The following is a 144,179-nucleotide window of genomic DNA, read 5'->3' as shown; positions in this document are numbered from 1 at the left end:
CACACAACTGCTGCTCTATCTTCTATTCACACAACTGGTCACCCTGATCTTGTTCAACAATAACAACTTCTTGCGGTACTAAACCAACGGCTTCCTGCATTTCATCACTTTGTTCTTTTACTTTTGCGTCCTTCTTTGCCGGCGTACGTTTGACCTTGGTCATAGTTTCGCTTTAGTTGTTTTTTATTTCACAACTGCGGGTATATAACTGTAACTTTTCGCTCGATCGTATGATGCTGGCGCCAGGCTGACAATACGACGTAGAAAGACCTTGAATGTTCGACTGCCGAATTTCACAACTTTTGCAAATTTAACGACTTTTCAGCTTTCTGTTCCTGCATCGACCGATCAATTTAAACAAATTTAGCAACTTTACAACATTTCAACTTTTAGCTTCTGCATTGACCGATCAATTTAAACAACTTTATCAACTTTCAACTTTTTTACCAATCGGCCAAACTTCTGTTTTTGTCAATGTCCACTTTTACAAACTGATCAATCGTTTTTTACACGCACTGAAGGAAATATTAACCGAGAATTGACCGAGACGAGCCCCCATATGTAAAGTTATGTTAAGTACAATATATTTAAATAATTATACAAATTATAACAATTGTTCAATTAATTCAGTTCAATTCAATTCAATATGATTAATATGTTCACGACGGTTGGCGTTGACAACTTCTTCGACTGACGACCATTCACGACGATTCTCTACAACGACTGTTCCCTCTCGACTGCCTCTAACGACTTGCTCTTCTCTTGTGTCTGTTGTCGTAGCTTTGTTTGTAGCTTTGTTTGTAGCTTTGTCGCTTTTGGTGTGTCGTCTGTTCGCCTGTAACTTGCCTGCTTACATGTATATGACTTTGTAGAAGTTAGTGTATTGAAGACCTTACAATCTATTAGTATCATAAGCAATTCAAAATTCACAGAGATTCTCTGATTTAGAATTGTATACTCAAATTGTGACAAATTCTGTATTTGTGCGTCCAAATTTAGTTTTTCCGATAGAATGAGGTCATTTGTTTCCTTAACAAAATCGACTGTAGCATTTTGAGGATTCAGTTTAACTGATGATTTGATAAAAGCCATTACATGATTAATTTTAAAATTGGAAACCTTTCGACCACATTTTGGCAATTTTTTTCCCATGTAATTGTGAAAGCTATTGGCTTTTTCATTAAATGCGGTTCTCGTATTTGGGTCAATATCAACCAAGCGGAGTTGACCGAAAATATAATCAGAAATAGACTTTTCTGTCGTCTTGTTGCTCCAGGCTTCAAGCATCTGTAAATTGCTGTAGACAAAAGTAGCTGCAATACATTAAATATTCCGGAAAACGCTCAAAAATGCGCGTTCTGCATATTTTTATTCAAAACGAGAAATATTTACTTTTTGGTACGGACTGGTAGGGTGCTAGATCTACACCATAATTCACGAGCACTCGGGTTTACTTTTCAACATAAATCGGGGTAACAACACGACACACAAAACAACAAATAAAACATATTAAACCATTCTTACTTGGGATTTATATTAAAAATACCTTGCTCTTCATTTTCCATTATAAATATAATTTAAAGATGTGACACAACTTTAAACTTTTAGAAATTTTCGCACGTGGCAAATGTCAAAAAAGCGCTGATAATATGTTTCACTTTGACGACCTGGTACAACACCAGGGCCGCAACTATACAAGTTTAATTTATCAATTAGGTATATCTATTTCCAAAAAAAAAAATCGAAACCGCAAAATCTATTCATGAAAATATGGACTTTATGCCAAAAAATCAGGATTTCCGTCCAGTGTGCATTGATCGAAAAAGCCGTCTTCTCATGATCTTGCTCTATCAGTAGAGTAATCTGGTGATAGCCAGTATCATAGTGATACTTTCGACTTTCTAATTATGCCATTTTTCGTTGACCTCTGAAATGATAATATCCTCGACACCCCTAGGATAGGGGTATAGCTTTAAGTAGACCACATTTTCTTCGGTCGTACGGATCATGGCCACAACAGCCGTGTTATAAAGCAGCGCCTCGTTAGAGTTCGCAGGTGGTGCCCCGACTTCTTCGTTCTTCGTGTGATTGACGTTCGCGCATTTGTGGTACTGCAACGCTTCCGAAGAAGAAAAATATGAATCGCCTTTAAAGCGTTTGTGCGGCCTGATGCAAGTCTAAGTTTCTCTATTATCCACCAAATGAACGGCAGCTGGGACCTTCCCCAAAGAAATTTGCGCTATCGCTATTATAATCTGGGCTATGTTCGTCCTGTTGTTCGTCTGATGCTTCTTGTGCGGTGTCGGTATACCCTACGCCCTCCAGCTTCGCTTGCTTAGATTTGGTTTACCGTTTGCTTCCTTTGGCCCGTAGCGCGGTCAGATCCGGCAGGGCGTTTATTTCCTTGACTTTGCCTGGCGTTAAACTTAGCCGAGCCCTGGGAATTCGGAGAGTTTGTGTGCTGCCTAAACTTGGAAGAAGAAGGATCGGCTTCCATGGGTACTAGGGCATTATCGGCTACAATTCTATTCTGGGCTCTGTCTGTAGACTTGCCGTTCTGCTTCCTGAAATGAGGATTCTTGCCCTGGCCACCATGGGAGAATTGATTTTTTTCTTGTTACTGCTGTTGCTGGCGCCCTTGTGGGCGCAGCTCTGTTCTTTCCCCCTAGCACAGCTTGCCGCGAAGGCATATCTCTACTGATTACCCCCGACCTCCTGGACTAGCGCTAGAGCCTTTGATAGATCCCAAAGGTGAGCCAAAAACAACACGTCGGTCAGATTACGTTTTAGTCCAGAGATAAATACACGGAGTGCGTCACGCTTGAGTTTTTCACACACCCGCTGACAGATTATCGCCATAAGTCATATGGGCTTTGTTCGTGAGTAACGTGAGCTTCTTTTCAACCTCATCGTAGTACTATAGAATGGACACGCCTCACCGCCTAAGCGTACCCGGTTCAATCACATGGATAGGTGTGTGAAATGAGACGAGAACCGCGTCTGCCGGTCCTCTAACCTTACTCCATAAGAATTAAATTAATGAGATTTTTATTATTTTCCTTTATTTTAAATAATTTTAATACATTTTTCTTATTTTCATTATTTTCTTTTTTTTCCTATTATCTCTCTTGATATCATTCTCCGTATTACTTCGAACCAATGCCACGCCTACAAAACTTAGCAAAAGGCGTAGCAGCTACAACTTTTTAAATAAAAGGTTTTTATATTGGCGAAAATTATATGGATACTCACCAAAGCACACTGCTCAATGGTTCCCATTGTAATGTCATATGCCTTAGTTTTCATTGGTACCTTTTGATTTTCTTTAGTTTTGTTGTTTTTGTATTGTTAACCTCTAGTATCTAACTAGTAGCTGAGATTGTACACGTGAAACTTAAATCACTTGTACTTGGAGACATTGAAAAGAAAGGTGAGACCAGAAGAGCACGAATGTTCTTTTTGTTCTGCCCGTTTATTAAATGAAATTCAAGGGTTTATATACAAGTGTGCGTAAGACTGTTTCTAATAATAATTGTGTTCAAAAATATATTGTATATTGTTGTTGATGGTTGTTTTATGCACATGCGCGGCTGCTATTTTAACAATAGCTAAGAATATATGCACATGCGTGGTCCATGCGTAGCTCATGGTACGGTCAAGTGCGTGTGACATTGATAGTATGATGAACTTTACCGGTATGGGTAAAGATGCACACCAACAAGATTTATAAAAAAAAAAAAAAATATATATATACTTTACTATGAAATGGGTCGCATGATGGTCAGATAAATTTAGTGAACCACGTTAGACGAAAAATCAGGTATTAATGGCCTTCCTAGAGGAGTAACCTGTGGATCATTCTTAAGTGTATGTAATATAGTTTTTTCTTGTGAATTGTACTAGCTCCTTTTTCGTTTGGCTTACCCACAAGATGACACTTCCAACATGCCAGGTTACATATTTGTTACAGCCGGCATAAGTTAAGGAAGTTAAAAGCTTCTAACAGCACTCATTTCTATTCGTAATTATTTATTCAATAGTTTTGGATATTAATACAAGTTATTCGCGAACGCGAAAATAAAAAGAGAGAGCTTTAAAAAATCTTGTGGCTTCCCACAAAGTAGAACGAAAGTGGCAACAACAATAACAGCTGCGGACAGCTGCGGACAGCGCTGCGGGCAGAGCTACAAGCAGAATTCTTCAGTGTTGACCTATCATGATGAAACTTGGCATACAGACACATAATCACTAACGGGATGTAGTTACCAAATTATAGTTCGAAATTCCAAGAATTACGGGAGCTATGAAAAAAACACGAATTGCGGGGGAGTGGAGGGATGTATCAGAATAAAAAAAAATAAACTTGACCTGCCTAGGGCTTATGGGAACCTGTATACCAAGTTTGGTAATTCTAGGTCTTGCACCTTCTTAGCTCCTTGCGCTCATACAGACGGACGGGCATGGCTAAATCGACTCGGCTTGTCACCCGATATTTGTGGGGTCTGCCACGCCTCCTTCTGTGTGTTACACACATTCGCACAAAACTAACATACCCTTTAGGTACAGGCTATAAAAATTCAAATTAACGGCGACTTCAAATTAGGCTGTGCTGCGGCGGCAACATTCCTTATATCCATCGGCGGATCCCAGCAGTAGGTGATTAGAAGTAAGTGCAACATCATCATCTGTTTCTAAGGATACAAAGGTTAGTGGGCTAGAGTTAATTCCATGCTCGGCTTTCATAAGGGCACATTTAAGGTTAGGCCGGCGAACACACGAGCACGTGTCCAGACTATGTGCTATCTTTATGTGAACTGCTCTTAGGGTTAAGCAAGTGAAGACGACTCCCCAGCGTTTTTCCTTGTGCCTTTCCACGTTGACAAGCATCGGCCTAAAAAAAATCCACGCCAGTGTACGTAAGGGTTTATCAAAGCTAGCTCTTCTTGCTACTGGCAGTGGCGCCATTTGGGGTGACTGCGGCATAGCATAATTAATTTTGCATCTTTGACATGCTCGCCGTACAGTCTTGTACACAATTTGTAGTTGAGGAATATAATATTTACTTCGTATTAGATTGATCGTACCCTCGTGTAATAGGTGATGGTTTCTTTCGTGGAAGTGCTTCACTAATAGACGAGTGGTGTAGCTGCTCTTTGGTAGGAAGATAGAATCGTCATTTGAATTGATTCCTTCTGCTCTACCTTGGACACGCATCAATTCATTCTCGTCAAGGTAAACATTCATCCCGATTAATTTGCTTGGTTGTAGGATAACACCCTTAGCCTGGAGGTCTGCTAATTCTTTGTTGAAGGCTTCCCGTTGTGCGTTTTTGAAGAGCATCCTTTTAGCTGAATTCATCAACTTCTCTGTAAGTGTCTTCGCTAGCTTATCTCCGGTACAGAGAAGTAGTACGTCGCAGGTGCCCTGTACAACCTTTTTCAGTCAAAGAAGCATTCGATATTGAGCTTCAGTGGTGCCATGTTTATTCTCTGCGTCACCATAACATGATTGCGAATCTCGGTGTTGCAGTCATCATTATGGACGCTTGTTTCAGCCATTCACTCTCTGGCTCTCGAAGGAAATTTGGTCCGTTAATCCAGTTTTCCACATTCGGCTTTGGAAAAAACTTTGTTGCCATATCTGCAACGTTTAATTGCGTTGGCACCACGCCACTGCGTCACGTTAGTACTCTCCAATTTTTCACCAACTCTATGCATCACAAAGGCGTGGAAGTTACGGGGATCCATTGGTAACCAAGAAAGCACAGTTTTGGAGTCGGAAAAAAAAACTCGTGGCTGATCTTTAAGTTGCGAGTGCGCCGTATCTTTTGAGCCATACGTGTTCCGGTCACGGATTCTTGGTATAGAAAGTGGCTTTAGAGGAGCCACTTTGCTTTTCGCTGCGACTAAGAAGAGTGTCACCTCATCGCCTTTTTTGACACGCTGGTAGCAGACGGCTGCATATCCGTATTCACTTGCATCCACGAAGGTATGAAGTTCGACGCAATCAGCTGCACGAAATATCCGAGAGTATTGACGGGGGACCTTGACCGTCGCGGCTTGCGATAGTTAGATCGACATTAGAATTTGTAGCGCCTCTCGCTTTGTCGGAATTGTTTCTTAAGCAAGAACATTTCGTCTCAATCTCGAATATCTCAAAATATATTCATCAGCTGACGTGTTCAACCCAATACATACCGATAACTTTTTCAGTATCTCGAATTTCTTTGGGGCTTTGGGAGTCCATTTTATTGTCTTGCAAATTTTCCAATACTTTGGTCGAGTTGGATGCCCAGTTTCTAATATGGAAGCCGCCTGATACGTGTATTTTCCGAACTTTAGAAGTCAACTCGATTGCTTCGTCTTCGCTTTTCAAGCTGTCTATGTAGTCGTCGACGTAGTGCGCCTTGGTGATAGCCTCAACTGCACGTGGATTGCGTTGGCGGTACTCCTCTGCATTTTTGCCGCGTATATAGCGTGTAATGCATGGCGTGCTTATCAGATTCCTGGATGTTGATCTGATGGAGCGACGTTACCAACCCGGAACGCCAAAAGGACATCTGTTAATGGGTTCAAAAGGTCGGGCACATTATACATGAAATCATTAAGTGATCCCAAACTAGTCTTACTTTTTGTGGCTTATTAGGATTTCGGGTGATAAATATTGGAAGGTATCATGTGCGATCATTTCATTTCATTATTTCGTCGTCAGTAAGTTCGATGGCGTATCGCTTTTCTAACAAATTGTGGATTTGCTTTTCAATTGCTTTATACAATTCCGGGTTCTTGTTCACTTTCGCCTTCAGACAATTCAATCGTTTTTGTGTCATACTAACACTTTCAGGCAATACTGGATTCTGATGACGCCAAAGCAGTCCCACTTGGTAACGCCCTTCGCGCTTGATACACGTATCCTGTAGGATTTTAAGAGCAGTTTCGTCGTCGACGGAATGGATCTTCCTTGGTGCGACTGGGTCAAAACTCCTTTATCGTTTTATCAATTTCATCCCAATTGCACTGGGATGATGCATTGAGATGTAGTTGTGTGACATACCTTGCAGTCCCCAGCCCGGCATACATTTGGAAGCAATAGGGTCTTTCCATTTGCCTTCTCTAAGCTTCCGTGGTACTGCCAATTTCCAGTTGTCTGCGCCTATCAGTACCATGGGTATGCCGTCCTGGTATGATTTTAAGGGTATGCTATCAAGGTGGTTATATTTTGTTATTAAATAATTTACATCCACAGTCTGTTTCTGTAGCGCCAGGTTTTTAACAGTGTGCACATTATTTAAACAATAAGTTTTATTGGTCTCTGCTGCTGAGATTTGTATGTTGGCTCGCACGGACTCTCCTTCCATCCTAATGGTCTGGCCTGCCCACTGCAGACATATAGGATCTGGTGAATCACGCTGTCCCAAACGTTTAAAAATGAGAGTGACTGAGGAACCTTCGTCCAGAAATGCAAAGGTTTCCAAAGTTACGCCCTCATAGTGTAGCATAAGCGGAAGCAGGAAGCGGAAATATTTATCCACATTTGATTTGGTTTGGTGTGATGTGACGACATTACTGGTTTGACTGCCTTTATGGAGTAAGGGATGATGTCTTGATTCACAGCTAAGAGATGAAATAAATATTATTTTAAATTATATTTTGGTCGTGTTGTTTTTGTTTCTTTCGCATTTTTAAGCATTTATTATTAACACGTACACGCAAGAAATTGGAATATGAAACACGGCACGCAGTGCAGTGATGTGCCACGAACAAAAATCACCGACTTTGTGTCTGTGAGTGTGTCACTGTGTAAGTGTGTTTATGTAATGTCCCCAACTGTTTGATATTTGCGTTCTTTGTTATTTATTGTTGCTGCATATGGCAAGTAAAGAACATATTTATATATTTCGAAAATCGTTGAATGCAAATTTGTAAATATGGTTATGTTGATTATGGATACAAAATTTGAAATCGATCGGATAACATTAATAACACAAACTTTCCATTTGAAAAATATTGAAGAAATATTAAAACCCCAATAATTCACGCTCCTATTTCAGAAAACCGAATATGAAGTTTTATTTGTATTCTATTATAAATCAAAAAACCATTTGAAGTTCATCGGTGAAAAACTGTAGATTTTTCAAACAAACTTTGGAGCTCGTTTTCTCCCCTTTGGAGCTCGAATTTTCAAAAATCCTTTACCTTTTGGACTGTGCGTTGATCACCAATCAGTCAGACAGTCAGGAAAAACTGTTTATGCTCTGTACATGAAATATCAAGAGTATATTAGGTTTGCGCGAGCTTAAAAACGTAACAGACAAAAGGAGGCGTGGCAGACCTTACAAAGTACATTAAAAAAACGTATGATAGCGCCTGCTCACTTAGTGCATACCACCGCGTAATTTAGGCAGTAGTGCTTGGAGCCACAAGTTATTCTCTGGTGAGTAGCTCTTTGTCAATGCAGTACTTTCATAAAAAAGTATGAGTATTTGCTATTAGCTAACACCAAGCACGCACTCACAGCTACTTCGACCCATTAAAAATGCGAGCTGCGTAGGCATGCTTATAAATATGCGTATTATATGAATGTGTACGGGTATACATATGTATGTATGTATGTATACAAGTAGAAAGGGCAAAGAATCAATTTTTGACTGTGCCAAAGTTATTGCTTTACGACTATATAGGACTCTAAATAAATATTTATACGCTATTGTGTTTCAGTACGGACATTAGAAAGCATTTTTTGGGCTACTTTGGATTTAGTCATTCAGGCTCATCACGACCAACAAGTAATGCATTTTAATTGAATTTGTTTATAGTACGAATATATGCAAAGTTTTACAAACAAGGTTTTCATACAACAAGTGGACAAACTAAAGTTGGATGCCGCGACTTTAAAATACTCTGTACCTATGTGTAGAATAATTATATAAAAACTTAACAAAACTGAAAGAATGTAATTTGGTGGTGTGCCGCTCCTCCTTCTACCTGTTACATTTTTCATTTTACACAAATCTAATATGTAATACGCTTGTATATTTCATGTACAGGGTTTAAATACATACATAGAGTATGTTCTGCCCTATGAATACATACTTATTATGTACCGTACGTAAAATTTCAATTTCAGATATGTCAAATTTGGATTGCAAAACTCCCTTAGAACAAGGTTGCTGATTTGTAGTGCTATAAAAATTATACATACATATCAGTCGATATTCTCATACTGCAGTCGTTCAGTGAAAGTTTTTGAGGTTCTTTTTGATTTGATGAATTCAATACGCTATTTGTGCACGTACACCATAAAAACACAAAGCACGTGCATAACAGTACTTGTCCAAATCGGAAAAGGAGAAAGTAAAACCTAAGTATTTCCACCAAGTATATAAATATACGTATGTATTTATGTATATATGTATGTACATACATACCTACAGCAAGTCTTGTATACGTATAACACAGATACAGTAACGACACTTCGATTCGAAACGTACATTTATTTTCGAAGTTTACAACTAAGCGTCTCACAAGGCATGGTTTATATCATTGCTGGTGTCGGATTGAGACGAACGTTTTCCCATCGAATAATTAAAGCTATGCATAAATATTTCTTAACGGCTGTTGCGGTTGCGGGAGTTTGTGCTTCAAGTCAATCTTTTACGCAGGATACGTATGTGAACGCATTGCAAAACTCACATCAAATGGATTTTGGTGCGTGATAGTGACAATTGATAACTCATTGTGAAATAGTTATAGCGAGTGTTAAATTTTAAAGTATTTAGGAATAAAAGCGAATACTTTTTTATTATAACATGAAACAACATTTTTTAACTCTGTTCTGGATCGGCTACATTTATTTCTTATTAAATATACATACATAAGTAGTAAGTATGTATATATGCATGTACATACTTACATACATAGACATGTTTATATTTACAGACATATATACATTTATAAAGCATAACAAGAATGGAATGTTAGAATCGAGTATCCTCAACTCTTCAATACCCTCCCGAAAAAAAGTACACTTTTTAAATTAATAAATTTTAAAATGAAGCTAATTAAATTAAATTAATATAATCAAAATTAGTAAATAACACATACATACATAGAGTCGTATAATTTGAATAGAATACTTTTACCTCAATATTGAGTTTATTGTGTCTATGCGTGATATTGTGTATGTGTGTAGTACAGAGTTGAACTAAAGCAGCTGCAACAACAGCTGCTGTGGCGAGAGCTTTGGTAGAGCTTACACTTATGGCTATAAATTCCCTTACAATTGACATATTACATACGGAGCATTAACCAGAAATAATTACCACATTAAAAATTTAAAAATTCCAGGGATCCCGGGAGTTATGTTATATTACTAATACCGGAGGAGTGGGGTGTGCATCAGTAAAAAAAAAACTGGATCTGGCTACGGCTTAGGGCAACCTGGATACCAAGTTTAGCTATTCTAGGTCATGTACTTCAGCGAAACAATTTTACCCCGGTCTACGCCCACAAGCTGCAGCAACAAGCTGCTTCTGCAAGGGGCACGTATAATAGAGTGCAGGAAGCTTGGGCGTGCAAACAGCTGGAGACACCAAATTTTGCACAAAGATGCCTTCTTTGTGTACGCTATACGAGTTTGTTTTACTTTTGGATTTTCCCCCCACTTCCCCCCTATGGGGGTTTTCCCGATTTTCCATTCGTATAATCGCCTATATCTCGGAGGCTATAAGACCTAGGGACACCAGATTTTAGTTCAAGATGCCTTATGTGAATACGCAGAAAATGTGTATTTTGGAATTTTCCTCCCTCCCCCCTCTCCCCCACAAATCGTAACTTCCATAATTCTTGGAATTTTGAACTCAAACTTGGAAAATACCTCCAGTTGGTGTTTCAAGTTTCACTATGATAGACTGACAAGAAGTTATAGCCATAAATATATTTGCTGCTGCAACGCTGCTCAAGCGCTGCCCGTGGCTGTTCTTGATGTTGCTGTTTGGTTGACTGCTAACATGTTTACTCAGACACGAATATACGAGCATATACGTATGTATATGCTACACTCACATAGACGCAATTGCTTTGTATATGTGCAATTATTTGAGTTCGAATACCGAGAAAGGTAAAATCGATCAAATTTGTTTAAATTTTCTTATTTTTTTTTTCTATAATTATTGTAAACATATGTACAGAGTATTTCAAAGTCGGAACACCCGACTTTAGCTTTTTTCACTTGTTTTTATAATGTGATCTACTCTGAGTTTGAAAACCAATTTATATTATCAAGCTTTGTTAATTGAATGTCAGCTGAATTAAATTTATATGCAAGCTCACATGGAAGGGAAGCCTTCCCTATGGTCGGAACAGTTATTAAAAGGATGTAATGGCAGATTAAGAAATCCAAAATCATTTTGTTTCAACGGTTCAGAGCTAAAAGTAGTTAGGACTGATTTTTCTAAAAAAAAAACCCCCGTTTTTATACTCTGTACATTAAATGTACAAGAGTATATAAGGTTTGCGCGAGTTGAAAAACGTAGCAGGCAGAATTAGGCGTGGCAGATCCCAGTATTTATATTCTTGATCAGCATGACAAGTCGAGTCCATCTATGTCTATCTGTCCGTCGACCCGTATGAACACCTGGATTTCAGGGACTATAAGAGCTAGAGATACCAAAAGTTTGCACAATGATGCCTAATGTGTTTACGCTGCGCAAGTTTGTTTCATTTTTTTGATATTCCCTCCACTTCCCCCCTACGGGGATTTGCCGATTTATCGTTCGTATAATAACCTATATCTCAGATACTAGAGGCACCAAGATGCCTTTTGTGAATATGCAGTAAATTTCAGAATTTCCCTCCCTCCCTCCTCTCCTCCACAACTGGTGATTTTCCATAATTCTTGAACTTTCTGAAATTTGGCAAATCCCTCCAGTTAGTGATAATGAGTCCGTACGTTAAGTTTCATTATCATATTATGATAGTTCGAATACCAAAGGAGGTAAAATTTATCAACAATTTTTTAAACTTTTTTATAGCCTGTACCCAAAGGGTGAAAGGCTATACTAGTTTTGTGCGAATGTATGTAACACACAGATGGAGGCGTGGCAGACCCCACAAAGTATATATATTCTTGATCACGGTGACAAGCCGAGTCGATTTAATCATGTCCGTCTGTCCGTCCGTCCGTCCGTCTGTATGAGCGCAAGGACCTCAGAAGGTACAAGAGCTAGAATTACCAAACATGGTATCCAGGTTCCCCTAAGCCATAGGCAGGTCAAGTTTATTTTTTTATTCTGATACACCCCCCCCCCACTCCCTCGCAATTCGTGTTTTTATGTATAACTTCCGTAATTCTTGGAATTTTGAAATCAGTTTTAGTAGTTACGTCCAGTTAGTGCTTATGTGTCCGTATGCCGAATTCATCATGATAGGTCAATTCAGAAGAAAGTTACAGCCATAAATAAAATCACTGCTCATGCTCTGCTTGCAGCGCTGCCCGCATCTGTTGTTGTTGTTGCTGCTTTGGTTCAACTTTGTGCTGCATACATACACGCATATAAATACAAATAGACACGTGATGTAAATGTAAAACTGTACATAAACATGTGTTCTATGTATGTATTAAATAAATTTTCTTAATTAATTTAATAAATTAATTTAATTTTTTTTAAATAATTTAATTTTTTTAAATAATTTAATTTTTTTAATTTTTTTTTTTTTATTTTTCTTTTTTGTGGAGAGTGCAGGCTATTTTACTGTCGGGCTTGCTCGACTGTAGCGTTCTATCTTGTTTTAATTTTCTTTATTTTGTTATTGCTTCAATTATTCTACACATATGTAGAATGTCGGGACACCCGACTTTAGTTTCTTCACTTGTTTTACTATTTAATTTATAATGTTTTCTTCCATTCTTGTCTTGTTAAAACATTAAAATATAAATAAATATTTTATTATTAAGGATTGATATCATTTACAAATATTTGTTCTACATAATTCGTCCAAAATTTAAAGTGGTAACAGGCAGATTACAATTTATAGTTTTACTCACACTTAATTACTAAATCTAAGAATTTAATCGATTTTACATTTTGACTAGATGAAAATGAAGGAAGCTATCATTATAACTCGGCACCTAGTAATAACTATCTTCCTCCAGCCGTAGCTCCACCAGTATATGAAGCACCATCTCCGCCGTTACCCCCTTATGGTCAACTGCCCACAGTTTATTACCAACCAACCAAACCGATCCCTTATCATTCGCATGATGGGTGGTTTTTAGAAAAACTTAAAACGAAAATAAATTTGTTTACTATTGGAAAAATAATTTTGAAATTATTAATATTTAAAAAAATTGTAAAATTTATTGGTTTGATATGTTTGCTACTGTTTTTGCCGAAACTAAAGGGGCTATTTAAAGATGATACATCCGTGGAAGAGGAAGGAATGGAGAGCAAGCATGTTGAAACAGATAAAGGTATACTTGTATGAGTTTATTATAATTCAGTCAGAAATATCAACTATTTCAATATTTTCAGACAAATTAGATCGGCATATTGGGGAGTTATATGAACTTATTATAAACTCCATTTCCTATTATGATAAAAGGAATTCTTAAGAAAGCCTCACACAAAAATTCGGTAAATTAAGTAGCGCTGAATCGTAACTATTTATTTTTAAATATTAAAATTGTTGTATTCAAATGCTGTACTTTACTTAAGATTAGTATAAGATATAAAAGTAGTATAGTGTTATATTATTTTTGTTACACTTATACTACTTAGTAGGTATTAAAAGGCGAATGAAAACAATAAAATAAGGTTCATTACCTGAGTACTCTACTAGTATAGCATTAAGTTCTCATTAGGTGTTACAACCTCGTGCATTCCATATGAATGGAAATTCGGGAAAATAATCCCAATACCTAAGGGAGGCAATAATATTCGGCCAATTTCCATACTACCTCTTTGATGCAGCATTTCCTCCCAGCCATACTCAAGCTCCTTATTGCTTAGACCTACTTGATACCCTCATTATTTTATGAAGTAGAAATATTCAGAAACTGTGACGCCTCACAGTGGACCCTCTGACTTTTTTCGTTGCAAAAATCATATCTCATGAACGGATGAAGTAATTGTCGTAAAAAATTATATTAACAAGTAAAAAAGCTAAACTCGGGTGTCCCGACTTTGAAATACTCTGTACATATGTTTACAATAATTATAGAAAATAAAAAAAATTATGAAAATTAAAAAAAAATTTTTTGATCTATTTTACCTCTCTCGGTATTCGAACTCACGTAAAGGGTGTATAATTGCACATTTACATAGCAATTGCGTCTGTGTGAGTGTATGTATGCCTATGCGCATCTATTCGTGTCTGTGTAAACATCGTAAAAATCGCAATTTGCATGGGAGATGGGGTGGGGAGGGAAATTCCAAAATACACATTTTCTGCGTATTCACATAAGGCATCTGGGACTAAAATTTGGTGTTCCTAGATCTTATAGTCTCCGAGATATAGGCGATTATACGGATGGAAAATCGGGAAAACCCATAGGGGGGAAGTGGGGGGGAAAATCAAAAAAATAAAACAAACTCGTATAGAATACACATATAATAAGGCATCTTTGTGCAAAATTTGATGTCTCTATCTCTTATAGTCTCTGAGATCTAGGTGATCATACGGACGGACGGACAGACAGACAGACAGGGCTAAATCGACTCGTCTTGTCACGCTGATCAAGAATATATATACTTTGTGGGGTCTGCCACGCCTCCTTCTGCCTGTTACATTTTTCAACTCGCGCAAACCTAATATACTCTTGTACATTTCATGTACAGAGTATAAAAAGGGGAAATTCTTAAGCTCTAAAAAAAGTTTTTGCACATTGTGCTATGATTTCTAGGAGCTGCACAATATGTGCTCAAAGTTGGATTTTGTCGCCGGTGTATTATTTGCTTAAAGAAAACAAGAGGGAACGCTACAGTCGAGTAAGCCCGACAGTGTAATACCCTGTACCCAGGTAAACTTCCGTCACTGAGTTATATGCGCCCATAGCAGCAGCAAAAAGAGGAAGAAGAAGAGCGAACTCGTTGCTGCAGTTTGTGGGGGTTGTACTGGCGAGAATTTGTTTCGCTAATAACTTTTTTTAAAATTGACAGAATTGAATAATATATAAATACAGCAGTAGATAATTATATATAAATTACGTGTGCAAAGTTTGGTTTAGGTAGCATTTGAAATGTGGACGCTATTGACGAAATTCTGTAGCAGGGGAAGGGGGGGGGGGGGGGGGGGGGGGGAATTAAAAAAAGTAAAATAAACTCGTCCTTTCACGGACCTAGGAGAATCTGGATGCCAACTTTGGTTATTCTAGCTTTTATAGTTTCTGAGATCCTTGCGTACAGATTATTTCAAAGTCGTGAAACCATTCCACTTGTTTAATTTATCATTATTATACCTTGTACATGAAATGTACAAGAATATATTAGGGTTGCGGAAGCTGAAAAATGTAACAGGCAAAAGGAGGCTTGGCAGACCCCACAAAGCATCCAGATTCTCCTAGGTCCGAGAAAGGACGAGTTTATTTTATTTTTTGGAATTTTCCCCTCCTTCCCCCGCTACAAAATTTCGTCAATAGCGTCCACATTTCAAATGCTACCTAAACCAAACTTTGCACACGTAATTTATATATAATTATCTACTGTTGTATTTATATATTATTCAATTCTGTCAATTTTAAAAAAAGTTATTAGCGAAACAAATTCTCGCCAGTACAACCCCCACAAACTGCAGCAACGAGTTCGCTCTTCTTCTTCCTCTTTTTGCTGCTGCTATGGGCGCATATAACTCAGTGACGGAAGTTTACCTGGGTACAGGATATTACACTGTCGGGCTTACTCGACTGTAGCGTTCTCTCTTGTTTTAATTTGTCAATTTAATATTACATAAATTTTAATCATATAATCATTCTTGCATCTATTTATACACCTATATTTTTTTAATTTTTGTTCCTCGAGTCGCGTATTTCCTCTAACATAAATCCAATTAGTAGGCGCTGATATTTTATGAAAATTTGACCAGAAGTCAAAATTTTATCAACCCTGGAAGTAAACTTCTTTTCACGACAAGAGTTTTTTTTATATGCCAGGTCTGAAGTCTTCGATGCATATTCTCCATATTTAAATATCATATACAAATTTTAGTGCTTTTAACTTTTAATCTTGATTTGACTATTAATCTTAGTAAGCATAAATGCATATTTCACAATAATAGTTTTCCCACCTTTAATTACAAGCAATATTAGCCTTATACACGTATCTACTTGTATATTTTTTAATTCTACTTTAAGTGATAAATCTCAATCACTTAAAGTAGATTTGAGTAAATCAGAAGATTTTTTTGCATATTTGAATAATATCGACCGACAATAAGTAGCTAACATTTAAAGGTCGCGATTCAACAATATTCCAAAATACCCCTTTTCAATAGTGTTCTAATATATGGAATAATTTAGTTGGCATTTAGTGCTTCTACAGCCCAATTGCTGCACACTAATACTTTTATACCATATATATATCTATAGTATATATATACCAACTAAAACAACTTTTCTCTATCAAATTCACTATTTGTTTATAAATTAATGAATCAAAGAACACGTAATTCCAGAAAGGGTCGAATATGTTGCAAATCAGCAATTAAAAATTAATGGTCAATTAATTTTACGCGTCATTTGGGTTGCACAATATTTGATTTAGGCGAAATAGTTTAGTTTAGTTTATTTTTGTAGCCATAATACAAAATACAATATTTTTAATAGCCAATGAAAGCCAAAACAGCGAATCTATGTGCGATGCATTCTTCTTCTTATACCCGCAGCAGCGTGTTTTTCATTGATTTTTTTCGAAGTCTCGGCACTTTTATTGCTCTGGTACACACTGGCGGATCCGGGCGGGTGAAAGTTTTTAAGTAAAGCAAAAGTTTAGTTTTTTTTATTTTCCAGCAAAGTTGAAAAACACCTTAAAAATATGTAGTTTGAAAATCGACGTTTTCTCGAGAACTATAAGTGCAAAGGACATATTTTTAATTTAAACATGTATATAATGAATACACCTAGCTATACAAATCAAAACATCAATGATTCGTTTTATAATTTAGCTAGTAATATACCGCGGGTAAGCAAAATATTTCGGCCTAAAGCCCCGCAGAAAGAAGCATCTCCGACCCCATAAAGTATATATATTCTGAATCAGCATGACGAGAGAAATCGATCTAGACATGTCCGTCCGTCTGTCCGTCTGGATGAACGCAAGAAACTATAAAAGCTACAATAACCAAAGTTGACATCCAGATTCTCCTACGTCCGAGAAAGGACGAGTTTATTTTATTTTTTGGAATTTTTCCCCCCTTCCCCGCTACAGAATTTCGTCAATAGCGTCCACATTTCAAATGCTACCTAAACCAAACTTTGCACACATAATTTATATATAATTATCTATTGTTGTTAAAATTTTATTCAATTCGGTCAAGAAAATTTATTAGCGAAACAAATTCTCGCCAGTACAACCCCCACAAACTGCAGCAACAAGTTCGCTCTTCTTCTTCCTCTTTTTGCTGCTGCTTTGGGCGCATTTAACTCAGTGACGGAAGTTTACCTGAGTACAGGGTATTTCACTGTCGGGCTTGCTCGACTGTAGCGTTCTCTCATGTTTTATTTTCTCTTTATTTATATACAAGTATGTACAGATTATTTCAAAGTCGTGAAACCATTCCACTTGTTTAATTTATCATTATTATACCTTGTACATGAAATGTACAAGAATATATTAGGGTTGCGGAAGCTGAACAATGTAACAGGCAAAAGGAGGCTTGGCAGACCCCACAAAGCATATATATTCTTGATCAGCATGACAAGACGAGTCGATCTATGTCTGTCTGTCCGTGTGTCCGTCCGTCCGTCCGTATGAACACCTGGATCTCGGAGACTATAAGACCTAGGACCACAACATTTTTGTCCAAGATGCCTTTTGTGAATACGCAGAAAATATATTTTGGAATTTTCCTTGGGTTGCAGACACTCCTAGTCCCTAGTCTATACGAGTATATATTTTTTTCCTATTCCCTTCACCCCTCTCCAGAATTTCGCCAATACTGTCCACATTTTCAAACCGACATAAACGAAGCTTTGCACAAGTAATCTACACCCAATTTTATGTGTTACACGGATTTGATTTAACACGGTTTGAAACATAAAAATTATATATACTTGTATTGTTATACGACTTTATTTCAATTAGCACGATTCAATAAAACACAAAATAAAAATACACACACACATCAGGGTTCGTAAAACGCACACACTGCACGCTGCAGGCCGGCAGAGGCCGTGTGCAGGCAGGCAGCGGCCGAGCGCTCGATCGTGCTAGGCAGGCATAAACATGTACAAGGTGGCGCTATCTCTATGTCGACTGGTGCGTTAGAATCTGCTATCTTTATCGATTGTCCAGGGAGAATTTCATGACATTTCATCGATTGGAAGTGAAGTTATTGCGTTTTAAGTGTCAGTATGTTTGTGTTATCGGTGCGCAAATGAGCTTCGAACAAAGAGCCAACATAAAATTTTGTTTTAAAATTGGTAAAACTTTTACGGAAAAGGTTCAATTGATGGAACAAGTTTATGGCGATGATTGCCTATCCCGTAGCAGAGTGCACGAGTGGTTTCAACGTTTTCAAAATGGTCGTGAGGACATAAATGACAATCAGCATGTGGACCAATCAAAATTCGTGATCACCGAAAATTCCTTCGAAACTGTGCGTGAATATATCAGAAATCAGCCGAAATCATCATTGAAATTGATGGAAATGGAATTGAACATCTCCAAAACATCGATTTATCGCATTTGACCGAACATTTGAGCTTACGAAAGGTGTGTGCACGGTTTGTTCCAAACAAATTGACTGACGACCAAAAATTGCTCAGATCGATTGACGCTTGTGACCGATTATTTGACCAAAAATCACATTTTAACCATTAACCACTCGCCGTATTCACCTGATATGGCACCGTGCGACTTCTACCTTTTGGAAAAATGCATTTGCCCATGAAAGGGAAGCGTTATGCAGACGTAGAGGCCATTCAAAAGGCTTGCACCGGCATACTGGCGGGCATACCGGCCAACGAGCTAAGGCACTCGTTCGACATGCTTTTGGATCGTGCAAAAAGCTGTATTGAAGCAGAAGGGGACTATTTTGAATAAAATAAATTGATTTTGCCGAAAAAACCATTGGTTCTGTTTTTTTTTTAAGTCCTGTTTACTTTGGAACACACCTTGTATGTGTGATGTGTGAAATTTGTATGATGGCATGCTGTTTTGTTGTTTTGCGTACTTTTGCATAGTGCTACCTGATACTGATAGATAATTTGTAGATTATTTACAATATATCTTATACTATTCTAAAGAACTGTACGAATTGACTGTATGTTATATTAGTATGGGGATAAATAGGTAGTAAAGTCCCTTTTACTACAAGTTGCAACACCACGGATCTTTAAAAAATAGTATCAGGTACCACTGTACAAACGTAGGTAAAACAGCTGGGTGAAGCTAAAACGGAGTAGGCAGCAGGTGAGTGAAAGAGATCGCGCACATTCCGCCTTGAAATATATACACAGAAGTATGCATACATATGCCTGCCTAGCACGAACGAGCGCTCGACCTCTGCAGCACAGAGTTAAACCAAAGCAGCAACAACAACAACAGCTTGTTTCTTCTGAGATCCTTTCGTTTACACAGATGGATGGACGGACAGACAGACATGGCTATATCGAGTCGTCTTGTCATACTGATCAATAATACAATACTTTTAGGGGTCTGCTACATTCGCACTAAACTAGTATATATTATAATTAGCACGACCAATATTTGACACCGTTCTAGTGTTAAAAGATTAGTCAACTAACATAGACATAAACCGAAATAATCCGAATATTATGATCTTATATTGTTATTTTTTGCAATTTTTTTTCTTCAGATCTTGTGATTATTGTGGAATTCGTATGTAGTACATATATCTTTTTTGTACAGAAGACTGCGTTTTGAGCTAGTCTTTTATCAACCCTATGGCCCTTGTTTTCTATCGTATTTGATTTATTTGACTCTCCACGTTGTCTTTAGTGAATTGTCTTTTTTTATACGCTGTACATAAAATGTACAAGAGTATGTATATTAGCCTTGCGGGAGCTGAAAGTATATATTCTTGATCAGCCGAGACGAGTCGATCCAGCCCTGTCTGTCTGTCCGTATGAACACCTGGATCTCAGAGACTATAAGAGCTAGAGACACCAAATTTTGCACAAAGATGAAAGTTTGTTTTGTTTTTCTTTACTTTCTTGGTGTTTTAGAAAATCTCGATAAAAGTTTGATCATTCTAGCTCTTATACATACGTATGCATTTCATATACAAGGTATACTGACCGCGGAATCGTTACAGTAACAGAAGCTTTGCCAGATATTATTATTAACATTGAGAGAGGAAAGTTAAGTTTCTGGCTTTATCGAGCAACATAAAAAATAGATAACAGGGCCTCAGTATCTGAACTTCCCGACGCCGGTGGTGTACAATTTAATGCGTTTCTCTCTATCGTAATACACATCGAACGATGGACAGATGTGTCTGGTACTGATTGCTTTCTTACATGAGTACAGAGTATTTCTGCCTTTCTCTTGTTTCTTAATGACATTGTACATTGGGCCGAATTGCCAAATTATAATTGGCATAAAGTCGAAAATCTAAATTTTATTTAAATATATTCAAACTCGATTATAAATATTTTGGCCAAAAATGCATCCTTGCACTTCTGATCGACTGTCAAATTCAGGTTATTATTCAGCTGAATTTTGTGACAAAATTTACGAGAAACTTTTGTTAACTATTATCAAAAATTGATATTGAAGGCCAGGGTATGTAGAATGAACTGAGTAAAAACAAGAGAGAACGTTACAGTCGAGCAAGCCCGATAGTGAAGTACCCTGTACCCAGGTAAACTTCCGACACTGAGGTATTTGCGCCCATAGCAGAAGCAAAAAGAGGAAGAAGAAGAGCGAACTTGTTGCTGCAGTTTGGTGGGTTGCACTGGAGAGAATTTGTTTCGCTAATAACTTTTCTTAGAATTGACCGAATTGGATAAACAACAGTAGATAATTATATATAAATTATGTGTGCAAAGTTTGATTTAGGTAGCATTTGAAATGTGGACGCTATTGACGAAATTCTGTAGCGGGGAAAGGGGGGAAAAATTCCAAAAAATAAAATAAACTCGTCCTTTCTCGGACCTAGGAGAATCTGGATGCCAACTTTGGTTATTCTAGCTTTTATAGTTTCTGAGATCCTTGCGTTCATCCAGACGGACAGACGGACATGTCTAGATCGATTTCTCTCGTCATGCTAATTCAGAATATATATACTTTATGGGGTCGGAGATGCTTCCTTCTGCATGTTACATACTTTGCACAAACCTAATATATATATATATATATATATATATATATATATATATATATATATATATATATATATATATATATATATATATATATATATATATATATATATATATATATATTCAAAGCTAGCTATAAAAGCTAGAATAACCAAAGTTGGCATCCAGATTCTCCTAGGTCCGAGAAAGGACGAGTTTATTTTATTTTTTGGAATTTTTCCCCCCTTTCCCCGCTACAGAATTTCGTCAATAGCGTCCACATTTCAAATGCTACCTAAATCAAACTTTGCACACATAATTTATATATAATTATCTACTGTTGTTTATCCAATTCGGTCAATTCTAAGAAAAGTTATTAGCGAAACAAATTCTCTCCAGTGCAACCCACCAAACTGCAGCAACAAGTTCGCTCTTCTTCTTCCTCTTTTTGCTTCTGCTATGGGCGCAAATACCTCAGTGTCGGAAGTTTACCTGGGTACAGGGTACTTCACTATCGGGCTTGCTCGACTGTAACGTTCTCTCTTGTTTTTACTCAGTTCATTCTACATACCCTGGCCTTCAATATCAATTTTTGATAATAGTTAACAAAAGTTTCTCGTAAATTTTGTCACAAAATTCAGCTGAATAATAACCTGAATTTGACAGTCGATCAGAAGTGCAAGGATGCATTTTTGGCCAAAATATTTATAATCGAGTTTGAATATATTTAAATAAAATTTAGATTTTCGACTTTATGCCAATTATAATTTGGCAATTCGGCCCAATGTACAATGTCATTAAGAAACAAGAGAAAGGCAGAAATACTCTGTACTCATGTAAGAAAGCAATCAGTACCAGACACATCTGTCCATCATTCGATGTGTATTACGATAGAGAGAAACGCATTAAATTGTACACCACCGGCGTCGGGAAGTTCAGATACTGAGGCCCTGTTATCTATTTTTTATGTTGCTCGATAAAGCCAGAAACTTAACTTTCCTCTCTCAATGTTAAAAATAATATCTGGCAAAGCTTCTGTTACTGTAACGATTCCGCGGTCAGTATACCTTGTATATGAAATGCATACGTATGTATAAGAGCTAGAATGATCAAACTTTTATCGAGATTTTCTAAAACACCAAGAAAGTAAAGAAAAACAAAACAAACTTTCATCTTTGTGCAAAATTTGGTGTCTCTAGCTCTTATAGTCTCTGAGATCCAGGTGTTCATACGGACAGACGGACAGGGCTGGATCGACTCGTCTCGGCTGATCAAGAATATATACTTTCAGCTCCCGCAAGGCTAATATACATACTCTTGTACATTTTATGTACAGCGTATAAAAAAAGACAATTCACTAAAGACAACGTGGAGAGTCAAATAAATCAAATACGATAGAAAACAAGGGCCATAGGGTTGATAAAAGACTAGCTCAAAACGCAGTCTTCTGTACAAAAAAGATATATGTACTACATACGAATTCCACAATAATCACAAGATCTGAAGAAAAAAAATTGCAAAAAATAACAATATAAGATCATAATATTCGGATTATTTCGGTTTATGTCTACAATATTCGATTATTTTAACTCGCAATTCAAAAAGATCACATTATTGAATTCATTGCTTCCACTTAGAATGTCACTTAGAAGGGCAATCAATTGACATTAATAAACGAGCTGTTAGAGAATTATAACAAACAAATGAAGTAAATATTTAAAATAATACACGAGCTTAGCAATTCAACACAATTATGTGTTTTCAAAGTTGAATGATGTGAATGTATAGTAAAAGGCGTGCTTCTACTTTTGTAGATTGCAAGAATTTTGTACATTAACAGAATGAACTTAATCGTAAATGACTTTAAAATTCTTCTGAATATATTTGTTGCGTTGTTAGTTGAGTAATCTTTTAACACTAGAACGGTGTCAAATATTGGTCGTGCTAATTATAATATATACTAGTTTAGTGCGAATGTATGTTACACACAGAAGGAGGCGTGGCAGACCCCTAAAAGTATTGTATTATTGATCAGTATGACAAGACGACTCGATATAGCCATGTCTGTCTGTCCGTCCATCCGTCTGTGTAAACGAAAGGATCTCAGAAGATACAAGCTGTTGTTGTTGTTGCTGCTTTAGTTTAACTCTGTGCTGCATAAATACACGCAGAGACACGATTCTGATGTAAATGTATGCTGTTGAAACTGTACATGTATCCACTTTTGTATATTGTATACTTGTATGTACTTGTATTGAACAATTTGTATTAAATTTAATTAAAATTGAAAAGCACGAATCGCGGGAGAGGTGTATCAAAATAAAAAAAAAACTTAGGACTTAGGAACTTAAGCCTAGGACTTAAGGAAACCTCGATACCACGTTTGGTTATTCTAGCTCTTGTACTTCCTGAGATCCTTGCGCTCATACAGACACACGGACGGACGCACAGACAGACGGACATGGCTATATCGACTCGTCTTGTCATACTGATCAATAATATATACTTTTACATTTGTACTTAACTAGTATACCCTCTTACCCTTCGGGTACAGGGTATAAAAGAACTTTGGAACCCCATTTCCCATCTTTAGAGTTCGGATTTTCCATGACCGTTTCCACTCAACTAGTCTAATTCCTATTTTCAGCCTTGTAACTCTTACCGTTTGGACTGTGCGTTGATCAACTACCAGTCAGTTATTGAGGACAAGCTTTTTTATATGTATGTACAGAAATTGTACAACAAAATGTATCCCAAAACTATGCTATAACAAATACATTTTAAGCTTATCGATTATTATCGATAATGAGGAACATGCCAGGAAACTATCAATGTTGAAAGGACTAGTTAATTTTTACTAATTTTTTCGTTGGACAATTTGGTTAATTTTATGTTTTCAAATTTAACTGAATAATGGCAAAATTGATGTTTAAACTTGATACTTAATCAAATGGGATTATTGTTTGTTTGCACTAATGACCTTCTTTTATGGATTTCTATATATTTTGAGTTCAGTGTTTTACGCTATGTAAAACATATATGTACATGCGGTTGGAATATATTAAATTAATGCAGGGATCTTACTCACTTCGGCTCACTCTTAATTTTCTTATCGATACATTCAGTATATATTGATTTTGCGTGTGCTACATACTACGGCTTTGTTGTCTTGAATACAAATTTAATTTCGTATGCTCTTGGCAAACATTGTGGTCGTACATCCGAAAGGAAATAATCATAGTATTATGTTAAATTCAATCATTTTAAATTTTAGGGCCCAAATTATTTATATAAATATAGATAAATTATTTGAGTGCAACTCAATTTTACAACACTGATCTCAGAAAATTAACGGCGTTGAAGTAAATATCGGCTTGGTTTTGTTGCAACTACTGCATATATGTATGTATGTATGGTGTTAAAAAATGTGCAAGTGTGAGTGGTTCTTTTAAGTTGAAAATATACATACCTAAAAACTGTTTATTACGTTTTTAACTGCAAAATTAGATCTGTATTGTGTTTTATCTTTATATCCGCGAAGGTAACATTATTTAAATGTCCCTTAATATTATACGGAACTGATTGTTCTTTTTAAAATTCGCAGCCAGCAAAAAGCTGAATTCTGCAGCAAATGTCAGGCGTGGATCAGGTAAGTAGTCGTATTTTTAACTGGATTGAATCCATTACCTCTGGAATAAGCGTCTAAAAAAATTACATATAATTGCATATTTTTTAACAGTTTAAGTTTTACCAATTAGTCGCGTTGCATATTAGTTCATCTTTAGTTTTTCGTTTCAGATGAAAATATCCGGAAATACAGGTAATTATTTGTTTTGGGTCCATTTCGCATTAAAGGATACTTATCCGCTCTTCTGCCGTTCATTAGTATTTGTTATACTACTATTATTACTTATTATTAATGCAGTGATTGTTTTTAATCATTTTTTGGTATTGCTAAATTAAATCCCGAACAGCAAAAAGTATTGAGGAGCGAAATATACCATGGAGTCAACAAGTCGACGAGGCATCATATGAAAATTTAGCTTCTCCAACCAATGATGATAATTCTGGTAGTATGAATTTTTGAACAATGTTTTCTTTTTTTAACGAATAGATTTGTTTTTAATATTTATACCCTTTTAGCTAATCCGAGCTCAATGCAATTCCAATATCCACCATTCAATGTCAAAGAAAATCAAAATTCCACTTGGAACAACGCTAGCAAAGGCCGTAAACCTCAAAACAACTATGGTATGTCCATTAATGAATTAAAAAAAAAAAACTTTTGAACTGCCAATATATTTAGTTACGTTTTTTTCATCAGATAAATACCAAAAAACACCTTGTTATAGTAGGTTAGGTCGTTATTATTCTTATGATAAAGGAAAAGAGTACAAAGAAAAACCTCGACTACGAATCGGATCTATCGATTGCTGTTCGCAAAATTACTGCATACCAATATCTAAAATAAGAACTTAAAATCATAAAGGGCTAATTATATGGGTAAAATATTTACCTTTGCCTTTAAAACTTCTTCGGCCCAGTCTTCCTTTGCTATATTAGATATAGCTTTCATTAAAACTTTCTGTATTTTGTCGACTTGCTTTTTATACGTATAAATAATTTCCTGGGTAGCTGCAATTGGCTGGCCTACGCACCAGCACTCTTTGTTGGTTACCAAACTTAAGGAAGCGTATAAAATACCGGCTTCCTTGGCTAGCACAGCTTCCGGACAAAGTGTCATATTTAGTATGTCGGCTCCCCATTTCCGGTAAATGTTATTTTCCGCATTTGTAGAGTATCGCGGCCCTTCGATTGTAAGGACCGTTCCCTTGACATGAGTAGGTAAATCAAGCTCTTTGGCAGCAGAAATAAGATGGTTTCGCGTGTGCTCACTGAATGGAGGATACATAGGTAAATGACAAACTCCAAATGGACTACCCAAAGCACCATCGTAAAACGTTGAAATGCGTCCAGTTGTATGATCAATTATGTCATGAGGCACTACAATGTCTCCTGGCTGGATATGCTCTCGAAGAGAGCTTACGGTGTGAGTGACTAATATGTGAGTACATCCCATTTTGCGCATAGCCCAAATGTTGGCACGGTAGTTCACATTAGATGGCATTATATCATGTATACGTCCGTGCCGTGAAAGTAGACAGCACGGGACGTTTTCAATGTCTCCTTCGATAATGGTGTCCGACGGCTTCCCAAAAGGGGTACAAACGGCATACTCCATTCTATTTTCTAGTACTGCTGGGGTATCGAGACCGGATTCACCAATAATTCCAATCTTAATTTGAATTGACTCAGTTTCTTCCCCGCCCAATTCTTTTTCCTTTTCCATCGTTAGCAGATAATTTAGAAAAGTGTTGCCAAAAGAAATATGTATATTAAAAAATTAATTTGAATTTGTTCAAACGTCAAACTGAAATTTAAAAATACAAGCATCTTGTTGGCTCAGAATTCTAAGTTGAAAAAGACAATAGTTTATGGAAGTCGACACACCGCCTTAAGTTTAAATTAAAGGTTATATTGTTATCCAATGTTGACTTTATTACTAAAAATTTACTATGCAAATAATACAATTTATAAAAACATTATTTTAGAGTTAAATAGGAAGTATGGGAAGCCTGGAGCATTTAGTAATTCTAAGAGGGACGACTACCACTTAAATCACTCTAGGCGCCTTGTAGGCGAGAATCCTGTACATCCAATGCGGGTATGTATTTCAGTGGAACCGAAATTTCTTTTGCATTTTGTGTTCAAATTTAATTAGAAAATCTTTACATTTTAAAGATTTTCGTAATGCTATTGTTTTAAACATATAAAAACATTGAATCCCTTTTTTTAAATTATTTAATAGCCCAATCGAAATGAAGAAGGCTACACGTCTAGTAAATTGGACAGTTACGTTAATGAGCCGGCAGAAGAAATTAAGACGAATTCAATACCCGCAGTACCGAAAAAGACAACATGGGCGTCCATAGCTTCTCAGCCAGCTAAGCTAACTTCGAGGGTTAGTAAATCTAATTTATCAAAGAAGCTTTCCTATATTATAAGAAAAAATTTATTGGCATACGCAGACAACTTTTACCGCTTCCAGCCATAAAAAAAAGGGTCCGGGCATGCCACCACCGCCAATGGTACCAGGAAAGCACAATTTAGATGTTAATACATGGGATCTGCCAAACAATAATCCACCGCCAGTACCGTCGCCACCTCCGCCAATTGATTTGTCATGTGCCGATATCAATTGTGACTTTTCAGTCAACCTTGGTCCAGAACCATCTGTGGGTGTGCGATCTGAAAATGATTACACAAGTGCAGACTTTTCTAATAAAGACGACAACAAGGGTATAAGTAACAACACTAACATAAGCAAATTAAAAGGCTCGCCTAATGGACACATGCGCAAGAGCTGGACAACGTCCCATCCAGTACATCAATCGAGCTCACGTGCAGCGACATCATGTGGACCTTCAGGCACGCTGAGCCGACGAGTTGAAACAACGATTCATTTTAATCGTTATAGTGACCACAAAGGCAATTGTAGTGGAGGCCGTAACGACAGCGAAAAGAGTCCAAAATACGAATATCGCGATGAAAACAATCCACGAAGTGCAGAAGATGCACCTCTTGTTGAACATCTACCAGTTGACCCGCAATCTCTGTTAGAAGAACTGAAAGACAAAAACAACTATAATCCTTCAGAACTCAATTTGAATAAGGCTACTGCCGCACGGTATTTAACTGATTATTATATTCTTATTCATTTATGTATATGATCGTAATTTCTAGATTTTTCGTAATTAAATCATATTCTGAAGATGACATTCATCGCAGTATAAAATATGAGATTTGGTGCTCAACTGATCATGGTAACAAGCGACTGGACGATGCCTTTAAAGAGCGACAGAAGGAAGGCGGTAATATTTTGCTATTTTTCTCTGTAAATGGATCGGGTCATTTTTGTGGAATGGCGCAAATGATGACTGCAGTAGATTACAATTCAACATCAAGCGTTTGGTCCCAAGACAAGTGGAAGGGGAAATTCAAGGTTAAATGGATATATGTGAAGGATGTCCCTAATGGAAAACTTCGCCATATTCGACTCGAAAATAATGACAATAAGTCGGTAACAAACTCTAGAGACACACAGGAAGTTCCAAATGCAAAAGGAATTGAGGTCCTTCAAATTTTGCACTCATATAAGCACTCTACGTCCATTTTCGACGATTTCTCCCATTATGAAAAGAAACAGGAAGAAGAAGTCTCATCAAAACGGCCAACCATGTATGTACCAGATAATACCGGGGGGGGCCCAGCACCTCAACACCGAAATTTTCTTCGGCAAAACGACGACAGAGAACGTGACATGCGCGATAACCGTGGCAGTAACAACAGTAACCTAGCACAAAGATATGTCCCCGGTGGGTTTCGCAACACAAATCATAGAAGCGCTACAGGGAGCGGGGGATTTCAGAATAGCTACAGTGACTACCGTCGAGGTTTTGACAGCCAGCGGACATTGAGCAATGACTATCAATTTAAGGAACGAGATAACGTGGAGTTTGACAGAGAGAATGACCTTGGCTCCCGCCATGGTCTCAAATTCGATAACAATCGAAGAGATGATCACTTACAACCCAAGCAAAGGCTAAGTAACCGGGAAAGAGATTTTGGCACAGATCAAATAAAAAGTGACATGCGGTATCGAGCTGGCATAGTAGGGCAAAGGGACTTTCCAAAAGTATGTCATTTGATCTTAAATATTTTAGACCCATAATTTTAAAACTTTAAATTTTATAGGATAATGAAAAAGATCGGATTCGAAGCAATGATTATTGAAAGAGGGATGACTGAGCTTCGGCGGATGAAATGCCAATCGATAACTGACAATATTGTCATATGTTTATACGCATAAATCATCTAGCATGTTTGAGTGGACACAAGAGACGATGATTTCAACTTTTTTTGTTTTTTTATTAACAATTCATACAAGGAGTAGGAATGAAGAAAATCATAAAACACTTAAGCATCTAGGATTAAGCTGAAAATCTAGCCAATAATCGGCATTAGGATTATTAATAAAAAATACGATAACATTTTTACGTAAATATTTATTACAACACAAATATTTATAAAAATTGATTAACGCTTTCAGACAATTTAAAAACAAATTAATGAATCGATTTACAATATCAAGGGTTTGCTCGAGTCATTCCTTGTAGTTGCACTGTAACCATTTTTTAAAAGTTCTTTGCATCCGAATAAAAATGTACACAAATTATGTATGTATGTATGTATAAAAGCTATAATTTCATCTTACCCAAATTGTATTTCCTTTTATACACCATAGATAAGGTATTCTAATTTTTCAAGTTACCAAAGTATTGCATGCTCCTTCGTTTTACGATGTAAGAAATCATTCCCCGTTTCAGTCGAAAGGATTTTGTACAGATGTTGTGGCGACCGTTTGAGATTGTTTTTAGTTAGTGGTTTCGCCCACTTTTCTCACATGGTAAACTTTATGGAATATACGTCATACAGTTGCCTTAAAATTTGATCCTATTCTATATGTAGTAACATCCACTTCCACCATATGGATTGGCTTTTCTGCTCGATATCATACCAATTGTTATCTAATTGTGTCAAATTGGGGCTGAGAAATTAATACATAAATTATATAGTCAACTTATTTAATTGAAATTTGAAATGGAAGATGGAACGACGCCTTTGACTTGTATGTATTTACTAATTGAGTATTTATGAGCAGCTTTACATACAACAAATTATTATTTTATTTTTTTGAATTAATTAAGTGTACATATGTTTGTTCATATTTTAAATGCAATATAAGTTATAAATACAGGTATGTACATTACATATGTATGTATGTACATGTTTATAGACTACGTTATACGCCCATTTCTAATGATTGTGTTTAAAAGTATTTTCCATAAAGATCAATACAATTTTGCATGTAATTGGAACAGTTTAAATGACACTGGTGGTTATAAAAAATAGTGCCTTGGCTTATCGTAGGAAATGCTAAATTCTTAAATGGAAACTGCACTTGGTAACATTAATATCAAACCACAGGTAAGCTATGTACATACATACATATGTATGTATGTATGTTGTATAAATTTGTATGAATAGTATTTATAAAGTGCTTATAACTCTTATGTTGTCATTTTATACATATGTACATGTGTACGTACAAGGGCGTAGGCAGCTTTTACGAAAGGGGGATTGGAAAAATAATGTAAAAAATGTAATTACAAGTAATTTGCGTAGCATAAGAGCAATTTTTACAAGCTTGCATGACATCCCCCACTGACAGAATTGCAAATCAATATTTGTATTCTTTATAAATCCACAATTAATATTTTAAAACATTGCATTTTTTGGATGTGCTTGTACATACATATGTATATATACATATGTATATTTTAAAGTCCCAGTCAAACTGAAACCTGTGCGTCACACGTTTTAATGTGATTTTGTAGACCACATTTTGTACAGACACATATACATACATATGTATGTACTATATGTACATAGGTTGGTTCTTTTATAAGAGAATTTTTAGTTTTGAGTAGAAAATGGAAGAACCACATACATACATACATGCATACATATGTATGTATGTATACATATAAGCATCACACAAAATAGGAAGAGAACGGGAGAGCAGCTCTGAATCAACTCCATGACGCAGCTTTTGCATCAGTCTACTCTAATCTCTGTTCGCGTACTGAGGTGGGCCTAGCTAACTTTTGTGTCATACTTTGGATTGTAAAAAAGTAAAATTTGTATTTGCACAGACATTATGGACGAGGAGCAAATGTGGAAGGGGTTTTTTGAAAAATTGCAAGAGTTGAAAATGAACCCGCCGACAGAGCACGAGCATCAGTAAGTTTACGTGATATAGTATATTTAAAATACATACATACATTTACCTATGCTAAGATAATGAATGAGTGTCTAATATTATATTACGTTCATACATACATATGTATGTACATATATAGTATACACGTACACATATGTAGATTTAGTTTACGTTGATACATTGTGAATTACTCAATATGGAATTGGCCAATTACACACAGTTACAGGTATATATGTATGTACGTACATACGAGTATGAGTGTACCGATATGTATGTATAATTTGGGTTTCCCTCGGTTGTGTCGTCATTATTTACAGCTTTCCGGCATTCTTCTGTAAGATGATTTACACATGCATGTTTCTCAAAATATTTTTTATTTCCAAAAAAAAGGTATTATTATTATTACTATTTTATTCAGAGTTGTAAAGCAATTTTCTAGTAAGGTTTTTCTAAGTCCGCGAAAGTCCTGGCTTATATTTAAGCGATTTGCAGTTCTTGGCTTACGAATTTTGCAATCGCATTTTTTTAGAGTATATTAAGTTTGCGCGAGTTGAAAAATGTAACAGGCAGAAGGAGGCGTAGCAGACCCCACAAAGTATATATATTCTTGATCAGCGTGACAAGACGAGTCGATTTAGCCCTGTCTGTCCGTCCATATGATCACCTAGATCTCAGAGACTATAAGAGATAGAGACACCAAATTGCACAAAGATGCCGTAGAGTTTCCCCCCCACTTCCCCCTATGGGATTTTCCTGATTTTCCATTCGTATAATCGCCTATATCTCAGAAAATGTATATTTTGGAATTTCTCTCCTTCCACCCTCTCCCCGCAAATCGTAACTCCCGTAATTCTTGGAATTTCGAACACAAATTTTGCAAATACCCCCAGTTAGTTATTATGTGTCCGTATGCCAAATTAAAAAAAAAATTTTGATCGATTTTACCTCTTGGTATTCGAACTCACGTAAAGGGTGTATAATTGCACATATACAAAGCAATTGCGTCTATGCGCGTCTCGGGCAGCAAATATATTTATGGCTATAACTCCTTGTTATATCGGTCTATCATAGTGAAACTTGGCATACGGACACATAATCACTAACTGGCGTGAAAGAATTCGGTTAAGACAGACCCGTGAAGTGAGACATTCGACTAATAATGCTGCAAGTTTGAATGGAGCTGTTTTCTGTTGCGATACGTCAATTGATTACACTGCTTACAACTGTGTTGCTATTGGACCTATGAATGAACTCAGTTTGCCAATATTGTAAGGCATTGAAATACAACAAGATAGGACCCTGTACTGGAGAGTACAAAGAGGATAAAAATAAAAATGAAAAAAAATTTTAAAAAATTTATTAATTAATTTAATTAAATAACACGTGCATACATACTAGACAGCTGCACGGCTTCACTCATAAGGTACGTTGAAAAGAATGGAATCGAATTGAGTTGAGTAAGTGGAACATTGAAAATGAAATAAATTTGTATGAATATGAGTGCGTCTTGTGTCTCATAGCATACGACATTCATTGAAATGAGTTAGAATAAATGAAACGTAAAACGGAATGAAACAATTGACATACCGGAAAATATTCGAGTTACTCTACTCTAGTTATTGTAAAATTTGATCACTTTGGTCCGATAAATGTCGAAATTGAGGAATATAAAGCCTTTGGATATGCCATCACCAGTGATATATGGACAGATAATTATTTAAAAGCGTCGTATTTGTCTTGTACAATTCATTATATGAAGGAGGGAGTTCCTCTCTTGCACAAAACAAGCTGCAGAATATTTTGCATTCCAGCCAGTAGCGTGGCTTCGGAGCGCACATTTTCAAACGCTAGAAATTTAATAACAAAAACAAGATTTCCGTAACGCCGTATAGTTGTATAGCCACCTATGTACATCTCGGAGTTACGAAGAATCCGTAATATCGGGAGTGGGTTCATGCATCAAAATTGACCCTAGCCTCAAGTAAACGACCAGCGACCGCATCTTAAGATATTGTTGCATCGTTTTGATACCTAAATTCAAGCTGAATTTCTACAGATCCCCAAATGAGGATCCAAATTACCCATTCGAATAACCTTCCTATCCTTGTGATCCGATATTTTGCGTGGTCTCTTTTTGCGTGGAATATTTTCTGTTGTGTCGAACTTTTACAAATGTTCAAGATCATTGTAAACCATCCTTTTTAAGCAACTTTGCTCTGTTGATATTGACTGATAAGACATGCCAGTGTCTTAAAGGTCAACTATCAGCAAGGCCGGGGTACATCTTTTACCTTTTCCCATGATTGATTAAATTTTCTATTGACCAAATTTGATTAAAATGCGTTCTCAGAACCATAATCTACAAAAACTTACTTGATTTGTATAAAAATATACCGATAATGCAAAAATTTTAACCTTTTTGAAATCGTTGTTAATTAGCTGTCACGGCAAAATCAAATTACTTGCCTTGATGTATCCCTATCATCCCTATACATATGTATGTATGCACATATAATCATACATAGTATTTATTATACTTTATGTCCTAGCTCTCGAATCGTACCAAAGTAATTTGCTATTTGGGAAATGAACTCTTTAGAAACTTTAGAGAGTGTCGGACGAGAAATATCATATAGTAAATACAATAAGTACAATTGTAAGCACAAATACTGAACCAGCAAAGACGACAAGACCTGCTAGTACATATGTATGTATGCATTATAAAGTCGACCACACATATTATGACGCACTATTCCACCTTAAAATGGATCTGAGTTGGATTTGTTGAAGTTTTTTCATTGACCATATGCATAAATTATTTTTTAAATGCATCGTGCATTAATCAAAATTTTTAATTTGCGGCCCCCTTTGGTAAAAGTTGCCTACGCCCTTGCCCCTGGCAAATGTATAATTGCAAAGATAGGGACAATTCGACTAAAAACGACGTAAAAACGATGAATCGATTTTCGCTTGTTTTCGTGTTCAGAGTAGAAATGGGCATTGGCTAGGGATGTAAGTCCTTCGACTTGAAAAGTTAATTTTTTGAAAACATCGATGTCGATGTCCATCGATGTTTTTTTTTTAAATCGGTGCATGGTCGATGCATTGATGTTTTCATAAATTAAATTTTCATAGAAAAAGATGCTCATATTGGGAAGAAAATCAAGAGAGATGTTTTAAATTAATAATGTGTATTAATAAAGATAACCTATCATACTCAGAGACAGCTTTCTCTTGTGCTCTATCAGACGCGTTTTTTGTGCTCCGCATTTTTATTTATTTTTGGTTGTTCTTTTTTAACTTAAATTTATAATTGTTGCATACAAATCTTGTTTTTTATATGCTCTACACAGCGTTGTGCTTGGTGTGATAACTGTACAAATTTAAGTATCAAATCTATAATTTAATATTTTTGTCATCTGTTGCTGTGTTTGTTGTTAGTGCCTCTTTATTTTGCTTTTCTGCCTGCCGGCCTGTTTCAATAAGTTTGTGTGTGTGTTTCACTGCATTTTTTTTTTGGCATCGCGCCCACATAGTTGTTGTTGTACTCCCGCTCTCACAAATTTGTCTTAGAGCTTTATCTTAGCGTCGCTCAGCTAAGTACGGTTCATAATATTTCTGTCATTTTGTTGTTTGTACATTGCGCTTGCGCACTCTATTTTTTCGTTTACTTATTTTTATACCTGTACCCGTAGGGTAAAAAGGGTATATTAGGTTTGTGCAAAGTATGTAACATACAGAAGGAAGCATCTCCGACCCCATAAAGTATATATATTCTGAATCAGCATGACGAGAGAAATCGATCTAGACATGTCCGTCCGTCTGTCCGTCAGTCCGTCTGTCCGTCTGGATGAACGCAAGGATCTCAGAAACTATAAAAGCTAGAATAACCAAAGTTGGCATCCAGATTCTCCTAGGTCCGAGAAGGACCTAAGTGAATTTATTTTATATTTTGGAATTTCCCCCCCCTTCACCCGCTACAGAATTTTGTCAATAGCGTCCACATTTCAAATGCTACCTAAACCAAACTTTGCACACATAATTTATACATAATTATCTACTCTTGTATTTTATAAAAGTTTATTAAATTCGGTCAATTCTAAGAAAAGTTATTAGCGAAACAAATTCTCGCCAGTACAAACCTCCCAAACTGCAGTAACAAGTTCGCTCTTCTTCGTCCTCTTTTTGCTGCTGCTATGGGCGCATATAACTCAGTGACGGAAGTTTACCTGGGTTCAGGGTATTACACTATCGGGCTTGCTCGATTGCAGCGTTCTTTCTTGTTAACCCTAGAAAACTTGTTGTGGTTAATATGTCATGCTGCAAGAAGTCGTGCACATATAAAGATGTGACCAACTGCAGTTCATAAGCTGCTGGTTGTGTGTCAATATGATGCATATTACGTGTGCTGGTCTCAGTGGGAGGGACCATGATAAGATCATCGCCATGCTCAAAAAAGGCTGCGGCGGTGTAAAATGGTCTTGCCCTACGTGCATTAATATTCAATTTGATTTCTCGCGGATGTACAATAACGTGAGAAATAATTTTGTGAAGCTGCACAAGTTGACTAAGCAGTTGACGAGTGATTTCGACTCAGAAGCTAAGTTGCTTAGCAAGGTTACATTTGACTCTCCACCTAAAAAGAGGTTGGAGACTCAATATTTAAATGTGCCTTCCATCGCGCCCTCTCTGTCGCCTCAATCGCTTGCTCGTCTCCAATCAACTCCTCAAAACATTGACTGCTCTCCAATGCTGTCTCGCAACTTCTCCAGGTATTCTATTTGAAACTTCCCCTTCACCCTCGCCAAGTACCGTTTCAGCGACCCCTATTTTTGTGCCACCCGCACGCAGCAAAGCAGCAGCGGCGTCTCAAAAACCATCTGGGCCTATTTCTCGCGTTCGCAAGAATCAATGCGAACTGCCCTCTGGTGTAATGGTCAATACTGCTTTTACCTCACCTGCATGCCCTCCTTCCCTTACAGTTGTACCGCCTCGGAAGCAAGTATTTGTTTCGAGGCTGTCTGCTGATACTAGCTGTGAGTCTATCGCTAGCAAATCTTCTGCTAGCGTTTCCATCTCTAAATTTAATTTTGCCGTGCCCCGTGAAATTGTTTCTTTTAAGATTACTGTTCCGTTTGAAGCTTTTGAAACTATTTATGACCCATAATTTTGGACACCGCATATGATAGTTCATGAGTTCAAACAGAAAACACGCACTATTTCAATTCCGGTGTCCCTGCCAAATCAAATTAATCCAATATACAATCACCTTCACCTTGTTTCTAGATTTTCTCCTTAAACACTGCCTGAAGATATTAATCATCCTACTCTAGAAATTTGTCTTCCCTTTTCTAGATCTAGTGCATGGTCTTCTGAGTGTAACATGCCTCGCAAATGCTTTAATTGGTCTTTCTTGTATAGCTCCGTCGATATAGATGTTGCTTCATCATTTTTTATGACACCATGTATTCTACCTTCGATGTCTGTGTTCCCAATAGCGTCGCATCATTTTCTTCTCTTAAGCCTCCATGGTTTACGCGTAGACTTTCTAACATAAAAAAGATACAATCCAGATGTTTCAAAAAGTTGAAGCAGTCGGGCTTAGGTGTTGACTTCTCTAAATATTGTATTGCAAAATCTAATTTTCTTCTTTTAAACTCCCTGTGTTACAAAAATTATCTTGAGCATTGCAAGCTCCAATTGTCAAGCAACATGCCCTAAAAAGTTCTATAACTTCGTGAATTCTAAGCGGATATCTTCGACTTTGTCATCGTCATTTTTCTTACTTTAATTCTTACCCCTTCCGCATTATGCCCTCAAATTCTACATTTGCTCCAATAATTACAGATTCTTGTATTTTATCTAATATACAATCTGTAAAAGCTTCATTCTCTCCTGGGCCTGACAACATTCCTAGTTGTGTGCTCAAAGAGTGTAGTACTTCCCTCTGCAAACCGTTGCTTAGGTTTTTTAATCTGTCTCTTGTGTTTTATAATATATGACCCGTTTGTTAAGCGTTTTCAGGCTATGTTCCTCTGCTATCACCCAAAAGATCTAAAAATGTCGCATGTAGCAGCTGCAAAGTATATTATGAAAGTCACAGAATTTAGTTTAAAGCGTTTTAAAGACTCGAAAAAATCGATGATCTTCCAAGTCATGGGAAAACAAAGAAGACTTTAACAAAAGACGAAAAACTGATTTTAGCCATATTTTCCCTTCTAATCCTTGCGTCGACGACAAATTTTGCAAAACTGCAGCATATGGGCTTGATGTACCTCACGTGACTCTCGAGAAATATTTTCACGTCGAAAAACGTCCCGCATGGGCAATTGAGAGGGTTGACCCCGACTGGAGTAATGTTGTATTTACCAATGAAGCACCTGTTTAGGGACTTGGGGACCATACAACGGACCTAGTGTTCTGCGCCAAGCCAATTTATCCAGAGACAGTTCAGTCAAAAAAGATTCATCTTTGGGGTTGCTTCTCGAAAAAGGATTTCGGTACTTTGAATCTATCCAACTTGAATGCTCCAAAAATGCTGAAAACATGTCAAAAAGACTTGTTGCCAACTGCCAAACGACAATTGCTAGGAAAATCGGGGAATGGATTCTGCAGAAGGATAACGATCCAAAAAATCGCAGGCCCTATTGCACCAACTGAAAGATGCGAAATGGCATCGTTACTTTATACATATCTCGTGCATCACATTGTTCAAGCATATGGTCTCCCCAACAAGTAGAGAAGCTAAAGTCGGATATCCCGACTTTGAGATACTCTGTACATATGTGTAGATTAATTATGCGTGTATGTGTGTGTTTGTGTGTGTCTATGTATATCTCGCATGCCTGTGTAAAACAGTAACAACAACAAAAGCTGCGGGCACTGCTTGGTCATATATATGGCTAGAACTTCCTGTTAAATCGGCCTGACAATATGAAAATTGGCATACGGACTCATAATCACTAATTGGGCAGATTTTCCGAATTTACATGAAAACAAGTAAAAAAAACGAAGCATGTGGACCATCCTTATTATAGATATTGTCCAATAGAAATCAAGTTCCACACGCTGCTGCCCTACAACACAGCGTGAGTTTTAAATTAAAGGGCAGATCATGCGACAGCACGAGTAGTAGGAATCAATGAACCGACGCGTATTCATTTCAAGTGTAAAAGTATCTACTTTTTTTGGTCCTTCGAGTCGGATCATCTTTATTCTTGTTATAATATAATAAGTTGAAGATAATTAAAAGTAATCAGTGCATTATAGGTGATTAATGATTTAACTGATTCATATAAGCGTTTCTATGGCTTTAACAACATAAAGTAGTGATATAGTGCCCTAATAAGTGATTTAGGGTGCTCGACTAGCGAAAGCAAATTTGTTAAATAAAGAGTTTAAGTGTGAATTGGTAAAGTCAGCTGTCAGTCGAGGCACAGCAAGGTCAACCGACTAAACTAAATTTCCTCTGAAAACAAACAATAATCGTAATGCTGCCCGATAAAGTGGTTCAGCTTTTTCAAAGGCAGGCAGATTTCCATAGAGAAATATTAGAAAAATATCTCTAAAAGGAGACATGTCTAGGATTGAGTCGAAAACGACGGTGTTCGTTTCAAACAACTCAGCCCTCGTCAAAGATGGAGTGATCGACCACCAGCATTTCAACGAGAGGATTTCGACACCACCATGGCTCGCATCCAACAATATAGGGAGTCATTAATGAAGGCCGAAGAGATGAGTCAGCCCAAACCCTCTGCAAGAGAAATTCCACCCGCTTTAATAGTACCTGAAGTGCAGTTTGAATTTGCACCTATTAATTCAAGCCCAGTTGATCAACTGGTTGAGATAGCAGATAAGCGGGCAGAGCGCATCAGGCAATACCTTACACAGATGCAAAAATGCCTAATGGGTAATGACATGGAGGAGCTTCTAGATGCCAATGACCGGATGCAAATCTTATGGTCAACTGTCCAAAGCACGCTCGACAAATTGGAAAGCAAATATGAAAGTCATACACGTTATTGGTCATACACGAAAGGAAAGATCTCAGCAACGCAAGGAAACTCAATTACCTCAAGACTTGCCTCAAGGGAGAGGCCAAGCTGGTAGTTGGCCACCTGCTGAACGGATCAGCAGCAAACCCCACAAAGTATATATATTCTTGATCAGCGTGAAAAGACGAGTCGATCTATCTGTCTGTCCGTATGAACACCTGGATCTCAGAGATTATAAGAGCTAGAGACACCAAATTTTGCACTAAGATGCCTTATGTGTGTACGCTGTGCAAGTTTATTTTAGGCGTAAAATCGATCAAAATTTTTTTTTACATTTTCTTAATATTTTTAATTTCTATAATTATTTTAAACATATGTACAGAGTATTTCAAAGTCGGGACACCCGACTTTAGCTTTTTTACTTGTTGGATAATGCAATGAAAAGCAATGGAAAGTACCCATATCATTAAAGAAAAGGGTAACAATGGGCAGGATCCAGATGCCATTTTTGCTCAAATATTGCTAGGCCGATTTTCACAAGAGTCGTTGCAATTGTATGAGCCACACGTGAAAAAGGCAAGACAGATCCAGAAGCTGCAAGACGTTTTTGAATTTATTGAGCAAATTTACAACCCAGTAAGTTCATTACAAAAGGACGTCAAAAAAGCGACGACAAGTCAGCAACAGAAGGAATTTCGCTACGTGGCATTACTGGACACGACATAGCAAGATGTCAACAGTTTAAGGCTGCATCAGTAAGCAACAGGATGGAGTTTACCTCAAATCAACATCTTTGCTTCCGATGCTTTGGGAACCACAATATCAGGAACTGTGAGAGAGAATGGAAATGTCAATTCTGTAATAAAGGTCACAACACCTTGTTGCATGAAGAAGCGAAAGCGAAAGCAAAGAACTCTCATCTCCAAAGAAGCAGCACGACTCCCACAGCTTCCAAGAGTAAAGCAAGTTGTAAAAATAGAAGGAATTTGTACAGGTGGCATGGAAATATCGAGAAACACCGTTCAGTTAAAGATAAAACCCAGCTTTGAAAGCAAATTCGAGACTCGAACTAAGGCATTGGTAATGCCAAATGGCAAATATATCTGTAAAGCCGTGCAGTAAAGTAATCACTGCCGCAACACCAGTACGTCAGCATGAATTGGGACACTTTTTGGAGCGTGAAGGTGAATCCACTGATTCAAAAATATATATGCAGCGCAAAATGGCGAAATTCTCAGAAGCGCTAACAACGAGATCGAGTTAGAAGAATTAGGCAAATTCATTCCGAAATCCAATGATGTTATGCAGAATTTCATTGACAACAACACAGAGCAGGTAAAGACTGATGCAACGCACAGCATGGTCGGTAAAGCATAAGGACGGCATAAGGACGGCAGACTGGAGAGAGAGAAGCGAAAGCCTCGGAGGAAAGCAATCATATTGGACCAGCAGCTCACACCCATTAAATTGGAAAAGAGTCCGATTAAAACAAAGAGGGGTCGTGTGAAACCTGCCTTTGTCCTTCTAGGACCAATTTGGAAACGAGGGCGTGTTCAAGCCAGTCTACCCATGTCGAATTTGACTTCCAAACCAATCACATAGTTGATCCAGCGGGGGTGTTGGAAGACAAGTATGATCGCAACTACGACGATGTGGACGAAGCCCATAATGTCATTGCCGAGCGTGAATCGGAGTCTGAAGCGAAGCCAGAAGACATCCTGCACGATATGCTCAACAAAGTAGCTGCTGGCGACGATGATAAATGATGGGCCGTCTATCATTAATTTTTAGTAATAATAGTATAATCATAAAAACTTATGCTAGAACACAGTTCGAAGCTAATCGCTGTACAGATAAGACGTGTCAACGGTAGCAGTTCGTGCTTTATCTTAGTTCACCCACAAAGTTATAAAACTACACCAACATTTCACAGTTATACGAAAAAAAAATTCTATAAATAGAAACACAAAGCGAAGTACGAACTCTTATCTCGCGAAAACAACTCATTACCAGCCCTCACAATGAGGGAACACGACCCCACTGATCCACTTCACAAGCTACTAGCTTTCAAACTAGATATAAATAAACTCTTACAAAATCCAACAATTGGCCCCAAATACATTCTAATGAAAAGAACAGATGCAAATGAAACCCCAACAAACGTGTCACCATTTCTAATAAAAAAACAAGTAAAAAAGCTAAAGTCGGGTGTCCCGACTTTGAAATACTCTGTACATATGTTTACAATAATTATAGAAAATAAAAAAAATTAAGAAAATAAAAAAAAAATTTGATCGATTTTACCTCTCTCGGTATTCGAACTCACGTAAAGGGTGTATAATTGCACATTTACATAGCAATTGCGTATGTGTGAGTGTATGTATGCCTATGCGCATCAGTTCGTGTCTGTGTAAGCATTTTCGCAGTCAACCAAACAGCAACATCGACAACACCCGCGGGCAGCGCTTGAGCAGCGCTGCAGCAGCAAATATATTTATGGCTATAACTTCTTGGTAAATCGGTCTATCATAGTGAAACTTGGCATACGGACAGATAATTACTAACTGGGGGTATTTGCAAAATTTTAGTTCGAAATTCCAAGAATTACGGGAGTTAGAGAAAATCGCATTTGCGGGGGAGAGGGGGGAGGGAGGGGAATTCCAAAATATACATTTTCTGCGTATTCACACAAGGCATCTTGGACTAAAATTTGGTGTGCCTAGGTCTTATAGTCTCCGAGATATAGGCGATTATACGAATGGAAAATCGGGAAAACCCCCATAGGGGGGAAGTGGGGGGGAAAATCAAAAAAATAAAACAAACTCGTATAGAATACACACATAACGCATCTTTGTGCAAAATTTGGTGTCTCTATCTCTTATAGTTTCTGAGATCCAGGTGTTCATACGGACGGACAGACTGACAGACGGACAGACAGACAGACAGGGCTAGATCGACTCGTCTTGTCACGCTGATCAAGAATATATATACTTTGTGGGGTCTGCCACGCCTCCTTCTGCCTGTTACATTTTTCAGCTCCCGCAAACCTAATATACTCTTGTACATTTCATGTACAGAGTATAATAATAGACAACGTATGCAGTGGCGAAATTCAAGAATGCAACAAACTACGAAACGGAACAATATTATTAAAAACAAAATCACTTAACCAAGCCACTAAACTAATTCAACTGACTGCCCTAAACAACACGATAAACGTGGACATCTCCGAACACCATTCCCTCAACTACACTAAAGGAGTAATATATTGTAATAAAAAAGCAGAAATTCTAAACGAACTTAAACCGCAAAATGTACTAGAATTTAAAAAAATTAAAAAAAAAAAGTTAACGAATCTCTCCTGAAACTGGCTTAATTATACTTACCTTTGGTGCCTTAGATCTCCCTCCGACATCAAAATCGGTTACCAAAAAGTGCAGTCGGTCCATATATTCCCCAACCTCTCAGATGTAGAAACTGCGCACGCTATGGCCATACCACTCTCAACTGCAGAAGAGCAAAACTATGTCTCAACTGTTGCAATCCTGTCCACATTGATGAATCCGAGCCTTGTATCAACCTTAAGTGTTGCATTAATTGCAAGGAAAACAACAACAAAAACTATCACCACAGCATATCCGACCGAAACTGTCCGGTTTTTATAAAACTAAAAGAAATACAAGCAATACGTATATTGGAAAAGACGGACATGAAAAAGGCAGAAACTATTTACAACAACCGCTACAAAAACATTACCAACCCAAAACGCTGCGACGAGCAGCCCAACAATTAGCTCATCATCAACTGCCAGTGAATCCCGAACGCAGATCTCTTATTCAGATATTATGAGCTCACCAACAACTCATCCACAGCGTCCGCTTTGGGATCAAAAATGACAACAGCCACAAAACTAAAAATATCATCTTCATCTCCGTCTAACAATAACACTATCATAAAAAAAAACACAATTTAAACCTACTGTAAATTCAAAAAAGGCAAAATTGAATAATGTTCTTAAAGTTCATCAAGATGAACTTATACAATGGAAAATAGGCCCAAAAATAATCTGATACATCATAAATTTCATGACAAACCGAAAAATTTTGGTCAGCCTAGACAACTATAAATCTACTACCCGCCCCTTTTCAAATGGAATCTCACAAGGATCCCCCCTATCAGTTATCCTCTTCCTCTTAGCTTTCAATAAACTCAACAAAACAATATCCATCCATAAACAATTCAATTTCTGTATATATGCAGATGACTACCACCCCGACTATAAAAACAATAGGAAAACAAAGAACACTCGATATAGACACTCTCCTCCATGATATACTCCCCTGGTGTGACTACTCTGGAGCCAAATTATCTATAAATAAATGCAAACATATTCATATATGCAAAAAACACCACTGTCAAATAAACATTTCATCCTCCCTATCACCAATTTAAAATGTCAACTCGCTTCGAATCCTAGGCATAGTCTTTAACAACCGATACAGCTGGATCGACCACATAGAATGCCTCCTCCGGTCACTGTCTCACAAACTCAACATTATCAAATGCCTCTCCAGCAACAAATTCTGCTGCAATCAGTCCATACTCATCTATGTTACCAAATCAATAATTATGTCAAAAATTGATTACGGTCTTTGCCTATACGGCAATGCCCCAAATTCGCAAACCAACAAAATTAAGACCATTTACCATTCCACCCTAAGAATGTCTCTCGGCGCTTTTCGAAGTACCCCAATAAACAACCTGCTTTTTGAATCAAGCACTATGCCGCTAGAATTCCGTACACAGTTCGAGCTAACAAAACTCAACAAAACTACAACACTTAAAAAAATCAATAAAGCAAAAAGAACCCCGAGGATCTCTTATTCAGATATTATGAGCTCACCAACAACTCATCCACAGCGTCCGCTTTGGGATCAAAAATGACAACAGCCACAAAACTAAAAATATCATCTTCATCTCCGTCTAACAATAACACTATCATAAAAAAAACACAATTTAAACCTACTGTAAATTCAAAAAAGGCAAAATTGTATAATGTTCTTAAAGATAAACCTCAAACATCAACTAATGCCTTAAATATTATTAATAGCTCTACACATAGCAATGTGTTAATGGGGAAAAAAGGTATTGATCAGATCTCATAGCTTTATTTTAACAGAAAAAATCAAAAATTCTAAACAGATCTCTTAAGTTTAATGATCAAGGTACTGCAATGGAACATCAACGGCTATGTTAACAATTACGACCAGCTACAAATATTAATTAATGAAAAGCTTCCAAAAATAATCTCCCTTCAGGAAACACACATACACAACACCAACGCTATTCCCATCCCAATCAACTACACTGTATTCCACAACAATAGCTCCCATCACGCCCACGGCGGTGTAGCTTTATTAATTCATAGTTCTCTCCAACACAATATACATACTCGAGGTAACCACAGTAGTAATATTCAAACAGTAGCAGTTTCAATACAATCCAAACAAAAATTCAACATTTTTTCTACATATGTTCCATCAAACCTGCCCACATTAACTCAGAACCTTCATGACACTTTCGGCAACATAAATCAACCTACTCTCATCACAGGCGATTTCAATGGTTGGCACCAAACTTGGGGTTCCATAAAACCGAACTGCAGAGGACACCATATATCTAAATTCATCACCCAATCCCCCCTAGTAATTTTAAATGACGGCTCGCCCAAACATTATAGCACCCACAACAGTCTTACTAACATCGATCTATCAATTGTCACCCACTCGAATCAACATGGAGCATTGACCGTAATACCTATGATAGCGATCATTTTCCCATGACTATAACTCTATTCCACTCACAATCAAAAACTGCGATAAGTACTGCCAGGTTTGGACTAGAGCATGCCAATTGGCCAAAATTTGCCAGCGCATCCGAGCAATTTTCTATAAACAAATCTCCTAGTCATAATATCAATAAGGAAACTGCAAATATAACCAAAATCATTAGACAGACAGCCAACATTTCAATACCCCAAACCCAACCCCTACATGAACGCAAGTTAAACGTGCTTTGGTGGAACGATAAATTACAACAATACAAAGACATCAAAAACCAACATTGGTCCATACTAAAACACAACATTACAACTCCCAATGTGTTAAATTACAAAAGATCAAACGCACTATTTAAAAGAGAGCTTAAATTAGCAAAAAGGGCAGCTCTAAAAAAAATTACAGCCGAAATAAATCCTTCAACTCCCACTTCGAGAATATGATCTAACATTAGAGCCTTCTGCGGCACCAGACCAACACATACCATTCACTGTATATTCAGCCCTTCCACATTGTCCCCAAAATCTTGCAAACAAGACATCGTGGAGGTATTGAGCCGACACTGGTCAACAGAATCCGATGATAGTAATTTTTCTACTTCATTCCGACACCACAATCCAAAATATCATCAAGATGAACTTATACAATGGAAAATAGGCCCAAAAATAATCTGATACATCATAAATTTCATGACAAACCGAAAAATTTTGGTCAGCCTAGACAACTATAAATCTACTACCCGCCCCTTTTTCAAATGGAATCTCACAAGGATCCCCCCTATCAGTTATCCTCTTCCTCTTAGCTTTCAATAAACTCAACAAAACAATATCCATCCACAAACAATTCAATTTCTGTATATATGCAGATGACTACCACCCCGACTATAAAAACAATAGGAAAACAAAGAACACTCGATATAGACACTCTCCTCCATGATATACTCCCCTGGTGTGACTACTCTGGAGCCAAATTATCTATAAATAAATGCAAACATATTCATATATGCAAAAAACATCACTGTCAAATAAACATTTCATCCTCCCTATCACCAATTTAAAATGTCAACTCGCTTCGAATCCTAGGCATAGTCTTTAACAACCGATACAGCTGGATCGACCACATAGAATGCCTCCTCCGGTCACTGTCTCACAAACTCAACATTATCAAATGCCTCTCCAGCAACAAATTCTGCTGCAATCAGTCCATACTCATCTATGTTACCAAATCAATAATTATGTCAAAAATTGATTACGGTCTTTACCTATACGGCAATGCCCCAAATTCGCAAACCAACAAAATTAAGACCATTTACCATTCCACCCTAAGAATGTCTCTCGGCGCTTTTCGAAGTACCCCAATAAACAACCTGCTTTTTGAATCAAGCACTATGCCGCTAGAATTCCGTACACAGTTCGAGCTAACAAAACTCAACAAAACTACAACACTTAAAAAAATCAATAAAGCAAAAAGAACCCCGAGGATTTTCTCGTCGCTCCATAGCACTCAGCATTGATCTTCAAGTACCAATAGCTCCTCTTAAAAGCCTTACATCCACCATGGATGTTTACCCCATCCCTAATCAATACATCGTTACATTCTCTCCTAAAAAACACCACACCAAAGACAGTTTACAAGAAACACTTCCTCGAATTAAAAAACTCACTCCAATCATACAAATTCATATTCTCCGATGGTTCAAAATCAGAATTTGGTACATCATTTAGCATCACAATCACCAAATCTACGATTGCAAATGGCCTACTTCCATATTTTAGCTCCATATATACAGCAGAAATAATAGCTATTCTTCAAGGAATTAAATTCGCAATAGCGACTAATCACAAATACTGCATATGCTCAGATTCACTATCATCAATAGAATCAATTTTAAACCCTTTAAAATTGATCCTTCTACCCTTTAACAATTCGCCAGCTACTTGTATCAAACGCTCCAAAAATAGTTCTAGCTTGGGTTCCCGGACACTGCGATATTCAGGGAAACGAACGAACCGATGCCTCCGCAAAACAAACCTTAAAATTCCCCCTCATTCTCAATCCAAACAATAATATCAGAGATATTACAAAATTATTAAAAGAACATTACAATGCAACCTACAAGTCCCACATATGGAATTTAACAAACCCACACTATAAAACAATTAACACAAATAAAATTTCATTGATAAACTACTCTAAAGCTACACAAATAGACTCAATTCACCACTCCGACCTTATCAAAATCATTCGACTCCGACTTACCAACGAACATATATTTAGAAAAGCACCGACTCCAAATTCCAACTTCTGCAACCGAGATAGCCGACTCACTATCCCACACATAATATCCCAATGTCCCAAATTAAAAACAATATGATAAAAATATTTCCCTACCTCAGACCCCATTCAAGTTCTAACCAAACCCACTAAAGGCAACATCCAATTGTTTATTAAGTACCTAAAAGAGTCTAATTTATACTCAAAAATCTGATTTTCCTTTAGAAAGTAGTAGACACAATTAAACAATAAAAAATTGTATATATAATAAAAGATTTATATATACTTTCACAACTCACATCGCTACATAATACGCAAAACCAAACCATATTCTAACATCAATCAAGCTATTCACTGCCAATTAGTTAAATCTCCCACACAAACAAATTGTATTTATTTTGAGTGTGCATGACGTACCCATACAAGTATGTTTTCAACTTATCAGATACCAGTAGGAAAGCATTTAAGGTATTTAAATGAACATTTTCTGTTCTTGACAAAATATTTCGTTAAACGTACAAGTACATACACATGACCACTTAACTAATATTTTTTAAAGCTCGTTTTCCCCCCCTTTGGAGCTCGAATTTTCCAAAAGCCTTTCTTAGTGTGCTCCTACACTGTGATGCATACTATTATTATGGAAGGTCCATAATAAACAGGAATTTTTGAATCTAGCGCCCCCTAGTGGGGCTATCTATATGTCGACTGATGCGTTAGAATCTGCTATCTTTATGGATTGTCCAGTGAGAATTTCATGACATTTCACCGATTGGAAGTGAAGTTATTGCGTTTTAAGTGTCAGTATGTTTGTGTTATCGGTCGGAAAATGAGCTTCGAAAAAAAGAGCCAACATTAAATTTTGTTTTAAAATTGGTAAAACTTTTACCGAAATTGATGAAACAAGTTTATGGCGATGATTGCCTATCCCGTAGCAGAGTGCACGAGTGGTTTCAACGTTTTCAAAGTGGTCGTGAGGACATAAATGACGATCAACATGTGGGCCAATCAAAATTCGTGATCACTGAAAATTCCATCAAAACTGCGTGAATTCATCAAAAATCAGCCGAAATCATCATTGAAATTGATGGAAATGGAATTGAACATCTCCAAAACATCGATTTATCGCATTTTGACCGAACATTTGGGCTTACGAAAGGTGTGTGCACGGTTTGTTCCGCACAAATTGACTGACGACCAAAAATTGCTCAAAAATCAACCAATTGTGACCGATTATTTGACCAAAAATCACATTTTAACCATTAACCGCTCGCCGTATTCACCTGATATGGCACCGTGCGACTTCTACCTTTTCGGAAAACTACATTTGGCCATGAAAGGAAACCGCTATGCTGACGTTGATGCCATCCAACAGGCGGCGACCGCCATCCTCAACGATATACCGATAAATGACCTAAAAAAGTCGTTCGATCACCTTCTTGAACGTGCAAAACGTTGTATTCAGGCGGAAGGAGACTATTTTGAAGGCGACCAATAAATTTTTCAAAAAAAAAAAAAAATAGTTTTCGTTTTTTAATAAAAGTCCTGGAACTTTTGAATTGCACCTTGTATGAAAGGATACTTGAGTCCAAATTTTAGCTTCCTAGCTTTTACCGTTTGGGCTGTGCGTTGATCACCAATCAGTCAGGACAAACTGTTTGATATATACATATACAAGTACATAGATATAACGCAACGTTTTAAAATAGACTATGTGCAAAAAAGGGGAATAATTATAAGAGTATATCCTAATTTTAAATTCACATTTGTTTCTTTTCGTTCCTTATTGAGTCAATACGATCACGCACGAACTCGGAATATAAAACACGACTCTCGTGTTAATCGATATCGATACACATTCAAAGCAATAAACAAAATATCTAAATAATAACATCTTATAATTTATTGAGATCAATTAGAACAAATCATATACATATGTACATACATACATATATACATCTGCCCGCAATGCGGAGCAGAATATGCGTAGCTCCGTTATTCGGTTTCTGCTTTACTATCGCTACACAGTCGTTGCCTAGCGACGGTAACTGTAAACTTTTGGCATTTTGCCTTTGCAATTAAAAGGCATACATATGTATGTACATATGTAGATGATCAAAAAAACGAAAGAATAAGAGCGTGCCAATGACTTGCAGTTGCCGTTGTTGCTTTTCGTTTTAAAAATTTCATTTATGATTTAAAAGCATAGGACACTATTTATAACAATTAAACAACAGTGTTCGATGGGCCACTGTATATATACAAACATATACGTACATATGTATGTACATATGCATGCATGGGTTTTGTTTTGTTACTCTTTACTGTCCGTCAAGGGCCTACGCAGCTTTTTCCAAAGGGAGGACTTCAACAAATTCAACTCAGTTCCTTTTTAAGGCACAAAAGTCGCATAATATTGAACGTGTGGTCGACTTCATATTGCGACATTTTTTCGAGGGGGGCAACGACCCCTTTCCCCCCGCGTTCACCATTGTGGTTTTCGTAAATTGTTCGTAAATTTTTCCGATATTTTTCATTCATTCGTTTTTTTTTTCAATATTTTATGCAATTGGCTCTAGTTACATATATTGAGTATGTACTACAAATTTGGAGACCTTCGAAAAAAAATATTACAACATACCGTATGAATAACAAGTAGAGAAGCTAAAGTCGGGTGTCCCGACTTTGAAATACTCTGTACATATATATGTGTAGAATAATTATGCGCGTATGTGTGTGTTCACGTATAAATATTCTACACATACATATGTATGGTATGGTAGGACCCCTGTTATTTTCTATTTCTGTTAATTTATGGAAGGTCCATGTTCGGTGTCAAATTGCAATATTCACATGTATGCAGATGATGTCCAGTTGTATGTTATCCGTCCGTTAGATAGTTTACAGGAATGTGTATGTGCTTGTAGTGACGATCTGTTGAAAATCAGTGAATGGGCGAGTATAAATGGTCTGGAGGTCAATCCGAAAAAATCAAAATGCCTGGTAATTTATAAATAGAGAATTAACCCACTTAATCTAGAGAAATTAAGGCAGGCAAATAATTTGCTGTGCAAGCAAATCAAAGCATTACTTGTGATCTACGGGTTCACGGTGTTCCATTTGGCCAGGAAGAAAACCTCAAAACTTTGTTTCACACACTGTGTTTTGCTCTACAACTCACACCAACACCGAGAGTTAAAGAAATTTTCCGGATCAAGCAGAACAATAAAAACGCTGCCAATGATCCAACAATACTTTTAAAACTAGAACATGTGCGAGATAAAGCTGCACTGCTGCGTGCAATTGGCAAATATAGACGGGAGCTTAAGAAACCGTTAACGCTGTAGCTTTTGGGCTTTAACTCCGATGCGGCTTTCAATATTAATGAGCAGTTCTCAAGAGACGCGTATGGCATCTTTAAAGAGGCGATGCGATTAACTGATGCTTATAAACCTTCCTTCCTTAGTACATCGTAGGATGGATGGTTCTTGGAGTAGTTTTTCTCCACAAGTTGGTTATCGGTGAGGTTGACTCCTCTGCCCTATTAGGTCGCCTTAATTTTTCAGTTCCGTTCAGTTTCAGTTCAGCACAACTGATTACGCTTTGCACAATCGTTTTCGGGTCATGTGCAGACATTATAATGATCTTTCACATTTACTTTCGACAGGACTCTCTCTCTGTTCTATCAAATCTATTCTTTATAATTATCTTCGGGGAAATCTCTGACCACTTACTGCTTGCTGTGAGTTGGGGCATAGCTTGCCGGACTGGCATTTAAAATTTCCTCCACCGGGTTGGAGATTTCCCTCTTTTTCTTTTTCTTTTCGTCTCTCTTTCCACCTTTCTCTTTTTCTGTTTCTCTATCTCTCTTTCCTTTCTTTTACTCTTTCTCGTTCTACTTCGTAATTTTTCTAATTAGTTGTTAAATAGAATTAACTTTTCACCTTTATCTACTTTTTGTATAGTTTTTTAGGTCTTTAATGTCTCTGACCACATATGGCTGTGAATCGGGGCATAGCTGCCCAACTGGCAAATAAAATTCCCCCAACGTGTCGGAGGCATTGATAGACGTCATTGTACAGCTTTGTGTTAGGATTTCTTATCTTTTATTTTGTTTAGTTTAATTTGTTATATTAAGTTTTATAATATAATCGACAGTAGTATTGTTAATACTATGAATAAAATAAAAAAATAAAAAAAAGCGACAGTGTCTCTTTTCGGCTTTTACCCGACAAGGTGTCGTGCATGTTACGCCAACTGCGGGAGCGGTGGCTTTTAAAATATATGATAAGCAAGAACTACATTCATTAAGTATAGCTAATGCTGAGCACAGCCAAGAGATTAGTAAATAGCCGGTAAACGATATTGGAAATAAATATGATAGCTTTCGTTAGTTTTATGTTCTCTTGTGCTCTTTTACGAAAAAGTACTATGTTATTTGTTAGTTCTGTTAAAATTAGAATTATCTGTTGTGAAACTATTGTTAGGTTATTTAATTTATTCATAATTTGTAAATTGCGTGTGTTACTAATAAGTAAGAAAATTCCATTATGCACACAAATAATATAAGCAGAACCACAACGAATAGTAAAACACTAATTAGGGTTCTTGCAAAGCAAAAGAACGGTTTACATATATGCCACATAAATGCACAAAGTCTTTGCAACAAAATTGAAGAATTTAGGTATTTGTTTGTAAAGTCCAAAGTTGATGTAATATGTGTGTCGGAAACGTGGTTTGTCCCTCATCTAAATGATGTTATAATTGCATGTGATGACTATGACTTATATCGATCTGATCGAGAAGGCCATGCGGGTGGGGTCGCTATTTACATAAACAAAATCTAAAATCTAAAGCAATAAGAAAACAACCCTCTGGGAGAGTACTTGTTTCTCAAAGTCACTCGTAGAGGAAGCCAAACTGGTATGCTAATTGGCTGCCTTTACAGACCAAATCGTTCCATCGGCTACTCAGAAGCAATTGATACTATTATGATATTATTATATTATTATATTGTCTTTAAGTTACGAAGACATAGTAATATGTTAATGGAACGACACCTTGCTGATGAAATGACTCCTCTTGGTATAAGTCTTGTCAATTCGTCTATGCCAACTAACTTTTCCAACACGATTAATACGTTACTTGATATATTTTTGTTAGTGATACTAAGAAGATTCTTCTATATGACAAAATTGACCTACCAGTATTTTCTAAGCTTGATTTAATTTACTTGACGTATGAATTTTGCCCACATCTGACTGAACCAATTGTATACTTAAGGGATTTTAGGAACATTAATCTTGAACTTCTATGTAGCGAAATTGACCTATGTAACTGGAACACAATATATTCACTGACGGACGTGCATTCTCAATTAAGTCAACTGTCCATTTACATTGATGCACTTTATGATAGAAAGTTCTCAAAGCTATTCATAAACCTTGACTTAATCAAGGTATTGCTAGAAAAATTAGGGAACGTGATACTGCGTACTCTAGATGGAAACGACATAAAACCCCTGAACATTACCAGCAATTTAAAAGACGGTCAGTGAATAAAATGATCAGTAAAAAAAAGTGTCACTATTACTCTCTAAAATTCAATAACGCATTATTAACTAAGCAGAGATGGGGTGAGCTCAAAAAGCTTGGTATAGGAAAACTGAAAGTTTCACCAAAAATTACAGAGAATGTTAATGACCTAAACAGAAAATTTCTGCAATCGACTGTACCTGATATCATGACTAACCCTTACACTGACGTCGTAGCAAATACTGATTGTGATAATAGCTTTAGTTTTATGTGTGTAACTTCGTGTGATGTCCTGAGCTCTGTTCTTAAAATTAAGTCTCACGCTATTGGTATAGATAATATGCATCCAAAATTTCTTAAAATAATTCTGCCCAAAATAATTCATCATATAACGCATATATGCAACACTGCGTTTACAACATCGAATTTTCCCGATCTTTGGAAATTGGCCAAAGTAATTCTTAAGGCAAAGGATGAATACAGGCCAATATCTATTCTGCCATTTCTATCTAAGGTATTCGAAAATCTTATGGCGAATAAAATTAATAAATACTTAGCCCAACATTCATTACTGTGCAATAAATAATCTGGTTTTCCCAAATTTAGAAGTTTTACTACTGCCATTCTAGATGTTACTGAAAATATTAGAGAGCAACTTGACGATAGTAATGTTACATTTTTAACGCTTCTAGATTTTAGCAAAGCACGGTAGATCACAATATCCTATTTCAAAAGTTACAAAACTTCTTTCATTTACCAAGCACTGCTGTAAAATTAATATCGTCTTATTTACGTGGACGAACCCAAGCTGTGACAACTGATACTGGAGTACCCCAAGGTTCAATTCTTGGTCCACTCCTCTTCTCGTTATATGTTAATGATCTCCCACGCTCGTTGTCCAATTGTAATGTTCAAATGTATGCTGATGTCCAAATGTATGTTAATTGTCCGATATGTAAAATAAATGATTGTGTGAATTTATGTAATGATGAACTGTCAAATGTTAGTAAATGGGCTAAGAGTAATGGCTTGTCTTTAAATTCTGCTAAATCTAAATGCATTGTTTTATATAAAAAGGTGCTGAGTACAGAAAATCTGCGTAAGTTATCTGTCAATAACACGCAAATTAAATACGTGGATCAAACTCTCAATCTGGAATCACCATTAACAAGTCTTTGTCCTGGAGTGACCATGTATCCAAGGATGCAGGTAAAGCTTATGGCTTACTACGACAACTTTCGTGGACTCAGCAATTTTTGCCCATAGATACTAGACTTTAAATCGCTAAAACTTATCTGATACCCACGCTTTGTTATGGCATCGACATTTTTGGTAACTGTGATAGTGCTTCTCAGCACAAACTAAATGTAGCATATAATAATACTAGCAGGTATTGCCCGTCTTAACCCGGCTCAATATAATGTTTCCAATTGTATTTATTTTGTGTGTGCATAACCTACCCATATGTTTTCACCTTATAAGTTACCAGTAGGAAGGCATTTAAGGTATTTAAATGAACATTTTCTGTTCTTGACAAAAAATTGTTCTGTAGTCCGTTACATTTTTGTTCTTGCCAAACTATTTCGTTAAATGAACATGACCACTATAACTAATATTTTTTAAAGCTCGTTTTCCCCCCTTTGGAGCTAAAATTTTCCAAAAGCCTTTCTTAGTGTGCTCCTACACTATGATGGATACTATGAAAGGATACTTGATTCCAAATTTCATCTTTTACCGTTTGGGCTGTGCATTGATCACCAATTAGTCAGGACAAACTGTAAGGGTATATCCTAATTTTAAATTCACATTTGAGTCTTTTCGTGCCATATTGAGTCAATACGGTCACGCACAAACTCGGAATATGAAACACGGCACTCGTGTCAATGCCGTGCAGCGATGAGCCACGATCAAAAAGCACTGATAATTCTCATCTCAATTAGCTAGAGTAAAACTTTCGATAGTTGAAGCCACCGATACCACCAAAATATCGAAGTTTGAATGCAATAAGCAGAATATTTAAATAATAAAATCTAATTATTTATTGAGATCAATAAGAACAAATCATATACATACATACATCTGTCCGCAATGCGAAGCAGAATGTGCGTAGCTCCGTTATTCGGTTTCTGCTTTACTATCGCTTACGCAGTCGTTGCCTAGCGCCGGTAACTGTAACATTTTGGCGTTTTGCCTTTGCAATTAACATTAAATGGTCAAAACGAAAGAAGAAGAGCGAACCAATGACTTGCAGTTGTTGTTGTTTTTAGAGCATTATTTTTTTACAATCAAACAACTGTGTTCGATTGCCCAATGTATACATGTAAAGTTATGTTAAGTACAATATATTTTAAAAATGATACAAATTATAACAATAGTTCAATTAATTCAGTTCAATTCAATTCAATATGATTAATATGTTCACGACGGTTGGCGTTGACAACTTCTTCGACTGACGACCATTCACGACGACTCTCTGCAACGACTGTCCTCTCTCGACTGCTTCTAACGACTTGCTCTTCTCTTGTGTCTGTTGTCCCTCCGCTTTGTAGCTTTGTCGCTTTTGGTGTGTCGCCTGGTCGCCTGTAACTTGCCTGCTTACATTCGGCCCTCCTGATTCTCGTCATCTGTCCCAGATGACAACAGATCCTCGTTTTCAGCCACATACCTCCATAACTTCATATTGTCATCGCTTGTAGCCGTAACATTTGGCCCTTCGACGTTTGCTGCTTTCTTGACTTCATAACGGCCGTTTCTCTTAGCCTTCGTTACCTCGTACGGACCCAGGAACTCTGTGGCTAGCTTGCGACCGGCAACAAACTGCGTTCTTTTTACTGCAACAAGATCGCCGACGCTATAGCCATGCTCTCGTTTACGCTTTTTGTCGAAATTGCGCTTATAGGTTCGTTGTGCATCTTTAATGTTATTTTTAACCAGCTGACGCAATTTTAGGCGCTCATCATCGAACTGCTTGATGTTGTCTTCATTTAGTATCTCCAAAACGCGATCCTCGACTTTGTTGTTCATCTTTGTACCAAACATGACTTCAAACGGAGAAGCCTTTGTGCTTGCATTCACGTTTGAATTAATAGCTTTCTGTACTTGCGCCACATGTTTGAACCACTTCGACGTTTCATCAATCGACAATTTTGTGATGACTGACAAAATAGAACGATTAACGCGCTCTATCTGCCCGTTCCCTCTGGCTACTCCTGTAGTACAACGCACGTGGTCAATCTGGTGTTGGTTCAGAAACTCGCTGAATGCAACTGATGTAAATGCCGATCCTCTGTCGCTTTGGAAATCCAAAAACATCAGACCAACTTTTCAGCTTACGTACGACTTCTTCTTGTCCAGTAGATTTTGTGGGAAACAGCCATACAAATTTTGAAAAAGCATCCACCATTGCGAAGATATATCTGTACTGTTTAGACGTCGCATCCAATGGCCCCAAGTGGTCAACGTGCAGCGTATGGAGGGGTGTATCTCCTTTGTCTATACAGTACAACAAGCCTTCCTGCTTTCCCAACTTTCTGTTACTTATTATGCACTTTATGCAATTGGCGACGAACTTTGCAACTTTATGCTCTAAATGTGGAATCCAATACTGCTGTTAAATATAGTGCATGGTTTTTTGCGCTGCGAAATGACCAACTTCGTGAGCTTCTTGTATTACTTCGCGCTCCATCCCTTTTGGAACCACGAACAGTTCATTTCCGCTGACGCACTTGTAGAGAATGCCACCTTTCAGCTTGTAGTCTTGGTAGGGGCGTTCTTTAAGGACTTCTGCGACTGCCTTAATGTGCTCATCATTCTGCTGCGCTTTCTTTAACTGAGGTAGGATCTCTGCACTGGCGACATAGCATGATTGTGGGTTGCGGCTGAGGTAATCAACATGTTTCATTCTATCAGCTGAGCGGTGTTCCGACTTCCCTTGGTACATCGATCTTGGACGTTGTCTGCTTAAAGGCAATACAGTCTGTTACCAACTTAAACTGTATTCCTAAAATGTAGTGTCGAAATTTCTTCAGGGCGAGGTAAGCTGCTTTCACTTCTAGGATGTAACTGTGCCTCTTGCAGTCTGCATCAGACGTCTTCTTGCTCCAGAAATATACCGGGTGGAACTTGGCATCAAACTTTTGCAGCAACATCGCACCGAATCCGTCTTTGCTAGCATCTGTGTGAACTTCTGTTTCGGCATTTCGGTTGTAGATGTGCAAAATTGGCTCACTACTGAGAGCCTGTTTTAGCTGCTGTAGCGACTGCTTTTCTGCTGGACCAATTATAAACTCAGTATCCTTCTTTAGAAGATTCGTTAGCGGGCGAGCCATGTGAGCGTACTTAGGAATGAATCGCCTGAAAAATCCGGTAAGCCCAAGGAACCCCTGTACGGCTTTAATGTTATGCAGCTCAGCAAAACGAATAACGGCTGTAGTTTTCTCTCTTCCAGGCCATATTTTCCCATCTGCAACAAAATGTCCAAGAAAACTTATACGCGACTGAAGAAAGCTGCATTTTTTCCATTTTATTTTCAGCTTATACTGGAATGCTGTCTCTAAGACCATCTTAGTTTTCTGCATACATTCGTCTGGTGTTTTAGCGTAGACAATAATGTCATCCATATACAACTGCATTATGTCTTCGTTGATCAGCTCTTGGAATATGTAGTTCACAAAGCGAATGAAAGCGGCTGGTGAGTTCTTAAACCCAAATGGCGCTTTGTTGAACTCGAAAAGGCCCTCTCTGGTTACAAACGCCGTGAAAGCTCTGCTTTCTTCATCCACTGGTACGTGAAAGAACCCATTCTCGAGGTCCATGATGGTGAAGTATCTGGCAGCTTGAAGCTTCTCTAAGACCTCCTCCATTAGTGGCACAGGGAAACAATCGTCGAGTACCATCTTGTTCAGCTTTCTGTAGTCGACGCAAACTCGTAGTGTGCCATCTTTCTTCTTCACAACGACTACTCTGCTTGCCACGTTTGAAGTTGACTTGCGCACTACACCTTGCTCAAGCCACTCGTCCACTTGCTTTTTCACTGCATCTGATTCATCAGCCGATAGACGACTTGGCGAATGACGGAACGACTGGACAACCGTGTCCGGGACAATTTTCATAGTGATCGGACACTGCTTTGGTTCATCTGGTGGCATCTGGGTGCTGCTTTTTATTAACTGCTCTACACTCTTCAAGAACTGAGGCGGAGCTGTAATAGATGGGACTTCAATAACATTGTAAATGTTTAGGTCATACTTATCGTCAGAGATCTGCTGCGCTTCAAGGGCCTCAAACGCATAGCCCTTCGAATCGACAGTCAAGCGGAGTTTTTCGATAAAATCATGCCCCAACAGTACATCGTAGTCGACTTTGCAGCTTGGGACCACCATAAACTTCTGATTTGTGTGCAGACCATCTACTGTTATTTCGGCTATGAAGAACCCAACAGGTTTCGTTGCTATGTTGCCCAAGCCTCGCAACATGGATGAACTCTTTAGAATGTCAACATTGGCGATATTTTTAGCTACATTTTCTTTAATAATTGTTACGTCAGAGTCGGTATCCACAAGGCACTCTACTTTTGTACCATTTATCCAGGCCAACTTCACACGGCGGCGATCAACAACAACACGCACTTTATTTTCGTTCTTAGGGCAACTACTAGATATGTCACCGCTTTGATTACACTTAAAACATTTTACAGCAGCTGTGCAATCCTTACGTTTATGCTCAGATGAGCCACAATTAAAGCAATGGTCCTTCTTTGCGCTTTGATCTACCACGTTTTTTATATTTGAATTCTGCTTCGGTTTGTTTTGCTTTTGCTCACTTGTGTTCAGCCGGTCAAAAATGTCATATTCCTCTTTTAATGCTTTAAATGTTTTACAACGATACATCGCGCACTTATATTCAGCTTTTATAAACAAACCATCAACAATATAGCGAATAACTGCCGCATCTTCCACATTACCGACTGGCGCTAATTTTTTCATCTGTAGCATGTATTCGTGAAAGGTTTCGTCTTTTTATAGCCTGTACCCAAAGGGTGAAAGGCTATACTAGTTTTGTGCGCATGTATGTAACACACAGAAGGAGGCGTGGCAGACCCCACAAAGTATATATATTATTGATCAGGATGAGAAGCCGAGTCGATATAGCCTTGTCCGTCCGTCCGTCTGTCCGTATGAACGCAAGGATCTCAGAAAGTATAAGAGCTAGAATAACCAAACTTGGTTTTCATATTCTCCTAAGACCGAGAAAGTACGAGTTTGAGTTTTTTTTCGATGCACCCCCCCACTCCCCCTCAATTCGTGTTTTTTCTTATAACTTCCGTAATTCTCGGAATTCTCGGTTAGTACTAATGTGTCCGTATGCCAAATTTCATCATGATAGGTCAATTCTGAAGAAAGTTATAGCCATAAGTAAAATCGCTGCTCATGCGCTGCCTCTGTCGGCAGCGCTGCCCGCAGCTGTTGTTGTTGTTGCTGCTTTTGTTCAACTTTGTGCTGCATACATACACGCATATAAACACGCATAGGTACGTGATTTAAATGTATGCTGTTAAAACTGAACATAAACATGTATTCTCATTTAATTTAATTAATTAATTCATTCATTCATTTTTTTTAATAATTTAATTTTTTTTAAAATTTTTTTTTATTAATTTTTTTTTTAAATTTTTTTTTTTTAATTTTTCTTTTTTGTGGAGAGTACAGGCTATTTTACTGTCGGGCTTGCTCGACTGTAGCGTTCTATCTTGTTTCTTTTTCCGCTCTTGCAACCGCTGATGTATATCTGCACTATTTAGGCTACATTCAAACTCTTCTACTAATGCTCTTTTCAATTCATAGTAGTCACCGACTGTTTCAGACTCTAAAAATAGCTTGGCGGCACCACACATTTTATTTCTAGCTTGTACATATTTCTGCATATCGGACAAATCATAGGCATTTGCATTCTTTTCAAACATTTCAAACCATTTATCTATCGGAACTGTATACCCATCACATTCACACACAACTTTGTCAAAACTGTCTATAGGGATTTTCACTCTTTCATTTTCTCTCTTTTCATCGATTTCCACTTTCAGTGTTAGCAACTGCAACATTTGCTGAATTTTGCACTCTATACCTTCTTGTTGCTTCTCCATCTTCTTTTCACACAACTGCTGCTCTATCTTCTTTTCACACAACTGGTCACCCTGATCTTGTTCAACAATAACAACTTCTTGCGGTACTAAACCAACAGCTTCCTGCATTTCATCACTTTGTTCTTTTACTTTTGCGTCCTTCTTTGCCGGCGTACGTTTGACCTTGGTCATAGTTTCGCTTTAATTGTTTTTTATTTCACAACTGCGGGTATATAACTGTAACTTTTCGCCGCCAGGCTGACAATACGACGTAGAAAGACCTTGAATGTTCGACTGCCGAATTTCACAACTTTTGCAAATTTAACGACTTTTCAGCTTTCTGTTTCTGCATCGACCGATCAATTTAAACAAATTTAGCAACTTTACAACATTTCAACTTTTAGCTTCTGCATTGACCGATCAATTTAAACAACTTTAGCAACTTTCAACTTTTTTACCAATCGGCCAAATTTCTGTTTTTGTCAATGTCCACTTTTACAAACTGATCAATCGTTTTTTACACGCACTGAAGGAAATATTCACCGAGAATTGACCGAGACGAGCCCCCATATGTAAAGTTATGTTAAGTACAATATATTTTAAAAATGATACAAATTATAACAATAGTTCAATTAATTCAGTTCAATTCAATTCACAATGATTAATATGTTCACGACGGTTGGCGTTGACAACTTCTTCGACTGACGACCATTCACGACGACTCTCTGCAACGACTGTCCTCTCTCGACTGCTTCTAACGACTTGCTCTTCTCTTGTGTCTATTGTCCCTCCGCTTTGTAGCTTTGTCGCTTTTGGTGTGTCGCCTGATCGCCTGTAACTTGCCTGCTTACATACATTAATACGAATGTACATACATGCTATATTCATACACAGGCATACATACATATGTATGTTTCTCTTTACTTTTTCAACCGTACGTAGAGAACCGCACACATAGACACGAACTGTTGCTTGTTGTGTGTACGAGTGTGTGTATGTGATGTCTCCAACTATTTGATATTTGTTGTTGCTGCATAAAGTTATTAATGAAAACCCTCATGCCAAATGCACTAAACAAAGAAAAAATTACTTTTAAAAATGTTATATAATTTTCAATTAATTAACATTTCTTGCTCTGTCAGTGCAAGACGAATGTACATACATACATATGTAGATACATATGTACATACATAAATGTGCACATATGTATGGACATTCACACATTAGTGTCTCACATTTTGCTTTGGCTATTTCAATCGTTTGCACGCAACTACACGAACAGCTGCTTGCATGTGTGTGTGTGTGTATGTATACTTAGTTGTCCCCAACTGTTTGATATTTTGTATTGTTTGTTCTGCCTGCTTTTGTAAAATGCATATTTTGAAAATCCTTGAATGCAAAGTTGTAGATTTAGCTACGTAGATTACATTATCCAAATTTTAAATCGATCGGACTAAATTTATAACACAAACTTTTCATTTGAAATAGTGAATAAATATTAAAACCCCAATAATTCAAGCTCCAACACAAATTTCAAAAATCTAAGTATGCAGTTTTGTTTTTATTTAATTGATTTTAGAAACTAAGTTTTAAGTCGATCGGTTGAAAAATGCGGATTTTTCAAACAAACTTTGGAGCTACTTTTCCCCCCTTTGGAGCTCGAATTTTCCAAAATCCCTTCTTAGTGCGCATCTACACCATGATAGGATACTTGAGCCCAAATTTCAGCATCCTAGCTTTTACCGTGTGGGCTGTTGACGCGGTTTGCTTTTGTGCCCCAACATTTTTTTACAGGAAAACTCCCATATTTTAGGCCCCAAAAAAAATATCAAAAAACCAAGTGTACAGTTTTTCTTGGAATTGTTCTGAGAGTATACAAACTAAGTTTGAAGTTAATCAGATGAAAACTGTAGATCTTTCATACAAACGTTGGAGCCTGTTTTCCCCTCTTTGGAGCTCGAGTTTTCCAAAATCCCTTCTTAGTGGGCACCTAGACTATGAAAGGATACTTGAGTCTAAATTTCAGCTTCCTAGCCTTTACCGTTTGGGCTGTGCGTTGATCACCAATCAGTCAGTCAGTCAGGACAAACTGTTTTATTTATATAGATAGCCAGATATGTATACAATGTCAAGAGGGGGGAGCACATAACCAGATTGGCTAACAGTATCTTCCATATGACGTTTGGAACTTAGGTAAATTCTAGAATTTTAATTATGTTGCATAAAATTATATATACTAGAGAAAAGTGCTATCTATATGAAAAAGTACGTTTTAGTGCCTCCACAAGAACCAATAATATAAATAATTTACGGTACAAGCTTCGCTGTTATGAACGTCAATTCTTTATTCATGCTATTCGCCTGTGGAATCAACTACCACAACATTTAAAGAAAATTAGTAGTGCATCGCAATTCAGGGATAAATTAAATTTGTTCTTAAAAAATAAGTAACCAACAATATAAAATGTTCTTGTAATAAATAATGCATAAGATAGGTTAAGTAGGTTAATCAAATCGTCTTAAATGTTTTTCTGTGAAAATTGTTTGCCTTTGTGACTAGTGCAGTAATTTATAAGAATTTTTCTTATCGCACTAGGAAATAATAATAATAAATAATTTAGGGATAATCATTCTTTCTTTGACGCAGCATTTCATCCCGGCCAAACTCAAGCTCCTTATTGCTAAGACATACTTGATACCCTCATTATTTTATGGAGTAGAAATATTCGGAAACTCTGACGCCGTAAGCCAGACCAAATGAAAAGTAGCCTTCAACAGCATTACAAGATATGTCTTTGATATTAAAAGAAGAGAATCCATAACGGCATACGCAAAAAAAATTTTTAACCTGACACTAATTTTTATGCATAGAATCATTACTCGAAAAGAGCCGAATTATTTGTATGACAAAATCTCATTTACTTCATCATAAATTTTCTTGCGCTCTCTAGCTAGTAGATCAATTGGTTTGACCCCTGCTATAACAAGTGCTGCTGACTTGGAGACGGTTCGATAAGCGCTAATTATTCTTAACGCCGCAGTTCTTTGAATTCTCATTACTGGGTTTGCCCTGCATTCTACGCTTAATGTGTCTGTCCAGACCTCGCAGCCGTATAGCAGAATAGCGTTTACTATTTCCATCAGTAGTTTGCGTCCGCACTGTAGTGGACCACCGGCATTCGCCATTAGCCTACATAGCGATTGTGTTTCATTTGCTGCTCTGGTTTTCACATGTTGGAGATGCGGCCCGAATGTCAGCTTAGTGTCTAGCCAAACTCCTAGATATTTTATAGCTTTTTGCGTCTTTAAAATATCCTCGTTGATCTTGATGTCTATTTCTATTGGTATCTGTCGCCTTGTGACAATCAGCAGCTCTGTTTTGTGCATTGCCAACTCGAGTCCATGAGAATCCAGCCAGCGTTTTCGCTGTGCATGCAACAATGTCGTCCGCGTATCGAACTAGGAATATTGAACCCTGAGCGGCTCCCGCAGTTATTTGGGTGCATTTTTCGCCGTTTTCCGTTTGACAAAGTAGCTTTCGGTTTTCAAGGTAGCTGCGAATCATCTTCATCAAATACTCGGGAATACGGAATCGATTTTCGAGAGAGTCGATCATTTTGCTCCATTCCACGTTGTTAAATTCGTTCTTTAAGTCCAGAGTTGCTAATAGTACCAGTGCTGGATTTCTATTTTAACATCATAAATACTATTTAGCATAATATAGATTGATATCCATCTTGTGCTCACTTCCTGCTCAGCTTGCAATTAAGCTCTGAATGTTTAAAATATTTTGGAGCTATCAATTAGTAAGTCAATTCTTCATGCATAACTAAATTAAGATTGCGACATGCACACCACGCTTTTTGTGTTTTTAATTGTACAGCTTGTGTTTTTAATATGGACAAACGCTAATAGTGATCGAAATTTCGATGTATTTCGAATATTTACCTAACATTCGTTTTTATAGCCTGTACCCAAAGGGTGAAAGGCTATACTAGTTTTGTGCGCATGTATGTAACACACAGAAGGAAGCGTGGCAGACCCCACAAAGTATATATATTCTTGATCAGGATGAGAAGACGAGTAGATATAGCCTTGTCCGTCCGTCCGTCTGTCCGTCTGTCTGTCCGTCTGTCCGTCTGTCCGTATGAACGCAAGGATCTCAGAAAGTATAAGAGCTAGAATAACCAAACTTGGTTTCCATATTCTCCTAAGACCAAGAAAGTACGAGTTTGAGTTTTTTTTCGATGCACCCCCCCACTCCCCCGCAATTCGTGTTTTTTCTTATAACTTCCGTAATTCTCGGAATTTTGAAATCAATTTTGGTAGGTACATCCAGTTAGTACTAATGTGTCCGTATGCCAAATTTCATCATGATAGGTCAATTCTGAAGAAAGTTATAGCCATAAGTAAAATCGCTGCTCATGCGCTGCCTCTGTCGGCAGCGCTGCCCGCAGCTGTTGTTGTTGTTGCTGCTTTGGTTCAACTTTGTGCTGCATACATACACGCATATAAACACGCATAGGTACGTGATGTAAATGTATGCTGTTAAAACTAAACATAAACATATATTCTAATTTAATTTAATTAATTAATTCATTAATTTTTTTTAATAATTTAATTTTTTTTTTAAATTTTTTTTTTTAATTTTTCTTTTTTGTGGAGAGTACAGGCTATTTTACTGTCGGGCTTGCTCGACTGTAGCGTTCTATCTTGTTTTTCTATTACTTTAGTAGTTCATTTTATTTCGGGTTATGTTCGTGTTCTTTCGTGTTTCCTCGTGCGTGTTTTGTCGTGTCTTTTTGGATCAACACGAACACGCACGGCCACGCACGAAATCGGAATTTGCAACACGAACACGCGGGACCACGCGTGGCACGTAGTGCCACGACAAAAAACACGGCCCGTGCCCAACTCTAGTTTGATGCTTCGAATGAAGTTATACGAGCAGTACTCTCTCACCTTTATTTTATTTTATTTATTCAAACATTCTACCGTCTCTGGTAAGCATAGCAGGAGGAAAAGGAACGCTCTTCTTCTTTTGGATTCTAGAGTTTGTGGGGTCAGCACTGAAGTGAATTTTTTCTTATAATGCACCGATATGGATGAAATCTAGAAAAGTAGTGTTTTGTAAAGTAAAAACGTATGCAAAGTATAAAAACTTGCTTTGGATTTGTGGGCCGTAATGATTAATTTATGTTGCGTGGGAAGGGAGGAAGCCACAACAACAAAAACTATTGTTGCCTATGGATTATGAGTGATTTTTTGATATTTTTTTTGGGGCCTAAAATATAGGAGTTTTCCTGTAAAAAAAATGTTGGGGCACAAAAGCAAACCGCGTCAACAGCCCAAACGGTAAAAGCTAGGATGCTGAAATTTGGGCTCGAGTATCCTATCATGGTGTAGATGCGCACTAAGAAGGGATTTTGGAAAATTCGAGCTCCAAAGGGGGGAAAAGTAGCTCCAAAGTTTGTTTGAAAAATCCGCATTTTTCAACCGATCGACTTAAAACTTAGTTTCTAAAATCAATTAAAGAATACAAACAAAACTGCTTACTCGGTTTTTTAAATTTTTTGTTGGAGCTTGAATTATTGGGGTTTTAATATTTATTCACTATTTCAAATGAAAAGTTTGTGTTATAAATTTAGTCCGATCGATTTAAAATTTGGATAATGTAATCTACGTAGCTAAATCTACAACTTTGCATTCAAGGATTTTCAAAATATGCATTTTACAAAAGCAGGCAGAACAAACAATACAAAATATCAAACAGTTGGGGACAACTAAGTATACATACACACACACACACATGCAAGCAGCTGTTCGTGTAGTTGCGTGCAAACGATTGAAATAGCCAAAGCAAAATGTGAGACACTAATGTGTGAATGTCCATACATATGTGCACATCTATGTATGTACATATGTATCTACATATGTATGTATGTACATTCGTCTTGCACTGACAGAGCAAGAAATGTTAATTAATTGAAAATTATATAACATTTTTAAAAGTAATTTTTTCTTTGTTTAGTGCATTTGGCATTAGGGTTTTCATTAATAACTTTATGCAGCAACAACAAATATCAAATAGTTGGGGACATCACATACACACACTCACACACAACAAGCAACAGTTCGTGTCTATGTGTGCGGTTCTCTACGTACGGTTGAAAAAGTAAAGAGAAACATATGTACATATGTATGTATGTATGCCTGTGTATGAATATAGCATGTACTATGTACATTCGTATTAATGTATACATTGGGCAATCAAACACAGTTGTTTGATTGTAAAAAAAAATGCTGTAAAAACAACAACAACTGCAAGTCATTAGCTCGCTCTTCTTCTTTCGTTTTGACCATTTAATGTTAATTGCAAAGGCAAAACGCCAAAATGTTACAGTTACCGTCGCTAGGCAACGATTGCGTAAGCGATAGTAAAGCAGAAACCGAATAACGGAGCTACGCATATTCTGCTTCGCATTGCGGGCAGATGTATGTATGTATGTATATGATTTGTTCTTATTGATCTCAATAAATAATTCGATTTCATTATTTAAATATTCTGCTTATTGCATTCAAACTTCGATATTTTGATGGTATCGGTGCCAGTGCTTTTTGATCGTGGCTCATCGCTGCACGGCATTGACACGAGTGCCGTGTTTCATATTCGAAGTTTTTGCGTGGCCGTATTGACTCAATATGGCACGAAAAGACTCAAATGTGAATTTAAATTTGGACTCAAGTATCGTTTCATAGTATCCATCATAGTGTAGGAGCACATTAAGAAAGGCTTTTGGGAAATTCTAGCTCCAACGGGGGGAAAACGAGCTTTAAAAAATATTAGTTATAGTGGTCATGTTCGTTTAACGAAATAGTTTGTCAAGAACAAAAATGTAACGGACTACTGAACAATTTTTTGTCAAGAACAGAAAATGTTCATTTAAATACCTTAAATGCCTTCCTACTGGTAACCTTTAAGGTGAAAACATATGGGTAGGTTATGCACACACAAAATAAATACAATTGGAAACATATTGAGCCGGGTTAAGACGGGCAATACCTGCTAGTCCATACATATGTTGGGATAGATTTTCACTGATTTAGAGTGCAAACAACAGAAAATTCAAATGTCTTGATCAGGACTATAATTATCCTGTAATGTTTTTTCAAAATTCCCATAATTTTTGCAAATTCCGGCCAAATTTGGCAGTCACATCCTACATCCTATCCTAATGTCAAATTTCATCCCGACAGGTTGATTGCCTGGGGCTTAGGGGAACCTGGATACAGACGGATGTCGCTATACTGACTCGTCTTCATATCGTGATGAAGAATATGTACATATATGTATATATTTTTGGAGTCGGCCACGCCTCCTTCTGTGTGTAACATACACTCACACTAAACTACACTTTTACCCTTGAGTACTGGATAAAAAAACTTAATTTGAATCGTTATTGATTCTTTGAGATACTTGGGACCTAAAACTGAAACAAAAACATTTTGTTTATATTCCCCATTAATTAATATTGTTTGTGCCGGATGTGTGAATGTTGTTGCATTCTGCATATATATAGTCTTGCATATGCTGTGCCTGAACGCGTAAACAACAACACAAGTCCATTCGATTTAAAAGCTCTGCTAACCGCGCAATCACCAAACACCCGTGTTTGTTTTTGCTTTTTATTATCTCTACCTATACTTCTACTGTGTGCACTAGACACAGGCACTCTGCTTGTCATCTCAACCATTTGTTTAGCTACTGCACTGACAAACACACATTGTCGCTATGACAAACACACATTGTCGGACGCGTACTGGATTTTATTTTGCTACGCATGGGACTCAATTGGACTTCTCTGGATTGCAGGGCTATGGAAATGGAGATACGAACTTTCATGGCGCAAACCAGGAATGGACTTAAGGATATAAATGATGACTTAAGATCGTTGGCTTTCGACTTTTTTTATAACAGATTACAACTTCTGTCTGAGCCTCCTAAAAGGAAAAGGAATAAACGTAACTCGTTGACTGATTCTGATAATAATACCGTTTTGCAAAGTTCAGTTCCTTACCGAGCTACTACGCTAAACTGCTCATATTGTCGCCTACGTTTGATGCTCCTGCTCGGTCCCTTCAAACGGATAACTCTTTAATGAACTCGGATGGGATCCCTTGCTCACAGCAACTACCACAGATTTAATGGCCGAATCAGAAAAGCGAATTTCTACAAATGTTACCACAACTGCTCCAATTTCTTAAGAGGAGCTTTCATTGGCCCAGTGTAACAATACTCAATAGATGTCTGATGTCCCTAATTAATGATTTAAATCATCGGGCTTGCTATCAGATGTCTGCCGTTGTTGCTGATGGCAATCCATCGCAACTTAATGTTATCCAGCCAAAATTTGTCCACTATATCCCCCTCTTCTGTCATGGTAGCGCCTGTATTATTGAAAGCAGTTGCCCCCATAAATCTATCTTTATTTCGCAATTCTTACCGAACACCTCTGAACTTGATGTGAAATTCCATATTTCTAACCACCTTCTGCTTACTGATACAACCGAGTTAATTGTTAGAAAGTTCAATGTTAAACAGAAAAGAAGCTACTCTTCATTCAAGGTTGATCTGCGTCACTATTTTCTAAAGTTGTAGATTCTGTTATTTGGCCTGTTGTGCACAAATACGAAAGGAGAAAAAAGTCGTTCATCCTCCCAGACATCTACCTCAGCCCCAAGCACTTCTAATAATTCAAAAAACGAAAATCAAACCTAGTAACTAATTATCAAAATGTCCGTGGCCTTCGTAGTAAACTTACCAGACTTTATGTAAACAGTGCCCCTTTCGACGTTGATATCATGATGATTCAAATGATGAAATTATTGTTAATAAGTCGTGGAGGAGGTGTTGTTCATTGCCGTCTCAAAAGATTTCTCTATTCTGTATTTCTTGCATTTTTACTTCTAATATAAAACTCTTAGCCATTAAATTTGGACTTGGACATTATTACTTAATATATAAATGAAATATATATCATCACTTATGTGTGATAATGATCACTTTATTCTTTTAGGTGACTTTAACTTACCCTCCATTATGTGGTCCCCCTCGCCAGACTCTAATGCTTTATTGCCTTCTATTCAAAATGATTGCGTATATGGCCTCTTGGACCTCTCTCTGAACCAAATTAAGGCCTCAAAAACTTCCGTGCTAAAATGCTTGATCTCATATCTATCTAAATAGTTGCAGATCAAACTTTCGTGATGACCCCCGCCGTTTTTATGATTTCGTTAATTCAAAGCGCAAATCACACTCCAGCTATGTTTTAAAATACTGTTCTTCTCTGTGTCCGCCTCACTTAAAACTATTTAATTGGTCTCTTATAAATTCTCTATGGAAAGAATCATTTATTACTCCCATTTTCAAGAAGGGGATCTGACGTTGAGAACTACAGAGGTATAGCCAAATTAAAAGCCATACCAAAAATGTTTGAAAAAGTTATTGCATCTCAAATACAACATCATTTTAAATCGATTTCTTTGATGCGCAAAATGGTTTTATTAAAACCCGTTCAACGTCCACTAACCTTTTGATGGAATTATACAAAATCGACAAACCGACGTTGTTTATACTGATTTCAGCAAAGCTTTTGACCCTGTCAATCATGACATACTTATATTAAAATTACAATTAATTGGTTTTCGTCCCTACTGCTAAATTGGATTTCTTCATATTTGAGTGGCCGTACTCAAAGGGTTGTTTTTAATAGTGCGACCTCAAAGCTTATATATGTATCCTCAGGCGTTCCACAAGGAAGTCACCTTGGCCCTTGGCTTTTTGTCCTTTTTTTTAATGACCTACCCCAAGTGATAAATCATTCTCATGTTCTTATCAGAGAACTGCAACGAGTATGTTCGACCACCCTTGCTGAAAATTCAATCAAATCAGTTCATTGTTTGGCTGCAAACGAGCTCGAACAAGTTGAGTACTCTCAGCATTTTTCTTATGATCGAACTTGCATGAGCCATCGTTCTATTTTTACGAACAAGCACCGGATTTGATTGGTTTGCTTTCGAGCACACCAGGCTCGGTCACTTTGCTTATTGCAGTCGGTTCGAACGAGTACCGGCCTTGATTGGTTTGCTTTCAAACAGTTCAGGCTACAGTTACCGTCGCTAGGCAACGACTGCGTAAGCGATAGTAAAGCAGAAACCGAAGATTGTCATCTATTATGCTACCGGTATCTCTCGTAAAAAATGTATTTGTCGCATTTTAAACTTTGGGCGTTCAAACAGAAAAAGCGCTCTCAATACGAAAGCGACTTTTCAGAAGAAACGGTGTGCCGTGAAGGAGGCAATTTATACATTCAATTTTTGAAAAATTCTCTAACAAATGAAATTAAAACAAAGGTTTACTCAACTCTAAACTAACTTGTACCCACTAACTTGTATTCAAATTGTCGATACTTTTGATCATTTTTTGACGTATTGTACTTATAGTATGTACACATGCTTGTATGTTTAGAAGAACATTTTCTTATTCATTACCCGAAAGAATTCCCATATGCTTTAAATGAAACGTGCAGCAAACACCAGAAGTTCCGAGGAACCAACCAACTTGTATGCAAAGAGTAATATGGTTTATTGTGCTCAGCATATATGTACATACTAGCAGCTCAATGTAATGTTTCAAATTGTATTTATTTTGTGTGTGCATGACGTACCCATATGTTTTCACCTTATCAGATACCAGTAGGAAGGCATTTAAGGTATTTAAATGAACATTGTCTTTTCTTGGCAAAAAATTGTTCAGTAGTCCGTTACATTTTTGTTCTTGCCAAAATATTTCGTTAAACGTACACACACATAGCGTACACACACCAGTATAACTAATATTTTTTAAAGCTCGTTCTCTCCCCTTTGGGGCTCGAATTTCCCAAAAGCCTTTCATAGTGCGCACCTACACTATGATGGATACTATGAAAGAATACTTGAGTCCAAATTTCAGCTTCCTAGCTTTTACCGTTTGGGCTGTGCGTTGATCACCAATCAGTCAGGACAAGCTGTTTGATATATATAGAGATAACGAAACGTTTTAAGATAGGCTATGTGCAAACAAGAAAGGAATACCCTGTACCACCCCACAAAAAAGAAATTAAATTAATTTAATTAAATTAATTATCTAAATTGGAAAATGGAATTAATTAATTAAATTAAATTAAATTAGAAGACATGTTTATGTTCAGTTTTAACAGCATACATTTACATCACGTGCCTATGCGTGTATGTATGCAGCATAAAATTGAACCAAAGCAGCAACAACAACAACAGCTGCGGGCAGCGCTGCCGGCATAGCTGCAGGCAGCGCATGAGCAGTGATTTATTTATGGCTATAACTTTCTTCATAATTGACCTATCATGATGGCACTTAGCATACGGACAAATAACTACGAACTGGATGTATATGCCAAATTTGAGTTCAAAATTCCAAGAATTACCGGAGTTACACGAATTGCGGGGTATTGGGGGGATGTATCAGAAAAAAAAAGCACAAAACTCGTTCTGCCTAGGGCTTATGGGAACCTGAATGCCAAGTTTGGTTATCCTAGCTATTGTACTTGCTGAGATCGTTGCGCTCATACAGACAGACGGACAGACGGACATGGCTATATCGACTTGTCTTGTCATCCTGATCAAGAATATATATACTTTGTGGGATCTGCCACGCCTCCTTCTGTGTGTTACATACATTCGCACAAAACTAGTATAACCTTTCACCCTTTGGGTACAGGCTATAAAAATAAATATATGTATACATATGTTTTCTTTTCATTCTGTACCTCTTTATTTAAAATGCGTACATACATATACACATGTTTGCGCATAATTGCAAACAACACTTGTACGCACAAATACATAAATATGTACATACATGCATATTTTATACGGTCATACTCGGGTAAAACCTGCGCAATACTCGAGGCATACTCGGGCAAAACCAGCGCAATACTCGAGTAATACCCGAGTATAACTCGCGCAATACCCAAACAATACTCGAGCAATAACGGCACTATACTCGCTCGATCAAACGCTCATTATGCAAAGTCTGGTTTGTTTCGATCAGGACCCAGTCATCTTAAACGAAGTGACCGAGCCTGAACTGTTTGAAAGCAAACCAATCAAGCCCAGTGCTTGTTCGTAAAAATGGAAAGATTGCTCATGCAAGTTCGATCATAAGAAAAATGCTGAGAGTACTCAACTTGTTCGAGCTCGTTTGCAGCCAAGCAAAGATCTGATTTGATTGAATTTTCAGCAAAAGTGGTCGAACATACTCTAACATACTCGTTGCAGTTCTCTAATACACACATATGTACATATGTATATACATATAGCATAATTATTTCTTCTACTCTTTAATGAAAAGTTACAAAAATACAACGCAGTTTATTTTGTATTCTTTCTAATTTTTTTGAAAATGAATGTTGTTGAGTGTTAAAGGCGTGTTTGTGCTTTTGTAAATCGCAAGAATACATTCTCGGAATAAATTTAACGCCAATGTCTCCCAGAATTATTCAAAATACATTTGTAGCGTTGTTAGCTGACGCAACCGTTTAACACAAACGGTAAATCGGTCGTAAATATGGGATCAGCTGAGATGCTAGAGTTGGGCATGTGTCGACTTTTTTCGGCCCGTCACAGCGCGATCACGTAATTGGCTGTAAAAATACACGAATCCGTATGCACGGTGAATGGATACACACATTTTTCTTTGTAAATCGAATAATTAGGAGAATATCGATATTTAATTTATGATTGTAACATGTGCATATGGTAGTCCAATTTTAAGGACCACGCAGTGCAGCGATGTGCCACGAACAATAAAAAGCACCGACTTTTCCCATCTCTGTTTGTGTTTGTGAGTGTGTCACTGGGTTTATGTGATGTCAACTGTTTGATATTTTGCGTTCATTGTTATTTATTTTTGCTGCATATGGCAAGTAAAAACCATATTTCTATATTTCGAAAATCGTTAATTGCCAATTTGTGGATAGATTACGATTATTAAAATAGATATTATACCAAATACCAGATATCAAATTTGAAATCGATCGAACAACATTATTAACACAAACTTTCCATTTGAAAAATAATGAAGGAATATTAAAACCCCAATAATTCAAGCTTTGTTTGTTCTGCTTGCATTTGTAAAGCGAAACACTTATTTCTATATATTTAAACTCCTTGAATGCAAAGCTGTAGATTTAGTTACGTAGATTACATTACCCAAAATTGAAATCGACCGGACAAAATTTAAAACAAGTATTTACATCCAGTTAGTGCTTATGTGTCCGTGTGCCAAGTTTCATCATGATAGGTCAATTCTGAAGAAAGTTATAGCCATAAATAAAATCGCTGCTCATGCGCTGCCTGCAGCGCTGCCCGCAGCTTTTGTTGTTGTTGCTGCTTTGGTTCAACATTATGCTGCATACATACACGCATAGGTACGTGATGTAAATGTATGCTGTTAAAACTGAACATAAACATGTATTCTAATTTAATTTAATTAATTCATTCATTTTTTTAATAACTTAATTTTTTTAATTTTTTTTATTTTTTATTTTCGTCTTTTGTGGAGAGTACAGGCCATTTTACTGTCGGGCTTGCTCGACTGTAGCGTTCTCTCTTGTTTTGATTTACCCCCCCCCCCCCCCCCCCCACCACTCTATGCTTCTTCGTTTTGAAGCTTAATATCAGCCAATATTATAAAGCTATTAAAATTAACTTTCTTTCTCTTTCAAAAAAATAAAACTCTCTTGTACTCTTGTACATTTCATGTACAGAGTATAAAAATATTGAGCATGATACATATACGCAGATGCAACGAGGTGGGTCGTGGGCCTTGGTTTTGAGGGCTACACAAGCATGAAATTCACATCTTGTGTACGTCGCCTAAAATGGCTTGGTTGAACCCAAATACTTGGGCCTGTATCGTCTGGTCGGGAGCTTGATTGAATTGAGCAATCTATTGGATATGAAAGTGCCTCTGATCTCGAGTCGATCAGTGCACGTGCTGTTTGGATCGTGTCCGAGTGAAAAATGTTTACTACGTAGTTACCCAAAAGTGCAAAGTAGTTTTGCACGTTGGACGATGTGCCTTGTATGTTTGGATTCGGAGTAATGGCAGCCGTAGCTTGCATGGAAGCAGTTGTAGCTGGCAATCCTTTAACTGATTCCCTCTGGCAAAAACAGAGTTTTTTCTGCTAAACGGCACTGACCTCTCATAAACGAATTGGATGATTTTCCTTAGCGCCAGCACGTTGGTGCTTTGACGCTTATCTTTGCTTCGACAGAGTTCACTCTTTTAACTGCAAACTCTTTTTGTGGAGGTTTGGATTGACTCTACGGATTGAGTGGAGGTTTCAAATCATCAATTGACTCCACAGCCCGAAATGAATTTAACTCAGCCCAAGTCGCAAAATGGTGGAGTTAAACGTGGATTGTAGATTTACGGCGATCTACCCGTAAATAATTGTGCCACCGCAGGAAAAAAAGCTGGATGAAGCCTTAAAATATATGCACAAGCATACCATCATAAAAATTTCACACATACATATGTAGATATGCCTGCCTGCCACGAACGAGCGCTTGGCTTCTACAGGCCGGCTCGTATGACTCTCTGCTTCTGCCGGCAGCGACTCACGAACACCCGCGGCAGCATTCCATATGGGTAGCAGCGGGTAGTGAGCACATTTTGCGAACCCTGGTAAATATTTCAAATTAGTAGACGGATTTTGTATTTTTAAATATATTAAAACGATCGGGAAAACGGAAGGAACGTTGGAATTGGCACAGGAACGACATTTCGAGCTGTCGTTGGTTGGCAATCAAGTTTAGAGCGCTGATGGTGACGGAAAAAAGGTCAGTGCCAAATATTTGTTGCATCGGGCTGGGCACAAAACAGAAAGGTGGCAGCGCTACGGAAGGCGCCGAAAATTTAGAAAGTTACTGCAGCGCTATATAGCAGTACCAAACAAGGCACCGGGGTGGCAACTGCAGTCGCACAGGCGCAGGGTTGTGTCCCGATGGCACCCCAAAGTGGGGAAACGTCAAGGCCGTGATGAACGGATGCGCAAGGACATAGAAATCCGCAGCGAGACGACATCCGGCCTATAAAAGGCAAGCCGCAACACGCCATTCCTGTTTTTGGGGCGACCTTTTGGACCCACGAGGTGGCGACCTGTTTTCTTTGGAGTGAGCGGAGACCTGGAATTGCAAAAGAAAAGCGTGTTACAAGCAGTTCGAAGGTGAGCAAACAGGGGCAGAAATACAAGGCAGAGCCGCTGCCCATGTATACGTACCCATATATATATATATATCCACTTGAATATGCCGACCCATGCTTAAATGCCTTTTGTTCCTCGGCGCATAGATTTTCCGGCATAACGCCAAGTTTTGGACAGCAGTGGAACCGTGCACAACAGCTGCAGCGGTCATCATAAGCAGCAACAACAGTGGCAGCCGTAGCAAAGGCGACCACTCCAAAAGAGCAGCAGCGCCAGCGCGACTTCAGCGGCACCGCCATCATTGGCTGCAGCGGCACCACCATCAGCGGCCATCACAAGCAGCAGCATATGCGGCATCGCGACGGCAGCAGCGTAATTTTGACGCGCCAGTAGCTGCCAGCAGTAGCAGCCAATTCCACAACGGCAGCGACACCGCCATCCACAGCGCAACAGCAGCGCCATCAATAGCTGCATCGTAGCAGGAGCAACGGCAACCACGTCGGTCTGCGCCATCCGCAGCGGAGGAAGAATCAGCCGGTGAGTCCGTTCCGTGGCCACGCGCCGTGCCTGTTGTGTGCGTCTGAGCTGCAACAAGGCAGAGACCCCACGCGCTGTTCGTTTATGTGTGTGTTAATGTGAGCTGTACTTGCCGGGTCACACGCGCCGCCCCATTTAAGTTTCTGCAAAAGAAAAAAAGAAAAAGAAAATAAAAATATATACATATGTAATTAAGCTGAAAACGAGGCAGAAAGTGGCACCTAAACAGAGCTTGGCGCTCTATTAAAAGAAAACATTTATACTTACATTTCATATTGTACGAAGATTGCCAATGGCAGTAGCGCGCAGTGTTTTATATGTATTCTAATATTTCTATTGCGCCCATGACCGTCGAGAGCTCTCGTTAGGGTTTTGTTATACATATTTCTATAATTTTTTTTTATCGCGCATATTTTCTAATACACATATACACATATATCTATCTACATATTTATTTGCCATAAACATACTTACATGTTGGCGCACATAAAGAATCGCATTGGCCGTTGGCCTTCTTTATTTTGTTTTATATAAATTCTTGTTCACTGTTTACATGGTTTGCACCTCACACTCAATCACACTCAAATATATGTATGTTTGTAGCCACATAAACTGAGAATTAATTGTTAATTTTAATGGTCGCACCGGTCATGATGATGCGAGGTAGGGTGGGTACGCCTGGGATATTTCCAGCTGCATCCCATACAGTTGTCCGATGCCACCAGTTCCTGTCCGTCCGCACATACAGATGTAGTTCCTTTTGTTTTTTTTGAGTCCGTATCCGTGTAGATCCGTTTCTTTTTTGTTGCATTAGTGTTTCTTTTGTGTCATCTTAGTTATTTTTGGTTTGCTTACATTTTGAATTTTGTGTTGTTATTGCGCGTGGAATTAATTTTAGTGATGGCGTTTTGTTGGTAATCGATGGAGGGACCGTGTTATCGGTTATTGTGCGACTTACGCGGGTATAGGGTTGGAACCACACACCCAAGGAGAGTTTCGATGAGCCAGCCGGCGTTGCCCAAGGGCGTAGTCGTAACATATTTCGAAAAATTCGCATACCCTCAATGGACAGGGTATAAAACGGGGCAGCTCTCTCTCCTCTCAAAGTGTGCCGCTAGCACCGTTTGAAGACATTTGCTTGTATGTATACATGTGTGCTCGCTAATAAGCGCCAGAGAGCGACAAAACGGCCGAAGAGCGGAGGCGTGCTGAGAACGCTGCTGACCCGGGCCGCCGGCTTATTTTGAATGCTGGAAATTGTATTTAATAACAATAAACACAACGGGCTCAAAAATATAAATGTTTTGCGCAATGATAATCATTTACTGCATACAAGCACGCAAAAACGCGATTCTGATGAAAATGTATGCTGTTGAAAATTGTACATAAACACATGTCTGTATGCATGTGTTAAATATTTTATATTTAATTACATTCATTTTTTTTTGGGTGGGTACAGGGTATTTAAGAGTTGAGCCCGCTCGACTTTAGCATTTCTTTCTTGTTATATGCAATAAAATTATGGTGGAAATACTATTTATACTCTGTACATGATATGTACAAGGTTTGCGGAAGCTGAAAAATGTAACAGGCAGAAGGAGGCGTGGCAGACCCCACAAAGTATATATATTCTTGATCAGAATGACAGGAGGAGTTGATCTAGCCCTGTCTGTCTGTCTGTCCGTCCGTCTGTCCGTATGAACACCTGGGTCTCAGAGACTATAAGAGATAGAGACACCAAATTTTGCACAAAGATGCCTTATGTGTGTATTCTATACGAATTTGTTTTATTTTTTATTTCCCCCCCCCCCCCCCCCATTCTCCCCTATGGTGGTTTACCCGATTTTCCATTCGTATAATCGCCTATATCTCGGAGACTATAAGACCTAGGAACACCAAATTTTAGTCCAAGATGCCTTATGTGAATACGCAGACCATGTGTATTTTGGAATTTCCCTCCCTCCCCCTCTCCCCCGCAAATCGCAACTCCCGTAATTCTTGGAATTTCGAACTTAAATTTTGTAAATACCCCCAGCTAGTGATTATGTGTCCGTATGCCAAATTTCACTATGACAAAACCGATTTAACCGATGCTTTGGTTGACTGCAAACAAGCTCGCACAGACACAAATAGACGCGCATAGACATTCATACACTCACATAGACGCAATTGCTTTGTATATGTGCAATTATACACCCTTTACGTGAGTTCGAATACCAAGAGAGGTAAAATCGTTAAAAATTGTTATAGCCTGTACCCAAAGGGTGAAAGGCTTTACTAGTTTTGTGCGAATGTATGTATCCGGCAGAAGGAGGCGTGGCAGACCCCACAAAGTATATATACTATTGATCAGGGTGAGAAGCCGAGTCGATATAGCCATGTCCGTCTGTCTGTCTGTCCGTCTGTCTGTATGAGCGCAAGGATCTCAGTAAGTACAAGAGCTAGGATAACCAAAATTGGTATCAAGGTTCCTATAAGCCCTAGGCAGAACGAGTTTGTTTATTTTTTCTGATACACCCCCCACTCCCCCGCAATTCGTATTTTTTCTTATAACTTCCGTAATTCTCGGAATTTTAAAATCAATTTTGGTAGGTACATCCAGTTAGTACTAATGTGTCCGTGTGCCAAATTTCATCAGGATAGGTCAATTCTGAAGAAAGTTATAGCCATAAGTAAAATCGCTGCTCATGCGCGGCCTCTGTCGGCAGCGCTGCTGTTGTTGTTGTTGCTGCTTTTGTTCAACTTTGTGCTGCATACATACACGCATGTAAACACGCATAGGTACGTGATGTGAATGTATGCTGTTTAAACTGAACATAAACATGTATTCTAATTTAATTTAATTAATTATTTTAATTAATTAATTCATTCATTTTTTTTAATAATTTAATTTTTTTAAATTTTTTTTTTTAATTTTTCCTTTTTGTGGAGAGTACAGGCTATTTTACTGTCGGGCTTGCTCGACTGTAGCGTTCTATCTTGTTTTTTTTTTAATTTTCTTAATTTTTTTAATTTCTATAATTATTGTTAACATATGTACAGAGTATTTCAAAGTCGGGACACTCGAACTTAGCTTTTTTACTCGTTTTAAGTTAAAGCTACGAAAGCTTTAAAAAGCTTCTAACTCATTACAATTATATCTACTAACACCGACTACGTCAGTCGGAATTTGATTTTATAACCGTTCTGGTACTAAGTGTAATCAATAAATAAATATAGCATTTGAGTAAAAATTCAAGCTAGATCTTGAATGGTTCTCATAATCTGTGACTTAAAACAAAATGAATCATATTATGTTTTTATTGCCTAATATGCACTTTTACTTGTTAAATATACACATTTCTTTATATTTCACCAGTTTAAAGAAATCTATAAGCCACCGTACCTACATACAGATCCACATATGTATGTACTATGTATAAATATGTACATGCATACGGCCGTGCGCAACTCTAGCCTTAACTTGTTTGATTTTCCGCTTGTTACTAATTTCACTTACTTTGGTCAGTTCGTGACGAGTTTATTCGAATACTGAGGGTTGCACTGAGCACAGTAGAGGATGGTCTAGCACAGAGTAGGCTATTATACATACATACATATAAACATATGCATGTGTGTTGTATGTATCACTGAAGTCAACGGACTGAGACATTATGTTGTGACCGACCTGGCAAGCTAATTTCTTACCACCAGACTAGTAGGTGTACACATTTGTAGCCGAATAGAGCTGGCGATCGTCGTTAATTGTTGAAAAATAATATATTTTTAATAAAAATATTGTATATTTTGTATTTTTATAGACAATAGGAAAATGGGTTCCTTGTGATTAAACGTTTTGTGAATTACATTCAAATTCCATAGATTTTGTTGAAATGTGTTAGTTAATGTTGCTAACACATCATCAGCAATATGAAGTTTCGAGAGGGAATGAAGAATTTTAAATATCAGTGCATTCATAAAGTACAATTCTGTGGACGAAAAGGGTAGGTTACATGTGAATTCGTATTTTTTCTTATAACTTCCGTAATTCTCGGAATTTTAAAATCAATTTTGGTAGGTACATCCAGTTAGTACTAATGTGTCCGTGTGCCAAATTTCATCAGGATAGGTCAATTCTGAAGAAAGTTATAGCCATAAGTAAAATCGCTGCTCATGCGCGGCCTCTGTCGGCAGCGCTGCTGTTGTTGTTGTTGCTGCTTTTGTTCAACTTTGTGCTGCATACATACACGCATGTAAACACGCATAGGTACGTGATGTGAATGTATGCTGTTTAAACTGAACATAAACATGTATTCTAATTTAATTTAATTAATTATTTTAATTAATTAATTCATTCATTTTTTTTAATAATTTAATTTTTTTAAATTTTTTTTTTTAATTTTTCCTTTTTGTGGAGAGTACAGGCTATTTTACTGTCGGGCTTGCTCGACTGTAGCGTTCTATCTTGTTTTTTTTTTAATTTTCTTAATTTTTTTAATTTCTATAATTATTGTTAACATATGTACAGAGTATTTCAAAGTCGGGACACTCGAACTTAGCTTTTTTACTCGTTTTAAGTTAAAGCTACGAAAGCTTTAAAAAGCTTCTAACTCATTACAATTATATCTACTAACACCGACTACGTCAGTCGGAATTTGATTTTATAACCGTTCTGGTACTAAGTGTAATCAATAAATAAATATAGCATTTGAGTAAAAATTCAAGCTAGATCTTGAATGGTTCTCATAATCTGTGACTTAAAACAAAATGAATCATATTATGTTTTTATTGCCTAATATGCACTTTTACTTGTTAAATATACACATTTCTTTATATTTCACCAGTTTAAAGAAATCTATAAGCCACCGTACCTACATACAGATCCACATATGTATGTACTATGTATAAATATGTACATGCATACGGCCGTGCGCAACTCTAGCCTTAACTTGTTTGATTTTCCGCTTGTTACTAATATCACTTACTTTGGTCAGTTCGTGACGAGTTTATTCGAATACTGAGGGTTGCACTGAGCACAGTAGAGGATGGTCTAGCACAGAGTAGGCTATTATACATACATACATATAAACATATGCATGTGTGTTGTATGTATCACTGAAGTCAACGGACTGAGACATTATGTTGTGACCGACCTGGCAAGCTAATTTCTTACCACCAGACTAGTAGGTGTACACATTTGTAGCCGAATAGAGCTGGCGATCGTCGTTAATTGTTGAAAAATAATATATTTTTAATAAAAATATTGTATATTTTGTATTTTTATAGACAATAGGAAAATGGGTTCCTTGTGATTAAACGTTTTGTGAATTACATTCAAATTCCATAGATTTTGTTGAAATGTGTTAGTTAATGTTGCTAACACATCATCAGCAATATGAAGTTTCGAGAGGGAATGAAGAATTTTAAATATCAGTGCATTCATAAAGTACAATTCTGTGGACGAAAAGGGTAGGTTACATGTGAACATAAAGGAATAATCTATATATTTGTACATAGGCTATTAATTTTTTTTTAGCCTAATGACGTTTTGTCTGAAAACGCACAGTGGTCTTGTATATTTTTTCAACGGCCCAAACATTATGTACAAACATTTTTTTTTAATAATATGGCAATTTATAAATATTCTATATGTACATGTTTTGCCATATTAAACCTGATAATTAATAATTTAAATAAAATCAAAATGATAAGAGAACCCCTAAAACCCTGTACCCACTTTAAATAAAGTTAAACATACTATTATACACCAGAGTTACAAGAGTATAATAAAATGGAGTAGGTGTTTACTTTGTGAGGTCTGCCACGGCACCTAATGATGATTATGTTGAAGATTGTTAAATATTAATCAAAAAGGCGAACATAAATTTGCCTTTTCGGGGAAAATCTATATAGATTTTATACTTTCAGACATCATTCGGCTCATACAGATGGACGGACATATAAAAATTTCTAGAACGAGGCGTCTTGCCATGCTGTTCAAGAATACATATGTACATTCTTTATGAAAACCATGTTCCGTGTTATTTTAAATCATCGGCAGATGGTGGGTACAACGGAATAAATTACACCAGACCCTAGAGCCCGACAGAATTGTGAAAAGAATGATGGTTCAAACAGAGGCTGAAAAAATACTGATGTTTCAATTGAAATCAGGGTTTTTTGTTTTAATGTGCACCCAATGCGTCTCAGTATATGTCTGTTTGTGGGCAAGTGTGCAGTACGGAGTTGAGCCAAAGCAGTAACAACAACAACAGCCGCGGGCAGAGCTTAGGTATATTTTTATGGCTGTAACTTTCTTAAAAATTGACTTATAAAGATAAGCATATGGACACATAATTACTAACTGGAGGTATTTAGAAATATAATTGAAAAACTCGAGTAATTACGGAAGTTATGGAAAATCACTAAGGGGAGGGAGGATGGAGAAAACACATTTTCTGTGTATTCATATAAGGCATCTAGGGATAGAATTTGGTGACTTTAGATTCTGAGATCCAAGTGTTGATACGGACTGACAGACAGGCAGGGCTTGTCTTTTCGTGCTGGTTATATATACATTGTGGGGTCTGCCACGCCTTCTTTACTCTTTACATTTTATGTACAGGGTATAAAAATGGCATTACCATATATATTTTTAATTATTTTATTTAAATAACAAAATGAAGAAATTGCATGGAAAATTCCGACCCGACCATTTAAAAAAAATGAAATTACATTTGAATTATTTGCTGTAATATTAAATCTTATGCATTATTTCAACCTTTAGGTTACAAGTTTCGGACGATGGCTTTTTTGAGAATTTTGGATCATTGTTGCGGCAGAGGTCGCAATTGGAAGAAAATGTATTGAAAACAACGCTCGCACCATTCCAGAATGAGGAAGAAGAAGATGGCACCGACAATGTCGAAAACAGTGAATTGGGGGAGATAACTATAGGAAGTGACTGTAGTAGTATTGAGTTTTTTAGCGAACCAACTGTTCAAAATGAAGCATCTGCAGAACGCGAAAAGGAGCAACTTTTTGAGAAATCGATTGGTATGAATGTAAGTATATCAGTATCATTTCAAAATACACATCTTCTGCGTTTTCCTATAAGGCATCTGGGACTAAAATTTGGTGTCCCTAGGTCTTGTAGTCTCCGAGATTTGTATATGCGATTATACGAATGGAAAATCGGGAAAACACCCATTGGGGGAAGTGGGGAAGGAGGGAAGGAGAAAATCAAAAAAATAAAACAAACTCGTATAGCGTACACACATAAAGCGTTTTTGTGCAAAATTTGGACATGCCTTATGAGTGTACTCTGTGCAAGTTTGTTTTATTTTTATACCCTTTTTATACCCTGTACCCGTAGGGTAAAAAGGGTATATTAGGTTTGTGCAAAGTATGTAACATACAGAAGGAAGCATCTCCGACCCCATAAAGTATATATATTCTTGATCAGCATGACGAGAGAAATCGATCTAAACATGTCCGTCCGTCTGTCCGTCCGTCTGGATGAACGCAAGGATCTCAGAAACTATAAAAGCTGGAATAACCAAAGTTGGCATCCAGATTCTCCTAGGTCCGAGTAAGGACGAGTTTATTTTATTTTTTGGAATTTTCCCCCCCTTCCCCCGCTACAGAATTTCGTCAATAGCGTCCACATTTCAAATGCTACCTAAACCAAACTTTGCACACATAATTTATATATAATTGTCTATTGTTGTTCAATTCAATTTTATTCAATTCGGTCAATTCTAAGAAAAGTTATTAGCAAAACAAATTTTCGCCAGTACAACCCCCCAAACTGCAGCAACAAGATCGCTCTTCTTCTTCCTCTTTTTGCTGCTGCTATGGGCGCATATAACTCAGTGACGCAAGTTTACATGGGTACAGGGTATTACACTGTCGGGCTTGCTCGACTGTAGCGTTCTCTCTTGTTTCTACCACCTTTTGGGTAGTGAAAGGGTATACTAGTTTTGTGAATGTATGTAGCAGACAGAAGAAGGCGTGGCAGACCCCCAAAATTAATGCATGAACATGTCTCCGGTTTTGTATATATGTATTGAATAATTTGTATTTAATTTAATTAAATAATTTAATTAATATAAATTTAAAAAAAAAAAGTTTATTTTTATACCCTATACCCAAAGGGTAAAAGGGTATATTAGTTTTGTGCGAGTGTACATGGAATACACAGAAGGAGGCGTGGCAGACCCCACAAAGTATATATATTCATGATCAGGATAACAACCCGAGTCGATATAGCCATGTCCGTCTGTCTGTCTCTCTGTATGAACGCAAGGATCTCAGAAAGTATAAGAGCTAGATAACAAAACTTGGTATCTAGATTCCCTTAAGACCGAGAAAGTACAAGTTTGAGTGTTTTTTCGATGCATCCCCCACTCCCCCGCAATTTGTATTTTTCCCATAATTCCCGTAATTTTTGGAATTTTATAATCAGATTTGGCAAATACCTTCAGTTAGTGATTATGAGTCCGATGAGCGCCGAAGCTCTGCCCGTAGCTGTTGTTCTTAATGCTGCTTTGATATATTTATGTACTGCATACATACACGCATATAAATACGCCTAGACACGATGATGTAAATGTATGCTGTTGAAACTGTACATAAACATGTCTTCTATGTATGTATTAAATAAATTAATTCATTTTTTTTTTTAATAATTTTTTTTCAATTTTTCTTTTTTGTGGAGAGTACAGGCTATTTTACTGTCGGGCTTGCTCCACTGTAGCGTTCTCCCTTGTTTTTATATAATTATCTTCTTTTGTTTCATCTAAATGGGTTAATTCTAATAAAAGTTATTAGCGAAACAATTTCACGCCGGTACTACGCCCACAGGCTGCAGCATCAAGTTCGCTCTTCTTCTTCTTCCTCTTTTTATACTCTGTACCCGTAGGGTTAAAAGGGTATATTAGGTTTGTGCAAAGTATGTAACATGCAGAAGGAAGCATCTCCGACCCCATAAAGTATATATATTCTGAATCAGCATGACGAGAGAAATCGATCTAGACATGTCCGTCCGTCCGTCTGTCCGTCTGGATGAACGCAAGGATCTCAGAAACTATAAAAGCTAGAATAGCCAAAGTTGGTATCCAGATTCTCCTAGGTCCGAGATAGGACGAGTTTATTTTATTTTCTGAAATTTTTCCCACCTTCCCCCGCTACAGAATTTCGTCAATACCGTCCACATTTCTAAAGCTACCCTAACCAAACTTTGCACACATAATTTCAATATAATTATCTACTTTTGTTTTAAATTTCATTTAAATCTTAGAATTAAGAAGTTATTAGCGAAACAATTTTACTTCGGTACTACGCCCACAAGCTGCAGCATCAAGTTCGCTCTTCTTCTTCCTTTTGCTTCTGCTAGAGGCGCATATACCTCAGTGTCGGAAGTTTACCTGGGGACAGGGTATTTCACTGTCGAGATGGCTCGACTGTAGTGTTCTATCTTGTTGCTTCTGCTATGGGCGCATATAACTCAGTGACGGAAGTTTATCTGGGTACAGGGTATTTCGCTGTCGGGCTTGCTCGGCTATAGCGTTCACTGTTGTTATTATTTAATTTAATTAATCAATTAAATTTTTTTAAATATTTTTTTTTAATTTATATTTTTTGTGGAGAGTACAGGGTATTTTACTGCCGGGCTTGCTCGACTGTAGCATTCTCTCTTGCTAATTTTTGAAAACTTCCGGCTTTGACTACTTAAATCGATGAATTCTTAAGAAATAAATTGTTGGTTTTCTTTACTAATGTTTGTAAAAGAAAAAAATATCCTATTTTGCCCTGCCTTTACTTTGCTTGCATACCAAATACCGAGCAGAAGGTCTGGCACTGGTTTGTGCGACTTAAAAAAGCTTAATTGCTGTGTGCTGGTTTGCTTGCCAAACATTATGCCCGTTAATCTTTAAACAGCTAGTATGTCTGTGCTTACGCTAGCTTTGGGTCACTGAAGCCTGTATGCCCTTGCAAATATTCGTGTGTCGTTTTTAATAAAGAATACATACGGTATACGGTATAAAATAATGACTTCTCAAAACCCAAATCCGCACAAACAAACATATTTTTAACACAGGTTTGGCCATATCTCGTAACACTAAGAGTATATGGTTATTGATGTGTAAGTAAATGTGTACATAAGCAGTCCGTTGATTAAAATCAAGAAACGCAGCATAAAAATCAATTTTTTGCAGATACATGTATACATACAAGTATGTACTATTATCTATGTATACTAGTACACAAATGTAGCCATGTATCGTGTACGTATGTATATGTATCGCCTGTTTTGTTTACACTGTTGAAACCTAAAATGAAAACCATAAGTTGAGTTTTATATTAATAAAGTGTAAAAGCAATTTTAAATTTAAGATCCGAATATAAACAAAAAAATAAACATTATAAAAGATTATAAATGTACATATTTACACACGAGTTGTATAGGTGTGTACGTTGTGTGTATTTTTGTACATACAAACACACTACTTTTTCGTTATTGTTCTTAATGTACTCTAAAAAACGATTTTTTCATTAACAGTTTGAGCTTTTTCTATCGTTTCTAAAAATAAACTACAGTATATACGGTACTCTCGTTCTTCAACCCATGAAATGATGCGGATGCTGCTTATGCATATACACTTAGAGTACGAAAAGAAATTGAACTCATACGCATTTAAATTGGCTCACGGTCAACGTTAAGATATTTCAAATGTCGCGAATTAAAATAATTAAAAACCACGTTTCTAAGTGACTGTAGGCGTACAAATGTTTGAAGATCCGATATAATATTTGTGATACTATTTTTTGATTACGTGTTTTGTTCAAACGTATTTGTAAATGATAAATTTGTTACTTTCTATGTTATTCATTCGTAAATCAAATCTGTAGCGTGTGTGTGGGTGCATGGGGAAGGTAGAGACTTAAATAATAACGGCAGCCACAAATCAACCATCAGATCAACAAATTTTTACTTTTTACCCAATAAGTTTCTTATCGCTGCCGCAAATTCTCTCAAATCTCAATATGCAAAATAGAGTCGATCCAAATGCCAAATATCTGAGTTTAAATCGCACTGCAGGCCATGAACTACGCGCTATAAAAAAGAGGCCTTCCACTTTGTCGCTAAACGAAACGGTAGATCGGCGTAAACGCATACTAAATAGAAATGGCAGTATTTCAAGTCAGTACTTTCGTGGCGTCCACAAGAATTTACTCGAGTCTCACGCCAAAGCGATTTGTCACTCAATGACAGTAAGTTCATTCACAATTAATACACTTGTATGTACATATGTATAAACTATATAAACACATGGATTTATTTTGTAATTTTAGCCTGTACTCAAAGGGTGAAAGGCTATACTAGTTATACTCTGTACATGAAATGTACAGAAGTATATTAGGTTTGCGGGAGCTGAAAAATGTAACAGACAGAAGGAGGCGTGGCAGACCCCACAAAGTATATATATTCTTGATCAGCATGACGAGACGAGTCGATCTAGCCCTGTCTGTCTGTCCGTCCGTATGAACACCTGGATCTCAGAGACTATAAGAGATAGAGACACCAAATTTTGCACGAAGATGCGTTATGTGTGTATTCTATACGAGTTTGTTTTATTTTTTTTAATTTCCCCCCCATACTTCCTCCCTATGGGGGTTTTCCCGATTTTCCATTCGTATAATCGCCTATATCTCGGAGACTATAAGACCTAGGAACACCAAATTTTAGTCCCAGATGCCTTATGTGAATACGCAGAAAATGTATATTTTGGAATTTCCCTCCCTCCCCCCTCTCCCCCGCAAATCGCAATTTTCTCCAACTCCCGTAATTCTTGGAATTTCGAACTATTTGGAAATACCCCCAGTTGGTTATTATGTGTCTGTGTGCCAAGTTTCACTATGATAGACCAATTTAACAAGAAGCTATAGCCATAAATATATTTGCTGCTGCAGCGCTGCCCGCGGCTGTTGATGCTGGTGCTTTGGTTGACTGCACATATGTTTACACAGACACGAATAGATGCGAATAGGCATACATACACTCACACAGACACAATTGCTATGTAAATGTGCAATTATACACCCTTTACGTGAGTCCGAATACCGAGAGAGGTAAAATCGAAAATTTGTTTTTTTTTCTTAATTTTTTTTATTTTCTATAATTATTGTAAACATATGTACAGAGTATTTGAAAGTCGAGACACCCGACTTTAGCTTTTTAACTTGTTTTTATTTAAAAGATTAATGCGATTTTAGCAACTGATACGTATTTGTATTAATTAGTTAGAGGTATTTATATTGGATGCTGTGTTCATACACAGCGTCATCCCTGGGGTTGGAAAAAATGACTTGGTTTTTATACCCCGTAGGGTAAAAAGGGTATATTAGGCTTGTGCGAAGTATGTAACATGCAGAAGGAAGCATCTCCGACCCTATAAAGTATATATATTCTGAATCAGCGTGACGAGAGAAATCGATCTAGACATGTCCGTCCGTCCGTCTGTCTGGATGAACGCAAGGATCTCAGAAACTATGAAAGCTATAATAACCAAAGTTGGTATCCAGATTCTCCTAGGTCCGAGAAAGGATGAGTTTATTTTATTTTTTGGTATTCCTCCTCTTCTATTCTCTCTTGTTATCTTTACTAGTGGTCCGCCACGGCTTCGCACGGTTAGCTTGTTGGTTTTGAGTTCACATTTACAGTTGATACCCATCGTTGCCAGTGATGGTCTCCGCTGTCAATTTTCGCTAGAAACTGCCGTGATTCTGGTGTTTCGCCAAAGAGCAAAGAATGCAATGGCTCTGGTGGCGGAACCAATAATGGCAATTTCACTTTGCCATTAAGGCATCACATTTCAGGCGTTTCTCCAGTAAACTTTAATGCCGCACAATGCACGCAAGTCACGTCCATTAGACCAATGCAAACGAAAAGATGCGAGGTGTAGTCAATTGTGAAATCGTATGAAATCGCGGCACGATTTAAATCAATAGTTGAAATATTTCTTCTTGCGCGTCGAAGACTATCTCGGAGTAGATCGGTGAGATTAGTTCTACGATTTCTCCTTTCGAATCTAGCCGTTTACCGGACTGCCTCTCTTTGCTCTTGTTTTTGATAACAACGGCTCTGTTGGAAAAGATTAGATCTTCTTGGACGCGGCATTATTAATAATAATATTTACACATCAAAATAAATCACAGATATTAATTAAATAAATTACACTTTTGCTACATGAATATTTAAGCAATACACTGACTCTGACTTATTGACAGAAAAATCTGGAACGTTATATTTGTTCATTTGTCATCTACTGACAAATTCAGAATTTTCATACGAACTTTGGACTTTGTTTTTCCCCTTTTAGAATTCGAATTCCAATGTTTTTAATAGTTTTTGTAAGTTTGCCCTTCATCGGCACTCTGTGCGTCTGGCTAATGCCACATACCGAAACATAACGGAAAGAGTTTTGGCAGCCGAAAGAGAGTATAGTCTCACTACAGCCTCGATATTAATAAAAGCCTTGATAGAGACTGCTATAGTCAATTAGATGGTCTTAAAGGTTATATGGATATAATTGCGGTGTTTTCCCTATTTTTTTAAACCAAGTTTATTTATGTATTACGGCGACAAAAAGGACAACTTAACAAGTAAAAAAGCTAAAGTCGGGAGTCCCGACTTTGAAATACTCTGTACATATGGTTACAATAATTATAGAAAATAAAAAAATTAAGAAAATAAAAAAAAAATTGATCGATTTTACCTCTCTCGGTATTCGAACTCACGTAAAGGGTTTATAATTGCACATTTACATAGCAATTGCGTCTGTGTGAGTGTATGTATGCCTATTCCCATCTATTCATGTCTGTGTAAGCATTTTCGCAGTCAACCAAACAGCAACATCAACAACAGCCGCGGGCAGCGCTTGAGCAGCGCTGCAGCAGCAAATATATTTATGGCTATAACTTCTCGTTAAATCGGTCTATCATAGTGATAGCATACGGACACATAATAACCAACTGGGGGTATTTCCAAAATTTTAGTTCGAAATTCCAAGAATTACGGGAGTTGGAGAAAATTGCGATTTGCGGGGAAGAGGGGGGAGGGAGGGAAATTCCAAAATATACATTTTCTGCGTATTCACATAAGGCATCTGGGACAAAAATTTGGTGTTCCTAGGTCTTATAGTCTCCCAGATATAGGCGATTATACGAATGGAAAATCGGGAAAACCCCCATAGGGGGGAAGTGGGGGGGGAAATCAAAAAAATAAAACAAACTCATATAGAATACACACATAACGCATCTTCGTGCAAAATTTGGTGTCTCTATCTCTTATAGTTTTTGAGATCCAGGTGTTCATACGGACGGACAGACAAGGCTAGATCGACTCGTCTCGTCATGCTGATCAAGAATATATATACTTTGTGGGGTCTGCTACGCCTCCTTCTGCCTGTTACATTTTTCAGCTCCCGCAAACCTAATATACTTCTGTACATTTCATGTACAGAGTATAAAAACGTAGAAAACAAACAAAAGTTTAGTTATTTTCGGGATCCAAGCCAAGTGTGATCAATGTATAGTAATAATGCCTATGTATATATATCTATACTAATATTATAAAGAGGAAAGATTTTATTGTTTGTTTGAATTGAAAAGGCTCCGAATCTACTGGACCAATTGAATGGATTTTTTACCTGTTGGGAAGCTACACTATCGACGGTTAACATGTGCTATATTATATTGCAAAAAAGAATAGATAAAACGCCAATAATGTAACTAAAGGTGTAAAATAATTACCTTTAAAAATTCCTGAAGAGCATGCTGTTAGTTCATAATCATCCTCGAAACATTGTCACTTTAAATATTAAGGCAATATTATTCAAAAGCCCCCAGCCAAATAAAACATTACAAATGTGCAATGGGACGAGGATGCACATATGAAATATTTTACTGTATGTTGATCTATCATGGACCGGAGCTCCTGAAAATCAATTTATTTTGCTGCCACAAAATAAAACATCAAATATCTTTTACAGAGAACATCTGATCTAATAAAGAATAACAAAAAATCTAAAAACAAACAAAAAAAACATAAAAATAATAATATCTAAAATAAATTTTTCTCCTTTGTAACTCAAAGCAAAAAGAAGGGTGTATGTGTGTTAAAATTTTTGTAAAAATACCCGTGAGAAGCAGCGGCAGGACACTAGTGTAATATATATATGTAAGAGGCCTAAGATGAACCAAAATATAATTGAATTACGTAAATGTCTAAAAGGGCCTTATAAGATATTAACGAAGAAAGGAAATCTCATATTAATTAATTTTAACTAAAACTAATCCGTTTTTCACAATTATGCCCGGGTTCTGAAATATTGGGTGTTGTATTTTATTCAGAAATATTAATACAATATATTTTAGTATATTTTAGTAATATCAAAAAAAAAAAGAAGCGAAGTGTGTACTTAGGATATAATTAGCACTTATAGAAAATATAGGTATTACATATTATATTATGTGCATGTATGTATTTTTATATGAATTCTTATTTTCTAGGTTGAAGACCTTTATGAAGAAATCATATTTGAAATTTGCAACAACATTGGCTCGGAAAGCAATGAAATGTGCCCCAAGAATCTTATTGAATTCAGTCAGGAAGCATTTAAAATACCAAACGTTATACACGATGAAGTTTTAAAGGTTGTTCGTCAAAAGCAACCACCTAATATAAGGTTGAACGTGGAGATTATAAAAGCTGAAAATTTGCTACCCAAAGATTCGAATGGCTTATCTGACCCATTTGTTACATTGTACTTGGAATCAAATAGTTCGCATCGGTACAATTCCTCAGTGAAACCCGCAACGTTAAATCCTATATGGGAGGAACATTTTTCATTGTAAGTCTACCGATTTCTATATGTAGGCCATAATTACTGTTGAGTATATTTTAGACCAATTGTTGACAATCCCAAAGAAGAAGTTCTTGTGGTTGAAGTTTGGTAAGTTTAATTTATTGCTAAGTAATATGCTGAAAGTGAGCTCCTTTATTTTACAATATATTTATTAACAAATAACATGCGCAGGGATTTTGATGCTGCTGAAACTGTAAAGGAGAAAGTCAACAAATTCCTTGATGTAAAAGGCGTTAAAGGCTTGAGCAAGCTAATGAAAGAAATCGCTGTAACTGCTTCATCGGGAAAACATGATAATGAACTAATAGGCCGGGCTGTAATAACACTCAAGGTAAAATAAATAAAAAGTATTTTCTTGTATTTTTGTTCCTTTTTATATCCGATCTTTTTTTTTTGTGGTGCAACCCGAACTTTAAGCTATCCTTTGCAGAGCCTAGTTTTGTAAGTACATAATAGCATCTTCAAAAAAATAAACTCGTCCTTTCTCGGATCTAGGAGAATCTGGATACCAAATTTGGTTGTTCCAGCTTTTATAGTTTCTGTACGGACGGACGGACGGACATGTCTAGATCGATTTCTCTCGTCATGCTGATTCAGAATATATATACTTTATAGGGTCGGAGATGCTTCCTTCTGCGTGTTACATACTTTGCACAAACCTAATATACCCTTTTTACCCTACAGGGTATAAAAAGAGCGAGCTTGATGCTTTAGCTCGTGGGCGTAGTCCAGAGTCAAATTGTTTCGCTAATAACTTTTCTTAAGTGATATTTGAAACAAAGATAGATATTTATGTATTCTTTACGTGTACAAAGTTTGGTTTATGTTACTTTTGAAATGTGGACAGTATTGACGAAATTCTTTAGCGGGGGAGGGGAGGGAAAATCAAAAAAATAAAAAAAACTTTTGTATCTTAGGGACAAGGTAAAGAGTATAAAAAATAAACTCGTCCATTCTTGGATTTAGGAGAATCTGGATAATTTTGAGAGTATTTTGTTATTCTAGCTCTCATACTTACTGAGACTATTGCGTTCATACAGACAGGCAGACAGACGGACATTTTCATATCGATTCGTCTTGTCATACTGATCAAGAATATATATGTACTTTATGGGGTCTGCCATGCCTCCTTCTGTGTGTTACTCACTCGCACAAAACTATCTATACGTGTCTGTGTGTGAGCATGTATGTAGTAAAGAGTTAATGCGAAGCAGCAACTACCACACCTGCGGGCAAAGCTTGGGCAGAGATTGCATTTATTAGAATAAAGAAACAAAATTGACCTGCCTAGGGCTTAAACTTGGATACTAATTCTAGCTCTTGTACATTCTGTGAACCTGCGCTCATACAGACGGGCAGGCGGACATGGCTATATCAACTCGGCTTGTCACCCTGATATATATACTTTGTAGGGTCTGCCACGCCTCCTTCTGTATGTTACATACAGATGTACATTCGTAAAAACTACTATACACTTTTAACATCTGCGTACAGGATATAAAATCGTTCTTTCAAGTCAGAGATTATTCTCTTTTATGTTTTTGGGTACTGGAGATTTCACTGTCGGGCTTGCTCAACTGTACCATTATCCCTTCTTGTATTTCACTTCTAACATATTTATTTAAATTCTATTTGAAATTCAATTAAATAACGTATAATTAATTTTAAGTCCATTCCAGTTTCTGGGCTTACCGTTTGGTATAACTTGGAAAAAGGAAACAAGACGAAAAGTCGAGGATCACTTCTAATAAATCTAACTCTCAGTGCAGAAAAAAATAAAAGTGTTGCGGTGCAGGAACATAAGCACCTACTAAAACTTTTGCTCATACATGAGCTAGAAACGTCACAAGTTGCAAATTTTTGGTGGAGTGGAAACTTTAGCGCAAATGCAGAAGCCATCCGATCCCAACACGCCGTTCAAAGCGGGCTGTCTAGCTTTGATTGTGCGCTTTGTCAATGGAATGCATATAGTATTATTCATGAAACCCACAAACTTGACTTTGCACTTTTCAACTCAATACTAGTTATTATAGTTCCAGTAATAAGGTGCTATCAAAGTAACTGTGAGGATGTGAAGACGTTCTGGGATGGAGCGAAGCGACTGCTGCCATCTTGCTTTTTAATGTTGAGAAAACTTCGATGTAAAAATGAAAGCGATAAGAATATAGTGCGAACATTAAATGTAGTTCTGGACATTCTTTCTAAATTGAAATCTCTTGAGCCTCCAGCAGAAGTTACCATATTTCCAAAATCGGTTTATGGTTGGATTGACGAAATCGGATCAGTCGATGAATACAGCATTGAATCCGTAATAATTGATGCTATAAATACTGGCACTAAAGAATGGCTGGAGCATATTATTAGCGGCAGCAGACAAACGAAGGATAATGAGACTGATGAGGATAAACTGCAATATATCATAAAATTAATTCAAATGGTGCGATCTGACCTTCAACGAGCAATGGAGTATTTCGACAAACTTTTCTACCAGTAAGTACATTTATTCCTATTACATTCTATATATGCTAGAGGGAGAATGTAGAATATATTCCCAGAAAGTGATAGGATACATCAATACAATCTATGTTCTTGATTTATGTATATATATGTATTTATTTTATCTTATGCAATAAACTCTAAAAGTATACGAGTCAAATATGAGCAGTTAAATTAGATGTGAGAATTTCTGTAATCATCCCCAAATCCCATATGTCATCTCATGAAGGAATTTGGAATACCCAACTAAATAAGTGGAAAAACTAAAGTCGAATTCCCCGACTGTGAAATACTCTGTACCTATGTGTAATTATTTAAATTTAAAAAGTTAACATAAGTGAAAAAAAAAACAAATTGTAATTTATTATTTCTTCTTTGGGATTAAATCTCGCAGATAGTGTGTAAGTCCACTTTATTAATTTCATTTGGTTTGTGTCTCTGTTTGTGTGCAGTACACATGAACATATACAATAGCCGCAGCAACAACAACAGATGTAGACAGAATGGGTCGTGTGAAAACATCCTTGTTCTAGCTCTATCACTTTTCAATATCCTTGTTAGCATTCAACCAGATGGGCGGATAGACAAACACGACCATATCGACTTACCATGCTACTGATCAACATATTACATTTTTTAGCATCTTTGCACTTTTGGTAAAGGGTATAAAATAATGGATTTACAATGGGATAATCCGATACCTGTAAATAAACAAGTAATAAAGCTAAAGTCGGGTGTCCCGACTTTGAAATACTCTGTACATATGTTTAGAATAATTATAGAAATTAAAAAAATTAAGATAATTAAAAAAAAATGTTTAACGATTTTACCCCTTTCGGTATTCGAACTCACGTAATTGCACATACTTGTATACAAAGCAATTGCGTCTATGTGAGTGTATGAATGTCTATGCGCGTCTATTCGTGTCTGTGTGAACATATTTACAGTCAACCAAAGCTCCAGCATCAACAACAGCTGCGGGCAGCGCTTGGGCAGCAAATATATTTATGGCTATAACTTCTTGTTAAATCGGTCTATCTTAGTGAAACTTGGCATACGGACGGTATTTGCAAAATTTGAGTTCGAAATTCGGTGTTTCTAGGCATGGCCGTAGCGAGGGGGGTGCAAAGCGGGCAGCTGAACCCCCCCCCCCCCCCCCTACCTATATATATATGGGCATGAAAACATTGTGTTCATATGCTCAACTTATAACTCTTATCTAGCCCTATTGGTACAAAGGTTGATTTTGGGCAATGGGACAAACGGGGCTTTTTGCGGCCAGCACTTCGCTGATTTTATCGAAACATCAGGCAATATATATTAATGCGACTAAGTTTCAGTTCTGAAATATCGAAACAAAATGATTTTAGATTTCTTTATCTGCCATAACTTTATTTTGATAACTGCTCCGACCCCAGATATGGCTCCCATTCCATGTTAGCTTGTAAAAAAAATTCTATTCAAATGAGAAGCATACGAATTCTTATTAGAAAATTAACTTTATAGTATCAAGCTATACATTGATTTTAAAACTGAGAGCAGCACCCATTAGAAAAATTACATATTTTTCTCTCCTTTTGCACCTCTCTTTTTATTTTTTTTTTGCCGCCGGTATTATTCACCTAGATTTCAATAATTTTAAAGTATATAAAAATTATCATTATAAAAATTTATCATTTATGTAAAAAAACATAATTTCAAATTGTTAAAATTTACACTCTCGATGTCGCACGAGACCAACTTTATATTAGTTCCACGATCACAAATCTTCTTATTTTTTAGCAAGTTTACTTACAATTTTTTTTTCAAATTTTCATTATTTTTAATTTTATTTTTTCCTATTTTTCCATATTTTTCATGTGTTTTTTGTATAGTGCAAATAATTTGATAGTAAAAGATCGACCAAAAAAATCTTTCGCCTTATTATACTTTGTACATGAAACGTACAAGAATATATAATATGACAAAACGCGTCGATCTATGTGTATGAACACCAGTTTCTCAGACACTATACAAGCTAGAGATACGAAATTTTGCACATACATAGATGCCTTATTTGTGTATGCAGCTCAAGTTTGTATAATTTTTTTATTTCTTCCCCCACTCCCCCGAAAATAAGAATTTTCTGTAACACCGTTCGTATAATTACCTATATCTTAGAAGCTATAAGACCAAGGGACACAAAATTTTAGTCCATTATATGAATAAACAGAAAATGTGTAAAAATAAATTTCCTCTCTCCCCCCACTCCCCCGACATTAATGATTTTTCATAACTACCGTAATTCTTGGAATTTTTGGCTTAAATACCAGTTAGTTACACAGTCTATTGAAATTCTTTTTCTTTTTTCATTTCTATAATTATTCTACACATATATACAAAGTATTCCAAAGTCGGGATACCCGAATTTAGCTTTTCCTTGCTTTTGTAATGCTGTGGTCGTGCTACTGTGGAAATTGGGCCTTAGAGAAAGAGGACTTTTTGACATCTTGAGTAAATAAATAAATTTGTATGTATAACTTTATTTTAGCAAAATTCGGTTAAATTACTCAGCCATATTATTTATGTGCTATGACAAAAAACTAACGGAAATTTCAAAGTCAACACTGCAAATCGTTTGTGGAAACATACAAAAATTAGATGTGCCAGATGATCAGTTTCAGTATTTACCAAATACTGATAACGTACAAATGGGAACTACGCTCTTTGAAGTATATTTGGTGCTCAAACGATATGTCGCACTAGGTAAGAAATCAACTTATTTACATATACATAAATGAGTATATTCGTACGTATGTAATTAGATGTTCATTTTTAATAGCATATTTTTCCTCGTAGGAGAATCACTCTGCTCTAACGAAAAATTGGAAATGACTGAATATTATCAGTGGTTTGAAAAAGGTGTAACCCATTGGCTGGATATCTCAATTATTAAGGCTCTTAATCGCATACAAAAAGCAATCGACTTAGACCAGCTCAAAGCTGTTGACGAGACAGTTAAATATAGTTCGTCAGCAGTAGATACTTTGGCTATTTTTTATCAAATTAAAATCTTTTGGCAGCAATTGGATTGGCCTGAAGTGGAAGGAGCATATACATTCGTTGCGAAAATTGTTAACGTATGTATTTCAAGGTGTTGAAGATGCACATTGCTGTCAAAATTCTATCTTTTTCGTAGGATATTTGCCGTTGCTGTATATTCTATGCTCAGAGGATGTCACGGCGAGTCGAAGATATAACTAAGGTCGGAGATAGCTGTGAGCTATTTAATGTTTCAGAGGAGTGGTGTTTGGCTATAAACAATATCGATTACATAAGGCAGAGTCTTCCATCGTTTATAAAGGTAACAGTTAAAAAATGACTAACGAATGTTTGAAATTGTACAATTTTTTATTAGGAGCTCGGTACAGAGGATATTATAAAACGATTGGGTGAATATCGAACCATTTTAGAAGCGGATCGCTGCGCTTCTACTATCAACACTGTTATTGAAAATGCATTGGATATACAGCGCAATCAGATTGTCGAGCTGGTCGAAATTGTTGCCGGCAAAATGGCCCCGCCAATTCGACGGTTTTTAGCTGAGGGCGCAGAAATTCTCCATAAAGACTCTAACTCCATGGACAAGCTAATGATGTATTTAGAAGGGTCATTAGGTACTCTTTACAGAACTTTAAACGATGTTAATTTCGGCAGAATATTGGATGGAATTTGGAGTGAATTGTCCAAAATTATGTATGACCTCATACAAAGTAACCTTGATGTAAGTAATGTGGTTAAATACATACATATAATCTAAGGCAGCGGTGGGCACGTAGTGGCTCTTTGGGCTCCCAGGGCTCTTTCCGTTATGTTTTGGTAACTGGCGACAGCCAGACGCACAAGCAAAGTACCGATCTCGAGCAAACTTACAATAACAAAATACACGCAATGTTGTCGCCAGCCAGACGCACAAGTAGATCGATGCAATAACAAAATACACACAGTGTGTGTACTGATGATCGATTTGCAATACCCGCTGACGGTCACTTATGCACTGACATTCAAAGTGTATTGACAAATTATAAATTATAGTGTTTCAGTAAAACTTTTATGATTGTCGTCAAGTTATTTACTTATAATCTTACTTATATTTGATTTAAAACTGAACAATGGCTAATGAAATTAATATTTCCAAGATTGAGACGCGGTATTTAAATATATTAAATATATTAAAAATGTTTATAGGAATAAATTAAGTGACATAAATTTATCAGATTTATTACGAATTGCTTTAAGTGAAGAGGAAATAGACTTCGAAAAATTATTAAATGAATGTTCATAAATGTGATAAAAATTTTTTTCGGTGTACTTTTTTTTCCTAATTTTTTGCTCGCAGTTTATGATGTTCTTATAACCCAAACGGTAGTTTTTGTTGTAGATGTTGTTGTAGGACTCCCAAACTAAAATTTCGTGCCCACCGCTGATCTAAGGCATACATTTATGAACGTATTTGTTTACAGAAACGTCGTCCACCTGCTTTCTTTCAAAACTTAAGAGCTACTTTACAAACTATGATATCGTGCTTTAAAATAGGAAGAATTGTCACATCGGATGTGAAAGTTCTCTCAGCCATCGAAAAAATTCTGGATTTGCATGCTTTCGAAACTTCCGATCTTATCCATCAGTATTATTTGGAGAGATTAGGGGCCCAAAAAGAACTACAGAAATCGCAATACGGACAGCTTACAATAACGGCACAGTTTGGAGAGGGAAGATTAAAGGTACGCTGACCCTAATTTAAACAATTTAAATAGTACATCATTGGCTTAAACTTTTAGCTACAAATATTAAACGCTCGTAATTTGGTACCGATGGACACAAATGGATCTTGTGACTCTTTTGTAAAAGCCCAGTTTTTGCCAACGACTCGTTTTAACGGTGTTTTACCAGTAAAAACATCTGTCAAAAATAAAACACGTTTTCCGCTATATGACGAGCAATTTTCTATGTAAGTTCATGCTCTGCTCTGTCTGTCGCTACAAATATTCATACTTACAAAGCCATGCACATAGTATGTACTTTCAATTAATTTTGTGTAATCCATTTTACAAAATGCCCTACCTAGAACTTTGAGTGAAGAACAACTTTCGAAGCAAAACAGCATAATTTTGTTTAGCATCAAGGACAAAGACCTATTTGGGATGACTAGTCAATATATAGCTGAATGTTATGTAACATTTGCCGATCTAATGGCTTTTGAAAATGAACAAATTCATATGGAATTATCAAGGCCAGATTATACAGGTACTTTATAAAAACTTCGGTTTCGAAAATATATATTATAGAAATATCTATATTTCAGATTCTGAGACATTACGCGCCCTAGAATACAGACAAGGTGATAAACAGGCCAAGGAATTCATAAAGAAACTAAGAAACAAATCGTATTCTTAAGCTTTAAAATGATCTTTGTAAATTATTATTTTAATATAAGAAATACATTTTTTTTTATCAAATTCATTCAAAGTGTATACTATGTAACGTTGTTACTCTGCCGCGGGTATGCTCGCCGGCCAGAGTATGCTGAAATAAATTAGTAAATTAGGCACCCCAAAGTGCCGAGGTGTCCAACAAATAAAAGAGGGCGGTATGCCAAAACTTCTCCACGTGTTTTATTACAAATAATCCAAAATGCAGCCCGTGCTTCAGTGCGTGTTGGGCGGGACCAAAAGAAGAACTAACTAAAACGAACTTAAAATTACCCGCCTTCATGGCTTACTATTCTTACAATTACTTATTAACTTACAACTACTTGGCATCGTAATGACGCGCGGCTGCCCGCTACGCAACGCGTCATTACACGTCCCCCCTTCCTGAGCGGGGACGATCCGGTTGGCGGGGGTGTATTGATGTTGTGACAGCTGTTTTGTTAGCGCTGCCACCTCTTACTCTCGCGGTCCGCCAGTGCTACCCATGCCTGGCGATCTATCGTCGGTGTTACCACTCGCATACTTATGCGATAGTGGCCGGTGTTGCCACTTATCGAATCCGATCGAGGGGATTCGATAACACATTATTGACGGCCACCTGCCGCTCTGGCAACTCGTCATCACCGCCCACATGTTTATGTCGTGATTGGCTTCCGGTCTTGGGCTATTTTCCTGCGTTGTGCCCAACCTCCTCCTTGTTGTGTTCGTCCAGCTGCCCGCCCGGCACTTGCCCATCCGCTGCGCCCCTGGCATTTTTGGCGCTGTTTGTGTATCTCGGCTGATGTGGTAATTTACGTCGCTTCATCAGGCCTGAAACGTAACAACAAGCTTCGTCTAATTATGTTTTAGGCTTACATGGGCATCTTCTTCGGCCAGAACGGCAGCTTTGCCGTTCCCGCTTGGGTGGACGCCGGTTGGATTGCTGTCGCTGCTGTCGGTGTGGCCGCTAGGGCCCTGGTTGCTGTTGCTGCTGTCGTGGCTGTCGTGACCGTGGCTGCTGTCGTCGTGCTCGTTGATATGGCCGATTTTGTTGCCCGGACTGCCGCTGTGGCTGCTTTTGTTGACGCTGAGGAGTGGCCTGCTGTGGCTGCTGTGAAGCTGTCGGTGGCGTGGCCCTGGTGACCATACTAACGCTGCCTCTGTCGTCGCTGCCTTCGTCGGCTTCGCTGTCTTCTGCGTTCACCGCTTTTAGATCTCGCACATGTGCCGTTCTACCTCTGCCGCCCGCTACTGGTCGCACACGCACTATAACTGGGGATATGAATGCTCGCACCGTGAATGGTCCATCGAAGCGAGGCGCCAGCTTGGCCGCAAACTGCTCGGCTGCGTTGGACAGGTGATGTTGTCGCACGAGCACCTCGTCGCCCAGTTTGGGTCGCCACTCGCGTCTCCGCAGATTGTACTGGCGTGCCTGATCCTCGCTGGCCACCCCTTGGTTTCTTCTTGCTATGCGGGCAACAAACTGTAGCAGCGTCGCGTGTGTTTCTGGGCTACCTGGTGCTGCCTCAGGGGCGTCAGGATCCCTGCCGTACAGTGTGTGTGGATGCCGTGGTTCTCTCCCAAATAGGATGAAAGCCGGTGAGTAGCCCGTTGCGTCTGAAATTGCTGTATTAATGGCCAATTGTGCTTCCGGCAGTTGTTCGTCCCACGTGTTGTGCTGCCCGTCCGCCAGCTGAGCAATCAATGTTTTGACCGTTCTATTGGTCCGCTCAGTGGGATTCTCCTGAGGTGTGTATGGTGCCGTCAGTTGTTGCTGTATGCCTGCCTCGGCGAGGAACTGCTTCAGCGCGCGGCTCGTAAACTGGGCTCCGTTGTCTGTAATGAGCTTTCTTGGTGTGCCAAACCGTGCCAGAATCCGCTCTCGCAAGGCCAGCTTCACTGCCGCTGCCGTCGCCTTGCGGATGGGGACCAGTTCTGCCCATTTACTGAACTTATCGACCAGGACCAGTAGATACGCGTTGCCTCGTTTGGACCGCGGCAGCGGCCCCACAAAATCGGCGCAGACGACGTCCCACGCTGCCTCCGCTGGTTTGAAGTGCATCTTGCCTGCCGTCAGCTGTTGCTGGGCTTTATAGCGTTGGCACAACAGGCACTGGTGCACATACTTCGCTACGTCGCGATACAGACCAGGCCAGTGGTATCGGTCTGCAACGCGTGCACAGGTTCGGCGTACTCCCATATGGCCCGCCGTTGCGTCGTCGTGGCATTCTCTCAACACCTCCTGTCGTAGAGGCGCGGCCACGCATAGCCTCCATGGTGACACCTCATCTTCTCCTAGCACGTGAGCGATGCGGCGGTACAGCCTGTCGTTCTGTATGGCGTAATCTGGGTACTTGCTGGGACTCTCCAACACCGCTGCCGTCAGCCGCTGTAACCATTTACAAGTCGGTGCTGCCTCTAACTCCACGTGTGCACCGCCGATCACCTCGCGTGGTTGTCGTGACAGTGCGTCGGCCACCACATTCAAGGCTCCTTTTCGGTACTGGACATCGAAGGTGTACTGCTGCAGCTCCAAAGCCCAGCGTGCGATGCGGCCGGTGGGGCTCTCAATCGAGTTGAGCCAACGCAACGCCAAGTGATCGGTCACGACAGTAAAATGGTAGCCTTCCAAATAGTGTCGCAGTTTCCGGATTCCCCAAACAATTGCGAGGCACTCCTTCTCCGTGGCGCTGTAGTTGACCTCCGCTTTCTGCACCTTCCTACTGGCGTAGGAAATTACGTGTTCGTGGCCGTCTATGTCTTGCGTCAGAACCGCGCCCAGCCCATACTCGCTGGCGTCCGTCTGTAGGCAGAAAGGTCGAGAGAAATCGGGGCACGCCAACACCGGAGCTTCCATCAGCTGCTTCTGGATACACTGGAATGCCTCCTGCTGCTGCTTTCCCCATCTCCACTTGTGGCCCTTCTTCAACAGTTCGGTAAGGGGCCCAACCGTTGTGGCGAAATTTGGTACGAAGCGTCGATACCACGAGGCCATTCCAATGTACTGCCGCAATTGTTTCAGATTTGACGGCGGCTTCAGCTCGTGGATGGCTGCTACCTTCTCCGGATCCGTTTGGATGCCCGCCTCCGTCACTAGATGCCCCAGGTACCTAATGGATTTACGAAAGAATTCGCACTTATCTCGATTTATTCGCAGATTGGCCGCCCGCAGTCGCCGGAACACCTCGCGCAAGTTGCTCAAGTGTTCCTCGAACGTCCTGCCGACCACCACTATGTCGTCGAGGTATGCAAACGCGTGCGGTGCCATGTCCGGGCCGATGACACTGTCCAACGCCCTCTGGAATGTAGCGGGCGCAGAATGCAGGCCGAACGGCATCACACGCCACTGGAACAGCCCGCGTCCTGGCACCGTGAACGCTGTATATCGTTGGCTTTCGCGCTCCATCGGAATCTGCCAGTACCCATTCCGCAAATCGATGCTACTTATGTATTTGGCCTGGCGCAGCTGCTCCAAAATGTGCTGGATCCGCGGAATTGGGTACGCATCTGGTTCTGAGCGTTCGTTCAGCTGCCGATAGTCGATGCACATCCTCCAGGCGCCTGTCTTCTTGCGCACCAACACGATGGGTGCGCTGTAGGCACTGTCGGATTGCTCGATGCAGCCCTTTGCCAGCAACTCGTCGACTTCTTGATTGATCACTGCCTGCATGGCCGGGTTCCGGGGGTAGTACCGCTGTTTGATGGGACGCTCGTCTTTCATCCGGATTGTGTGCACCGCCGCCGACGAGACTCCTGTGATGCTCTCAAAGCTTGCCAGTTCCCCCTCGAGGAACCTGGCGGCCGTCTGGGTCTGCTGCTCCGTCAGGTGGGCGGCTATAGTGAGCCCCGCCTGTTCGCTTGTCACCAAGGCTGCATGTCGGGCTCTGCGATTTCGCCTCCGCCGTCTGCGTGGCCGTGGATCGTTCGTTCGCAATTCTACAGTTTGGCCGCCCACAGTCACCGCCCCGTTGGCCATTTGGACATAATCCAGTCCCAATGTGAGCTCATCTATGCATCCGGGGAGTGTGAGCAGCGGCAGTACTACGCGACTGTCGCCCACCGTGACCGTCGCCTTCGTTTCTTCACGGACCGTCTTCTGTGTCCCGTCAGCCATGGACACAGTCACGCTCACGGACCGTACATTTCCTCCGTCTGGCGCCCGCAGGCGTTGCGCCAGCCTCGGACTCGCGAAGCTGCGTGTCGCTCCGGTGTCCACGACCGCCTCTACCAGTACACCATCACAGTCTACTGGTAGCGCGGCCGCTACCCTGCGTGTCGTTGTTAATTGGAATTTGCCTGCATGGGCTCGCCGACTGTTGATGTGGGACGAGCCCACCTGGCGTTTCCCGTCGCGCGTCGGCAGCATTCGTTCGCACGCACCCCCATCTTACCACAGTCCCAACAGTAGAGCTGTTGAGAGTTTGGGCACGCGTCCATACTGTGCCCTCCCATCCCGCAACGTCTGCAGATGGGTGGGCGACGATGCGTGTCCGCTGGGCCAACCGCCACCGGCTGTGGGATCGGCGTAGGGTGTGTGGCGTTCGTCTCATCATTGCCGGCCGCCTGTGACCGTGCTAAGATTGCTTGGTGCACGCCCTGTGCCGCCTGTACGTACCCATCGAGTGAGCTCACTTCTTCGCCTGCCAGGCGGAGATTGGCGCGTATTTCTGGTAGCCCGTTGGCGTGGACAAGTCTCAGGTGCTCCTCTGCAGTCATCTCCGCGCCGCGCATCAGTCGTTGCATCGCTCGGACATACTCGATAGGGCCCTCTGATGCGCCCTGGACCCGGCTGTATGCTTCCCGCCGGCCCTCTTCTATGTGGGGACCCGCTGTATATTCTTTTAGTAGGTCTTGGCGGAACTCGGCCCACCGTTGTACCAAATTGCGCCTTGACCACTCCCACTCCTTCGCCTCGCCAACCAGGACTTCCGGTAACACGGTCACCAACTCATCTAATCGCACGTTCTTCATCTCTGCCTTATCTTCCAGAACCCGGAGGAACGTTCTTGGGTCCCCGCTGCCGTCAAATCGGACGCCCCACTGGGCTACCTGTGTCGACAGTGCGGCTCGTCTGTCTCGTTCGGCTGATGTTGGCGCCTGTGGTTCTGCCACCGCCTGCGCGCTTGCGAGCGGTGACGCTGGAGTCGGTGCTGTTGGGTCATCTTCGTCAGGCGCATTACCAGCAGGCGCGGTGGAAGCGCAGACCTGGCTCGACAGTTTCTGGAACCCATCCTCCATAGCCTGGGCCAACCGGTGGGTGTACTGAGCCAACGCAACTGTCACGTCCTCTTGTTTCGGGACTCCCAGCCGTCCGCCGGGCACCGGGCTCAACTGACCTGTCGCCGCGGTACGCGACGACATGTTCTCGTAATATGCCGCTAGTTCTTCCAGGCGGGGTCGGTACTCTTCTTGGGCCGACTTCACGAACGTTGCCAGCCGCACCCGCAAAGCCTCCACGGTGCCGGTCTCCTCGATGTCGAACTCGCGCAGCACCGTGCTGAGCTCTTCCTTCCGCAGCACACGTATCCAGCTCGTTCGTAGCATCGTAGGTCCACGCTCTCTTCCCTACTTGGTCGGATCTAACCTCAAACTTCTTTGGGGTCCCTGCTCGGGCGCCACTTGTAACGTTGTTACTCTGCCGCGGGTATGCTCGCCGGCCAGAGTATGCTGAAATAAATTAGTAAATTAGGCACCCCAAAGTGCCGAGGTGTCCAACAAATAAAAGAGGGCGGTATGCCAAAACTTCTCCACGGGTTTTATTACAAATAATCCAAAATGCAGCCCGTGCTTCAGTGCGTGTTGGGCGGGACCAAAAGAAGAACTAACTAAAACGAACTTAAAATTACCCGCCTTCATGGCTTACTATTCTTACAATTACTTATTAACTTACAACTACTTGGCATCGTAATGACGCGCGGCTGCCCGCTACGCAACGCGTCATTACAACTATTGTTGTGCGAATGTAGGTAATATAAAGAAGGAGGCATGGCAGAGCCGCCAAAGTATATATGTATTCTTGATCAGTGTTCATGCTAGCAGTAAGGGGCCAGGCACAAATCCACCACAGCCGAAGCCGACTCTCACACTACCGTTCAAGCTGCTAGCGCACCGTCCTCTGCGCACTGGAGTTAGTAATAAAACGTACTCGCGACGCTACACACTGCTGTCAGTGCCCCCATAGTGATACATACATATATACATATTGCTCAGACAAATCTACATATGTATACACAATCATTGTACACCAAACGTCAAAATAACCCACGAAATCTCCAGTACCAGCTTAATTTTTCCTTTGGGAAGGGAAAGGGTCCCTACAGCATTCTAGCAACCACCAATATCAAAGTAGTAAATTGAAATTTGTCATAAACAATAGTAAAAACAAGTAAACAAGCTAAAGTCGGGTGTCCCGACTTTGAAATACTCTGTATACATATGTTTATTATAGAATATTAAAAAAATTAGGAAAATTAAAAAACATTTGGATCGATTTTACCTCTCTCGGTATTCGAACTCACGTAAAGGGTGTATAATTGCACATATACAAAGCAATTGTGTCTATGTGAGTGTATGAATGCCTATGAGCATCTATTCGTGTCAGATGTTTGCACTCAACCAAAGCACCACCATCAACAACAGCTGCGGGCAGCGCTTGGGCAGCAAATATATTTATGGCTATAACTTCTTGTTAAATCGGTTTTGTCATAGTGAAATTTGGCATACGGACACATCATCACTAGCTGGGGATATTTAAGTTCGAAATTCCAAGAATTACGGGAGTTACGATTTGCGGGGGAGAGGTGGGAGGGAGCGAAATTCCAAAATACACATTGTCTGCTTATTCACATAAGGCATCTTGGACTAAAATTTGGTGTTCCTAGGTCTTATAGTCTCCGAGATATAGGCGATTATACGAATGGAAAATCGGGTAAACCCCCATAGGGGGGAATGGGGGGAAAATAAAAAATAAAACAAACTCGTATACAATACACACATAAGGCATCTTTGTGCAAAATTTGGTGTCTCTATCTCTTATAGTCTCTGAGATCCAGGTGTTCATACGGACAGACGGACGAACAGACAGACAGGGCTAGATCAACTCCTCTTGTCATGCTGATCAAGAATATATATACTTTGTGGGGTCTGCTACGCCTCCTTCTGCCTGTTACATTTTTCAGCTTCCGAAAACCTTGTACATATCATGTACAGAGTATAAATAGTACCCACCCAAAAAAAAAATTAATGTAATTAAATATAAAATATTTAACACATGCATACAGACATAAGTGTTTATGTACAATTTTCAACAGCATACATTTTCATCAGAATCGCGTTTATGCGTGCTTGTATGCAGTAAATGATTATCATTGCGCAAAACATTTATATTTTTGGGCCCGTTGTGTTTATTGTTATTAAATACAATTTCCAGCATTCAAAATAAGCCGGCGGCCCGGGTCAGCAGCGTTCTCAGCACGCCTCCGCTCTTCGGCCGTTTTGTCGCTCTCTGGCGCTTATTAGCGAGCGCACATGTATACATACAAGCAAATGTCATCAAACGGTGCTAGCGGCACACTTTGAGAGGAGAGAGAGCTGCCCCGTTTTATACCCTGTCCATTGACGGTATGCGAATTTTTCGAAATATTTGGCACTGACCTTTTTTCCGTCACCATCAGCACTCAAAACTTGATTGCCAACCAACGACAGCTCGAAATGTCGGTCCTGTCCCAATTACAACGTTCCTTCCGTTTTCCCAATCGTTTTAATATATTTAAAAAGAAAGGAATTCTAAAGTCGAGCAGGCTCAACCCACCCACAAAAAAGAAATTAAATTAATTAATTAATTTAATTAATTAACTAAATTAATTTAATTAGCTAAATTAAATATAAAATATTCCATACATGCATTTACATCAGAATCGTGCCTTTGCGTGTTTGTGTACTTGTACATATGTGTGTATGTGTGCATGGGGCCTGGTTATATGGCTATAACTTTCATTCCGATCATTCTATCATAATGAAACTTGGTATACGGATATATATAGTAATCACTAACCTAATGTGACTACCACTACTACTTTTAGTTCAAAATTCCAAGAATTACGGGAGTTATAGAAAATCGTTAATAGGGGGGGAGTGGATCAGAAAAAATGAACAAAATCGTCCTTTCTCGGGCTCAGGAGAATCTGTATACCAAGTTTGGTTATTCTAGCTCTTATACTTTCTGAGATCCTTGCGTTCATACAGACAGACGGACATGGCTATATCGACTCGGGTTGTTATCCTGATCAAGAATATATATACTTTGTGGGGTCTACCAAGCCTCCTTCTGTGTATTCCATGTGCACTCGCACAAAACTAATATACCCTTGTACCCTTTGGGTACAGGGTATAAAAATACAAAATCCGTCTACTAATTTGAAATATTTACCAGGGTTCGCAAAATGTGCTCACTACCCGCTGCTACCCATAAGGAATGCTGCCGCGGGTGTTCGTGAGTCGCTGCCGGCAGAAGCAGAGAGTCGTACGAGCCGGCCTGTAGAAGCCAAGCGCTCGTTCGTGGCAGGCAGGCATATCTACATATGTATGTGTGAAATTTTTATGATGGTATGCTTGTGCATATATTTTAAGGCTTCATCCGGCTTTTTTTCCTGCGGTGGCACAATTATTTACGGGTAGATCGCCGTAAATCTACAATCCACGTTTAACTCCACCATTTTGCGACTTGGGCTGAGTTAAATTCATTTCGGGCTGTGGAGTCAATTGATGGTTTGAAACCTCCACTCAATCCGTAGAGTCAATCCAAACCTTCACGAAAAGAGTTTGCAGTTAAAAGAGTGAACTCTGTCGAAGCAAAGATAAGCGTCAAAGCACCAACGTGCTGGCTTGGCGCTAAGGAAAATCATCCAATTCGTTTATGAGAGGTCAGTGCCGTTTAGCAGAAAAAACTCTGTTTTTGCCAGCGGGAATCAGTCAAAGGATTGCACTAGTGTCCAATGGTTTCACGTGCAAAGACCGGCACCTTCACTTCTGCATCAGGGTGCTCCTCCATTGATCCCAGCTACAAGCGCATCCACGCACGCTGTAGTTGCTACAACATCGAATTTTGTCATACAGAGTACTACTGTAAATCCAAGTGACTCTCACTCATCACTTTCCAGCTACAACTGCTTCCATGCAAGCTACGGCTGCCATTACTCCGAATCCAAACATACAAGGCACATCATTTCACCATTTCACTCGGACACGATCCAAACAGCACGTGCACTGATCGACTCGAGATCAGAGGCACTTTCATATCCAATAGATTGCTCAATTCAATCAAACTCCCGACCAGCCGATACAGGCCCGAGTATTTGGGTTCAACCAAGCCATTTTAGGCGACGTACACAAGATGTGAATTTCATGCTTGTGTAGCCCTCAAAACCAAGGCTGTAAATTGATACCCCACGGCGCCTTGAGATACCTGCCAATACCTGTCAACTGTTTGGCGGGCGATCCTGTTGGGCGGTGTCCGGCTAAACATTTGTGGTACTCTGCTGCGTCAAGAAACCATGACCGGGTGGGTGGGCACATCGGAGCGTGTTTCGTGTTTCTCGACAAAGATTTCTGTGAGTACAGAACCCTCCCTCACACTCAACTGCCGTTTCAGTTGCCGCATCCATCTTCACATAACCCACCGTGGGGGCACACTACAGGCCTGCCGGTAAGTTTGGCTGCTTATCCAAAGGCCCACGACCCACCTCGTTGCATCTGCGTATATGTATCATGCTCAATATTTTTATACTCTGTACATGAAATGTACAAGAGTACAAGAGTTTTATTTTTTTGAAAGAGAAAGAAAGTTAATTTTAATAGCTTTATAATATTGGCTGATATTAAGCTTCAAAACGAAGAAGCATAGAGTGTGCTAATCGGTTGTCGCGCAGTGTATGTTATACTTGCTTTGATTTTTATATTTTCTGAATTTGTGAAAATATCGTTTGTTTTGAAACCTTTTGTATTTAATAAAAAACCTATAAAATAAATCAAAACAAGAGAGAACGCTACAGTCGAGCAAGCCCGACAGTAACATAGCCTGAACTCTCTAAAAAAAAGCTGCGGGCAAAGCTGCAGACAGCGCATGATCAGCGATTTTATTTGTGGCTATAACTTTTTTCAGAATTGACCTATCATGATGATACGGACACATAAGCACTAACTGGACGTAACTACTAAAACTGATTTCAAAATTCCTAGAATTACGGAAGTTATACAAAAAAACACGAATTGCGGGGGAGTGGGGGGGTGTATCAGACAAAAAAAAATTAACTTGACCTGCCTAGGATTTATGGGAATCTGGATACCGAGTTTGGTTATTCTAGCTCTAGTACCTTCTGAGGTCCTTGCGCTCAGACGGACGGACGGACATGGCTATATCGACTCGGCTTGTCACCCTGATCAAGAATATATATACTTTGTGGGGTCTGCCACGTCCTTCTGTATGTTACATACATGCGCACAAAACTAGTATAGCCTTTCACCCTTTGGGTACAGGCTATAAAAATAAAACAAACTTGCACAACGTATTCACATAAGCCATCTTTGTGCAAAAATTGGTGTCTCTAACTCTTATAGTCTCTGAGATCCAGGTGTTCATACGGACAGACAGACATAGATCGACTCGTCTTTTCACGCTGATCAAGAATATATAGTTTGCGGGGTTTGCCATGTCTCCCTCTGCCTGTTACTAATATACTCTTATACATTTCATGTACAGAGTATAAAACGTTAATTATATTAAATTAATGACTGAGTAAAAGATGCATTGAAAAGTCGAGCGCGCCATTCTCGAATTCCATTCCCGTTATGTTGTAAAGGGAAATGTTCATTTGAAGGCAAATACACGTATGTTTAATAGGAATGAATGTAGTAGAAACAAAATACATTTCAATATGTTTGCATTTATTATTTCTTCTTATATATATATATATATATATATATATATATATATATATATATATATTATATATATATATATATATATATATATATATAATTATAATTATAATAAAGTATATTTTATATAAATAAGATTAAAAACCAAATTTTCCTACATGAGTATGATTTAACTCTGATCTATTCCAATTTGCAAGATTAATTTAGTAATGCCGCTTCGTTTAACCGTCTCATAAAGAAATATGTAAAAATGGGAATACCATGAACTGTCCTCATATGTGAAAAATGGTCAAGGTGGATTCTTCAGAAATCATCATCAAAGTACAAGAAGTACAAAGTATTTTAGTAGTAGATGTATTGTCAAGGCAATATTAATATTACGGTTTTTTATACAAATCCGAAGTTTTTTGATTTAATAGCCATCAGCATCTTACTACGTAAAATCGATTTGCTTGAATAAAGGGGAATATAAAGTCGGGATATACAGGTATTTGCAGTAGGAAGATGCGAGTCATCAGCGGGTCTTATTGTAACGGATGGGAGAGGCTGAAATCCTTCCTCTGAAGCAGGTAATGCTGGTGATCCTGTCCAGAAATAAACCTACAAATATAAAATAGTATTTTTCCAGTAATAAATGAAAACCTCAAAATACAAACCAAGTCTTGGCGTTCCAATGTGTTCATTTTTTCCACAATACTCCAAAACCACCTTTTAAATTTCAGTAGTTTATCGGGCCCTTCACTGGACTCGTCATTAAATGTAGTATATGAAATTAGCGTTGATACATTAATGTCCCCTACGCCATTTAACAATAACCGCAGGTCCTCAGCTGTAAGGTTATTCATGCAATTATCTGGCAAGACGTCAAAAACGCCGTCTTTTAGAGCCTGAAGATATATAAAACCAAATTTAATGTTTTGTCGAATTTAATATTTGTATATATTCACCTCAAGTGCTTTTTCTTGAGATTTAATCAGTCTATATTCTGTATAACGTCTTATATATTCAAATATGTTGCTGGATGTTACAGCTATATCGCGGCCTCCGGGGATCAGTTCACGACTTCCACCGCCTTCTTCTTTCATTAAATCGATTCTAAAATAATAAAACAAAAAGATTAATGAATGTTGAAGAGCATTGGGCTGGCATGGGCAGCCTTAAAAATTAACACGCTTTTTCGGAATGATTGGTAAACAACGACTAGCCTAGGCGGTAATAGATAGAAAGTAAAAATGTTGTTAAATGTTGTGTCCCGACTTTGAAATACTCTGTACATATGTTTACAATAATTATAGAAATAAAAAAAAATTAAGAAAATGTAAAAAAAAAATTTGGATCGATTTTACCTCTCTCGGTATTCGAACTCACGTAAAGGATATATAATTGCACATATACAAAGCAATTGCGTCTATGTTAGTGTATGAATGTCTAGGCGCGTCTATTTGTATATGTGTCAACATGTTTGCAGTCAACCAAAGCACCAGCATCAACAACAGCTGCGGGCAGCGCTTGGGCAGCAAATATACAAGGTGTGTTCCAAAGTAAACAGGTCTTTTTTTAAAAAAAAACGGAACAAATGTTTTTTTCGGCAAAATCAATTTATTTTATTCAAAATAGTCTCCTGCTTCAATACAGCTTTTTGCACAATCCAAAAGCATGTCGAACGAGTGTTTTAGCTCGTTGGCCGGTATGCCCGCCAGTATGCCGGTGCAAGCCTTTTGAATGGCCTCTACGTCTGCATAACGCTTCCCTTTCATGGGCAAATGCATTTTTCCAAAAGGTAGAAGTCGCACGGTGCCATATCAGGTGAATACGGCGAGTGCTTAATGGTTAAAATGTGGTCGTCAGTCAATTTGTGCGGAACAAACCGTGCACACACCTTTCGTAAGCCCAAATGTTCGGTCAAAATGCGATAAATCGATGTTTTGGAGATGTTCAATTCCATTTCCATCAATTTCAATGATGATTTCGGCTGATTTTTGATGAATTCACGCACAGTTTCGATGGAATTTTCGGTGATCACGAATTTTGATTGGCCCACATGTTGATCGTCATTTATGTCCTCACGAGCACTTTGAAAACGTTGAAACCACTCGTGCACTCTGCTTCGGGATAGGCCATCATTGCCATAAACTTGTTACATCAATTGAAACGTTTCGGTAAAAGTTTAACCAATTTTAAGACAAAATTTAATGTTGGGTCTAGCTCATTTTCGCACCGATAACACAAACATACTGACACTTAAAACTCAATAACTTCACTTCCAATCGATGAAATGTCATGAAATTCTTACTGGACAATCGATAAAGATAGCAGATTCTAACGTACCAGACATATAGATAGCGCCACCAGGAGGCGCTTGATTCAAAAAGTCCTGTTTTTTTTGGAACGCACCTTATATTTATGGCTATAACTTCTTGTTAAATCGGTCTATCATAGTGAAGCTTGGCATACGGACACATAATAACTAACTGGGGGTATTTCCCAAATTTGATTTCGAAATTCCAAGAATTACGGGAGTCACGATTTGCGGGGAAGAGGGGGGAGGGAGCGAAATTCCAAAATACACATTGTCTGCGTATTCACATAAGGCATCTCTGACTAAAATTGGTTTTGCTAGGTCTTATAGTCTCCGAGATATAGGCGATTATACGAATGGAAAATTGGGAAAAACCCCCATAGGGGGGAAATCAAAAAAATAAAACAAACTTGCACAGCGTACACACATAAGGCATTTTTGTGCAAAATTTGGTATCTCTAGCTCTTATAGTCTCTGAGATCCAGGTGTTCATATGGACAGACTGACAGACAGACAGACAGGGCTAGATCGACTCGTCTCGTCATGCTGATCAAGAATATATATACTTTGTGGGGTCTGCCACGCCTCCTTCTGCCTGTTACATTTTCAGCTCCCGCAAACCTAATATACTCTTGTACATTTTATGTACAGAGTATAAAAATAAAACAAACTCGTATAGCGTACACACATAAGGCATCTTTGTGCAAAATTTGGTGTCTCTATCTTATAGTCTCTGTGATTCAGGTGTTCATACGGACGGACAGACAGGGCTAGATCGACTCGTCCCACTGATCAAGAACATATGTACTTTGTGGGATCTGCCACGCCTCCTTCTGCCTGTTACATTTTCAGCTCCCGCAAACCTAGTATACTCTTGTACATTTCATTTAAAGAGTACAAGTATACAAAATCTTGAAACATAAAGGAGAAATCGACCTAGACATGTCCATCCGTCTAGATGAACGCCTGGATTTCGGAAACGGTTGAGTGCACATTAACAAAACTTGGTATTTGGACGCTCCTAGTCCCTAGGCTACACGAGTTTATTTTATTTTTTTTTTTTGATTTTCCTTTCTCTCCACCCAACAGAATTTCGTCAATACTGTGAACATTTTGAAAGCTACATATACCAAACTTTGCAAACGTAATTTATATAAAATTATCTACTTTCTTTTTCAATTTCATTTAAATCGGTTAATGCTAAGAAAAGTTATTAGCAAAACAATTTCACTCCGGTACTACGCCCACAAGCTGCAAGTTCGCTCTTCTTCTTCCTTTTGCTTCGGCTAGAGGCGCATATACCTCAGTGTCGGAAGTTTACCTGGGTACAGGGTATTTCACTGTATTTAACGGTATTTCACGACTTTAGCGTTCTCTCTTGTTTTTAATCTGATCGACCGCAACCTGAGTTGGTATACTCTATTATATAAATAAATTGTAAAATTTGCTTTTCATACTCTGTACATTAAGTGTATGAGTATACATATTAGGTTTTCAGGAAATGGAATATGTAACAGACAGATAGAGGCGTGGCAGACCCACCAAAGTACATATATATATTCTTGGTCAGCATGACAAGAAGCGGTCTGACCGTCCGTATGCCTTATGTGTGTACGCTGTGAAAGAGTGTTTTTTTTTTTTTTATACAACCCCCTTCCCCCTATTACTGATTTTTGGAAACGCCGTTCGTATAATCATCTATATCTCAGAGACTATGTATTTTGGAATTTCCCTCCGTTTCCCCTCTCCCTCGCAAATAACGATTTTCCATAGCTCCCGTAATTTTTAAAATTTAGAATTCAAATTTCAAGTACCTCCAGTTAGAGATTAAAAGCCTGTATCCAAAGTTTCATTATGATCGACCGAGTCAACAGGAAGTTATAGCCATATACGTAATCACTGCCTGCGGCTATTGTTGTTGTTGCTGCTTTGCACAGGCACACGAGATACGCACAGACTGGCACAAACACGAATAGACACGCACACTATGTTAATGTGCAGTTATAACCCCTTTACCCTTTTTATTCGATGTCGCGAATACAAACGGAGGTAAAATCGAAAAAAAATAATTAGTAATTTTCTTAATTTTTATAATTGTTCTACAAATATACAGAGTATTTCGAAGTCGGCTAGCTTCTCCACTTGTTCTCAAAGAATAAATTAGATTACAAAAAAAAAAACGCAGACAAAACAGCTGGGTAAAGATATAATGGATGAAACGGATCGCGCACATTCCGCCTTGAAGTATATACACACAAGCATACCATCATACAAATTTCACACATCACACATACATACATATGCCTGCCGAGCACGAGCACTAGTTTTGTGCGAATGTATGTAACACACAGAAGGAGGCGTGGCAGATCCCACGCAAGGATTTCAGAAAGTATAAGAGCTAGAATAACTAAACTTGGTATCCCGATTCTCCTAAGTCCGAGAAAGTACGAGTTGGAGTTTTTTTTTTGATGCACCCCCCACTCCATAATTATAAGACACCTCAAAAATTTTACTTTCAACCCTCGCCACGTCTTTGTTTTTTGTATTTTGAGAAAAATTATAATAATTTGGGGGTATAAGGGGTATAGGCTTTGCAAAACCTTGGTCATTCCTTATTTGAGATAAGCTTTTGAAAGTACCGTTAGCTTTACTAAGAAAGCTCACATTTTTGCCTATCTGCAACTGTATCATAATGATAAGACACATATTAAAAATTGCAACCAATTTTAAACCAACCAATCTTCAGTAAACCAAATAAAATAAGACATTTTTATTTAATGCCACATAAGTATCCTGTAAAGCAGCCTGCTTCCATTTTCGCTAGATAACAGAGAGAAATCCTACATTTTCATGCATGATAATGCGAAAATTCATACCATTCGCCAAACTATGGAATTTGTGCAATTTTTGAAAAAATAAACTAGCCAGTGTCCTAATCCCATTCAAAATATTTGGGGGATATTAGCACGTCAAGTTTACTCCGATAACAAAAAAATATGACAATGTTTAGGAACTCAAAAAGTCGATTTTAAATAAGTGGAATCGACGAGAGCCAATTTAACTTTAACCACTCATAATTTTATGGACAATTTTTGGGCATGGAAAGGCCCAAGGTCGGCATCTTAATTATTAACAATTGTCAGCTGCATACCCTTTTGTGTAAAATAAATTACTTTTTAATTTTTCAGCAAAAAATACTAATATGTCTTATCATTATGATACAGTTGCAAATATGCAAAAATGTGTGTTTTCTTAGTAAGGCTAACGGTACTTTCGCAAGCTTATCTCAAATAAGGAATGACCAAGGTTATACCCTATATATATCTGTTATTTTTATTTTTCTCAAAATACAAAGGGAAATGACGTGTCGAGGGTTGAAAATAAACTTTTTGAGGTGTCTTATAATTATTGTAAGCACCTTACATCCCATAGTACAAAAATTTAATTATTTAACTGCGTTAATTCTAGTATGCAGATAATACTTACACGAAACTTAACTCCATGCGGTTGATGTTTTCCTCCCCTTCTTTTGATTGTGAATTTTGAATAATTTGCCTAAAAGATTCATATAATGCTGGATCGAAGAAGGCCAAGTCATGAAATTTAATTTTTCGATTTAATATGTACTTAAGCACATGTCTCTGCAGAAACAAGGGCAGCAGTTCATTTTGCAAAAGACACAGTCCAATAAGTCTGACAAATGAAACCAATTTAGTGGATTTTTTTCTTGTTCGTATTAAGGGCCAAAACTTACCTTCCAATATTTCTAAATGCATTAATACGTTCAAAGGTCGCAAAACCTTGTCGTGGGGTGTAAAATCCACGTTTTCCCGGAGAATAAAATAAGGGTTCATTATCATCGTCTACGGGTTCTACTAGCACAACCGATGGAGATTTTTTTGACGAGTTTTGGGCATTTGCTTCTGATTTTTGCCTAAAAGTTATTACCTCTACAGCTTCATTTACTTTTTGACGAAGCGTTTCGTCTGATGACAGAACAGACAAAAGTTGAGGCGTAGGTATCTCCAGTAGCATGCCAGTAATTTTTGAGGCGTGTGTAGTATTAATTGAGTTTATCTGTTTAAAACATTTGACATTTAAAATATTTATCGAAAAGATGCTGATTCAGGTTTACTCACCTTTGGATATAGACGTTCTCCAAGCTGCTGTAGATGAACAGAAAGATGCTCGTTTGTGCTCTCAGCTATAGTATTATCTTATAAAAAAACACCATGTTATATATAAATAAATGAGTACATGCGATTACGTACGTTTTCTCAATGTCAAATCAATCAATATTTAAAAATAAGAACGGGGTTTAAAATCACATATACCATAATAAAATGTTGAAACATCGTTCACACACACAGTAAACTATAATCGGACATTGAGAAAACGGGTCGTATAATTACCTCCATTACTTGATGGTATGTATGGTCTAGCATCATAATTCAAAGCTTTCCGTTCACGAGCTGTGCGCCACAATATTTTACTACCTGTACCTCGTCTTTGCAAAGTGGGCGGATCTCGACTGGAACCGGAAACGGCTCTGCTTCGCAAAATGCTAGAAAAAGGTACCCCATATTTGTTGTGGGTTGTTCCTGCTTGCACTGACTCAAGATTTGGCATTTTGGCGCTGGCCAGTAAGGCCTCAGATATGGAGGTATAGAAGCTGCGCGCGACCCCAGAACCTTCGCCAGGCTCATCTTTAAAAGTAACTTTAACTCTATTAAACGTGATGGGTGGTTGCGCACGCCGGTTTTGGTTTCCAAATTGGGCGTTTAATTCTTTAAAGGTTTGAACTATCAAGCTTTCACGGTTGCGTTCCAGTTTACAAAGCACCAGGTCACGTTGCTGACCATTTCGCAGTTTTTCCATATGACGTCTAAAACGCATTTCCTTAACGGGAAAACCACGTAACTCTGGCAACACGGATCCGTGTTCCATACCCACATCATCCATGAACACGCGCCCAAATAAATCAAGCGCCAATTTCCATCGACTTAGTAAAAAGTTCCAAGATGGTAACTCCGAAAAATTATTAGTGTAAAATAGTGACCCACGAATCGGAAATACCAACGTATGTAACGCTGGCTTTGCACGATTATCATTCCACTTAGATTCCTCAATTTCAGAAGCCATCACAGAGGGAATCGAAGAATTATTACATTCAGACAATCCAATATCACCGGGTTTTATGCCGGAAGTGCCAGCTCGCACAATAACGCTTCGAACTGATGGCGTTAAAGCGGACCTTTGAAACGCAGTCTCTGAGTCTCTTGAGCCCACAGTAGTAAGATTTTGACTTTTGCTAGGAGCTATTATAACTTCTGGCCTTGTAGCCATTATTACATCCGTACGGCTTGAACTTGCATCATCTGTTACGTGATTGTCATCTGTCTGCATAGGTTCGGCATTTTTAAGCTGCGTGTTGCTGGATCCTAAAATCGTGTATATTTTAATTGTTATATTTAAAAAAGTGAATTCATGAAATTACCATCATTTCCTTTAGCAGATTTTGAATCATCTAAGCATTGTTTTTTTTTTAGTTGTACATAAATATTTTGGTCTGAAGTATCATCGACCCTATAACCGCTTTCTAATTCTGTTGGATCTGTTTTTGAAAGTGTTGTTGTTGCATCGGACCATGTCGAAACATTCTGATTATTGGGACTTTCATCAACTACTGATTCGTCTGTCTTAAGAAAATTTGAGAAACCTAATTTTGTAGGCGAGCCACCAATGGTGCTTTTGTTGAAATCGCTGGTATTGTCAGCTGCTGTACCGAGTAAGGGTAAATTAGCAAAAAGCTCTTGCCGCTTTGAGTTCGGTTGCAGTAGGTGAGGCTTGTCGGCAAGTGGCATAGCCATGTCAAGCGGAAGGTCAAACCCGTCTGGTGCTGAACAGCCCAAACTCAAAGTAGAGTCTGACCTAGTGAAGAACGCATGCTTGCGATTATTAATCAGAAATGATGGTTGTGTACTAGGATGCAATTCTGCACAAGTTTCCTCTATAGTCGTTAGTTCCTCGTCGGTGTCTTCATTCTCTCCGGTTGGGAATAGATTTCCTGCACGACCAGAAATAGTATCACTCTTCTCATAAAACCCTGTGTCGTTACGCATGTAGTATATAAAAGCGTCAAGTACGTATGCGACATGCCGCAATGCTGTTATATCTAAGACAGGCAGTGCATCTCTATGTTCCGAAGTATGTGCGCGCATCAGAGATAAGCAGTATGTGAAAAAATCCCGTCGAGAATTAGAGCCTTTAAAAAAATGTTACCGTTATATTAAACACCACACAAATCAGTTTATAAACAAATAATTGGTATTTAAAATTAAGCAAAAGTAAAGAAAAACAATTATAATAGTAAAGCATGGTTTGCGGCCGTATCGTTTTTTTTTTTTACCGCTCATTCATGTGTGTAGTTAAGTTTATAAGTAATTTTATATTACTATAATATAATCTTTTTAAAATGAAATCATAGATTTAAACCGATTCTAACATAATATTTGAAGTATTTAATTATTAATTAAAATACTTACCTAATACATTAATTCCCACAGAAGCGGATGTCGCAGACGGACTTGGTGATTGGTTGGTATTAGACTGAGCACTTAGGTTAAGTGGATGCAATGGATGAGTTGGATCTGTATAATTTGTTAGATATGCTCCAAATTTCAGCTGTGCTTCAGTACCGTCCATCACTGAAAACATCCAATCCCATGTAGGTTTCAGACGCCTTTCCATAAACCCCTTGTTTATAAATAGGAGAATTTTTATTAGCTGGTAAATAAAAATATATCGTTTTAAAGATTACCTGCACTGCAACGATGTCATCGTTATTTATTTTTAATGAAGTTTCAATATTATTTGCCATGTTGTATGACAAAATGCCTAACAGTTCGGATATTTGGCGTATAGTTATACTAAATGCACGTGCTAGATTGCTTGCTGTAGTCGCCATTGTGTGAGGTTCGGTAGACGGTGCACCCACAGCTGTGTTAGCCGGCACAGTAGAGCGGCGTAGTGCCATGGGGTCTATAAAAACTAAATTCGACCCTGTTGGAACACGTATCGATGACCGAGAAGTGTCGCGACTTCGAATAGCCCATTGCATTGTTTGGGGTGCCAAGTCATTCCGGGAATTGGAACTTGTGTTGCGACGTTCGAGCTGTTGGTCTTGAAAAGTAAACTCGTCTGAGTGATCATCTGATTCTCTATCATCTGAACCGTCCTCCTCTTGAGCTGATGAATCTCCAGACTCGTCTTCCAGAAAAAGTACACCAATATCTGCAAGGATAGCTTTTTAATTCTTAAACTCTTTTAATTTTTAAATTTTTCATGTTATAACTTTCACTAAAAAGTTTCTCCCTCACTTTAAAATGGAAATTCATTTTGATAATTTATATACAAAGTATATTCAGTGGAATTGGATTTAGAGAAATGTACATAGGAAGTTCTACGAGATCCTTAGGATCTCAGGAATTATACGAGTTAGAATCATCAAGCAGCTTGGAAGTGCAACTTTAGTAATATCAAAATGTTTGGAGTTTAAAAATACCGCGAATTTGAACAGTAATTTTTGGTTTTGCCTTTGTGAAATCTAATCACATAACCCCATATTTTATATAAAGTCCATGTCTCGTTTAACATAAATTCGCTTAACCCGAGGTTCCCCACGAACGCAACCCCTATTATTGTATTATGTGCTACATAATTAACCATCTTAGCTTTTGTATAAATTACGGGTATAAACAGGTTTACAAACAATTTGTTTGGCTTCACATAAACTAGAGTGTAATATATCACCTGTTTCTGAACCAACAGTAGCTCCAGTTTGAACGCTGCGTTGTGCATCTTGGTTGCTTTGGTTATCATCCGAATCGGATTCCGTTTCAGCGTCATTAAATGTAAAATCGTTATCACTTTCGTCCTCTGGCATACCGTCTTCATTTCGTTGATTTTCTATTAAATCATCGTCCTGGCTGTGCGAATTGCCTTCTCTAATTGTAACCTCCTCCGATTCTGAAGTATCTCTAAGTGCTGTAAGTAAGCAGATAGCTTGCACCTCCTAAGACTATATATCTATTCACATACCGTCCATTGGAACAACTTCGTAGTTCTGTTGTATTGAAAAGCCACTAGATTGATCGTGCGTGCTATCATGTGTAACAATTTGCTCAGAACTTGACTCTATATTAGACGGCGCCAATGGTTCGACACTAAATAAATCGTCAGAGTTCTGAAAACATAAATTTGTTCTACATATTCGATTTAATTCGGAAGCATTTTAACTTACATCAAGATTTGAAGAAGTCGTGGTGAATGGAGCTGTTGGTCGGACTACACCAAGCCTCACTGGGGCAATCAGAGCTTCGGATACTTCACAAAGTTCTTCAATAGAAATCCGATGCAGTGTTTGAAACACTTTTACACAGCTTTGCACATATTTGCTGCAAGTCGAATGATTCTTCCGTTTTTCTGGGTTCGGTTGTTTTTCCAAATTAAAAATAACAAACACACGTGATACAGAACGAACAAATCGGCGGGCAACTTCTTCTGCTTCGCTAGAGCGCCCTCTTAATCGAAAGTTTTGCATTTCGCGCACAAGAGTTAGCAGTAGAGTATCTAGGTGATCACTTGTACATTTAACTATAAGACTATGAGTAAACTTGTCTAGTAAAGTAGAACCTTGCTGAGATTGCAAGAAAACATTCAAATTTTCCTCAGGGTTCTGTGAGTTTGTATCATTTTTCTCAGCTCCGCACATAACCATAGAACGCACAGCATCCCAGTGAATTAATAGGCGTTCGAGCGCTTTTCTCGCAAACTTTGGCGGCTCAAGATCATGATCTGGCATATCGTTGTCAATATCCAAGGAGGAAGACTTCCGACTGGATGTGGCCGCACTGGCGCCGTTTCCAGCGCTGCCGTTGTTACTTACATTGCGCACTCGTACATTAAAACGATACTGCCTTTGTTCCACTATCTGTCGACCAACTGTCTGAATAAGGAAAAGTAAAATAGATTCACCTTTGGAGTTGAACTTGGTAACTAAATCAGTACAGGAAATTAATTTACAGAGCAGTGCGAATCGCTTCGTAAGATTTCCAGCTATAAGTGCCTTACACTTGCACTTTTCCCAACAGTCGCAATATGCAGTCGGCGCAGTGCGTTTAAGTTTGCAATCGTGTCCCTTGTGGCAGACTCGAGCGCACTCGGTGCAGCAGCATAGCGATCCGGTTAATCCGCATGTTTTGCACTCAAAAATATTTTGATTAATATGATCTGCACCAGTCCACGTGAAGGAGCATGTATCATTGTAGCAAATTACATGGAGTGGAGATTGATCGGCGGGCGACCCAGCAGGGAATATCATTGATTCCTTGAGCAGCGTGTCCTGATCAGACAGCATAAGTATGGTGTTAAGAAGAATAATTCCGGCCTCATACGCACGAGAAGATACAGCTAACATAAAAGGTGTTTGGCCTTGTGCATCTTTCGCACTCAGAAGCTGGCACAGATAAGGGCGTAGCGCAGCACTTGAGCACATTTGTTGTAGGGTTAAAATAGCATGCTCACGCCGTTGTAAAAGATCAAGTGTATAATTAGGCGAGCCCAATTTGCTTGAAGTGCTGGGCCCTTGAGAGGATGGAATTATTTTTGAAATTTCATCCTCTACTAAGTCAGCCATATTTTGAGCTCCTGAAGAATTTATGTTGTTAGAGGATTCTGCTGGCCATGGTAAGGGTACATAAGCGTGGTCGTCACTTGTATTAGGTAACTGTTGATTTATATGCTCTGGTTGTTCTGTGTTGATTAGTCGGTGCATCATGTCACGTAAGCTTATGCGATTCTCTCTGTTTAATGCAGATGCAGAAGACGCTCCCATACCGGCTGACACGGTAGCAAAACTGGAGCCATCAGTATTGCCGCTAGTACCGGTAAAACCAGTACCGTATGCCGTTGAAACACCAGCACGTGGTAATGAAATGCTAGCAGAGGGTGACTTCTTGTCTGATACACTGTTTGATGTGTCTACAGCATCTTTATTGGACGTTGGTGCACACATTATCACACATGCGTGAAATACATTTCGACTACCGTCACAACGTTCTTCGATAACTGGAATCGTGTCATCACGGTCTTCTTTTTCAAGTCGTGCCAAAACTGCAAAACTATTTTTTACATCGCAACGTAGTATATGTGGCATCAACTTTTGATTCTCGAAAAGTAAGGCAATCATGCACACTTTTGATTTCAGATTGACGCATGATGTAGCTGGCGGTAATGATATTGTGGTCATAGTTACTGATTTTACTGGAGGCAAGTCGAACCATTGGGGATCTTTTATAGATCCAATGCAGTCCTTAGCCAATGGGTAAAGGGCGGCATTTCCGTCCTTGAGCACAATCGTGCTACTATTGCCATTGCAGTCATTGTTGCAAGCCATCGATATTTTGGCAGCAGACGAGCCTACAAATGATGTGCAGTCTGTAGGAAATTGGCAATTTTGTTCTTGTTTGCTGTTGTACAAGTTATATAGACTGTAGTACAGTTTTCCGGCTACTTTCTTCACTACGTGAATTCCACGTGTATCCGCTGACATTGTAAGTAACTGCACACCCATTGTATCAGTTCCGTGACTAATGTTTATTTTTTTAGGTTGCTTTTGAAGCCAGTCTGGTCCTCGCGACGTCATTGCATTTCGGAATACCTGCACATCCTCACGACGTAGCAAACGACATTGTTGCCAATCATCCTCCTTGCCTTCCTCCTTTGGAACAGTATTATTTAGGTAATTTCCAGTCGATGCTGGGAAGCGTACAGCCACGAAATCTCCATCAACTTTAAGCACTTTGCCAATTGGACCTACTTTGTCCTCGACAAAGACAATATCTTTGAGCTGCCATAATTCTTCGTCTTTTCTTCCTTCTTGGTTACTATTGCTATCATCCTTAGTTGTCATTCTCTTAGTACGTTTATGGGACGTGACACTACCAGTATCACTGCAAGTGCTGGATGCGGGTGAAGGCGGTGGTGGCATATCGATTCGGTCGTTTGACTCTTTACTTGTTGAGTTTATTTGTACGGCTTTGCTGGCAGTGGTTTGCGCAACTGCTGGCTTAGTAACATCTTTTTCAGCATGTGAATGTGTGCTGGAGGGGCCTGGAGGGGATTTTTCAGGTAGAACGCCACTGCCGATATTTAAAATTTTCATGCGGCAAACATCGGTGAAGTCCCATACTGAATTCAAAAGTTGTCCAACCTTAGGTATGCCATTGGTGCACGTGAATCCAATGGATCCCGTTTGATAAATGGGGCACTTCTTCATGACAACTTGAGATCCTACACTGACATCCGAGGTGGTAACCTTGAACGGCTTCTTAGTTTTAGTTCTGAATTTATCCCACAAATAGCGTCGTTGATCAAATGGTAATACGCCCCACCAATATATTGTATTGCTTTCTGTTTTCACTGCTGTGTATAAAGAACATACATGGATTGTGGATATTGGGTCCATAATGAACTCATTGAAAACATAAGCTGAATGCTCTAGTTTTGCGCCATGTTGTCCCAATTGTTCGTCCATCCAGGTGGCTACTCGGTTAGACTCTGTCACTACAGAGCAGCGTATAAAGTTAGCAGAAATTAATTCCACCTTCTCAGTTATGTTGAGAGGTAACGTTTTAGGATGATAAATATTATCCGCCTGAAAATACATAAATTATGGAATTAAACGAGAATGGAATGCTGAACTCAATATTTTCGATGTTTTCTTTATTTGAGATCTGTCCTGGGTTGGATAGTTATTAAATTATTATTTAATTAAAGAAATGCTAGAGTCGAGCGGGCTCAACGCTTAAATACCCTATACCTACTTCCACAAAAAAAGAAAAAAACAAGTAGAGAAGCTAAAGTCGGGTGTCCCGACTTTTAAATACTCTGTATGTATATGTAGAATACTTTGCGTGTATGTGTGTGTTTAGGTGTGTCTGTGCAAAGCCGTAAAAACAACAACAGCTTCGGGCACTGTTTGGGCACCTCTATATATGTATATATATAAACCAGTTTGTCCTGACATGTACAGTTTCAACAGCATACATTTACATCATCATGTCCATGCGGGTTAATATGCGTGTACGTATGCAATACATAATTACGTCAAAGCAGCAACAACAACAACAGCTGCGGGAAGAGCTTCAGCAGAGAAAATATTTACGGCTATAACTTTCGTCATTATTAACCTATCTTATTTAAACTTGGCATAACTGGATGTATTTGTCAACTCTGAGTACAAAATTCCAACAGCGAACTTCACGCCGCCGTTTGTGGCCGTAGTACTAGAGTAAAATTTGTTCTCTAATAACTCTTCTTAGAATCGATTTAAATTAAATTTAAAACAAAATTAGATACTTATATATAAATTACAAAGTTTGGATTATGTTACTTTTTAAATATGGACAGTATTGACAGATTCTGTAGCGGTGAGATGGGAGGGAAAATCAAAAAAAATAAAATAAACTCGTGTACCTCAGGGAGTAGGAGCGTCTATATACCAAGTTTGGTTCATGTACGGATAACCGTTTCCGAAATTTAGGCGTTCGTCTAGACGGATGGACATGTCTAGACCGATTTCTCTCGACATGCTAATCAAGAATATACTTGTATATTTTTTATGGGGTCGGAGATGCCTTCTTCTGTTACATACTTTGCACAAACCTAATATACAGGGTGCGCCATCTTTTATGTCGGTATGTAAACATTGAATATCTTTGATAATAAACAACCGATTTTCAAGTATGAGATATTTTTATTTAATTTGGTTCTGTACAATTTCTTGAACTGAGGTTTTCAACTCTGGTCTACTCAAATCAATCGGTTCACTAATGACAAAGTTATATATAAAGGGTGTGGCCACTCGATTCTAAAAATTTCAAAAATAATTAAGCGCAGCCGTAAAGTTATTTCCTCATTTTTAAGTAATGAGTATAACTATGGGAAAAATATGAAAGGTTGGCCCTCTTCTGTGATTACAGCAGCTGACAAGCGAATTATATTGAGGCTCACCTCAAACTCACACGACTCAGCCGCCAAAATTAAAGAAAAAACAGCTGTTAAGGCGTGTGTTCGGACTGTACAAAGAGTTATTTCAAAAGCAGAACACTTAAAGCTCCTGAAAATAAGCACCTCTAAACCAGCTCCGAAAGGCTCAACGGCTCGATTTCTGCCGCTCGAATATGAGCTGGACCAAGGAATGGGAGCGTGTTGTCTTTTCAGATGAACAAAAATTTTATTTGGAGGGTCCAGATGGCTATGCTTACTACTTTCATGATCTAAGAAAGGAAGAGCATACTTTAGTTTATATATATATATATATACCATATATATATATATATATATATATATATAGCGTGTTAAAATGAAGACCAATAAAATGTAATCTTTTTCATTATTAGGTTCAAAATATGGTATAACCTGACTCCTTGCATTTTAAATTGTATTATAAAAATGCTCATAAATTATATTATTAAATTAAAAATACATACAAGAAATTTATAGTTTGGAAACTTACGTCTGATTTATATGGCTCGCTCTCTGACCAACGCCACTGATGAAGTTCTCCGTTTTCGGATAACGCAATAAATTCTGAATATAACGCTCCAATTGTTTTGAATCGAGTAGTAGATTTATCAGGCCATGGTTGAAGTTCTTCTGATATCCAAATAGGAGATAGCGTGGTAGAACATTCTTTTTTTTTTAAATCTAGAACGAAGAAAGTTTGTAAATGCAGGACAGCTATTTAAATTTAAATATAGATACCAGCGTCTTTTTCCCACGAGTAATCTTCTTTACTTATCCAACGGCGGGGCCCATAGTACTGACGATCACGCCAGCGACTAAAAGCTTCACGGTCAGCGTTCGCCGAAGAAATTTGTGCAGATAAACTAGAGTTGCCAGACAAAACTCCACTTGAAGATGTCGATGTACGGTGAGATTGGTTAGTATCTGCGGTGCTTGAGCTGGCTGTATTGCTCCGTTCACTACGTATACGGTCGAAAAGCAAACTAGAAACGAGAAGATATGTAAACCTCTGGCATGCCTTTTAATAATCTCCGTAGAAACCAATTCAAAAGAATTAACAGTTTAAAAATTTTCATTGTGGGAATGGAAATAAAAAAGTTTTTTTTTTTTTTTTTTAAATTCGGTTATGTTTAAGAAATGGGTTTTGTGGAGACTATTTTTAGACCCCCAATTAAGTTGCGTGTCCAAAAGGCAGCCGGATTTTTCTTTCTGAATAAGTGTAAAAACTTACTTTCTAATGCTCGAGTAATTGCTAAAAATTTCTTCTGAAAAAAGGCCATCGGATGGATCAATAATGACACTATTGTTTTCACCAGTAAATCCATTGTCCAATAATGAGATTAGATCTTCTGGTACGTAATTATCGCCACCCTCTTCGGTATCCTCTGCTTCTTCATCATCCCGCGAAAGTAAGTTGTTTACAGCCAAATTTACATCAAGGTTCGTTCGCTGGGGATGAATATTTAATCTTTAAAAACTATTCTTTTGAATATACTTTTGTTCTGCTTACCTGAAGCTCTCTGATAATGAGGTTTCTACTTTTTCCTTGTAATACCACTTCAGCTTGAGATATAAGCTCCTCCGGCACATATGTTGCTGGTACAGTTACCAGCGGACGATTTGATGAACTTCCGCCAATAATAACACCTGTACTTCTTGACCCAGAACTTTGACCCGTCGACCCAGATCTGCCAGTTGCACGCAGCAGTCGTGCTCTAGACCGGGCCATGGGCCTAGACGATGATGGTGCTTTTGGTGCACTTGTGGTTGAAGGTCCACTAACTACAGTACTGTAAAAACACGGGTTTAGATTTGTGTTTTGCATAAAATAATATTAATTTTGTACATACTTCTTATTTTCCAATTTCGTCAAGTCTAATTTTTCCGAGTTTATAGAAAACGAAACCCGGAATGCTTTACCATCCTCTAAAAGAACTCCGATATGGCTTGGTCCGATCACTACTTCTTTGACTGGAATTTTCAACTGTTCAAATATTCGATGGGTGCCATAACCAAATCGGTTAACTTTTTCAGACACTTCGCGAATCCTGCATATCAAATAAAATGTAGTTATATTTTTTATATTCAGTAACTGTTTCAAATTAAACAGATAAAATATAAAGTAATCCATATTTCATAGTCGTGCCATAAAATGTTTCTACTTTTTGGAGGTATCAAATTTGTTTGTTTGTTTATTTAGGTACATATTGGTTTTCGTGGTTAAACGTTGCATTTCTAAAATGTTTCTCTCATTCGGTCGATTGTCACATCTTTTATTTTCGCATTGTCAAAGTCATCTGTGGTTTATCCTATCATTCATGCCAAAACTGTCGGTATCCAAAGGGTAAAAAGTATAATAGTTAATTGCAAATGTGTGTAGCACACAGACGGAGACGTGGCATTATATACAAAGTATACCAAAGTAAACAGGACTTTAAAAAAAAAAAAACAGAACAAATGGTTTTTCGGCAAAATCAATTTATTTTATTCAAAATAGTCTCCTGCTTCAATACAGCTTTTTGCACGATCCAAAAGCATGTCGAACGAGTGTTTTAGCTCGTTGGCCGGTATGCCCGCCATTATGCCGGTGCAAGCCTTTTGAATGGCCTCTACGTCTGCATAACGCTTCAAAATGCGATAAATCGATGTTTTGGAGATGGTCAATTCCATTTCCATCAATTTCAATTATGATTTCGGCTAATTTTTGATGAGTTCACGCACAGTTTCCATGGAATTTTCGGTGATCACGAATTTTGATTGGCCCACATGTTGATCGTCATTTATGTCCTCACGAGCACTTTGAAAACGTTGAAACCACTCGTGCACTCTGCTTCGGGATAGGCAATCATCGCCATAAACTTGTTCCATCAATTGAAACGTTTCGGTAAAAGTTTTACCAATTTTAAAACAAAATTTAATGTTGGGTCTAGCTCATTTTCGCACCGATAACACAAACATACTGACACTTAAAACGCAATAACTTCACTTCCAATCGATGAAATGTCATTATTTTGTGTGGTCTGCCACGCCTCCTTCTGTATGTTACATGTACCATCGCACAAAACTAGTATACGTTTGGGACAGGGTATATTTATTTTTATCATTTATACAATTTTTTTATAGTTTCGGATAATTTAAGAGTTGGGTGAGGTCCACTATAGCAACCCTTTCTTACTCAGTTCGGCCACTGCAGTTATAAAGCCAGTCGTTCTCTCGGCGGCAATTACTCCGGCATATAACCTGTTTGAAGGACACGTGGTAAACGTGGTATACATAGGTATACCCAATTAATCTGCACGGGAGACGAATTGATTTACATACACCCATATGCTGCATTTGTGGAGGTACGAAAGCAGGACATAATTTATATAATATATGTTTGGACATATGTACCAAAACTAAGAGCATGATTCCCTGACTTTGGTTTAATTTGTTTTTTTAATTTATCGACCTCCCAAAGAATATATATTCAGATCTCAGGATCTCAGAATGTACAAGAGCTAGAATTACCAAACTTGGTATCCAGGTTACCCTAAGCCCTAAGTAGATTAAGTTTGTTAATTTTTTTTTGATAATTCTCATAATTATTGGACTTTGACTCAAATTTGGCAAATACTTTCAGTTGGTGATTATTAGTCTGTGTGCCAAGTTGCATCATGATAGATCAATTTTGAAGAAAGTTATAGCCATAAATGTAGTCTCTGCCCACGAATCTGATGTTTTGTCGGTACAGGATATTTCACTGTCGGGCTTATTCCACTGTATCGTTCTCTCTTGTTATGTTGTGGTTTTGTTAAGAATTTTTTGGTCGCATCAACTATGATGAGAGCTATTAAAAATATAAAATGAGCAGAAGGTCAAAAATCTCTGTTATGCTTAAAATCGCTGGTGTCCGATTGTCAACCGTGATCGCGTTCCCAAAAACGTATTAAATAGGATAAAGAATATATAAAAACACCCATACCGTGCGGAGTTCCGCAAAGTGTTTGCCTTGATTCAACCCTGATAATTTTTTAAACAAAATCTAACGAATGCATAAAAAAATTATAACATTAACATTCACGTATACTTTCTCATTTAAATGTTGAACGCCGAGTTAAAAGATTAAAATGTCAATTCCAGATCCTTCCTGGATTAAACCAAATTATAGCGTTGTACTCGAAACCACCATAATTCTTGTTTAGCAAGCCAATCGACAATTTAAAATTATAAATGTGATTTTTATACCCTGTACCCAAAGGGTACAAGGGTATATTAGTTTTATGCGAGTGCACATGGAACACACAGAAGGAGGCTTGGTAGACCCCACAAAGTATATATATTCTTGATCAGCATGACAAGCCGAGTCGATATAGCCATGTCCGTCTGTCTGTCTGTATGAAAGCAAGGATCTCCGAAAGTATAAGAGCTAGAATAACCAAACTTGGTATACAGATTCTCCTGAGACCGAGAAAGGACGAGTTTGTTCATTTTTTCTGATCCACCCCCCCCACTCCCCCCCTATTACCGATTTTCTATAACTCCCGTAATTCTTGGAATTTTGAACTAAAATTTGGTAGTTACATTAGATTAGTAATTATATATCCGTATACCAAGTTTCATTATGATAGAATGATCGGAAAGAAAGTTATAGCCATATAACCAGGCCCAATGCACACATACATACATATGTACAAGTACACAAACACGCATAAGGCACGATTCTGATATAAATGTAAATGTATGTATGCATGCATGGAATATTTTATATTTAATTAATTAATATTTAGTTAATTAATTAAATTAATTTAGTTAATTAATTTAATTAAATTAATTAATTAATTTAATTACTTTTTTGTGGGGTGGTACAGGGTATTTAAGAGTTGAGCCTGCTCGACTTTAGCATTCCTTTCTTGTTTATATTCTACTTATGTCCACCAGTGGTGGAAAAAATAATAGAAACACAAAATTTTCTTCGTTTATTCGAATTTTCTTCTATACAAATGTTTTCTTTCAGCGTGTAATTTTTTTTATCCTAAATATTCATTAGATTACATGTTTAAATTTAAAAAAAGATAAGGTTTTCCAAATTTAGATCGCGAAAAAAACCTATTTGTTTCTTTTTGGGTTGGAAAAAAAAAAATAGAAACGACATATTTCAAACTGAGAAAAATTAGTTTTTTAATTCCTAGGAAGTAACCATCTATACAATTTGGGATTATTACTAATATTTGGTAGTGCCACCATGATTTTTGAAAGCTTCTGTGCCCGGACGACTTATAGATTTCGCCAGTTTGGAACAAGTTGTGGGGGATCAATGGCGTATCAACTTCCTGCACTTTTTTCCATAAATCGTCTCTGTTTTTGGACTTAAGCCCAAAAATATTCTTTATTAATATCCCACATATGTGGGATTCAGGTCGGATGTTTGTGAAATCCGTTCCATCAAAGAACGTTTGATTTCATGGAACCTTATTTTTGCAAACTGCCAAGTGGGTTTAGGGCCATTATCTTGAAAAAACTCCCACATTTCTTCCTCGGAATATGGAAGCAATATGCTTTAAGTATATTAACGTAATCCATGGCGTAGATACCAAAATATTTGATCAACACCCAAACGATAAATAACATACCCATAGGCATTATGTTGACACTTCCAGCTTTAATAGTTTTTATAGTGTATTCCGGATCATGAGCTTGATTTGGGGGGCGTCTTGCCATCAGATCCCAACAAACTTAGCTTAGTCTGGTCTATTCAAATCATCATCAAATCGGCCTGAGAATTTTTGTTTTTATAAGTCGTGGTACTTTTCTTGCAGAATGTGCTTTCAAATCAGCATCTACGAGCCCTAACCACTATTAATTGGTACGGCCAGCTTTTTTTCGATTGTGTAACTTTCAATGACCTTTTTATACTCTGTACATGAAATGTACAGAAATATATTAGGTTTGCGGGAGCTGAAAAATGTAACAGGCAGAAGGAGACGTGGCAGATCCCACAAAGTATATATATATTCTTGATCAGCATGACGAGACGAGTCGATCTAGCCCTGTCTGTCCGTCCATATGAACACCTGGATCTCAGAGACTATAAGAGCTAGAGATACCAAATTTTGCACGAAGATGCGTTATGTGTGTATTCTATATGAGTTTGTTTTATTTTTTTGATCCCCCCCCCCCACTTCCCCCTATGGGGGTTTTCCCGATTTTCCATTCGTATAATCGCCTATATCTGGGAGACTATAAGACCTAGGAACACCAAATTTTAGTCCCAGATGCCTTATGTGAATACGCAGAAAATGTATATTTTGGAATTTCCCTCCCTCCCCCCTCTTCCCCGCAAATCGCAATTTTCTCCAACTCCCGTAATTCTTGGAATTTCGAACTATTTGGAAATACCCCCAGTTGGTTATTATGTGTCTGTGTGCCAAGTTTCACTATGATAGACCGATTTAACAAGAAGTTATAGCCATAAATATATTTGCTGCTGCAGCGCTGCCCGCGGCTGCTGTTGATGTTGCTGTTTGGTTCACTGCGAAAATGCTTACACAGACACGAATAGATGCGCATAGGCATACATACACTCACACAGACGCAATTCCTTTGTAAATGTGCAATTATAAACCCTTTACGTGAGTTCGAATACCAAGAGAGGTAAAATCGATCAAATTTTTTTTTTTTTTCTTAATTTTTTTTATTTTCTATAATTATTGTAAACATATGTACAGAGTATTTCAAAGTCGGGACACCCGACATTAGCTTTTATACGTGTTTTATTTGTGGGTGATGATTGCACAAACATATTTATCTTTTTTTAAAAGGCCATTGAATTACCTTTAATTTAATATCAAAACATGCACACGTTTCACATAATACTGCACAAAAACCATTTTAATAAGACAACTTCATAATACACGAAATATTTTTGACCATTATAAGTATTTTTATAAATAAGGCTGTAAAAAAGTGAAATGTGAACATAAATTGTAAAACTAACCTTATATTAAAAACATATGCCTTTGAGTTGTAATTTTTAATAAGTTTTCTAATTTTTGAGCACGATGGCACGTGGTAAGCCAGCTTGAGAGTAAGGTCAAGCTTCAAATATAGAAAAATTCAAATTGGGCAACAACTATGACAAATTAAGAATCAAGATAGAACGCTACAGTCGAGCAAGCCCGACAGTAAAATAGCCTGTACTCTCCACAAAAAAGGGAAAAAAAAAAAAATTAAAAAAAAAAATTAAATTATTAAAAAAAATGAATGAATGAATTAATTAATTCAATTAAATTAGAATACATGTTTATGTTCAGTTTTAACAGCATACATTTACATCACGTACCTATGCGTGTTTATATGCGTGTATGTATGCAGCACAAAGTTGAACCAAAGCAGCAACAACAACAACAGCTGCGGGCAGCGCTGCCGACAGAGCTGCAGGCAGCGCATGAGCAGCGATTTTACTTATGGCTATAACTTTCTTCAGAATTGACCTATCATAATGAAACTTGGCATACAAACTCATAATCACCAACTGGAGGTATATACCAATTGGGTTCGAAAATCTAAAAATTATGGAAGTTATGGACGAAAACATAAATTGCGGGGGAGTGGGGGGGTGCATCGAAAAAAAACTCAAACTCGTACTTTCTCGGTCTTAGGAGAATATGGAAACCAAGTTTGGTTATTCTAGCATACTTTCTCTTATACTTTCTGAGATCCTTGCGTTCATACGGACAGACGGACGGACGGACAAGGCTTTATCCACTCGGCTTCTCATCCTGATCAAGAATATATATACTTTGTGGGGTCTGCCACGCCTCCTTCTGTGTGTTACATACATGCGCACAAAACTAGTATAGCCTTTCACCCTTTGGGTACAGGCTATAAAAATCGTATGCTTTCTAAGTCTCTGGTACAAAATAGAGTGCAAAGGTATAGAAAGATTGACAATATTCACAGTAATACAGCAAACGGAGGTCGAGTCTCGAAAATGACTACACGTGACAAAATGAAGTTATAATTCAAAATCAGCGAAATACTGTGAGAGATATAGCGGCAAAATGGTCTGAAAATATTGGGAAAACAGTAAAACATGAATGGACGCGACAGAAAACGAAACGAACTTATTATGGCTTCTTTAAGGTATGATTGCAGCTCCTGCTGAACATAACAAATAATTTTGATGTCTTTAGGCCAAAGAAAAACGTTTGCTCACAGCTTTGCCAATAAAAAAAACGATTGCTATGGGCGGTGATGCTCAAAAAAAGTAATAAGAAAGAGTACGGAGGCATACCACAAAGATTGTCTTAGGCGTTGAACCAAGTTTCTAGTAATCACAATGGTGAGGATGCATGTTAGCCAAGGGTGTGGGACACTTTACTTTATATATGGAGCTGTACATGCAGAAAAATACAAGTTTATCTTACAAAGTAACCTCATTTCACAGCTTTGTGACTGTGGGAAATACTTTTCAACACGATGTTGCACCTACACACCCTGCAAAAACAACCGATATTTGGGTTTAAGAGAATAGTATTGATGTCCCAGATAGGCAGCATCAAGCCCAATAGAAAACTTGTGGGTAATCATTAAAAGAAAGCTGAAAAACGACCCACAACGTGCTCTGTCTGGATTAAAATCAAAATTACAGAAAATGTTGGACTTTATAACTCTTGAGGAATGTCTAAATTTAGTTATTACTATTAAAACGAGAATTAATAATATTATTTAAAAAAAACGGTGATACTCATGTTTAATTTGTAAATATTGTTGCCGTACCAATTAATAATGGTCAAATAGTTCGTGTATAGTGAAGGTTGACCTATTTAAATTGATTTTTTGCATTATTATTATGTGAAACGTGTGCATGTTTTGATATTAAATTAAAGGTAATTCAATGACCCTTTTAAAAAGTATAAATATGTTTGGGAAATAATCACCTAAAAATAAATATGTCATTGAAAGTTGCACTATGAAAAAAAACGTAGCCGTACCAATTAATAGTGGTTAGGGCTCGTATTAGCCAATTTATTATTGTACGACTAGAAACAAGTCTATTTAACTGCTTTCATAGATCTCCTGATGAAGAAATTGGGTGTTTTTTGACTGCCGTAAAAGAAGTTTCTAAACTTTTTTAGACTTAGCTTAGCAATAATATTGCAATTACAGCCATTGATTTGCTTTTATTTTTATGCTTAATTATTATTATTAACCCCGACCTATTCTTATCTTTATACCACTATTAAGGAGAAAATTTTTACAATAATTGTTATTTTGAGCTTACCCTTTACTTATAATGATAAAATATTACCAAAATAAGTTTAATGGGAGCTTTACAACCCAAAAACGTAGTCACCTAACAAATCAGAGCACTCAGCAAATCTGTCAGAATACGCATTAAAACGAAATCACAATGAAGTACCTTTAACCAATTATCGTGCATAGTATAAGAAACCCATATAACTTGCCCAGAAATTCAGGGCTGGAGTTTTTAGTGAAAAGTGGAATGTCGTTTCTATTATTTTTTCCACCACTGCATATACAGTGAGTCACAGCTTATTTCGTGCAGGCGTTATACAAATTTTTAAAACGCCGTAGCAAGAAAACACTTTGTTGAATCAACATTTAACAAGTTTAGTGAATTTCGAACATTGCTTTATTTTGACAAAACAGAAATGGATCATATTGCAACCAAAACAAGAGAGAACGCTACAGTCGAGCAAGCCCCACAGTACAGACAATACCCTGTACCCAGGTAAACTTCCGTCACTGAGTTATATGCGCCCATAGCAGCAGCAAAAAGAGGAAGAAGAAGAGAAAACTTGTTGCTGCAGTTTGTGGGGGTTGTACTGGCGAGAATTTGTTTTGCTAATAACTTTTCTTAGAATTGACCGATTTAAATAAAATTTTGAACAACAGTAGATATTATATAAATTATGTGTGCAAAGTTTGGTTTAGGTAGCATTTGAAATGTGGACGCTATTGACGAAATTCTGTAGCGGGGGGAGGGGAAAATTAAAAAAAATAAAATAAACTCGTCCTTTCTCGGACCTAGGAGAATCTGGATGCCAACTTTGGTTATTCTAGCTTATATAGTTTCTGAGATCCTTGCGTCATCCAGACGGACATGTCTAGATCGATTTCTCTCGTCATGCTGATTCAGAATATATTTACTTTATGGGGTCGGAGATGCTTCCTTTTGCATGTTACATACTTTGCACAAACCTAATATACCCTTTTTACCCTACGGGTACAGGGTATAAAAAGGTCACAGCTTATTCCGTCCAATGACTTACGTTCGCGAGCAATGTCGAATGGTTAACTGAAATGGAGTTCTTCTTCTTCCATTGCAACTAGCAATGGGTTAACTAATTTATTTCCATAAATTTTCCGTTTTTTCACAATTCAATATAAATATTTTAGCATTTTTAAGTATGGGTCGCTTATTGGGTCGTTAATTGGTGCTCCTCCTCTACAGAAACTCTCCTCTGTGTGCTGGGGAAATACGATTTCAATGGTCGACAACCTTTAGGAAGCCGTTTATGTCCACAAGAAATAATAATGTGTCAACTTCAAATTGCCAATGATCTCATTCTGAAGCCAATCTCATGGTGGGACAACATAATTTTTGCAGACAAGTCCATATTTAATACCTATGGACCCGGCGGAATGAAGCGGGAACGGCATAAACTGAATAATCCGCTTCAAAAGAAACATTTTATTCCCACATTTAGGCACGGAGGAGGAGGTGTACATGTTTGGTCCTGTATGTCTGACTCCAGAGTCGGGAAAGAATCATGGATAACATATACCTCACCAAATTGAAAACTAATTTGCTCCAAAGTACCAATATGTTAGGTTTGGGGGATCTTATTCCATTTTACCAAGGCAATGACCCAAAACATAAATTGGGAATTGTGCAAACTTGGCTGATCTGGAACTGTCCACACGCTATGATTCCCCCAATTTTGAATTTCGCTATTAGAAAACGGAAAATTTGAAACAGAAATGACCCAAAGAAGGCCATATTGGAAGAATGGCAAAAAACACCATTAGAAACTACAAACAAATTTGTGGCTTCTATCAACAACCATTTGAAAACCCTTATCCAATATAAAAATGGCCAAACCAAATATTAATTTAAAATACATTTTTTTTAAGTATGAAGCCACTGCAAGAAATAAGCTGTGACCTAAAATTGTCGTGCCTTTTTAGTTTTTGTTATTTTTTATTTAAATATTATTAATAGAAAACAATGCAATACCTTTTAAAGTATATATTAAGTTATCAACAAATTGGCGTTTACCTTTCTTTGGTTCATATTTTGCCGGTAATGGCATTTGAAAAGAAATTTTTGCGCCTGCACGAAATAAGCTGTGACACACTGTATCTACATCTATACATATGTATGTATGTATTTATATATTAAACGGTCGTTATCGCACCTGTGGTATTGTTTTCACTTCTAGATATACATACATATGTATGTTGCCAACACTAGGAAATATTTCTTACTGGAGAAATTATTGGAGTAAGTGGAACTCGATAAATATACGGCTACGCCCTATATATGTATACGTATAAGATATTTTAAAAGCGAACGCTTTGTTAACAAATAGCAATGCATTATTTTTTATACTCGAGCAAATTTACATGGATTTGTACATACTTACGTAGGTACATAAGTTTGTACCCACACATTCATATGAACATACACACACGTGATAAATTCTATAATATGTATGTACATATGTACAAACATGAAAATGCACGTTTGTTGTAGTATCTTATCATTAATTTATGATTAATTTTTTAATTTAGCATAATTTTAATCCACATCACGTATATAAAACAATTTCTGAGCACGTTTATATATTAATTTAGATTATAGGTACATATGTAAGTTCTCAGATACAAATGTATACGAGCAGAAACGGATCTGCATAAACATGTGAGCAATACTTTACCTTTCAATGAATTGTTCATCTGTTCCAGGGAGAGGCTGCAAAACGAATTGCATCGAAACCATTGTTTCTTTTAATGATACAATGTCAATCAAATCTCTACAAAATTCGTACAATCATAGAATATGTTAAGCGAAAATGGCAACCGAATATAGTGGTGTCATTAATACACATATCGATGACACTAACATAAGAATCCCAATATATCGATAGGAACTTAAATCATCACGAACGGATAGACTTAGTGCGGCCCATTCACGGTACACCATCAGTAAATGAATAACGCGCAATCCACTTTTTTTTTTTTATAATTCCTTCTTACTCCATTTGGGAGCTTAGGGCTTCTACAAGCGTTTTTCCATTGAACTCTATTTCTGGCCGTCTGTCTAGCTGTGTCCCATGTGATGTTGTTATGGGATTAATTCCTGAAGGGTGGTCCGTCGTCCATTTCTCCTTCAAATTGTGCTAGCCTGGATGATTCCTTTAGCGTTGTCACGTTCCATTGTCCGATTCTTGTCCGTTTTTATGGTCGTCATCGAAGTGGAGCCGTTTGGATTTTATTTCTCTTGTATCAGTTTCGGTAATCAGTGAATTGTCAATCGAACTGGTGATGGGCCAGATGCGACTTATCCCAGTGGTGAGGCTGCCACCTGTCGCCACCGGGGAGAGGCGTCTTGGGGGGGGGGGGGGGGGGGGGGGGGGGGGGGTTACTGTTGGTGCTGTCCAGATAGCGTGGATGGATGTGTTTGGTGGTTATTAAAATAAACGCCAATCAATGTCGTCAGCAAGGCAAAATTCTTGCACAGCACGCACGTGCACGCTGGATGCAAAAAGACGCTTCAGCTCGGCCATCTCGTTCCGTGCTCCAACGAAGTTTGTACCGCTGTCAGACCAGATCTTCGTAGGACGACAGCGTGTCAAAATAAACCGTTTTAATGCATTTAGGAAAGCTCCGGTTGTTAAATCTTTCATCAACTCCAAATGTACAGCTTTAGTGACGAAGCAAATGAAAATGCAAATATAGCATTTTATTGGTGCCTTATTGCGGACCTCACTTTTATAGTAAAACGGCCCACAAAAATCCATATCAGTGACCATGAAAGTGTGCGAAGAATCAACTCGATCCTTTGGCAGGTCAGCTATAACATGCTCTACAAGACGAGTCTTGATTCGGAAACAAATAGTGCATTTGCTGACAACGTTGCACACTATTTTTCGACCTCCAATTGGCCAATACTGCAACCGAATTGAAGGATGCCGCCTTGAAAGTATAATTGGATGTTGGGAATCGAAGTTGAGCGAAGAGTTACTTAGGCGGCCACCAACGCGCATCAATCCAGAGCTGTCAAAGCTTTCCGCTGGATTCAAGATGGTTGGAATATATCGACATTCCATGCCAGCGGTCAAATCTTAAATAGTTCTGATGCGATTTGAAACGAAAATTTGAAACCCGCCTTGCGCTGTCGTAATGATGTAGACACAAGCTCCATGGGCTTCTATTCTGGCAGAACTAAAACCATGCACTTTAATGGAACCACCGGGAGAAAGTGCAAGCCTCTGAAATTTCAGCGCCTTTGTGCGCTCAAAATCTGCAATAAGATTATGCCAAGATGTAGTCAATGATGCTGAAAGGCTTTCATCCCAATCGAGCTTTTCTCTCCAAAGCGCATGCAGGAATATTTTAGCCTTTGCTATTACTTGTCCAATAAGACCAAGCGTATTATAGAATCTGGCAATAGTCGACAGCACTGCGAGCTTGCAAATTCGACCAGATGTCAGTGTTGGTAAAAAGGTGAACATGAAGAAATCCGTTGCAGGATCCCCCGACAGTCCTAGAGTTTTTGTGATGTCACTGCCACCATCAAACTGGACTAGAGTTTCCTTGTCCTCTTCCGGAACTTGTTTAGGAACATCAGTGTTGCTGGAGCACCACTTCCTTAGCTTGAAATTAGCCTTGGCAAGCAGCCCTGTGGTTTGTCTCATAATTTATATGACTTCGTTTGTTGAAGCACCACCAGTGATTAAATCATCTACAAAGAAACCACGACGCAAGATATCTGAGCCAATAGGAAATACCTCATGATCATCATCAGCCAGCTGATGCATAGTGCGAACGGAGAGAAACGACACAGGCTTTGTACCGTAAGTTACGGTATCAAGTCGGAAATCCTGAATATCCTCTTGAGGCGAGTCACGCTTGATACTCGCACGCAGCGGTACATCTTACAGATGTCTCCTGTTAAAGCGATAGGAAATGTACGAAATCGAACAAGCGTGTTTGCGAGCTTTGACTGAGTGGAAGGACCAGCCATCAGTATGTCGTTTAAAGAATCACCAGAGGATGTGGATGCGGATCCATCAAACACGACTCTCAACTTTGTCGTTGGGCTGTCTTCCTTCAGAACGCAATGATGCGGTAGGAAATACTTGCACAAGTTTAGCGAAGCTGGTACAAGCTACATTTGACCCAAATCTAAATACTCCTTAATAAATGCAGAGTAATGTGTTTTGAGAAGTGGAATGCGTTCTAACTTTCATTCTAAGTTTATAAATCGACGATAGGCTTGCGTATAGGAATCGCCAAGCAGATCTGGCTGAGCTTTACAGGCAGTCGGTCGGAATACTCGCCAGTACGCAGGCGCCTGTAATAAGCTTTAGCTTCCTTGGTAAATTTTATAGCCTCATCGACACCACTTTCGAGTTTGCAAAAAGAACGAACCATCTGTTCAATTCGTGTATTGCAATCCTGTAGAGATATGTCAATCGTGAAATTTGGTTGGTTATCAGTAATAGAAGGAGCGACCAAAGCATTGATATTTGCGGAATAGTCAGTGACCAATGATTGCAAGCATAAGTGAACAGTGCATCCATCAGATTTGAAACTGACATCATCATGACCAGACACGGAGGCTGACGACTTGGTCTATCGAAGCTGGAGCTGGTGAGCGAATCGTGAAGTTATAATGTGCAACTGTGATCCGGAATCGAGCAGTGCACGGCAGGGTACCCAAGTCCCAGCGGGACCACCACAAGTTCTACACAAGTTCATTCTGTGGCCTTTTCTAAGGCAGTTTATGGACAGAGAGAGGCGTTTTGCTTCCTTTAATATGATGCCATTGCATGCTCGATATTTTCCAATTTTTGGCATCGGCTATCCAAGAACGTTGCAAATTGCTCCCATGATGGTATGACGTTTAATGGCGCAACTTCCTCCCACTTTGCCTGTGTCGCAGCATCCACTTTGCCCAGAATTGTATGAGCGACGATGCTGCCAGCTACATCTTGCATATTGCCCAAGCTCAAAAATGCACGCATATTTGCGTTAACTTTGTCGGACAACTCTCGCAGCTTGCTTGTAATTGTCAATGATGTGTGCCTGGAAAATAAGACTCTTATTGTTAAATCGCCTGTAAAGTAGCTCATACGCCACTGCATAATTTGCACCACTTATCTTAAGCGCACGAATCGTATCCAACGCAGATCCTCTTGAGCTTGACCGCAAAAGCTGTAACCTTTATACATCGGTGAGATCGGGATCCTTCGCGATCACTGATGGGAACATCGAAGCAAAATCTGCATACTCCGTATATCCACCTCTGAAAGTAGGCAACTTAAGCTCAGGCAAATGAGACCGGTTTATCACTATAGTGGACTGCTCATCTTGCCGAAGCGTCGAGCACGGCGGCGCGCTAAATTGCATCCGTTGGATGGAATGTAGCATGCGGCCTTCAAAGAAAGTCCAGCTCCTCTAATTTGTCAAGCACCGTCATTATTATTAAAGGAGGTCTGAATATTTTACAGCATTTCCACACGTTTTCCAGCTCAGTTTCTGAAATATTGTCAATTTCACATTCATTTATTGTATTTTGGATTGAAAGCGCCCACGCATATCATGATTGCGCCTTGCGCAATCGTCATTTGAGACATTACGAACACGAGAGAAAACGAAAGCCCGGAAGAGCGAGAGTAGATGACGCGCGCGAATACCTGTTCTAACTGCTGATATTCGTTGCCCTCGAAAACATAGATGCACATGGCTGCTTATTTGAGGTGCAGTAGGCACTCATGAACTTTGAACTCTCCGACTTATGTACTTGAATGTCTTATGTGTACATAAACACGATTATGTAAATTAATGTTTTTTAACACGATTAACCGATTAACGATTTGTGGAATTATTAATCACGTCGGGGTCACCAAAATGTATAATCATAAGCTGTTTTATGATTCAAAAATATGCAAAGTATTAGCGAGATAATTGCGAAAATATTCAATTTAAAAAGGGTTCACAATGTTTATTTGCATGTAGGTAACTAGCACCGAATACGATATTGACGGAAAGCCAGGCTTCTCCGTACCAGATACGATAACGAAAACGAACTGAACAGGCAACAAATGGAACGTAAAGCTGAGCAGCTTGCTGTGCAAAGCTAAGCAAATGATAACAATTACATTATGTCGAAAAAAATTTTAAAACACTTAAATAGGATACTGCAGTGCATCATATGATGTGTTGGCCCACAGGAGTCTTATCTGCTCTGATAACAATTTTGTCAGGTGGCATCATATCCATTTCATTTTTAATAATATACGAGCACCGACCACTATTAATTCGGCATATTTTTTTACCCGTATGCAATGTTCCATAGACGATATTTTCAATACTAATGAAGATAACACATATTTTTTTCTGAGAGATCATTTTATTCTCTTAACTTTGGAAAAAAAAACTTTTGTTGTACTTCCAACAATAACAACAATAACATTTATTTAGTTAAGTGCTTTGCGTAACTGATGAGCAAAGTGTGACCACTATTAGTTCGTACGCTGAACATGCTTAGCTTAGAATTGAAAGTACATCAAAACAAAAGCAAACAGTGTCACATAATCACTATCTAGTCATAATGTAGAAATGGTAACATAATGCAGAATGTAAAAAATGTGTACTTACTTAAAGTTAATAACAATTTTGTAACGATGGCACGTGGTAAGCCAATATGCACAGTAATACGAAGTTTAGTCATCGAGTATTTTAAGTCTGGGAATACTTTAGGTGAAATAGCCAATCAATTAAATCGGGCTAGTCGTCGGTTCAAGGAATTATAAAAAATTTTCAGAAAAAAAAACGGAAATATTGAAAATAATAAAGCGTCATCTCACTCTGCCAAACGAACGAGAAATTGGCTGCAGTATAATGAAATTCAGGTCCTAGATTGGCCATCAATCAACCAGATCTAAGCCCAACCGAAAATATATGGGGAATAATGAAAATAAACCTGAAAAATGAGCCTTAAAAACCCTTTCAGATTTAAAATCGAAACTGCAAGAGATGTGGAGCTCGATTTCAAGAGAACAATGCCACAAATTACTAAATTCGATGCCAAAGCGTTGTAAATGTGTTGTAGAGGCCAAAGGCGATGTTATCCAATATTAATATTAAAGAAAATTTGTATTTTTTATCAAATATTAAATATTTTACGAAGCGTACGAATTAATAGTGGTCACACTTTTCTCATCAGTTACGCAAAGCACTTAATATATATATATATACTAGCAGGTATTGCCCGTCTTAACCCGGCTCAATATAATGTTTCCAATTGTATTTATTTTGTGTGTGCATAACCTACCCATATGTTTTCACCTTATAAGTTACCAGTAGGAAGGCATTTAAGGTATTTAAATGAACATTTTCTGTTCTTGACAAAAAATTGTTCAGTAGTCCGTTACATTTTTGTTCTTGCCAAACTAATTCGTTAAACGAACATGACCACTATAACCAATATTTTTTAAAGCTCGTTTTCCCCCCTTTGGGGCTAGAATTTTCCAAAAGCCTTTCTTAGTGTGCTCCTACACTATGATGGATACTATGAAAGGATACTTGAGTCCAAATTTCATCTTCTACCGTTTGGGCTGTGCGTTGATCACCAATTAGTCAGGACAAACTGTTTTATATATAGAGATAACGCAACGTTTTAAGATAGACTATGTGCAAAAAAGTGGAATAATTATAAGCGTATATCCTAATTTTAAATTCACATTTGAGTCTTTTCGTGCCATATTGAGTCAATACGGTCACGGTCAAAAAGCACT

The 144,179-nt window shown here is 38.1% G+C and overlaps 4 protein-coding genes across 9 annotated transcripts; 2 read left to right on the top strand and 2 right to left on the bottom strand.

The window, feature by feature from the left end:
• Positions 1–24,925: 24,925 nt before the first annotated feature.
• LOC115621059 (YTH domain-containing family protein) lies at positions 24,926–29,600 on the top strand. 2 transcript variants are annotated; one of them, XM_030514584.1, is made up of 10 exons: positions 24,926–25,018; positions 25,082–25,126; positions 25,276–25,297; positions 25,452–25,547; positions 25,621–25,728; positions 27,090–27,202; positions 27,347–27,499; positions 27,567–28,225; positions 28,282–29,233; positions 29,293–29,600. In XM_030514584.1, exons 2-10 carry the CDS (start codon positions 25,109–25,111, stop codon positions 29,329–29,331), a joined length of 2,160 nt encoding a protein of 719 aa, XP_030370444.1. In that variant the 5' UTR covers positions 24,926–25,018; positions 25,082–25,108; the 3' UTR covers positions 29,332–29,600. The 2 variants fall into 2 exon arrangements, with proteins under 2 accessions (XP_030370444.1, XP_030370443.1); XM_030514583.1 differs by having other exon boundaries at positions 25,452–25,550.
• LOC115621061 (purine nucleoside phosphorylase) lies at positions 25,824–26,946 on the bottom strand. The gene is made up of 2 exons (XM_030514585.1): positions 25,994–26,946; positions 25,824–25,939 (listed from the first exon to the last, which is right to left on the bottom strand). The coding sequence occupies exons 1-2, from the start codon at positions 26,825–26,827 to the stop codon at positions 25,901–25,903; spliced, it is 873 nt and encodes a 290-aa protein (XP_030370445.1). The 5' UTR covers positions 26,828–26,946; the 3' UTR covers positions 25,824–25,900.
• A 1,670-nt stretch (positions 29,601–31,270) lies between the features above and the next one.
• Positions 31,271–99,873, top strand: LOC115620786 (protein unc-13 homolog 4B). Of its 3 annotated transcripts, XM_030514201.1 has the most exons (15): positions 31,271–31,401; positions 82,731–83,007; positions 91,520–91,860; positions 91,915–91,962; positions 92,047–92,206; positions 93,545–93,845; positions 93,900–94,365; positions 96,902–97,116; positions 97,210–97,490; positions 97,550–97,714; positions 97,769–98,134; positions 98,874–99,134; positions 99,192–99,361; positions 99,479–99,657; positions 99,716–99,873. In XM_030514201.1, the coding sequence occupies exons 1-15, from the start codon at positions 31,319–31,321 to the stop codon at positions 99,805–99,807; spliced, it is 3,405 nt and encodes a 1,134-aa protein (XP_030370061.1). In that variant the 5' UTR covers positions 31,271–31,318; the 3' UTR covers positions 99,808–99,873. The 3 variants fall into 3 exon arrangements, with proteins under 3 accessions (XP_030370061.1, XP_030370060.1, XP_030370062.1); XM_030514200.1 differs by having other exon boundaries at positions 93,545–94,365; XM_030514202.1 differs by lacking the exons at positions 31,271–31,401; positions 82,731–83,007 and adding an exon at positions 86,803–87,220 and having other exon boundaries at positions 93,545–94,365.
• An 11,221-nt stretch (positions 99,874–111,094) lies between these two features.
• On the bottom strand, positions 111,095–138,311 carry LOC115621776 (E3 ubiquitin-protein ligase hyd). Of its 3 annotated transcripts, none has more exons than XM_030515532.1 (19): positions 138,093–138,311; positions 127,995–128,192; positions 127,655–127,934; positions 127,376–127,593; positions 126,883–127,127; positions 126,635–126,825; positions 121,358–124,771; positions 121,156–121,300; positions 120,868–121,101; positions 119,876–120,324; positions 119,601–119,811; positions 118,553–119,320; positions 117,468–118,496; positions 117,195–117,271; positions 116,810–117,132; positions 116,542–116,748; positions 111,704–111,851; positions 111,413–111,643; positions 111,095–111,356 (listed from the first exon to the last, which is right to left on the bottom strand). In XM_030515532.1, the coding sequence occupies exons 1-19, from the start codon at positions 138,152–138,154 to the stop codon at positions 111,144–111,146; spliced, it is 8,643 nt and encodes a 2,880-aa protein (XP_030371392.1). In that variant the 5' UTR covers positions 138,155–138,311; the 3' UTR covers positions 111,095–111,143. The 3 variants fall into 3 exon arrangements, with proteins under 3 accessions (XP_030371392.1, XP_030371390.1, XP_030371391.1); XM_030515530.1 differs by having other exon boundaries at positions 119,876–120,348; positions 138,093–138,310; XM_030515531.1 differs by having other exon boundaries at positions 119,876–120,348; positions 126,883–127,103; positions 138,093–138,310.
• Between the last annotated feature and the right edge of the window lie 5,868 nt (positions 138,312–144,179).

Source organism: Scaptodrosophila lebanonensis, unplaced genomic scaffold, assembly GCF_003285725.1.
Source record: "Scaptodrosophila lebanonensis strain 11010-0011.00,11010-0021.00 unplaced genomic scaffold, SlebRS2 tig00000024-arrow-pilon, whole genome shotgun sequence".
NCBI classification, from domain to species: Eukaryota; Metazoa; Arthropoda; class Insecta; order Diptera; family Drosophilidae; genus Scaptodrosophila; species Scaptodrosophila lebanonensis.
The sequence above is the reverse complement of the archived record's forward strand: the minus strand, read 5'-3'. Positions and strand labels throughout refer to the sequence as shown.

What these genes read in the sequence shown, in the direction of transcription:
- LOC115621059 (XM_030514583.1), top strand. An exon ending in CAATGATGATAATTCTGGTA is followed by an intron (nt 25,551 to 25,620) that starts GTATGAATTTTT and finishes ATACCCTTTTAG; the next exon opens with CTAATCCGAGCTCAATGCAA. An exon ending in AATAAGGCTACTGCCGCACG is followed by an intron (nt 28,226 to 28,281) that starts GTATTTAACTGA and finishes CGTAATTTCTAG; the next exon opens with ATTTTTCGTAATTAAATCAT.
- LOC115621061 (XM_030514585.1), bottom strand. Translation starts at nt 26,827, where the DNA reads ATGGAAAAGGAAAAAGAATTGGGCGGGGAAGAAACTGAGTCAATTCAA. An exon ending in AAGAAGTTTTAAAGGCAAAG is followed by an intron (nt 25,940 to 25,993) that starts GTAAATATTTTA and finishes TTCTTATTTTAG; the next exon opens with ATATTGGTATGCAGTAATTT.
- LOC115620786 (XM_030514200.1), top strand. Translation starts at nt 31,319, where the DNA reads ATGGACGAGGAGCAAATGTGGAAGGGGTTTTTTGAAAAATTGCAAGAG. An exon ending in GTTCTTGTGGTTGAAGTTTG is followed by an intron (nt 91,963 to 92,046) that starts GTAAGTTTAATT and finishes TAACATGCGCAG; the next exon opens with GGATTTTGATGCTGCTGAAA. An exon ending in TTCGACAAACTTTTCTACCA is followed by an intron (nt 94,366 to 96,901) that starts GTAAGTACATTT and finishes ACTTTATTTTAG; the next exon opens with CAAAATTCGGTTAAATTACT.
- LOC115621776 (XM_030515530.1), bottom strand. Translation starts at nt 138,154, where the DNA reads ATGGTTTCGATGCAATTCGTTTTGCAGCCTCTCCCTGGAACAGATGAA. An exon ending in CGAAGTTGTTCCAATGGACG is followed by an intron (nt 121,102 to 121,155) that starts GTATGTGAATAG and finishes GCTTACTTACAG; the next exon opens with CACTTAGAGATACTTCAGAA. An exon ending in CTCAAGAAAAAGCACTTGAG is followed by an intron (nt 111,644 to 111,703) that starts GTGAATATATAC and finishes ATATATCTTCAG; the next exon opens with GCTCTAAAAGACGGCGTTTT.